Source organism: Ostrinia nubilalis, chromosome 19, assembly GCF_963855985.1.
Source record: "Ostrinia nubilalis chromosome 19, ilOstNubi1.1, whole genome shotgun sequence".
NCBI lineage: Eukaryota > Metazoa > Arthropoda > Insecta > Lepidoptera > Crambidae > Ostrinia > Ostrinia nubilalis.
In genome coordinates, this window is record NC_087106.1 from 7,825,026 (window position 1) to 7,969,204 (window position 144,179).

The following is a 144,179-nucleotide window of genomic DNA, read 5'->3' on the forward strand; positions in this document are numbered from 1 at the left end:
AACACGAAAGTGACAAAATTTTTTAAAATAGGTAGGTGAAACAAACCACAGCTAATTTTCATAGTGGACTGTACTATATGATAAACATGTCAGTCAATTTGACAACCTTTGTCGGAAACATTATTCAATGAAAATGTTGTCCGAACCCTTAGTATTTCTCTTCAACAAATACTTTAACACATTGTGAACCACTTTTCTTTCACGACTATAAAAAGATTTTAGCAATTTAATTCACAAAATCAATTGCGCACATTTAAAATAAAGTTTGTTTACACTTTGACAGCAATAGACTTATAGTTCCAAAATACTGAACTGTCCTATCGATGACATTGACAGCGGGGCGCCACCGTCAATACCGAATCGCTGGTTCCGATTTTTGCCATGTTGGAAACCATAAAGTTGAACGATGGTAGCGCCCCCCTGTCATTGAGTTTGGCGGGACAGTTCAGCGTGGGTCATCTATACATGCAAGATGACATGTCAATGAAGTTTTCAGTTACTGTTGCCATTAAAAGAAATTATAGCCTGACCAGGAACATAAAAACCCTGGCATAGAGGCGCGTCAATTGCATTTGATAGTGCAACACTGGGTACAGTCGTACCTGTATTAAATTAATAGGCTAACTTTATGTATCAGGATTCAGGATTATGGGCTAATTTAATATTTTCATAAATTAACAAAAAATATTATAAAACAGGTAAAGTGGTTTAAATAAATTAAATGAAACCATCAATCGAGCAAGTAGGATTTTATTATTATTCATCAATAATCAAATTCTAAACTTGAATATTCAACTACAATGTCTGCTCATGAACGCTTCAAACTCGGTACTTCTTTCCCAATTCCATAAAATTCGACACTTACAAAGTGACAAAAAACTTTAAAATAGGTAGTTGAAACAAACCACAGCTAATTTTCATAGTTGACTGTACTATACGATAAACATGTCAGTCAATTTGACAACCTTTGTCGGAAACATTATTCAATGAAAATATTGTCCGAACCCTTAGTATTTCTCTTCTACAAATACTTTAACACATTGTGAACCACTTTTCTTTCACGACTATAAAAATATTTTAGCAATTTAATTCACAAAATCAATTGCGCACATTTAAAATAAAGTTTGTTTACACTTTGACAACAATAGACTGACATGTAAGGTGACATGTCAATGAAGTTTTCAGTTACTGTTGCCATTAAAAGAAATTAGTACCATTAATTTTCCGCAACATGGCGAGGGTTTTTATGTTCCTGGTCAGGCTATACTTACGGTGATGAGTAGTGGTGGTGGTGGTATGGTTAGTATCGACTTAGAAAAAGGAGCTTTTTGGGTGATACAGGAGTTAAATACTTCTGAAACAGACCTTTATTCATTCATGGACATGGATGAAGTAGCTGTAGATATTTTTTAAAACATTTAAAAGTAGTTATGTAGTGTATGTAGATGAACGTATTGGTAGAAGTAGATAAAGCAATAAAAGGATAAAAAATATTATTACAATGATCGCAATGATCAGGGTTGGCATGTTTAAAACAAGATTTTTTAAAACACCATGTTTAAAACTGTTTGAAATAAATCAGTGTCTTTTATTACGTCTTTAAAAACATTGATTAAAACAAGTTTTAAACAATGTATAAAACATTAATAAAAAAATTGGCCAAGTGCGTGTCGTGGCACGCGCAGTGTAGTGTTCCGTAGTTGTCCGTCGTTAACACAATAAATAAAACTTTTTTTTCCAACCCCGCAATGGCTTGGTCCCTTTACATTATAGCCTGACCAGGAACATAAAAACCCTGGCATAGAGGCGCGTCAATTGCATTTGATAGTGCAACACTGAGTACAGTCGTACCTGTGTTAAATTAATAGGCTAACTTTATGTATCAGGATTCAGGATTACGGGCTAATTTGATATTTTCATAAATTAACGAAAAAATATTATTTTAGGTAACCTGATTTAAATAAATTAAATGAAACCATCAATCGAGCTAGTGGAATTTATTTTATTATTCATCAATAATCAAATTCAGAACTTGAATATTCAACTGCAATGTCTGCTCATGAACGCTTCAAACTCGGTACTTCTTTCCCAATCCCATAAAATTCAACACTTAGAAAGTGACAAAAAATTTTAAAATAGGTAGTTGAAACAAACCACAGCTAGTTTTCATAGTGGACTGTACTATACGATAAACATGTCAGTCAATTTGACAACCTTTGTCGGAAACATTATTCAATGAAAATATTGTCCGAACCCTTAGTATTTCTCTTCGACAAATACTTTAACACATTGTGAACCACTTTTCTTTCACGACTATAAAAATATTTTAGCAATTTAATTCATAAAACCAATTGCGCACATTTAAAATAAAGTTTGTTTACACTTTGACAGCAATAGACTGACATGCAAGGTGACATGTCAATGAAGTTTTCAGTTACTGTTGCCATTAAAAGAAATTAGTACTATTAGTTTTCCGCAACATGGCGAGGGTTTTTATGTTCCTGGTCAGGCTATACCTACGTTACACTGCAGTGTTACGTTACAGTGCACTGTATGTAATAGTACAAGTTTTACAAAACAATAAAACTTGTATTATTGAGCAGAGACGATGCACAGCATCTGGTGAGAGATGCGTCTACTTCCGGTGTAGTTTTTAACCATTTTATACCTTAAATGACGTCATTTCCGCAATTATTTAATAGGAATTGATTTGACTTAGGTACTTCCGTTTGCCGCCATTTTAGTCACCTGGGGGCGAGCTTGCTCGGAGTTCTTCATAGAGAGCTCACCAGGAGGCCTTCTTGGGATGCTGTGCATCGTCTCTGCTCAATAATACAAGTTTTATTGTTTTGTAAAACTTGTACTATTATTCGGCATGTGACGATGCACAGCATCTGGTGAGAGACTTGTTTATTAGCTCCTGGTGACTACTTACCAGTGGCGCTATGTGATGAAAGTTTTCGAGTTTCTGTAACAGAACTAGATTAGAACATGATTAATTTCAGGGTATTAACATGTTTTGTTCTAAATGCCCAGTGAGAGCAGCACTAATATCACAAAGTAGGAGGAATAAACTGGAAAGCTACTGAACTGAATTCAGAAATTCTTTCCTCATTAAAATGCAGATTGAGTGTGTATTGATATAATTTGCCCGCATGGCAGTAAGATTCATGCGAGTCATCAACATAAGTTTATAATACAGGCGTACGATGTGATTGAAGAGTATCCAACATGCTTTAGATCTGTTGATTGAAAGTTATTAATTAAATAATATGTTATTTGGTGTATCGGTCGTAGATCAGTTAATAAAAGTGTCTGCCTTATAATATTGCTATTATTGTTCTGCCTACGCCAATATCTCATTAAATAATTTCATCTATGGCTAAATATCAACCCAAATTAAAGATGCCACAACGAAGTCGACAATGCCAGGAGAGGTTTTAAATCCAACAACCTTTATACTGTTTTTATTCATGTAGATTCCTAGTATTACTTGGTGTTGAAAAATAAATAAATAATGTGTTATTATATTCCGCTGTTCGCCTCTGCTCGCCTGATTCCAGTAACTTACGCAACCGCAGCAAGGGCATACCTATGTTGTTTTTTGGGATTTGCTGTGATTTTTCCCAGTTGTTTGTATGATGCCGTAACGGTGCCGAATTTACTCGTAGGTCAAGGTTTATTAACTTAATCTTGAAATTATTCAGGTGAGACTATGTTTTGTCATGTCAGCAGCTGATGTAGATGGTAGGAGAAAAATATACATAAGCTAGTCTGCGAGAAGCCTCGTAAAGGTCACATTTTAGATACCTACTGTTGGGTTTAAGGCCTTTATCAGGAAGTGAAATTGGTTAAGCTTTTATGCTTAGTAAGAAAATTAAAGTTATCTTTAATATAGTTTTAGATTAGTAATACCAGCCCCCCTAGATAAGTAGCACTTTTTGATCGAATCGAAAATTGGATACGTTATAACTTCATATAGAAAAAAGAGGGCTAATCGACCATCCTTCGACTGGTTTGCGATTTTAAAGTGAATTTTGTTGAGACCCACAGGGCATAAAGGTAGTAGAAGAGTAGATAAACGATTTAGTCTAGCAGATAAATCTTGCTGTCGAGCTTCAAGAGGTGAGTATATAGCTACGACTGTTTTCCTTAGGCCATTAGTTTAACCACCAAGGCCAGGTTATTTTATAAGTTTTTAAAGTGGAATTTTGCCAGGTATGTTTTAGGAACGATACCTTATTACCCCCAACTCAACATACTAAAAATATCACATGTTACCTGATCCTGACGATTCCGTATTTTGAGGGTCGGCCTCGAGCCCTGCTAAGAAAAGCCAGAAAGGTCACGTCGAGGTGCTGAGCAGGTACCTTTTGCTGTGGTGAGAAACGGGACAGCAAAGATATAGCCTAGTTTACCACCATAGCCACCCTGGTAGAAGTCGTTGCAAAGGCTGCTGGTGAATCTCTGTGGGGTCTCTGGATATCCAATTTCCCGAACTTTTGGAATATTTACCTTTGGATCTGAACCCAGGAGATGCCACTAAGTAGGTTGTTTTCCCCGTAAATCGACCTAGATCATCGTCAGATAAAATTGATTGAATCGACCTGGGAGATAATGTTTTGCGCTGTCAGAGCTATTTTTACCCGACTGAACCGGAAGGTGATGTTTTTCAAGTTGAAAAGTTAGAGAGACAGTTCCAATAGAAGCTCTGAATGTGCCCCTTCCTCCCTTAGTTTCGAGTATAGGCTATGCTTTGATTGTCCGATAGCAAAATTAGTGAACGCACATGAAATGAATGAAAGAATGAGAAATCCCCCATCGCTGATTATGATTTCTGATATTTTGTAGACATCCAGATGGTTGTTAAGAGATGCTGGGCTGGAGTCTTGTGTATTGGATCGGTTGTGTGGGGTCGAGTTGTGATGAGCCCTCACTGGAGATCAAGCTTACCATTATAGGCACTTGTTGAGTCGTATAGATTTCGTATTTACCGACAAAACCCTTAGAGATGACGACTTGTTGAACCTGAGTTCACGTAATTGACAAGGTTTAAAGTGTTCCAGAAGATAAAATGTTACACACTAACCTTCCGTTCTAGTAGTTGCTGTCTCGTCTGGTTTGTCAAAGGTGACGAGGTTTAGTAAGTAGTTTGTGATTGTATCAATGTTTTTCGGTATGCAGTAGAGAACGAGAGATTGATAATTTTAGGGTACCTTCACAAGACATGCGGAGAGGCCGGCGGTGTCTCTGTGATCGGTATCTGCATCCAGATTTAGAATTTAGCATTCAACTACTTCAGATCGGATCAATACTTACATAATTGTATCTACTGATTAGGACGTTTAATAGAATAGGTTGTTTGGTCTGTCCTTCTTGCGACGCAATATTGTGAGGGGCAGGCTCATGCTGAGCGGTGCCTTATCTGGTAATTTCAGCACCTGTTTTAACAGGATTTCGGTTTATTTGGTCAGCGTTAGACAGTCAAGAGTGTTAAAACGCTGAATAAAGCACGGCGTTGAAGGGACAAGCACCGGCTTGGAGGTGAATGGCAGACGCATCCCTGGAACCATTGTCAGGTAACAGGTTGACCTCCGCAGTCTGATGACGCCTGCCACTGCCTAAGATACGCTCAAAGGCAGCCTCCGTAGAATTTGCTGAGTGGAAAGTCACTTGACTTTGCTATTCTTATTTGGTCAGCGCTAGACAGTCAAGAGTGTTAAGACGCTGCATAAAGCACGGCGTTGCAGGTGCAGGGGCAAGCACCGGCTTGGAGGTGAATGGCAGACGCATCCCTGGAACCATTGTCAGGTAACAGGTTGACCTCCGCAGTCTGATGACGCCTACCACTGCCTAAGATACGCTCAAAGGCAGCCTCCGTAGAATTTGCTGAGTGGAAAGTCACTTGACTGATTTGGAATCCTTGGCTTTTTGTTCTAAATCGAAGGGAGTTATTTTGAGGCTTATGTATTTGCTTTAAAGATAATAAGATGTGTAGGTAAAGGTTACTTACTTATTAGTATTTGACGATTTGTAAGAACTAATTTAATCAGTCTAAGCAAATAAAGATATTATTATTATGTTTTGATTTTGCTTGAAGTGACCGGCTAGAGAACCAAGGTCGGATTATTTTTTAGATATCACCAGTACGAGCACAGGGTGATTTTACCGAACAAAAATCCAGCACTGGGAGGGTGCTCCTCGCACAATGCTTATTAGGCATCTTAGCCAGGATACGCTCATGACATGTCATGTTCAAATTCAAAAAACGTTTATTGCATGTCACATTACAATTTGTTGTTGCAAAATAGAAGTATACATGTTCGATGCACTTAGCACATTTTGTCATACTTATTAAGCTTCTTTAATTTGCAAAAAACATTAGAATTTAATAATTCAAGCTGTAAGCTGGCTCAGTGTTGGGGGTGGCCGCCCAGCCTACTAATAGTTGTAGTTTAAAGTGCTTTGTTGATGTGGTAAAGCATTTGTAGGTGCTTTATTTTATGAGCACAATGAGCCTTTTTAAAGGGGTATTTATTAAGAAACTCGTACCAGAAAGAGTTATCGTTCGATTGTGGTGATGCTAACAACGTATTTTGATTGGTAATGTTTGCGATTGAGGCTGACGGGGCCGCCGTTAGAATTGTATAAGATGGTTGTGGGTACGTTATTCAATCTATTTATACAATATAGAGATTCGCGAGAATGCTCATTTGATCGAAAAGAGTGTTAAAACTATCAGAATCCCACGTACCTCGTTTCATCCGTTATGGATCTCGCCGGGGTCCGAGTTTCTCCGGTATCCGACGCTCTGGGTCCACCTGCTCGTCGTCCGGAAGACACTCGTCCCCTTTGGCGCCAACCACCATCACGTACATGTCGTTCGCGGTCACACACGCGCGGTCAATTGCACTTTTTAATTTTAAACTTAGTATAAGAACGTTGAGAAATAAATTATTTCAGTAAAAATCTGAGCAGAGTTTCTGCTTACGATGTTGCTAGTTTGGAAGTTAAAGACGCTAAGAACAACTCCGAGCAAGCTCGCCCCCAGGTGACTAAAATGGCGGCAAACGGAAGTAAGTCAAATCAATTCCTATTAAATAATTGCGGAAATGACGTCATTTAAGGTATAAAATGGTTAAAAACTACACCGGAAGTAGACGCATCTCTCACCAGATGCTGTGCATCGTCACATGCCGAATAATAAAGTCCTTTTCAAGATTCAAATAAAGCATTATCTGCCTTAAAAAGTTATAAAAGTACAGTTCACCAAAAGTGTCATGGTCTTAGTAACTTGGGTATTGGGAGTTGAAGTTGATATTATTTCACTGAACTTCTTGAAAGTGGCTGAGTGCATTGGATTTTTTGAGTAGGTTTGTACAGATGAGAATGTGCATAACATCTCGTGAAAATTCATTAGGTGAGTAAAAATATTGTGTAAGTACAAAACCAGTATTTTAGTTGTACTTAAGTTGTAGTGGGCCTATAGGACCGTGCATGGTAGTACTTAGATTTGAAAAATATTTAGAAGACAAATACACAAACGTCCAAGCAAAAACGGCTAACTTTGAAACAATGTCCACAGATCAGACCGTCTGACTGAAGACATTGAACAGAAATCAGGAATTGTGAAGAGGAATTATGGATTCAAGTGTACTGGGGGGCTAATATTCCTACAGGCTGGATAATCTGGATATGTGTGGTAAGTAAGTCATAATAACTTTTTGAAATATCTTTCGAGTGAACTAAAGGACAGATAATTTCTTAGGAACACTTGCTCAGTTTCAGTTAATGAGGCCGTGAACTTTTTTTCGCTTTCGTTTTCAGCCAAATGACGTCCACTGCTGGACAAAGGCCTCCCCCTTTTTTCGCTTAGGGCACTGCAATAGGTACCTAAGGAATACCGTAAAATGAAAGTGAGTTCCAAGTCCAAGTAATGATGATTTGTTGATTCACTAATCTAAAACTTCACAGAGAGTGCTTTTACTCCAAAATACTCCAAATGAAATGTCCTCTGTATGTGTAGCTTAATTTTCGAAAAATAAGATGTCGTACGTAGTATACTTGTAAGTTAATTTACATTTTACGTGTGAGTCAAGCGGTTTTTCGTTAATCAATGACAAAATTCATTCAAGATCATTATGTTGCGCAACTCTGACGAAAATACTGCTCGATGATCGGTTGTACCCTCAAAATAGTATTTTCATTCATCTCAACCCCTGACGTCAATACAAGACATTCCATTAAAAGTGATCCGCGGCCAGAATTCACACTTCCTGTATCACGCGAATCTCGATATAGAGAGAAATTATAGCGCCAAACAATATCACAATGCGGCTATATAAATTGCACCACTGCAAGACGGGTTGATAAGTCCACCAATGCCAAAAACCACCCAGTGTGCTGCCAGCAGCCGAGTAGGGGTGACGCGACGGCCATCTTGCCAGTTTTCCCGCGTTTTCGAACCGCCTAGTGTTAACTTAGTTCAAACCCAAGTGCCCTTATGAAGGAAGCAACACTAACGGATTTCTATAGTGATCCTGTACTCAATAGCACGTGTGATCGTGATAATAATTTTTACAGAATATTAGGTAAGTAATTAGGTTACTTTTTCATATTTTTTTCTTTTATTAACCCTTAAATATGTACAGCAAAAGTATTTTTTTAAAATTGATCATCAGTTTGTTAACCTATTTATGTTACTATCGTATTCAAAGCCAAAAGCGCAGTCCATTAATCATGGAAGTCTTCATACCGGCTTACTCGCACTGGTAGAGCCTGCATTCCATTGGCACGGCGCCAGCTTTCCACCCGGTGGTAATGGTGTAGGTACTATGAATCAGTTCAGGGTTAGGTAACACGGTTTATTCGGGGGGTTAAGTAACCCGTGTAACAAAGGTTAAATGAGTGCGAGCTTGGCTGAACCTTGTTATTGACCTATTGACTTTCACTAAAGTAACTTTTTTAAACTTTGAAAAAAATCGTGAAAATTCAGTTCGCACCCAACACGAGTCAGTTAATAGGTAGAGATGAAATCAAGACACAATTGTGATCAAGATTAGTATCTTGTCCTACAATTATTACCTACTAATCCTACTATGTATTTAGATACCCTACCGTACCGTAAAAAGTAATGAAGGAGATTTCGTATTGAGCCAAGCATTAGTCCTTCTTACTTAAATCTTTTTTTATGTTTTTAGATTTATAGCATTTGTAAAAACATACACAATTTTCATAACAATTGGCATGTGTTGGAATATCCCATATCGAGAAAACAATCCGTTACTATTTTTCAATCAATCTGATACTTTATGCTCTCATTGTACAAATACCGCGTGTAAAGTAAATACCTAAGCATTAACCACTCAAGTAGTTTCATAAACATGTCTACCACGGAAAATTATTGCCTATTATTAGTGATCTATTAAAGAAAAAGTCAAAATAAGTTGCACAATACAATACAAACATATTGAACGAGAATGGGAAATCCTAGTTCGCGCAATCAATTTTCTCGTTCAGGGTGAAAAGCCTTGGGTTATAATATGGGAGTGTCTGGGGTTGACCCTCCTTGATTTTGTTAGTGAGCTATGACTTAACTGGTTTTTTGCACGTGCTATAATGAAGAATCATTAATCACGTTTTAACTGGAATGTGTCTGTCGCAAAGTAGAATTTAAATAATTAGGTACGAAACTTTCTTTATTTTTTTACCCGATTGCCACGGAAGGGTTATGTTTTTTTAGAATATTGTAACTTTACTTACATAATGTTTAGTGAAATCATCATTATAACTTCTTGAAATCATTAAATAAATAAATAACTGCATTGATGCGTCCACACCACATGTCATGAAGTTGGAAAAGTTTTGCGACCCTGAAATATCGTTTTCCCTGAAGGACATCATACATTTCAAATGATCTTCAATTTACTTTAAATTTTTAAAAGTTTTTGAATTTGTATTACTATTGTGGATAAATAATTATGCATAGATCTGCAGTTCTTAACGTTCCAGTTATTTAATAGGTATAGGTACAACTGCAAAAAGAGCTCAAGGATCGAGTGAGGAAATTTTTCAGAATATCAGTTGAATTCAGTTGTCTTTTTTCCCATACCGTGAATAATATGCAGCGATGAAAAGAGCTTGAAGATATAATAGAATGAGGAAATTTTTACCATTTTTAAGATATAGGTAAAACTTCCGCAAAATGCGTGAATTGAGATATTACAATCATTTAAAAGAGTGCTTCTTTAAAGAACTGGTAATTTTAATCATGTTCCTCGTGGTTTCATGGTATACTTGGTGGACTAACGGCGACCCCACATGTTGTTAAAATGTGTAGACTCCAGCGACTACTCATGTAGGTAACTCTAGAAAGTGGTGACCTATACTGAACACACTAAACTTCTTCATTCATTCCCATTTTATGTTATGGGAGATCTTATATTGGCCACAAGTAAACGCAAAGCATTTCCTCCTTGTAAAAAAGTGGATCACTATAGAGCTATAGTTCTACATGCTGCATTCCTTAACCCAGCGGTTGCTAACCCTGTCTTGGCGAGGGTTGGCGTCACAACGCCGTCGCGACGCTGCGGCGACGCGTCGCCAGTTCACTCTAGATTTACGATCGAATTATTCGCTCCTCGTCTAGCGAGTTTATGGACTTACTAATATTGTTAACAGCGTGGAATTAACGATGATAATATTGGCTATATTAATCACGGTAAGTTATCGTGTTAGAGCCTATTAATTGATACCATGTAAAGTAGCGGGATACAACTTTAAAAGAACATTAATAAAACGTTGTTGTAATCTAGTCTTCTTCCGTTATTTCTAAAGTAGGTACTCGAGTATAAGAGTACGCGCACACCGTTGATTTTTCGTCGGCCGATAGTTTAGTCGGGCAGTTGATCAGTATGGGCATGTATGGGAGTGCGCACACTACGCCGATTCAATTTGGCCGTTTCTGCATACAAATTAAAATCGGGCACAACTATCGGCCAACTAAAAATCAACGGTGTGCGCCTACTCTAAATAATAAATATCCTTAGACATTTTACACTACGCTTCTAGTCCCAAACTAAGCAAAGTTTGTACTATGGGTAGGTTAGGTACTAGACAACAGATATAAACATACTTAAATACTTTATTTTGTAAATAAATACATTGATAGTTACAGATTTTACTTATGAATACAAAAACAAAGGTTATTCTGATTATATTGAGTTAGAGTTGTGGAACTCCGGAAAAAAGATGTACTGACATACATCCGCGTGCCTAAGTGTGAATCGCTCTTCAACTCAAATGCTTCTTAAACACATTTTCAACTCTTATATTGAATCTACAAGAGTTGAAGACTAAAATCTTACTCTCGTAGAGATAAAGGTTCTCTTCCGGAAAAAGAGTTATTCTGCGCATCTCTATTTTGAGTAGAGTATGGAGCCACAATTTAATTGGCTTTTCTTTCAGTATCTCACATCGCGTATCTATGCGCGAATGCATCTGAACGCAATGTATGGGGTTCTAGTCATCATCATCATCATTTCAGCCATAGGACGTCCACTGCTGAACATAGGCCTCGCCTAATGCTTTCCACGTTGATCGATTGGTAGCGGCCTGCATCCAGCGCTTCCCTGCTACCTTTACGAGGGTTACCTATGGGGTTCTAGTAGGTATCTCAAAATCGCACATGTGCAAACGTGCGTAGAACTAACCTGAAAACGGTCTTACCTAACTTTCATATTATTACACAACCTAATCTTCACTTTTTTCAGGCATTATTACTTGAATGCTTAATATTTTTCTCTTTATAGCTTCTTCAAGGCAACCATCAATAGCTAATGGAATGCCGTTTTCACCTGTTTTCAAGGAGGCATTAAACTGAAATGTCTTCAGCTGTTTTCGTTGTTCACAGGTTTTTATGAGATATAAACTGGAAGGCCCATGATAGCTATATTTTTATTTTTTATCGCTATAGTAAGGTGAAAATTAGCAGTATTATTAATTAGTTGTTGCCTGCATTGGTCGTTTTCAAGTTTTATAAGTTTGTCCTTATTGTTTTTATATTGAATAGGATTGATCTTGAGGACAAGACTTGTTCCTATTCTATATCTTTGACTATTCGTGAAACCAGCTCATTTTTACACATTCTCATGTGGCTTCTTTTAGCCTCGTTCGTTTCAGCAGTTTCAGCCAAAAGACGTCCACTGCTGGACAGAAGCCTCCCCCAAGTATTTCCATAACGACCGGTCCTGCGCTGCCCGCATCCAGGTTTTTCCCGCGACCTTCACCAGATCGTTAGTCTTCATCGGTCCACCTCACTAGGTGGACCTGCCCACCTGCCTCTTTTAGCCTCACTTGGCATCAAACCAGAAAGAGACAGAGAACTGACGTGTTTACTGATTGTTATTTTTAGTTTCCAATAGCAAGTCTCGTTTGCTTTTTTAAGGGAATGTTTGGTAGGTAGTTGATAGTAAAACCCTATAATTGGTTCACATTACAATATACTAGAGCTATTTATGCCAGCACCAGTGCGATGATCAGATTGTTGGCTCCCAAGCAAAACAAGCCACACAATAGCCGGCCCTCAACTCGATCGCTGATTGTGCATGATCACAACGTATATCTAATTTGACAGCTTCAATGGTGACGTGACTAGTTTTCCAAGTCCACGTGAGTTCCTGGGTTTGAACCTTTGCTCAGTTTATAATAGATAAAAATTGGTCCAACTATCGCTACCATTGCAGCCTCTAACCCAAACAAATATCTACAGCGTGAGAAAGGACAATATTTTTTTCTAGGCTTTCGCGGTTTGTGTTTAGCCACAACGGACACATTATTTAATCCTTCAAGGCCCGCGAATCTAGACACAATAGATAATCAATTGTTATGGCATTAATGTATGCCGTCTGGGACTTTAAAGGTTAATTGGCCCCAAAAATAATTTCAACTGTCTTAATATACCTCTACCTAATAATGGTCTTAGTTAATACTTTGAATGGGCTAGAAATCTCAGACGACAGATAAAAGTCCTCAATGCTATACTCGTACATCCGAGGACAATGTTGTGCTGGGGAGTATGGGATCATATCACGTGAGCTGCAAATTATCCGCCCTTAGTGATAGCGTAATAATGACTAGAAAGCACGAAAGTTTTGCAATACTCGTTTTATAAAAGTACGAGTAAGTTAAGACCAAAATATCTTTCTTCTTTTTCTTCTTCGTCGCTACACTTGTGGCAGAGTGGTCGTGGTTGTCACACCTGGTTTGGTGGCAAGCTTCACAGTCCATCGCCATTCCTCCCGCATTGCAGCCTTTCTTGTACACTCGTGGAGTGGACCATTGTGTGCGGTTTTGACCTGATCGGTCCATATTCTCTTTAGCTGCTTTTAATCTAACAGACGCTTGACTAAATCTTACATTAACTATTCCATATTAATAGAAGGGTGTCTCTGACGCGCATCCCGTGACGTTCCGCCTTGTTAGTTACGCAACATCCCGCGTCAACGTTGCACAACTGCAGCACCTGACTACCTAATACAAGACAACACAATTCATTCAGACTTTCGCGCACACTATCACCGAGTCATACGGTTCACAATACACCGATTATTGCACCTTAATAATAGTCCCACTGGCAAACGCACTTGGCGTCTGATAGTGTCCCGTTTTAACTGTACTCGTCTGGCCCTTGATCTAAATCTAATTAATGAACGAGATATAGGACATGTCTGATTTATCTGGTGCATGCCTCTGGAATAATGTTTCGCTTGTTTTAGGGACAGTTGTATCTAGTTCATTTGGGATACCTGGATCTGACTGGCCACCGTAGCCGTTGCCATATACCCACCCACTTCTTGTACGGAACGGCTAATCTAGCATTGCATGCAGTTGTATTAGGTCTTCTCATATTGTTATGCCATGTTGCAAATGGGATCAGACTTTATAACCATAGGCGTCCTACACGCTCAATCAGGCCTGCCTATATGACAATCGGATAGATACAATCTGCATTCATTCTTAACCAAACTAAGAACATCAACTGCATTAAGTGACTTTATTGGTGTATTTCATATTGGAATCCCCGAACTTCCAAGTTAAGACTGTTCAACTCTAACCATAGGACTTCAGAGGCGTTCTGACTACTTTACGTCGATGGGAACCCCTGCATAAATTAATCGTTACGACACGTTAAATATAATTAGACACGTTCACAGATTTCATTAGAAAATTAATTAACGCCTTCATTAGTTAACTTACTCATGTTTGTCCAATCCATTAACTCACTACTGTGATTAATCATTTCTATGGCAAATTACAAGTTACGTCGTTAATATTTTATGACAAGACCTCGATCATTTATACAGCCAAGTATTACGTAGGTAGATGTAACTGTTTCTTTGTTAAATAAGTTGACGTCATTGACCAATCTATCCCTGAAAATAGAGTTAGTTTTCATCGTAAATTGATGAAAACTATCAAAAGATTTTCAGGAATTTTTAAACTTAGATTTTCAGGGTCAATAAATATGTATCAGAATCAATAAATATGTAGTTAATCTATGAAGATATGAAGTTAATCTATTGAGTTTTCAATAAGTAATTCTTGACTTACGAAATCTATGGTAGAGTCGCGGTTTAAAAGTTATTGTTAAGATTATAAATAAATCTGTTTATCTTTTAAAATTATATTGCCGTCATTCAATTCCAGAAAGAGAAAACGCTTAATTCCTTATTTGTATCAGTATCATTCGATAGTTAATTAATTACTATTTGCTGTACCATATCATTGACAGATAACCGATGTTTGTGGATCCAGTACTAGCAGACAGTATGTTTGTTTTTGGTCGAGTTTATTACGCCGGTACACAAGAGGCACTTGAAAAAGTCACATCCGTGCGTGAATATTATATTTTTTTCCAAAATTGGAAAGAAAGAAATTTGAAGAGCAGTCGCCCGGCAAGCGAAAGGTCGTGGGCTCCATTCCCGCCTTAGGCAGTTCGATTTTTTCAAGTTATTTATTTATAATTAAGTTTCAGAAGCGACTCTAATCGCTAAGAAATTTTAATAACTATTGAAAAAAAGATCCAGAAAGAGCCGCCTCCGAGCATAATGCCTCTAGACCTGGCCGAACTTGGATACTCGGCTTTGTAATTCAAATCATATTTCGCTTGGATGAATTAGACATAATGCATGTCAGATAGCTAACTAATAGTAAAATGGCAGTTAGATCACTACTACTTCTAAACTTTAAAGCCATACACTACTAAACTCTACCGATAGGCATGTAGGCATGTGTACCGATAGACTTTTATTTACATCTTCCTGAGATTGCACTACAAAATTAGGTTCGATAAGACCTTTCCTTTTTTTAAGGTCCTTCACTCGTCTCGTCCCGTCGCCTCGCCCGCCCCCCCCTCTAAAAACTAAACTGTTGACTTGAAAAATCTGGAAAAATTCATATTAATAGTGCTTTTCATGAACTTTCAAGGAAAACTACAACGGTTACGTTAGATCAGTTAGTTTAAGAGTAAAAGTGGCTTAGTACAATTTTTAACCTAATAAAAAATCCTTAGAAGAAGTAATTACTTGTTTTACAATGAAGACGTGACATAGATAACATACATTTTGCAGTAAAACTCCAACAAACTTATTTATTACCTTACATGCCTAACTCATTGATATATCTGAGATCATAACTCCATTAATCCTGTACTAAAAGCGATAGAAAAATGTCTCTATCCGATAAAACAAATAAACAACTCTATTAAACATCATTAAGCTTGTAATTTAAGGCAGGTTAAATTGACTGGATCGGGTATTGATCCCGGTACTTCGCATGCTAAGCAAGCGCTGCTAACGCTACATCTCAGTAATTTTATGTTTCTGTAAATACAACTGAATATTATCAACTTACTTTGCCCGCGGCTTCACCCACGTGGAATTTTGTCTGTAACAGAAAAACCTTATCGCGCGCGTCCCTGTTTCAAAAACCGGGATAAAAACATTGAGTTACCTATAATGTACTACGTAGTAATATTACTTCAATGGATAAAAACTATCCTATGTCCTTTCCCGGGACTCTAACTATCTTTATGCCAAATTTCATCAAAATCGCTTCAATGGCTTAGGCGTGAAAGCGTGACAGACAGACAATATTAGTACGCATAAATATTTATTGGTAAGCCACCGATTTTTAGTTAGCCGATAGTTGGGTCGGGCTGTGAATCAGTATGGAGATGTATGAAAGTGCGCACATTATACCGATTTGCTATCGGCCGATTCTTCATACAAATTATAATTGGGCTTAACTATCTGCCAACTAAAAGTCGTTGGTCTGCGCCTAGGTAAACGCTGTGACCTTGACCCTGTCGACCTACGAACCTGCGACTAATCTAACATCCGGGCCAAAAATAGAAGAAAAGATTGTAATTGGATCGTGACCATTCCACTTTAGGTTCTCCTTCCTGAAAAGAAAGTGCAATTTCGATAATGAGCTAGAATTATTCAGTATGTGAACACATAAACGAACTACGAGAACTTACTATGGAATTCCGTAGCAATTTCGTAGTCCGTGACTTTACTACATAACTACGAAATGGCTACATTTTAATAAGCCCGAAATACGCGCGTCAATATTTTTTCACGCATTGTTGTTACGGTGCAAGTTGTTGGTATGTACGTGTAGTAACCACCACATAAATGTACACAATTATGTACATAGTTTTCAGCAACATAGCCGCTACGGCTACGAATAGCATAGAGTAGACACGAGAGCCTACGTTTAACATTTTTTTGTCGTCGTTTACAGCTCAGAGTACAAAAATGAAACTTTTCAGTAAGCTTTTTTATAAGCTCTTATTCTGAAACATGTCTTGCAACTCTTCGAACTACTCAGGTTTCTATATTTAGACCAATCATCAGGCTGTATCTATTCCTATCTAGTGTAGATTCATCATGAGTTTTGCTTCACGATATTCACATAGCCTAGTTTTTGCCGCAAGCCTACAAAAAGGTTACACGAGTAGAGTCATAAAAATACTTAATTGTGTTTCTATTAACCACTTCAAAATAAGAGGCCGCTCCCAAGTTCACAAGTCTCTTCTGTAGACAGCTCTTAAACACCGCAATGCAGCAAGCGTAATCGACGTTCGCTATATTATCGAGCAAGTTTAGCGAATGTATAAAGTTTCAAACATAATTTTAATTAGAGACTCCAAGACAATAACATAAGCAGCGGAATTTTGGTTAGGACGAATATCGTTAACTCGTCTACTTTTTTTTTGCAAACTCGCACCTTATTAACCTAGGTAAGTAATTACAACTAATTAAGATGCTACGATGGATTTGGCGTTTTATTGTTTAAGCTGTACATTATAATTTGAAGATTTCTTTGTTTATTTGAGGGTGGCTTTGTTACCATTCAAATTGAAATCAAAACAGAATGTAGGATTGGATTTAATTTAGCTTTCTAAGAATGAACTTGAACATCTAAACAGCTCATGTTTTAGTTATGAATAAACTTATTATGTTTTCCACAACAATACACATTCTTATTAACGCAACTATGACACAACCGTGGTATTCTGTTTACAGTCATATAATATTTAGCTTTCAAGGCACTGTAAGCAATAACTATTTTCCCGTAATATTTTGTAAGGTTTCTCGCAATATTTATTTCCAGCGTTATTATTTTCTACTAGCTGACCTGGCAGTCAGTAGTATCAAACAGGGAGGATCAATAAAAAATACTTTTTAAAATTTTTCTCTTCTAATGACTATGACCATTTCTCTAACTTCAAGGCATAACCGAATAGCACACTCCTCGAGATTTGTCGTTTTGTCGTGGGTTTGAATAATTTAAAACTTTATTCAAACTCGCATAATGAAACATTTTCGGGTTTCACGTTTTATATTGGCTTCTTTGGAAGTCTTCGGAAAAAGCGCGTCCTGCAAATAAAAATGTTATAAAACCTTTTGATCTCTTTAAAGTTTTGATTTAGTTCAGCAAAAAAATATAAACGTCATTTGAAATCCGCCAAAAAGTCGTCAGTCATTATTTGTAATCATACAAAATCGGCTTTTAGTATTGCTTTTAGTTCACGTATCTTTGTGATGATGATTAGTAGTCGTCGGAGAGACAATATAACGTGATAATGTGAAAAAGTGGGAGGTTGGTATTATAGTACTCGTAAGTACTAAGATATACAACACGTTTTAGTAATAAATACTATTTGTTCAGGATATTCTAGGACTACAATAGTTTCTGTGTCTGTACTTACTCCAATATTTTCGGATATTTACGTGACGATAATACTGATCTGGTAACTTGTGGCAGGTAGGTTCCTTATAGGGTGTAGACATCCGAGCGTACGAAGGCGCAGGCGCAGGCGGCCGTTAGTAATAAATAAGTATTACTGCAAAGTTCATTATTTTCCATTTCTCTTTCCAGATCGGTTGACCCGAGAATGAAACGCGATGATTCCTTAAAGAGCTTCACGAGGGTACCGCGCCGGCACAGCATCAGCGAGCAGATACCGGTGCTGTCGGTGCCGCTGCGCTCCAACTCGATTACTATCAGGCAGCTTGCTCAGCACTCCGCGTATTTAGCAGAAAGGGCTCTTAGGGAGGCGTAGTAAGTGCGCATTTCCTTTGACACTAATTTAGAAGTAAGTTAGAGTACTATACAGCGAGCAGATACCGGTGCTGTCGGTTCCGCTGCGCTCCAACTCCATTACTATCAGGCAGCTTGCTCAGCACTCCGCGTATTTAGCAGAAAGGGCGCTTAGGGAGGCGTAGTAAGTGCGCATTTCCTTTGACACTAATTTATAAGTAAGTAGATTATTATACAGCGAGCACATTGCTGTCGGTTCAGCTGCGCTCCAACTCGATTACTATCAGGCAGCTTGCTCAGCACTCCGCGTATTTAGCAGAAAGGGCGCTTAGGGAGGCGTAGTAAGTGCGCATTTTGTTTGACACTAATACAAGTAGTAGATTATTATACAGCGAGCAGATACCGGTGCTGTCCGTTTAGCTGCGCTCCAACTCTATCAGGCAGCTAGCCCAGCACTCTGCGTATTTAGCAGAAAGGGCGATTAGGGAGGCGTAGTAAGTGCGCATTTTCTTTGACACTAATTTGTAAGTAGAGTACAGCGAGCAGATTGTTGTCGGTTCCGCTGCGCTCCAACTCCTTTACTATCAGGCAGCTAGCCCAGCACTCCGCGTATTTAGCAGAAAGGGCGCTTAGGGAGGCGTAGTAAGTGCGCATTTCCTTTGACACTCATTTAGAAGTAAGTTAGAGTACTATACTGCGAGCAGATACCGGTGCTGTCGGTGCCGCTGCGCTCCAACTCGATTACTATCAGGCAGCTTGCTCAGCACTCCGCCTATTTAGCAGAAAGGGCGCTTAGGGAGGCGTAGTAAGTGCGCATTTCCTTTGACACTAATTTATAAGTAAGTAGATTATTATACAGCGAGCAAATTGCTCTCCGTTCCGCTGCGCTCCAACTCGATTACTATCAGGCAGCTTGCTCAGCACTCCGCGTATTTAGCAGAAAGGGCGCTTAGGGAGGCGTAGTAAGTGCGCATTTTCTTTGACAATACTTTAGAAGTAAGTAGATTATTATACAGCGAGCAGATTGATTTCGGTTCCACTACGTTCGAGCTCTATTACTATCAGGCAGCTTGCTCAGCACTCCGCGTATTTAGCAGAAATGGCGCTTAGGGAGGCGTAGTAAGTGCGAATTTTCTTTGACACAAATTTATAAGCGAGCAGAATGATAGACACCATACTCTAGGCCTTTAACAAACCCAGGATCCTCATTTTTCACCTTGCCACTGATTCAGAGGATTTGGTGGCTTGACGCTATCGATGCGATGGGCGTGCGATCTATTTAGTGTTTTTTCAGCGCGTAATTTAAGCTTTTTATAGGAAAGCACTAATGATTCGTTTCATACGAATACTTAAGTACCTACTTATTATCCTTATTTTCTTTAAAACAGTACTATTCGTTTCTGATGGTACTGTGTCATTTATAACGTGTATGTTATCTTTTTGACGAGTTTAACTAGCATTGTGTATTTTTTTACAGCGAAGACGAACTCCAAAACAATTCGCCACCTTCATCCTGGTTCAAACTAGTAAGTACTTAAATTAAGATTCATTATGTGAAGTGTTTGAAAAAGAAGTTGTACTATGTAAGCATTAGTTTGCCAATAGTCGCGGAATCGTGGTAACCGTAAATAATCGATTTTGCTATTGTGTCCGAGTATTTAAATCGATTTACTGGCAAACGCCTCTATGACCACTAGGTAGTTATGCATCCGTCAGCTCCCTCTGCTCTAGACTAAACAAGATAAGTCATCACTTTCCGCTCTACAGTGTAAGCATTCGTAGAATTGTTATTCACATAAGAGATGTGTCAGCAGAACTAAATTGTAAACACCGTACTGGACGACTGCGATCGGCCACAATATTAAATCATTATTAAATCGCCTCCAACTCGGCGAGGACGTGATCACTTAGTTTAATTAAATATAATCCTTTTTAAAAAGCTTCCACCCCGCTCCCGAAATCTGACTGGCGCAGCCGGTAGGATTTATTGCTGCAAGTTTTCCTAAAGTTTACGCGATTGGTGTCAAAATCCGCCGTTTAAATTCGTGATACTACGGGAAACTAATAAATCCGCCGAACCAAATAAATTTGTCATCGAAGTACGGGTGGAACGAGTATGCAGAGAACGGTCGGTTGGTGAGTAGAACTTTTCGCCAATCCTTCCACTCCTTATCCTCTGTGTATTTTTCATGCTTTTTAAATCGTAGGGAAATATTGCTACTCCGGGATAGAACTTCTCCCAGGGTATCGCATTTTGTGTTTTCGTCATAAAACTTTATCGTTAACACTTTTCGTTTAGATTTAAGTGAATTAAATATTGAAACAAAGTAAAGAAAATAAAGTGAAATAAAGTAAATAAATTGAAATAAAGTAAATAAAGTGAAATAAAGTAAATAAATTGAATATTGAATTAAATTAAATAAGTTTATTGTGTAAAGTAAAAATTATTAAAGTTGTTAAGTTAATTGTCTCTCGAAATTGAACAATTAAATTAAGAACCACTCTTATTTTTACTGTGTATTTTACTGTGTATTTTATTGTGTATTTTATTGTGTGTTTTACACGGTAATCACTACGTATATTTTAATTGTGAATATTGTGTAAAGTACTGTTACAAATTCTGACTGGCGCATATCAATTAATAAATTTAAATTCAGTAAAATGACTTCACCACAAATAGAATCCGTACAAATCACGCCAATACCCAACGAGATGCTCAGATTAATTCCATTTTTTAATGGTGACAAAAAACATCTTTGTTCCTTAAAAAATGTGAGTATGTTATATCGAGATATAGAGGTGGGGTTGAGCAAGATTTATACGTGTACCACGCTATCACTAGCCGCCTTACAGAAAATGCAGCAGCACTGTTATCAGAACAAGAAAATTTAACAAACTGGTCGGAACTTAAGGAAATTCTGACACAACATTTTGGAGACCCGCGTAGTGAGGCATGTATTAATATCGAATTAGAATCACTAAAAATCAGATCGAATGAATCGTACACCAACTTTTGCAACCGCGTGCAATCAACCAGGTCAATGCTTATATCCAAAGTAAACACCATAGCAGACGAGTCAATCCGTCACGCCAAAATCACCATATACAACAACACCGCGTTAAACGTGTTTCTCTATAATTTACCAGAAAACCTTGTGCGCATTGTGAGACTAAAGGCACCGTCCACTTTGGAAGCCGCCCTCTCGATTGTGCTCGAGGAAGTAAACTTTATGGACCAATATAACATGCGAAGCAAAATGCATTCGCAACCCAAACCTAACAATTCGTTTACGCCAACTCAACAGAAATTTTCAGGCAATCAGCCTCATTTTGTCAGCTCTAATGCTTTCAAACCGATAATTCCTCCACAATTTAAATTTGGCCTTCCGCCTAATCAAGGCTACAAACCCTTCCAGCAATATGGAAATAAACCTTTACAACAATTCGGCTATTTCAAGCCTCCGCATCAACCAGGTTTCAGGCCGCCGCAGCAGTTCGGCTACAGGCCTCCACAGCAGTTCGGATATAGACCGCCCCAGCAATTTGGCTATAGACATCCTCCTCAGCAATTCGGTTACAAGCCGCCTCAATTCGGCTATAAGCCACAGTTCGGTGCTCAGCAAGCCCAACAAGTCCAGCCGCCACGTATGCAGCTGACCGACGTGTCTATGCGTACGGCTACAAAACCAAACAACGTAAATGAAACAAACTTAAATGATCTGAACTACGACGAAGCAGAACAGTCGTATTACGATCAATATTATTGTGAATACCCTATAGATGAATATAATAACATGTACAGCGAACAGTATTACCCTGATTTCGAGGAAACTCCCGAGGAAACCCAGGAAACTGAATTCCAACAGGATTTTCACGAAACAGCCTCCATCAAAGAACAGAACAGATAAACATTAATTGCGATCCGGAATTAACATTACCATATATTTACCTACCGGAACTGGATGCTCGCATGATGATCGACACTGGCAGCATGCGTTCGTTCTTCAGTCCGCGTATTGGCTATCAGTATTTCAGTAAATTCATAAAAAATGAACCATTCCAAGTTGTGAGTACACACGCGTCAAGTACGCACAACAAAACCATAGAAATCCCTCTTTTGCCAACTTTTAAATGCAGAAAATATCACAAATTTTATTTATATGACGTACACAAATGGTACGATGGTGTAATTGGACAAGATTTATTACAACAATTGGAAGCATTAATCGACATTAAAAATAGAGTCCTCAGAACTAAAACTGCATGTATTCCAATCATTTTAAATTACCAAAAATTCACAGACAACGTTAGAATGCCTAGTGCAACCGCTAATTACCGTAATGAATCAATCAATAAACAAAACGCAAACGTAGACGCGTTATCCCGCATAAAAGTAAATGCTCTCGATTCAGATAACCAATCCATGAAAGTAAATGTTAGCAAAAAGGAAAAACGTATTCAAAAACATGTTGATAAAGTAGTAAAGAAAATAGAAAAATTATCATCAGGAAGTACAATAGTAATTTCCGACTCTACATCCTCAGAAGGAAGTAGACAATTAGGTTCAGAATATCCAATTCCGTCGTCAAATAATTCAGACTGTGTCGATGAACAATCAAATAACTCACAAACTATTCATTCCGCAAAGGATACCGAATCACAAGGCATCCCAATCTTAAACGAAGCAATCGATAACAAACCTAATCAAATATTAGTCTTTGAACGATTCGATAATGAACTTTCAGTCAAAAACCTTTCGCGCGATAAACAAAAGGTTCTTGAAGTACATTTACCTGATAATAATGCAGAATTAGTAAAACAGTTTTTAAAAGAATATATCAAACCTAAAACAAAGTATTTCATTTATTTTGAATCAGATCAACTTAGACGAATTTTCACAGACGTAATTATTAAACTTTTTAAGAAAGATGTAGTTCAGTTTTACGAGTGTACAGAACGGGTAAATTACATAGAAGACGAGGGTGAACAAAAAGCAATAGTTATCCAATACCATGAAGGAAAAACATGCCACCGTGGTATTAAGGAAACATTGATTAGAATTCGTAGAAATCATTTTTGGCCTAACATGCAACAAACAGTTTCCGCAATCATTAACGCTTGCGAAGCCTGCCGTAAAATGAAATACGATAGGAAACCCATAAAACCATTTTTACAATTAACTAAAACTCAAGATTCCCCATTTCAGGAAATTTTCATTGATCTCTTCAGTATTGAAGGAATCACATATTTAACCCTAATTGACGCCTTCAGCAAATTAGGACAAGCAATAGAGATACCTAGCAAATCAACATCAGACGTTACTAGAGCACTTATGAAATATTTCTCATTCTACGGAATTCCAAAACGTATAAGCTCAGATCCAGGAACCGAATTTAATAACGAACTCATGAAAGAATTTCTAAATTTACATAAAGTTGAACTTCACATCGGAACCCCAAATAACCCTAATTCTATGGGACTTATCGAACGCTTTCACTCGACAATTATAGAGATCTATAGATTGGCTAAATACGAAAGACGATGTACAGATGCCGCATCAGTTATGACATATTCAGTAATGGCATATAACCACACCATCCACTCTGTAACTGAGTTAACACCATTTGAGGTAGTTTTTGGTCATACAGATTCAGATAGTCCATTTAGAATCAATTTCGAAAAGCAATATTATCAGCAATTAGTTCAAGATCATGCGAAACGTACAAAGCACTTATATAAATACATAGCTCAGAAAACGACAGCCAAAAAGGAAACCATTAGGGAAAAGAAAGGTGGTGAAACAGACATAGAGTTTTCCGAAGGAAACATAATATTTGCAAAAGACGTAAATAAGCGTAAAAGCAAAGACAAACCACGTTATGTAAAAGCAAAGGTTGTAGGCAAAGCCAAGCGAAACATCTTACCAATTAAAGTAGGTGATAGGACTACCAAAGTGCCTATTAAAAACATTAAACGCCCTCCGCAGGTGGTGCCTTCTGCTAATGATAGGGACGCAGGCGCTGGCCCTTCAACTAAAGATAATATCTAAGAAAATTACCCTGGTCTCAAAAATGTTCGACAGTTTCATAAATATTTCAGAGCAAATAAATAACAACTCTATTATTATTGATGAACGCTTGAAACGAGTTGAAAGCCTATTGCAAAACATAACGTCCACACAAAACGATTGGACTTTTTCTACATACATACTAGGAGTGTATAACATATTCATAAGTAGTTTCCGTACAATATTTATAAGATTAAGTGAAATAGAAACAGCATTAGCATTAAGTAGAGTATCCATTTTACACCAAGCAATTGTAAACTCTACAGAATTATTGTATCATTTAAAGTTAATTTCAAACTCTGCCAATTTAGTTTACCAGCCTACGGAAAGTAATTTGTTAAATTTAGAAGAAACTATTTGTGTAAAATCTTATATGAAACAGGATCAGATAACATTTATTTTAGAAATACCATTGATAGATAATTATACTTACAATTATTATAAGATATACTCACTTCCTATATTCCAAGAATCCCAAAACGTTACGCTTTCCATTTTCCCCAAATTTCCTTACCTTTTGGCGAAGGGTTTGAAATACTTACCGATCGTAACACCGTGTCGCCCGCTTGCCGCCGGCGATCGCTTCCTGTGCTCTACGGACAACCAGGCTCTACATAACGAGCCTACCTGCGTGGAACAGCTAATGAGGTTCAGTAAGGACCTTACCTCCTGCAAGCAGCACCAGATCCAGCTGGAAGAAGTAAAACTCCAGCAGCTCAACGCGAACAACTGGATTCTGTACAGCAGACTGAAAGGCACGCTGACCAAACACTGCGACAGCGAAGTCAGTAAGCAGTCAGTCTTCGGCACGTACATCATCACCATCGATGAGCCCTGTGACCTGGAAATCCATGGCCTGCAGATCCACCATCGACTCTACATTTCATCAGACGCCGTAGAACACGTACCGGTGATTCACCTACCCGAGCTACCTGTAAACGCAACGCTATCCGGTGCACGCGCACTCAATATGCATGGAATCAATTTGGATGAAATCAAATACATGTCGTACGCCCTGAAACACAGTGCAGCAATCAGTGCTAGTGAAAATGAAACAGACACTTCTTATTTTACATACTTTACATTTGTATTAGTTTTGATTCTTTTTATGTTAATTGTGTTAATTGCCTTCCGCAAACATGTAGAAATTTTATGTAAACGAAATTATCGGAATACTCATAAAAATGAAACTTCCGATAATTTCTCACTTAGGGAGGGAGGAGTTATGCATCCGTCAGCTCCCTCTGCTCTAGACTAAACAAGATAAGTCATCACTTTCCGCTCTACAGTGTAAGCATTCGTAGAATTGTTATTCACATAAGAGATGTGTCAGCAGAACTAAATTGTAAACACCGTACTGGACGACTGCGATCGGCCACAATATTAAATCATTATTAAATCGCCTCCAACTCGGCGAGGACGTGATCACTTAGTTTAATTAAATATAATCCTTTTTAAAAAGCTTCCACCCCGCTCCCGAAATCTGACTAGGTATATCACTTGATTACACGATTACTTAGTGAGTGGGAATCTTTCGATCTGGAAGCCCTGGGTTTGATTCCCAGGTGAGGCACAATTCGAAGATCACCTTGTTTTGAAAAATATAAATAGAGAACGTGGTTTGATATCAAATTACTTATTATTGCTATTGATCATTGTGTATTTACACTGCTGTTTTTAGATTTGTCTAGTTAAACGCTCTAAAAGTAAGGATGGGGGATGCTGGCATTTTGCCAGTCTTGGCCTGTTACCAAATTGAGCCAGTTTTATCTGGAAATAGAGCTAGTAGTAAACGCTTTTTTTTTATTTGCAATTATTTGACGAGACAAAACTTCACCGATAAACCGCGGTGGATCTCCTGAAAACATATTCGTTCAGTATTTCGGATCTGTTTCAGAACTAAATTGAGCCAGCTTTGTACAATTTTTGCGACATTTTATGCGATTACAGCTCCCTCTGCTGTGCGAAATTTTAGTGTCCTCATATCACCTCGGAACCAATCACCCAAGTGAAATGATTCGACTAAAGCAGCGGTTCCCAAACTTATTTTGTCTACTGCCCACTTTGAGAATAAATTCTTTTTAGCGCCCCCATTTGTAGTCGAGTGTCGAGTGCTCCGTCGGTGTCTAAGAGTCCTCCTAATAAATGACGCCTCCCAAGCCTCTACAAAACGTCCCGATTTTTGTTTCTGGGTCTCTTACTGCCCCCCTTTAAGCCTGCATCGCCCACAAGGGGGCGTTATCGCCCAATTTGGGAAAGACTGGACTAAAGCGATCGCCTTTGTTCACCTAGGAACCGATTCACCCAGGTAAACAAATGCGACTTTTTTTTTACTTTTCACCATAAAACATGCTTTCCTACTAGGTGGACCGACGATCTGGTAAAGGTCGCGGGAAGAGCCTGGATGCGGGCAGCGCAGGACCGTTCATTATGGAAAACCTTGGGGGAGGCCTTTGTCCAGCAGTGGACGTCATTTGGCTGAAACGAAACGGAACGAAAACATGCTTTCAGATTAACATATAACTTAATTATTGGCCAAAAACTGCTACGATTTTTTATTTACAGTTCAGATTCGCGAAACCATGCGAGCTGTTCATGCTGTTCATCGGTGTGCTCATGGCCTCCCTGAACGGCCTGTTCGTGCCAATCGGCGTGATAGTCTACGGCGAGTTCACGTCGCTGCTGATCGACCGGACAGTCATGACTGGCACCTCCACGCAGACTATAACCATATCGATGTTCGGTGGTGGAAGGATCTTGTGAGTGTACCTTATTGTTCGATACTGCCGTCTTTTACTTAGTCGTTATTATATTTCAACCTCCTCTCTTCTTCTGATTTAATTCGTTTCGGGTTTGAAGACAGAATGAAGCTTTTCGCGTATGAAAGATCCGCTAGATGGCGGGACGTGGATGTGGGGTCTGACTGCTGCGTGATTGGTGGATTTTGACATATCTGTCAATGTCATGTCAAAAATAACCAATCATGCAGCATTTGGACCTCGCGTCTACGTATTGCCATCTGGCGGATTTTTCATACGCGAAAACCCTCATTAAGCTGTCCTTTGAGACTACTCAACCTTAATTGGTTGGGTTACATTCGATATCAAACTGAAAATCCTCGCTGGAAAGAGCCTTAAAACTCTTCGGTTCAGCTTTGCAATGATATTTAAATACTTACCATCAAAAAACCTTTTCTCTGATTAGGTACGTTTATCAAGCCCTTTGATTAATATTTGAGACATTTCACGTAGCTGATTTCATTGTTCTCATGATCTGTGACCATGTATTATTCTAGAACGAACGCATCCCGAGCAGAGAACAAGGCAGCGCTGATTGAGGACTCGCAGGCGTTCGGCATCGGCTGCGCGGTGTTCTCGGTGCTGCAGTTCATTGTGGGGGCCATCAGCGTGGACCTGTTCAACTATGCAGCTATGAATCAGGTCTGTGCGATCTATATTCTAGATCGAACGCATCGCAAGAGAACAAGGCAGCGCTGATTGAGGACTCGCAGGCGTTCGGCACAGGGCGCATAGTACGCAGAACTGACGCCCGATGGGGCAGCAATGTTCTGGAAGAAAGCCGGAAAGCGCAGCGTAGGACGTCCACCCACAAGGTGGACCGACCTCATAAAGGTAGCAGGAAGGCGCTGGATGCAGGCCGCCACTAACCGGCCATTGTGGAAATCGTTGAGGAGGTCTTTGTTCAGCAGTGGACACGTCCTATGGTTGAAAATTATGACGATGCGTCCGGCATTGGCTGCGCGGTGTTCTCGGTGCTGCAGTTCATTGTGGGGGCCATCAGCGTGGACCGGTTCAACTATGCAGCTATGAATCAGGTCTGTGCGATCTGTATTCTAGTACGAACGCGTCCCAAGAGAACAAGGCAGCGCTGATTGAGGACTCGCAGGCGTTCGGCATCGGCTGCGCGGTGTTCTCGGTGCTGCAGTTCATTGTGGGGGCCATCAGCGTGGACCTGTTCAACTATGCAGCTATGAATCAGGTCTCTGCGATCTATATTCTAGAACGAACGCGTCCCAAGAGAACAAGGCAGCGCTGATTGAGGACTCGCAGGCGTTCGGCATTTTATCATCATCATCATCTCAACCATAGGCCTTCCCCAATGCTTTCCATGTTGCCCGGTTGGTAGCGGCCTGCGTCCAGCGCCTTCCTGCTACCTTTATGAGGTCATCGGTCAACCTTGTGGGTGGACGTCCCACGTACCCTTTTCCGGTGCGTGGACTGAAAATCTTGAAAAACTTGCATGTCTGCGGTAGTGTTCCTTATAATAGCACTACCTTTTCTTTCTCTGAAATAAGCATATCTTTTTGCAGATTGACAGAATGAAAGAGAGATTTCTTCAGGCCGTGTTACGTCAGGACATCACATGGTATGACCTCAATACCAGTATGAATTTCGCCACCAAAGTATCAGAGTAAGTTCTTATAAATACAAACCTGAAATTCTAGTTGTTTTTAAGTAAAAGTCTTTATTTTCATACATTATATTTATTGCAGTGACGTGGAAAAGTACAGAGAAGGGATTGGCGAGAAGGTGCCCATGTTGGTGTACCTGATAATGTCATTCGTGACAGCTGTCATCATATCCTTCTGCTACGGCTGGGAGCTCACGCTCGTCATCCTGTCGTGCGCTCCGGTCATCATTATTACCACTGCTATCGTAGCTAAGGTATTGCTGAAGTGTTATATTAGTAATTGGTAAATTCTACAAAATTTCTGGTAGCGGCTAGCGGCCTTACCAAACTTGAGCCAAGTATAGAAAATGGGAGGCTCGACCATTTGCCCCATAGACTGACGAGGTAAGATACCTCATAATAGATTGCTGCAACCGCTGGAACTTAAGATGTAGTAATGTGTAAGCAGCTGATTTTAAATGACAAAATAGTCATTTAAACCATTTTAACCATTAAACCATTTAAACCATTTTATTGCCAAGTTAGTTATCTGGTCTATACCAATATGCCCATATTTTGACATTGTCTTTCACTTGCATCCAGGTGCAATCGTCGCTAACCACGCAAGAGCTGAAAGCCTACAGCGTGGCCGGCGTTATCGCTGAAGAGGTGCTGTCAGCCATCCGGACTGTCATCGCTTTTGGCGGGGAACAGAAGGAGATCACAAGGTATTGTGATAGAGTTTGCAGCAGATTGACAGAAACAGGTAGACAGTCTTTATTGCACACAAAAACAGACCAATGAGGGTTTTCGCGAATGAAAAATCCGCCAGATGGCAATACGTAGACGCGAGGTCCAAATGCTGCATGATTGGTTATTTTTGACATGACATTGACAGATATGTCAAAATCCACCAATCACGCAGCAGTCGGACCCCACATCCACGTCCCGCCATCTAGCGGGACGTGGATTCATTCGCGAAAACCCTCATTAAAGAAACACAAAGTACATTTCTCTAGTTCCAGTTTACCAGATCCGTATTCTGACGGATTCGGACATTGATTTTGCCTACACTCCCCACACTGCACTGGTCAGAGTGTTGGAGAGGCATGATGTTCACATATTATTTCTCATTCAGTCGCCTCTGGCGATATCCACGCGAAGAATGGGAATGGACCTAGACCACTCTGCCGAAATCACACGACTAAGGTGCCATCATGCTCAGAAAAAAAATTCCACTTTATCGTCAAAATGTTGTAAAGTTTACAGAGATTTCTTTTTTAATGGGACAGGAGACAAACAATAATATTCTAGGAGTCTTTAGAAAAGATTAAAAGAAATTCTTTTGTGCCACTTAAAATAAGTCTCTATTTCCTTACAGATACAGTACGCGCTTAGAACCAGCTAAAAAGATGGGCACCAAAAAGGGGGTATATTCTGGACTGGGCAGCGGCGTGATGTGGTTCATTATCTACGCCACGTATGCTCTGTCCTTCTGGTACGGAGTCGGCTTAATATTGGACAGCAGGCACGAGGCACGGCCGGTTTACACACCGGCCGTTCTGATGATTGTGAGTCATTGAATTTTGTTATAAGTTCTTTAAAAATATTTTAATTTCAGCCATAGGACGTCCACACTGCTGAACATAGGCCTCCCCCAATGCTTTCCATGTTAATCGAATCGGTAGCGGCTTGCATCCATGCGTGAAATAATGATGATGATTTTAATTTCGTATAGTATCGTCTACGCCAGTATTAACTGGCAATCTTACAAACAAAAGAAGTTTAATAACATTAATTTCCACCCTTCTGTGTCTGTGGTGATTAGAGTAAACATTTATTTGTATTCAAAGTGAAGTCATATGATGCTGTCTTCTTTCCAATCGATTTTTATCATTAGTTTTCAACAAAATTGTTGGAGCTTAGTAGATTTAATACATAAACAGGGTGGAAACGATAAGTGATCTCACTCGATTATTTCTAAACTATACAAGATATCGAGAAAACGTTGAATTTTGGGATATATCCAGTTTATTTGTAACCTAATATTGATACAGTTTAATAGAGCTCGTAAAGCCCGTTCAGGATCAGTAACCAGTTTTTCGATATCTTGTATAGTTTAGAAAATAATCGAGTGAGAAGATCAATTAGCCTAGGCGCAGACCGACCGATACCAAATCGGCGTAATGTTCGCACTTTCATACTGATCTGTTGGTCAGCCCGACCCAACTAAAAATCGGTGGTCTGCGCCTAGGCTTATTGTTTCCACTCTGTATATCTTCAACCATCTTATAAGGAACGATACTCACAACCATTAACATCGCCAGATCTTCTTCAGTGTGCTCCAAGGCGCCCAAAACATGGGTCTGACGTCGCCCCATATGGAAGCCATAAACGCGGCGAGGGCATCCGGCGGCTCCATATTCGCTGTCCTGGACAGAAAGCCGGCCATCGACAGTCTGTCCACGGAGGGATTAAGACCGGAGCTAACTGGAGACTTGGAGCTGAAGAATGTGTTCTTTAAGTACCCTGCACGGCCCGATGTTCAGGTAAATTGGTAATACTGTTATTTTGAAGTTTGGTCACGATAATATTGAAGGAAAAAACAAACAGATATTTTATTGGGTGTCCCATATTATGTACCTGATAGATAATGCATTAACCGTTCATATTAGGGGCTCAATTTCTTACACGTAAAAGCGTAGGTATTTGTAATTCCTTATGATGAAGATCACTTGTGTATCTCAGGCGAATAATTTTTAAACGTCTTAGGCTTTTAGGCGAGGCTGCATTTTCACCAGAGATGTGTAAGGATGCGTAGCGAGGGATGTGTTTGTAAAGAACCACAATCGCGTCATTTACCTCGCCTATTGGTTCTTTACAAATACATCCCTCGCTAAGCATCCTCGCACATCTTTGGTGGAAACGCAGCCTTAAGCTTGTTAAGTTTCTCACAGCTAGATGTGTCGTAAATAGTCAGGTAGGAACATGTATAAAAAATATCAAAACGATATCCCCTTTCTAGGTTCTCAACGGTATAAGTCTGAAGATAAACAAGAACGAAACAATAGCATTAGTCGGTCCGAGCGGTTGCGGGAAGTCGACGGTCCTACAACTGCTTCAGAGAATGTATGACCCGGACCAAGGGGGCGTGTTGGCTGGAGGGCATGACTTGAGGGAGATGAACGTGCGACATCTTAGGGATCATATAGCTGTGGTGGGGCAAGAACCAGTGCTGTTTGCGGGGACTATACGAGACAATATACGGTGAGTACTAAAGAAACGTGGTTGGTCCCAGCTTTAGTGGGAAGTCGACGGTCCTACAACTGCTTCAAAGGATGTATGATCCGGATCACGTGCGACATTTGAGGGATCATATAGCTGTGGTGGGGCAAGAACCAGTGCTGTTTGCGGGGACTATACGAGACAATATACGGTGAGTACTAAAGAAACCAGCGGTAGTGGGAAGTCAACGGTCCTACAACTGCTTCAGAGGATGTATGACCCGGACCAAGGGGGGGTGCTGGCGGGAGGACATGACTTGAGGGAGATGAACGTGCGACATCTTAGGGATCATATAGCTGTGGTGGGGCAAGAACCAGTGCTGTTTGCGGGGACTATACGAGACAATATACGGTAAGTATGGGTCTACTTTTGGCTGCTACTTGCTACTCTTTACAATATGGGTGGGGGCTGATATTTTTAACAGGAGTCACTTAAGGAGATGGTCTACTTTAGACTTTTTGTACTCTCTACTTGGAGAAGGGGTTGATATTGATTAACACGCGTCATTTAAGGGGAGATTTTGCCGTGGTATGTCAAGAGCCTATGTTGTTTGTCATTATACATGAGATATCACCAAAGCATTAGGAGCTTGTGATCTGTCCGTGAGCACTGTATGAGACGAAGACGATATAGCTACTGAAAGGGGAAATAAAAAGGAGGAAGGGATATATTCTGGAAGAATGAAAGGGGAGGAAATAGAGGTTTTCACATACTTATTTAAAATATTTTTTTCTTTTATTTGTAGGATGAGCAACCCATCGTGTACCGATGAAGAAATTATAATCGCCTCAAAACAGGCTTACTGCCACACCTTCATTCAGAAACTACCTGATGTGAGTATTAGGCACGTAACTATGACATAATACTAACATTCCGTTATTCTAGCAACATACTTTTACATAAGGAATCATTAAATTTTTATGTAGGTATAGAGGTGAAAATAGCCATGATTTTTTCATAGAAATGCTGATTTGGGAGTCCTCATTTCGATCCCCATAGATATTGTGGTAAATCCACTTCTGAAACTGGCTTACTTGAACTAGTGAAGGACTCCATAGTTTGTCTATTCTTAAACAGGGCTACGACACACTGATCGGAGAGCGAGGCGCCCAGCTATCAGGCGGTCAGAAGCAACGCATAGCCATCGCCAGGGCTTTGGTCCGAAGGCCCAAGATCCTGCTCCTGGATGAGGCTACATCAGCGTTGGATTCCCACAGCGAAGCCAAGGTGCAGAGGGCCTTGGACGCGGCAGCACACGGCAGAACCACCGTCATGGTGAGCCACAGGTAGATATGATAGCATAGTGGCCGCGATCGATTGTGCTGGTATCGATTTATTTTAATGCCAAATCGATTAACTTCTAGCCAGACCATGGAAGCTTCTTTTGAAGTGGACAATGAATCCTTTCTTGAGAAGGCATATATGGGAGAACGTGTCTTTTCTCAAACTTTTTGACTAAATACCATACATTTGCACTTAGCAAATAGGTACTCGTAATGGAAGAACGTGTGTTACAATCTATATGACTGTAGTTGCATCCCACTTATACATTCTCTTATATTCACGTAATTTTAGAAGGTAAAATAAATAATAAATAAATATCCTTGGACATTTTACACTGCGCTTCTACTCCCAAACTAAGCAAAGCTTGTACTATGGGTACTAGACAACGGATATAAACATACTTAAATACTTTTTTTTTTGTAAATACATACTTATTATACATAGAAAACACTCAGTCCAATACATTCTAGAAGGTAAAAGTGATATGAAATCGATGTACCCATGTGACGAAAGGATGGGAGAAAACTTTATCGAGAGATCGAACCCACGCGCGAAACTGATAGTAGTTTTATTAAGTATTCCTTTTGTATTTTGGCTGAAGCTATGCTCTTAATATCTTTACGAAATATACAGCTTCTAAATCCCAAATATTTGCCTTAGGCTAGCGACAGTACTGAACGCGAATCGCATCGTGTTCATTGACAAGGGCGAAGTCATAGAGGAGGGGACGCACGATGACCTGCTGAAGCAGAAGGGAAGGTACTACCAGCTCGTCATGGAAAACGAGCCGAGCATCGGGCCTGTGCCTTCTACGGACATTGAGAAACGTAAGTTTTTAGTCTTAAGGTGCATTTTGCAATGACTGAAATGTATTTGTGCGATTCCTCCCATAAACTCCCATTGTTTTTGGGAAATTATTGTCTTGCGTAGTGGAAACTATAGGTAATATCGTTTAACTAAGTACCTGAGGTATGGAAGCAGCACGCAAGGGTGTTTTTGAGACGTCAATACGTCATACATCAGCGACACTTCAGATCTCTTCAGATTTGTATGCTCTGTCATTTCAATGTCACCCCTCCCTAATATTCCAATGGTTGCTTGATTTCTAGACGAAGCTTTAGCTAAAGAGAAACACTTTTGTCTTTAGATGCCAAGATGCACCGTCCGAAGCTACAGAAACTGGCATCAGTGGAATCCATGAAGAGTACGTCAGAAGAAGACTCTGCCTCAGAAGAGAGCGTAGTGATGGAAGAGAAGGAACCACCAGAGATGCAGCCCACGACTTGGCAGATCATGAAGTTGTGTGAACCGGAGAAGTACCTGATGATCATTGGAGTCCTGGCCGCGATAGCTGTAGGAGCATCTTTTCCAATGTTCGCCGTGTTGTTCGGTGAAACTTATGGTGTAAGTATGGATCCATAAAGACGGCAATACACGTGCTCGTAATGAGGGCTATCGTTTTAGCGCTTACCAGTTAGCGCCACTGTAGAGTAAGGTCCTGTCACTTGCTAGTAGCGAAGACAGTGGCACCAACTGGTGAGCGCTAAAGTGGTAGGAGGACTATCGCATTTGCACTCATCAAGATGGCGCCACTGTCGAGTAAGGTCCTGTCAATCGCCAGGGGTGCCAACTGTTAAGTATAAAAACGATAGCCCTCATTGTTACACTTGCATACCAGTTCCTTGGATGGGCTACCAACTGTCATTGTGTTATATGCTACGGCTGGATTGCACCATCTTACTTTAACTTTGACAAACGTCAAAAATCTGTCAAACTCCATACAAAAAACACCGGTTATCGTTATAGTTACGGTCAAAGTTAGGTGGCGCAACCCACCTTAGGACTCCTTGCAGACTACAAACTTTTTGTCAGCCGATAGTTTGATCCACATCTAATTTGTATGAGGAATCGGCTGATACCAAATCGGTGCAGTGCAAATCGGTGCGTACCTACTTTCGTGCTTGTTCATACTGAGGGCCGAGTGTGAGTTTACATCAAATGTTCTCACCAGTGAGCGCGTTCAAAAAATATATGAAAATATTAGTTCTTGAAAGTTTCCGCTAGGGGCGCTGTACAATCCGTCATACATTTAATGTCACTTTTTTACGTGCTCACTGTGAGGATGTTTAATGTAAACTCACACTTGGCCCTCTGATTAAGACCCCAACCAAACTATAGGCCGATAAAGACCTTATGTACCTACACTTAGTGAGCAAATAAATGAATATGAATATGAAAGTGTGTAGACAGCGGCGACTCTTAGTATGTATCTGCCTTCTTTAGTACAGGTTTTTGTGGAGAAGTTTTGTGTTTTTCTGATACTATTTTTCAAAATCTTAAACTATTTTTATTTCTCTTCCAGCTTCTCCAAAGTTCCGATGAAAACTGGGTCCGCGGGCAGACCAACATAATCGCTATATTGTTTCTGATAGTGGGCGTACTCACAGGCGTTGGAATCTTCTTCCAAATATTCATCTTCAATTTGACGGGCGTGCGGCTCACGGCAAGGCTTAGGTAAGTTGAAGTACTTTACGTCCGTATAGTAGGACCGCTGAGAGACAGCACATTATATTATGTATCAGTATCTTTATATCGAAATGAATTAACCGCCTCTGTGGTCTAGTAGTAAGACCACCTGCTTCAGACGCAGAGGTCCCGGGTTCGATTCCCCGTGGGGGCAGATTTTTCTGTTCGGTTTGGTTGGTGGTAGGGCTTGTTCTTAGTCCGCCTAGCTAGCTACCACCATTTTACCTAAGTCTATCGCCATAACAACAATGTTAACAGCATTGTTGTGTTCCGGCAGTTAGAGGTAAGATAGCCAGTTCCTCCGTGGTTGAGGATTCCGGGTGAAGCTCGCTTCCACCTTCGGCCTGATCGTCACTTACCATCAGATGAGATACAGGCCAAGAGCTTTCTCGTTGTGGATAAAAAATAATCTTTATTTAGAAGTTATGGTATGCGCATCTCCTAATCAAAACAAGATTCCCCGAAGGTCGCGCGACTTGTCATTGGCCTATGATCGCGCCGGCGATCTGCACGAGTTGGTGTGGTTGAAACTTAAAATATTTTCGTAACAAAATGTAGCCTATACCTGCTTATATTCCTTCATGGTGCAATCCATGTCTATTCTGAAAATTATCAAGTTTGCATAGGTAAGGAAAGGTAACAAAAATTTAGAAAGTCCCTCTCATTTATAACATTTCGACCCATCTTTCTAACGATATTATCGATGTCTATCTAATATAAAATATCCTTGTATAAAGGGTGGCCACATTCAGCAACATGCTGAAGCAAGAAATCGGGTGGTTCGACGACCCCATCAACGGCATCGGTGCACTTTGCTCGCGGTTGGCGGCCGACGCGGCGGCTGTCCAAGGTGTAAGTTAGAGGCTTCTCTGTAGTCCGTTATGATGTTTATCATAAGATTGTCAACAAGAAAGATAAACGCTCTTTGAACACTGGTTTAAAGTGACATTTCCATAGTATTTCCATTACTGGCGTAAACCAATGAGGGTTTTCGCGAATGAAAAATCCGCTAGATGGCAATACGTAGACGCGAGGTCCAAATGCTGCATGATTGGTTATTTTTGACATGACATTGACAGATATGTCAAAATCACGCAGCAGTCAGACCCCACATCCACGTCCCGCCATCTAGCGGATCTTTCATTCGCGAAAACCCTCATTGCACCATTTTCCATTTTCATGCTTTGTCACATTAGTCTGTCAAATCATATACCATACAAAAACAACGGTTATTGTTATGGTTTTAATTGCATTTTAATATCCCAACATGTCTTTACTACAACATTATTTTACCCTAAACAGGCAACCGGCACTCGAATCGGCGCTCTAATGCAAGCGGGGGCGACGATAGTGATCGGCATCTCTTTATCCATGTTCTACACTTGGAAGATGACGCTAGTGTCTCTAGTGTCAGTGCCTATGGTCATAGTGGCGGTGGTGCTTGAAGGCAGAGTCATAGCGGCCGGCATAGAAGCCGTGAGGCAGGCGTCGGACAAAGCTAACACTATAGCTACTGAGGCGATTACTAACATCAGGACTGTGTCTGCCTTCTGTAAGTACCTACACACTCTTTCGATCCTTTTATAGTGACGTTCTACACTTGGAAGGGTTTGAAGGCAGGGTACTTTCTTCTTTCAGTCCCATTGGTCAGTCTATTTTTCCTCATATTGCTCGCTCTTTTGGACAACCTGTATAAGCTTTAGATAATTTATACAGAATCACGCGTCGACATAACATTTATTGAGTAAAAGACTGACAATAATAGTGACTGAGTTTTTTGCACTGCTTTTCTTCAGAACTATATTGTATCCAAAGCAGCAGGCAGGGTTACTTTTTATTTAAAAATATAATAAATTGTAATGTCTAAAAGTTCGGTTTGTAACAAGTGAGGTAACAACCTTGGTTTCGGACGTAATGACGACCAGCATTGTGTCGCTTACTGTTAAAAAAATTATTCCTGGCCGTCCCCACAGGTGGTGAGCAAGGCGTCCTCGAACGCTACCACAAGGCAGGCCTGGCCGCTCGCAAGACTGCTCGCAGCAGCCTCCGCTGGCGAGGCTGCGTGTTCTCCTTCGGGCAGACCGCGCCCGTCGCCGGCTACGCGCTGTCGCTGTGGTACGGAGGCGTCCTGGTGGCCAACAGGGAGGTGCCCTACAAGGACGTCATCAAGTGAGTGACGTCATCATTAGTCGGGCTCGCTCCTTCGGGCAGACCGCGCCCGTCGCCGGCTACGCGCTGTCGCTGTGGTACGGAGGCGTCCTGGTGGCCAACAGGGAGGTGCCCTACAAGGACGTCATCAAGTGAGTGACGTCATCATTAGTCGGGCTCGCTCCTTCGGGCAGACCGCGCCCGTCGCCGGCTACGCGCTGTCGCTGTGGTACGGCGGCGTCCTGGTGGCCAACAGGGAGGTGCCCTACAAGGACGTCATCAAGTGAGTGACGTCATCATTAGTTGGGCTCGCAGCAGCCTCGCTGGCGCGGCTGCGTGTTCTCCTTCGGGCAGACCGCGCCCGTCGCCGGCTACGCGCTGTCGCTGTGGTACGGCGGCGTCCTGGTGGCCAACAGGGAGGTGCCCTACAAGGACGTCATCAAGTGAGTGACGTCATCATTAGTCGGGCTCGCAGCAGCCTCGCTGGCGCGGCTGCGTGTTCTCCTCTCTACTATTCAATCTGTAAGAGACTCAATTCCACCACCACAACCATGGGCTGGAAACCACCATGTTTGGACACCTCCCATTCAGCGACCGAGGATCGGGTGAAGGTCGCGGGAAGCACCAAGATGTGTGCAGCGCAGGTCCATACGTTGTGAAAATACTTGGGGAAGTGCTTTAGCTGAAGGATAGTCTCGATTTCATAAGAGCTTCTGAATTTCTGGGTTCTATTCTCAAGTTCATTTAATAATGATCATTATACCCATTTTCATAGAGTTTATGGAATGTGTATTTGTATGTCAGCAGTTTACAAAATAATGAGTTTCAGTTTTTGTCTCGTTTTGGAATTGAAATCTCAAAAGGCGCAATCGAGTCTATAGTATATTCATTTACAGCTCTTTTTCATTACTCCCTCCCTTCCAGAGTCTCAGAAGCTTTAGTATTCGGCGCGTGGATGATGGGCCAGGCTCTGGCGTTCGCGCCTAACTTCGGCGCAGCCGTCAGCGCGGCGGGACGCGTGTTAACACAGCTGGCGAGGAAGCCTAAGGTGGAGAGCACGCTCACACCATCCGTGCCTGAAGGATTCGTGAGTATCATTCTAAGATATGATAGGATGAACCTGAACTCCTAATTTATTCGTAGAGTATTTGATGCAAAATGCATTACATTTATTGAAGTCGTGAAGAGCTGCGCAAATGCCACGCGCATGTACAAAGCGCTCTGTTATACCACAGGTTATACCCTGACCCAGCAGTATAATGAATTTGAGAAACTGCTATACCAGCGCAGTTCTTATAGCGTCTCGGGCTTGCCCCATGGCTCTAAGTTCTACTCTAGGCTTACATCGAGCAAGGCTACATAAAGGCCCGTATCGCATAACGACTACCTGCAATTTATCCTAATATAAAGCCCGTTTTTGGAACGCTCATTCCGAAATAATATTGAGACAGAGCTCAGTTGCGGTCTATAAATGAGTCGCATTCGCATCATGCCTCATGTAACATTATGGTGATGCAAATATCTATCTGTCTACCGTTGTTAAAAGAAGACCTTTTCGATTGAAACTCACGACTGACTGTGCCAACCAACATTCTAAAGTTATAGTATGCTTAATAAAATAGCGAGAAACTATTCCACTCTCTCTCTCAAAAAAAAAAAAAAACCTATTTAAGAAAGTCAACATCTACACTTATCTCTAATTATCTGGTAATAAACTACCAGACTAAAAAAAAAAAAAAAATACTATAGTAATAAGTACACTTCTTGTATCCTAGGTGGCAGAAGGCAAGATCCAATACAAGAACGTCAAGTTCCGCTATCCCACTAGGAGGGAAGTGGAGGTGTTACGTGGTCTCTCGCTCGCGATACCGAGCGGGAAGCGGATAGCCCTCGTGGGCCCGAGCGGGTGCGGCAAGTCCACCTTGATACAGCTGCTGCAGCGGCTGTATGACCCTGACGACGGGAGTGTGGTGAGTTAATCTTGGATAGTTTGAGTAATCTTACGTATTTGGTATATGGGAGTCTCTCGCTCGTGATACCGAGCGGCAAACGGATAGCGCTTGTGGGCCCGGGCGGGTGCGGCAAGTCCACCTTGATACAGCTGCTGCAGCGGCTGTATGACCCTGACGACGGGACTGTGGTGAGTTAATCTTGGATAGTTTGAGTAATCTTACGTAAGTGGTGTGTGGGAGTCTCTCGCTCGCGATACCGAGCGGCAAACGGATAGCGCTCGTGGGCCCGAGCGGGTGCGGCAAGTCCACCTTGATACAGCTGCTACAGCGACTGTATGACCCTGACTATGGGAGTGTGGTAAGTTCTTGAATCGTTTGAAATGCCTTCAATCGTTCGTTTTTTTCAGCTAATTGACGTCCACTGCTGGACAAAGGCCTCCCCCAAAGATTTCCACAACGACCTGTGCTGCGCTGCCCGCATCTCTGCACGTCCCGCGATCTTCACCAGATCGTCGGTCCACCTAGTGGGAGGCCTGACCCTGCTCCATCTTCAGGCCCGAGGTTGCCTTTCGAGAACTTTTCTGACTCAAAGGCCTGATGGCAGCTCCGCGAGCTGATGCTCTGCGAGCTATGCCACTTGATTTTAGCAATTCTGCAGGGTAGAGTCACTTGTTGATGTTGATAGCCTCCGTTATTTTCAAAGTCTTATTGTTTTTTTGGGCCTTCATTTGCGCCAGCTCGACCAGGTTTGATCTATTGTGGCAGCCCTTGTGTTTAGAGTTTCTTCTTTAGTCTTACTCCATAGTATAGAATGCATTACAACTAGGTAGGTACCCTTCTTGTTACAACCATAAAACCTCTTTTCCAGTATCTGGACGACTACAACACGATGTCGGACATGCGTCTCACGACGCTACGACGCAACCTCGGCATCGTGTCGCAGGAGCCGGTGCTCTTCGACAGAAGCATCGCAGAGAACATCGCGTACGGAGACAATACGCGCATCGTGCCTATTGAAGAGATAGTCGTCGCCGCCAAGGCAGCTAACGTTCACTCTTTTATTGCTGCGCTACCTGCGGTAAGTGTGTTTACTACAAAAACCCCTCACACACTCCCCTCTTCCCACTGAAGAGCTGACCAAATCAGCAATATCTACAATAAGTTGTACATCCTATGAGTTGAGGGTGCCCAAAAGGATAACAAGCACACGTTTATACAAGTGGTGCTACCAGATGGCGATAAAAAATGGCGCGGTATTTATCTTGAAACTTCCGACTTGGCCCACTTTTAGCTTGGTCTACGGGTCAAGTCGCCGGATTCAATTTTTCAAATATTTCTTCTTCCGGTAACTGGGCCAAGTCGCTGAAAGATTTATCTTAGCTTGCGATTTAGATATTAGGTAAAGTCGGTCCATTGGGGTCTTAGTAAAAGAGTACATGTAAACGGATGCCACAGCACATCAAGCTCAAGATTAAGATTAAGAAAAAAAATTAAGTAAGACATTGCGTAGTTAGAGCTATTTTTGCCACAAAGATGTACTCTGCTTGTATGTCTAAAATTTTAATTGTTTGCTATGTGTCAACTGGTGTATTTATTTGTGCAGGGCTACGAAACTCGCGTTGGAGCGAGAGCGTCCCAGCTGTCCGGCGGACAGAAGCAGAGGATCGCGATCGCACGCGCGCTGGTCAGGAATCCACGGGTTCTGCTCCTGGATGAGGCCACTTCAGCCCTCGACACGCACAGTGAGAAGGTAAGACAAAGAAGGAAAGACTAAGGTTGGCAATACACGGACAGCTCGAGCAGTTAGTCAGTGATCAACATACACGGACTTGCAGTCAAGAGCCAACAGCTTGAAGCTGCCAGTGATAACTGCTCGAGCAGTTGGTATTACCTAACTGCTCAACAAATCACAAGCACGTGCGCCGTGGAATGAAGAAAGTGGGCGGAGGTAACTGCGCGAGAGCTGTCGACATCTCGAGCAGTCAGTGTATGGCTGGCGACTGCTTGACCGCACGATAAAAATTCACCGTGCTGTCGACCACCCGAATCAGTTGCAACCGCTCGAGCGGTTCGTGTATGTGCGTCCATAGAACTCTGCAGTTCACTGTGCAGTCACAGCTTGAAGCTGTCGACCCTGACTGCTTCAAGCGGTCCGTGCATTGCCGGCCTTAAGATTTATTAAACAATATCTACGGTTCTTCTAAAATAGAGCTCGATTATAGAAATCTGGGGCAGGGGTAATGGCATAGACTCAAAAACGTTTCCCAATTTTCTCTGCCGTCCTCGCTGGCGTAGCTTACTCAAAACGCCAAAAGCCAATGACTGTAAATGTTAACATAATACTATGCACTCGTAGCGTGTGCAGCATGCATTATTCTATGCGCTATCTCAAAAAAGTTGCGTACACGTAGAATAGGTTCTTTTTAGGGTTCCGTACCTCAAAAGGAAAAAACGGAACCCTTATAGGATCACTTTGTTGTCCGTCCGTCCTTCTGTCAAGACCCTTTATCTCAAGAACGCGTGAACGTACCAAGCTGAAATTCACATGAAATACTCAGGTCTTTTGTCCCTTTAAGCTGTGAAAATATCAAACTTCTAAGCCAAGCCAATCAAAAGATACAGCCGATTATGTCGATATTTTCAACAAATTTTCGACACTCGCAAAGGAATCAAAACCTACAGGATACTTCCCGTAAACTCAGAATCTTGAAATTTGGCATAAAGCATTGTCATATAATGCAAATATAGGAAAAATTGCGAAAATTACATTTTTTTAGTTATATAATATAATAAAAATATTTTAATAAAATTAATTTTACTACCTTATTTCTCACGAACGAATAAAGGTATCAAATTGAAATTTATACCAAATACCTAGATCTATTGTCCCTTTAAGAAGTAAAAAAATCAAACTTCTAAGTTAACGCGATCAAAAGATACAGCAGTTTATACCGACACCTTAGACGAATTTCCGTCACACGCTAGGGAATCAAAACCTACAAGGTACTTCCTGTGATCTCAGAATCTTGAAATTCGGCACGAAGCAACGTTATATAGTACAGATAAAGGAAAAATTGCGAAAATGATAAATTTGAAGTTATATAAAATTTAAAATATTATTTTTGCTTACATGACATAAAATATTTTTTTAATAATTATAAACTTACTACCTACCCTTTTTCACATGAACGCGTAGAGATATTAAAGTTGAAATTCATATCAAACACTTCTTAAATCTAATTGCCTCTAAACTGTGAGAAATTCTAAATCAACGCAAAAATTTAAAACGCTGAGGTAGGTACCTACCTATAATGCAAATATAGGAAAAATAAATAAATAAAAAATAATCATACCGCATATTTTTTTTTTATAAAACTCCGGACTTTGACGTAATTTTGGTTTAAGTGAAATGAATGGTGTCCATTGGCATAGCTACAGGTTTTACCTTAGAATACTTGTTTTATATTTGTAGATAGTTACCCTGCCTAAAAAAAAACCCTAGCTACGCCAAAGCTAGCGTTATTTGATAAGGATCAGATATAAACACAAAATAATCTTGCGTGCATACCAATGTTATTTATACCATTTTGCAAGGGGAAAGGGATTTGTGGTTAGCCCTGACTACTTAAGGACAGGAAAAAATCAAATGATACCGCGAGCTAACTACGAACAGCGCCATCTATTGACAACCGTGCGAACTACGTAGTGTCGTTGCTCGGTGATAGGTGTTGCTGATTGCAGCTCATTGTTACAATACTTTTTATTAAAATCGGATTTTATTCCGGAGGTTTTACAATTTCTTACTACTTTCGCAAATCATTACAAATGAAGAAAGGAATTTACGGTGTGGTACCCTCAATGTACAATTAGATTTCGAGCGATACCACTTTTGGGCATTCTCCTTTTAAGTAGTTACTTTCCCCATTGTAATGTTATGAATTTCATTTTGCAATAAAAATACCATAGTTATGACTCGATTGTCGTAATGAACGAACTTTGTAAACCTTGCAGGTTTGTACGGAACCCTCGGTGCGCGAGTCCGACTCGCACTTGGCCGGTTTTTTTTTTACATATTAATAATTTACTTAACATGAAAACACAATGAAAGATTAAAAAAGAAAACAGCAGTGATGAAGCATCCCAACTGCAATGGACATCGCGATAGCTTCACTCTGTTCACTCTTTCCTTAATATCCTTTGTGTTTTCTTGTGTTACCTATTTGTATTTGTGTGTATTTGTTCTTTCTTCACAGGTGGTGCAAGAAGCCCTCGACCGTGCCAGCGAGGGTCGGACCTGCCTCATCATCGCCCACCGTCTAGCCACCATCCAGAACGCAGACATGATTTGCGTCATCGACCGCGGCGTGGTGGCTGAAACCGGCACGCACAGAGAACTCATGGCCAAGAAAGGCATATACGCTAAGCTGTACGAGCTGCAGTGCGGGTTTATAGAGGAAGACGATGAGAACGTTAACCCTGCCGCGTAGATGAGTGTGAAACAAGATTCAACATTCACAAGTCGTCAAAATATTCAAAACCCAAACGCTAAACTATTTTGCAGGCGCGGATCCGCTATAATGGGCAAGATGGGCGCGTCTACGATCTTATAAGAATTGTACCGTCACATTGTCACGGTATATTCAGGCATCAAGTGATTATCGGGTGAATGTGATGCGTCTACAAACTTTTTTGAGGACTGGGTCCGCGCCTGCCATTTTGCAGGCTATTCTTAGAGAACATAGTAGGATGATAGGAATATCAAGTCAAGTCGCTAAGAAAAGTCGTAGATCATTGATCAGTTCCCACCAAAACCCTTACACAATTATTGGGAAAATGAGGTTAATAAAGACGACAATAGCTCCACCGTTTGAGAGTCAAGGCAGTCTGAGATTTGAACCTCACACTTGTCAAAAGTTGTAAAAAAAACGTTGCAGCTCTGTAATTGGCTAGAGAAGCAGTGGTTTTAGTGAATAGGCTTTTAATTACATTTAATTAATGTGACGGAATTTATAAATATTGTTTATAATAACTTGCATAATAAATAATACGTCATAGGACTGTAGATAAAGCGTATTTTTAGATCACCGCTTATTTTTTACTCGGTGCCTGACATTAGAGTAATAACTTACATGATTTCAAATTAGTACAATAAGTTTTATAGGTATACCTTACTTACCCATTACCATTCCCTATATTATCTATCCCAATTCCTATTCCAAAAATGCCAAACATTCCCCTTTACCTACCTACCCTGTACATTCCCCTAAAAGACACGCAAAGAAAAAAGACAACTGTGCAATCTTTCTTTGAGAGATTTCTAATCTTTATTTTTGAGTTGGTAGCAGATAGTGAATGTCGTATTTCAGATGCACTTCATCATTTTTGTACATAAACTGAAAGAGACAACGCTATACCTACCAAAAAGCTTGATTTTTATATGTTCTCTCTCTTTACCTTTTCATGGTGCTATTAGATACTTCCATGGCTTTTGTCGAATATTTGAATTGAAAGATGTAAGAAAAATATGTAAATCGATTTAAAAAGCACAAACTTATTTAGTAGTTACTTTCCTAAATAAAAATAGTTTTACCTCTAGTCTTACAATCATGTTTACATTTACTTTAATTACTAATATTTTATTCGCACTTCATGCTATTAAAAAGGTTTCATCGCATTCAAAGTGTATTTATGTAAGATAAAGTTGTAACTTCATTTTTACTGCATGTGAAATTGTGCCTTGCTTGTGCTCAAGTATTATTACGAAGCCAAAGATAACTGAATACCATACTTATATGCATAGTTGTAAAGTAAGCACATAAAATATGTATAAGTCTGGTCGCCGAGCACGTAGAATTTTGTCCAATGACCCCAAGCTACCCATCCTTATCGCTCGCGCGTAATTATATCGCCCGCAGTGAGTGTGCAAGCGCAACAGCAACATAATTACGCGCGAGCGATAAGGATGGGTAGCTTAGGGTCATTGGACAAAATTCTACATGCTCGGAGACCGGGCTTTAGTTTAGATTTACAGTCAGCGTCAAATAGTTCGTGACACCCAAAATAGCCAAAAAGTTCGCTACGTCTTTGTTACGGTTGAAATAACGTTGTGTTGTCAACTTTTTGGCCATTTTGGGTGTCACGATCTGATTCTATTGGACGCTGACTGTACGAGTATGTATAGGGCGAGTATACCAACAATTATGTTTCAAATACTAACTATCCCAACCACAATTGCTTCAGTATTTAAAAGCATCTTTTTAGCATTTCTAGCGTAGGACAAACACAATTTACATTATTTAACACATATTTCAAATTATGCTCAAATAAACAACAGTTGGTATAGTATTTTTATATTATTATTGTGTAATTAACGTGTTTTTCGAATTGTAAAGTTATTTAATTTAGTTGTATAGGTGACTAATAATGACTATTGAAATAAAAGTGGAACAGTTACATGGTTGCGTTATTATTTTTTAATACCTACATTTTAATAATAATAATATCAGTTTGAAGCAATGTCCGCTGTCGTATCAATTTGTTTCGCATTAATATTTGACATTTATCAATCAAACGCCATTGCGCATACGTCGATACATGGACATGAAATATTATTGATTCGGAAACAAAATAAAAAATAAACTTATCTTTATAAATAATTTATTTATCTTAATATAAATAAAATGATCGACAAAACAAAAATAAGGTAGAACTATATCATAGTGGATAAAAATACAGCGTCGCTGGCAGTATCACTTACGCTTATTGGCTAAAAAAACATTACAAAAAAATATTTGCAAAAATTATGTGATCAACGTGATTTACAAATAGAGTCGATATAAATATTTGTACATTTATTTTACGGTTCTGTACAATAATATAATCCCTTCTGTAGAAAACAATAAATTCTGAGTGAGCGAAAACTAATACCTTTACAGGTAGACCCCGCCGTGAATTTGACTTTTACAAAACACATAAACAATTATAATAACAATAAGTATTGAATAATTATTATCTTTTGCAAGTTTATCTACAGCGGGGTCACTATCCCCTACCTACTCACATCCTAAACATAGTTAACATACTCGATCGTTCGAACGTATGGGGTAACCATAAGATAACATTCCTTCGGAATAGAGCAACAACCACGAGCGTCAAACTAAACCGATTTTGGATGACACTGGATATCATTTTCATTATCATTTTCATAAGTGCCACTTGTGGTCTAAATTGAATAAATATTTTTGATTTTGATTTGTGTGTCAGTGTCAGGATTATTTAGCTTTTTGTAGAATAAATTAATCACTGAACCAGACACCACATTTCTGAAGCACTATTTCTCATAAACATCCACGATGTCCCTCACGTAAAATCTAAAAATATCTTAGTTAAAATTTTCACCGTGCCACTAACTGCCTCTGAACTGTCAAATAGTTGCAAAAACGGTTCTCTTTGACGCAACGACGGCATCACGCATCTCTTTTTGTCACACAATGTTGCTAGTGACATCTCGCTCGCTCAGTTCTTTGTTGCTCTACTCCGCTAGGTATAACTTTATGGGATAACAGACCTAATTTCCTAAGCAGTAAGCGCGTTAGTTGTACGAGCGGGCGGTAACCTCGACGTGCTGTAAGGGCGCTCCAGGATGGATGCCTCGGATCTGGTGTTCCAAGTTGTTGTAGTAGATGTCTCCACAGAGTTCTTCCACGCCGACCTCTGGCTCGGACTTGGCTTGTTTTGTGGCCTCGTCTACCTCTTTGCGCACTTGGGCGTCGATTTCCTGAAGCAAATACAGGGTGTTGATATAAACACAGTATAAAATAAGAGTTTGCATGACTTGAATTCGCATTCATATGGTATAATGTAGGTACCTATGTGTATTGGCAACACTGGTATGCACTATGGCTTTCGTCTTGCACGTCTATGATAAACAAATTAATCCTCGATTGACTGAATTAAGAAAATTACTCAGAAAATTAGATAATATCAGAAAATTTAACGCCGATGTCAACTTTGCGTGTTTGATAAATATTAATTTTGGCAATAAGAATTTGGTTGAAAATGAAATTCACGCGAAGTTGAGGGTATTAATTATTATTAGATAAATGCTGTCAATTGAACTATAACAGCTGCTTAAGGTTCGGATTCTATCAAGGCGGAGTAGAGCAGGGAAGTGTTTTGAATAACCAATCAGAGGTGGAATTGTGTAAAGCAATCGATTATTCTGTCAAACGCTTTGTTTAACTGACTTTATCGTACGTTATGAACTGTCAAATAATTACGATTGTTTTACACAATTCCACCTCTGATTTCATTATTTCCACTTCTCGTCTTCGCACCGCGCCGCCGATGACAAACTCTTTAGAAAAATTTGACGGCGCGACACTTCTCCGCAACGCTTTGATGGAAACCGAGCCAAACTGAAATAAAAAGGTGGGATATCTCATTTACCTTGAGCTGGTCAGGCGTGGCGAGCTCGTTGCTGAGGATCTTCTCCTTGAAGGAGGTGATGGGGTCCCGGGTCTGGCGCACTTCTTGCACCTCGTCGCGCGTGCGGTACGACGTGCCCGGGTCCGACATCGAGTGCCCCGAGTAGCGGTACGTTTCCATCTCCATCAGGAGAGGGCCTGCGGGCGAAAGTCAAGGCGATTTAGCAGCTTTTTAGAAGCTGAATTCAGCGACCACACATTCAACGCCGCACACTTAAAAACACCAAACGCGGCGATTGCGTCGCTTTTCGGAAGCTCGACGCAGCGACAGCAGTCCCTAAAATCAGAGTAAATAAAAATGAGTAGGTCAACTCCCCGCTAATCCACGCTAAATTTTGTCAGTGAGTGCGTGCGCGCCGCATACGTATTGGCGCGCGCTCACATACAAACCGCGCTCGGTGCGTTTCTATGAAGATGACCTACTCATTTGTATTTACTCTGCTAAAATGCGCGATTCCAATACCGCGTCCGAACGCATGAAGTCGCAAAATCGCGATGCAGCATCGATACAGTCCTGTTTCTTGCTAGAACAACGTTGCTCCAGCAGGAATCGTTTTTTTCGTTTTGTACCAAAACTACAGACAGCACGCACAATTCTCCATCTCCATCAGGAGAGGGCCTGCGGGTTTGGTTTGTTTTTAAAGTGTTTTTACTTAAATTACAAGTGAAGTTAAAAACATAAAGAAACAAATTTTCACAAATCGAGTGCCCCGAGTAGCGGTTTCTCCATCTCCATCAGGAGAGGGCTTGCGGCACGGTAATAATATCATACAGTATTATAACTTCATATAAACCGACGAAACGCGAGCTTTCCTTCGAATTTCAAATCTCGGGACGCGGTCGAAATCCAAAAGTTAGGGTTAGGGGTGTCGCGAATGTGCCGAACGGACGTCGATGGCCTTTAGCTAGTGTTGAAAATGACTAAGGTGATTGAATTTGACTACCGTCATTTACGGTCAAATTTGTCAAAAACAAGTTATTAACAGTCAAAAATGGTCATTTTCAGTCAGTTTGATTTGAAATAAAAATTATATTGTATTAAACCAGCTTTTGCCCACGACTTCATCCGCCTGAAATTAAAGTAACAGGTCATTAAGTACTCATTATGATTAGTAGATTCAAAATTATTTTAGTGTATTTTTTTAAATTAAATCTACTAACACAAAACAACACGCATTTTTATCCTATTCCGTTCACAAAGTATTTTGTTTGTCTAAATAAAAAAAATTACAATCACAAAACTAGATAGAAATTCTAAGTAGACAGATGTAATTAGAATGGGTACTGTAGGTGGGCAGCCCTATCGCATGTTGTCATACCGTGACGTACCGCGGGGCTGTTGACATTTATTTCAAAAATATGGCCGAGTTGGAATACTGTATAGATAGTATTACCGTGCTTGCGGGTTTGGTTTGATTTTTAAAGTGTTTTTACTTAAATTACAAGTGAAGTTGATAACAAAAAGAAACAAATTTTCACAAATCGAGTGCCCCGAGTAGCGGTACGTCTCCATCTCCATCAGGAGAGGGCCTAGGAGTGAAGGTCAGTTATGAAAATAACAAATACGCAGTTACTTTTATAAAAATGTTGTATCTATATTAGTCTGGTCTGTGAGCACGTAGAATTTTGTCCAATGACCCCAAGCTACCCATCCTTATCGCTCGCGCGTAATTATGTTGCTATCGCGCTCGCACACTCACTACGGGTGCCAGTCACATAGTCGCGACAGCAATATAATTACGCGCGAGCGATAAGGATGGGTAGCTAGGGGTCATTGGACAAAATTCTACGTGCTCACAGACCGGGCTTTAGAAGGTCACGCATTGGTATTTGTGTACGCCTGTAAAACTTAACATACATAGTATTATATTTTAATGTACTGAATTGCATCCTATCAGCTCTCCTGCGGGGTACAGGATAAGTAACGTTGGACTCACCAAGTCAGAAGGACGAGGCACGGTGGGCTGATATTAGAGCTTCATAGACTTAGCGTCGCTCAAAAATCAAGTGCCTAATTTTGAAAAAAATAATATGCCAATGTGTTCCTTTACCAAAAAGGAATATTTTATGTTATGTAACGTTTCTTGATAAAGTTATTATTTAATAAGTTATTGACAATTTCCTTTTTTTTTGTATGGAGCTCAACATTTATTTTTATTTTATTCGTTATTCTTAAGCTTTCTTAAGAAATTGACTTTTGTATTATGTAATGCATCATATAAGCTATGTTATCACCAAGTGTCGCATTTCGGAAATCTTCGGAACATTGTCATTTTGGACTTTAAAATAAAAAAAATAAAAAAATTAAATAACCGCCAAATTTTGTAAAAATAACTACGCCAATGTGTTCCTTTGCCAAAAAGAAATATTTTATGTTATGTAACTTTTCTTGATAAAGTTATTATTTAATAAGTTATGGACAATAATTACTTTTTTTTTGTATGGAGCTCAACATTTATTTTTATTTTATTCATTATTCTTAAGCTTTCTTAAGAAATTGTTTTTTTTATTATGTAATGCATCATATAAGCTATATTATCACCAAGGGACGAATCCCGGAAACCCTCGGAACATTGTCATTTTCGACTTTAAAATAATAAAAAAAACGAAAAAAATAACTGCAATGTTATGTACTTTCTTCCGTTCTACCCTAACGAGGTGGTGTAGTACTTTCTGATTGGAAGTAAATATCTTTTCCGTGAGCAATAATTTTGTATGCTTGCAGGCATATACGTATGTAGAGCTCCATGTACAGTCACGGAATGAAAAGGTTCGTCAGTTTTCAAATAGATTCCTTCAACGAATCGCGAGCACATATTACCTTTTGAAACTATGTTACAGAATAATCTCGAGTTAGAGAAAATAATCTTTAACTGTTCGTCAGTAAAGTTCAAAATTATTAATTCAGATCAAAGTTGTTTGACGATTTATCTTGTCAAGAAGATTATTATGATTGATAAACTAAAACCTTCTTGTTGGTTCAACCTGCCATTATTATTTCTATTAAATTAAAAAAAACTATTGTCAATTGGTCAATGTCATCATTGCATTGCACTGATGGGATAGAAAAATAAACAAGCAAAACCTTATTCGTTAGCAAACGTTATATTTATTTAAATGTTAGCAGCACTGTTTCTTGCACTGTTATGTTGGCAGGTTTGACTCTTACAGTACCTAGTGCAAGCGAAAACCGACACTAAGGTGACGAACCTTTTCATTCCGCGACTGTACGTATAGTTCCAAAATACTGAACTGTCCTATGCATGACATTGACAGTGGGGCGCCACCGTCAATACCGGATCGCTGATTCCGATTTTTGCCATGTTGGAAACCATATAGTTGAACGATGGTAGCGCTCCCCTGTCATTGAGTTTGGTGGGACAGTTCAGCGTGGGTCATCTATAGTATAGTTTGTCTGCGAAACAAAAATTGCGAAAATGATGATTCTAGCGTTTTAGGGCAACTTGTAAGTGCCCAAATGAACGTTCGGTTTGATGTCTCCAGATAAAATGGATAAGGGAAAATAAGGTTTCTAGCTCCACTTTTTACTATCGACTCATTTCTTTTTCAAATTTATGAAGGAGACCCATTTTTTTTATTCAAAATAAGCTGCATTTAGTTATTGTCGACCTAATGTTATCAATGAAAAAAACTTAATGGACGCGGAATTTGAAAATTTAATAGATCGTAATTCTGGAAGCAAAACAATCTCGTAATAACTGATTCTCACTTGATAGATAGAAAAATAATATCGTTGATAAACATTGAAGTAATATTACATTATAACTTAATGTTGATAAATGGCAGCTCTACTCAACCAGCGATGTGATATTTGTAAAGTCATATCAAAATAAATGAATAATTTAGACGTAATTGCCATCAAGCAAGGTTTTCAACACCACCAAAAAGTCTACTATAAATGATCAATTTGATGTCTAGGCTGATACTGAGATAGAAAGCTTTACTTTTGTAGATTCAGAAAGTGGCTCTTGAGTCTAACCAATAAACTTAACTTCAAACTGGCTTAATTTCCATAAAACAAATAGGTATTATATTTTAGTAACCTTAGTAATCATGTGGATTAGGCCTCCTGGGAACACCATTATAAAAAACGCGCTTAGTTCTTCACCTCGTTAGGGTAGTACGGAAGAAAGTTCATAACATAGCAGTTTTCTTTTTCGTTTTTTTTATTTTAAAGTCGAAAATGACAATGTTCCGAGGGTTTCCGGGATTCGTCCCTTGGTGATAATATAGCTTATATGATGCATTACATAATAAAAAAAGCAATTTCTTAAGAAAGCTTAAGAATAATGAATAAAATAAAAATAAATGTTGAGCTCCATACAAAAAAAAAGTAATTATTGTCCATAACTTATTAAATAATAACTTTATCAAGAAAAGTTACATAACATAAAATATTTCTTTTTGGCAAAGGAACACATTGGCGTAGTTATTTTTACAAAATTTGGCGGTTATTTAATTTTTTTATTTTTTTTATTTTAAAGTCCAAAATGACAATGTTCCGAAGATTTCCGAAATGCGACACTTGGTGATAACATAGCTTATATGATGCATTACATAATACAAAAGTCAATTTCTTAAGAAAGCTTAAGAATAACGAATAAAATAAAAATAAATGTTGAGCTCCATACAAAAAAAAAGGAAATTGTCAATAACTTATTAAATAATAACTTTATCAAGAAACGTTACATAACATAAAATATTCCTTTTTGGTAAAGGAACACATTGGCATATTATTTTTTTCAAAATTAGGCACTTGATTTTTGAGCGACGCTAAGTCTATGAAGCTCTAATATCAGCCCACCGTGCGAGGCATACCTACTAAAAAGAGCCCGTTGCTCCGTCACTCGCGTTAAGTGGGAGGGAACTGTGGAATTCCGGACAAAGCCTTCTTGAAGCTTAAGCTATTCAAATGTACGAGGGGCGGCTGAAAAGTTTTGAGCCTAAGTATCTTCAAGTGTTATTATTGACTCGCACTAAATTTAATTAATTTGCCTATAACCTCCTTAGTATATGTACAAAGTTTCATTTCATTAGCGTCATCACGCTTTTAGTAATTAATCCGTAAACATCACCATGTCTCAGTCATCCGTGCAATGTACGAAATTGAAGTACACAGTTGTCATAAAATTCCTCAAAAAGAGGAACAAAACGTTGATGGTAACATTTGAAGAGATGTCGACAGTTTATGGGGAGTCTGGGCCTTCATTTGCCACCATGAAAGATTGGATCCGATAATTCAAGCATGGCAGGGAGTCGCTTAAAGATGACCGCAAGTCAGGGCGGCCAGATTTCGCCATTAACGAATAAAATAATGAAAATTTAAAGAATCTTGCTTTAGAGATCAGCGAATTAAGTTGTGACAGATAGCTGAAGCCATAGGCATCAGCAAGGAACGTATCGGCGATATTTTTCATACTCATTTGCACATGAAAATGGGGTGTGCGCGATGGGTGCCAAAAATGCTCACGCCGTTCGACAACCAGTGTCGAGTCACAACTTCGCAGGAGTTTTAGGACATCTTTGGCCATAATCCTAACATTTTTTTTTCTCACATTGTCACTATTGATAAATAATAGATCCGGCAGTACGATCTAGAGTCAAAATAAGAGTCAATACAATGGATTTAAAAGGGAAAACGTCGCCGCGGAAATTCAAAGTGGAGCGATCGACACCCAAGCTCATAGCCACTATTTTTGGGATTGTGGAGGAATTTTATTCATTGACTACCAACTTAAAAAAAACTACAATAAACGGGGATTATTATGCTGTACTGTTGATAAGAGTGCGTCAAGTGGTTGTTGAAATATTAAGAGGCAAACTGGCGAAAGAAAATTTGCTATTGCAAGACAATTCGCCCATTCACACCGCGCATGTTGCATGGCTTGCCCCGGGTAAAACTGGATTTCAAGAAATTTATCACCCACCACACAGTTTAGTCCGAATCCCTAGCTATTTTTTGTAATTCTCAAATTGGAAAAAAGACCTCCAGGAACGAAGATTTTTGAGTGACAAAGAAATGAAGGCGGCGTTAAAGGCTCATTTCGAATGCAAAGATTGCGAATTTTTTTTCAGTGGGTTAAAAGCTCTTTTACGCAAATGTAAGAAGTCCATTGTAATAGAGGGAGATTAAATAGAAAAATATATTTTTTATACTTTTCTATCGGCATTTTTAATACCCTAGGCTCAAAACTTTTCAGCCGCCCCTCGTATTCTCTACCTAAGCCCCTTCCGAAGATTACATGGCGGGTACTACAAGCCCCCCAGGACGGGGGGGTATGTTGCTGGTGTACTAAAATAAATAGGTCATATTATTTGCAATAAGAATTTAGAAACAACTTTACACTGTGATCCTATATTATAGCCTGACCAGGAACATAAAAACCCTGGCATAGAGGCGCGTCAATTGCATTTGATAGTGCAACACTGAGTACAGTCATACCTGTGTTAAATTAATAGGCTAACTTTATGTATCAGGATTCAGGATTACGGGCTTATTTGATATTTTCATAAATTATCAAAAAAATATTATTATAGGTAACCTGGTTTAAATAAATTAAATGAAACCATCAATCGAGCTAGTAGGATTTATTTTATTTTTCATCAATAATCAAATTCAGAACTTGAATATTCAACTGCAATGTCTGCTCATGAACGCTTCAAACTCGGTACTTCTTTCCCAATTCCATAAAATTCAACACTTAGAAAGTGACAAAAATTTTAAAAATAGGTAGTTGAAACAAACCACAGCTAATTTTCATAGTGGACTGTACTATACGATAAACATGTCAGTCAATTTGACAACCTTTATCGGAAACATTATTCAATGAAAATATTGTCCGAACCCTTAGTATTTCTCTTCGACAAATACTTTAACACATTGTGAACCACTTTTCTTTCACGACTATAAAAAGATTTTAGCAATTTAATTCACAAAATCAATTGCGCACATTTAAAATAAAGTTTGTTTACACTTTGACAGCAATAGACTGACATGCAAGGTGACATGTCAATGAAGTTTTCAGTTACTGTTGCCATTAAAAGAAATTAGTACCATTAGTTTTCCGCAACATGGCGAGGGTTTTTATGTTCCTGGTCGGGCTATACAGTGAATTGTAACATGGTGACAGTTGACAACTTATTCAAATGTATTCTATGTTTCATAAACTACCATCGTATACCATATATATCGTTGACTTACCCCACCCTAGTGCTTATACAAGCATGTCAATGGAGAAGTTTCGTGATGTTGAAAACATAAGATTTCACTGAATGGGATTAAAATATAGACCAAAACTATAAAGCCGGTGAAGTTATTTTTGAAATCTGGCCAGGTCTTGGATATGTCAAAAAGGTTACACAATTTTACTAAGAAAGAATCTTGAGTGACCATGGCTGAAAAATTAAAATCTACTAGATTTTTACAAAAACTGGATCTGTCAACAGCACTGGACCAGGGGTGATTTACTGTTTGTACTCCGAATGACTGTCGTATCTACACCGATCAAAATGGCGCGAATATTTGTTATGTGCAACTTTAGGGCCCTGTAACTTTTGTATTTGTAGAGATATTTTCATGATTCTTTCACAATTATTTATTTATTTATTTAAAACTTATATGCACATAGAACGGTGTACATAAGGCGGACTTAATGCCTTTTCTATATCTATTTTAAGGCATTTTCTACCAGTCAACCTTAGGGCCAAACTGAGAATAAAGTAGGCGGTATAGAATTATGACGAACATACACAACATACATACATAGAAACATACATATATTTAATAATAGGATGGATGACAAAAAATTATTATTAGTTTTATTTATATTTTCAAGATTGATTAAAAGAAAAAAATTGGAAACTTGTCCATTGGACATGCTTTTAAAGATCTTTTAAAACAGTGCTCACCTTTCCCGCTGGTGCAGTGGTCGATGGCGAACCGCGTGGCTTCCCGCGTGGCCAGTACATCCATGCCGTCCACCCAGAGGCCGGGCACGTAGTCCCCGCGCGAGTAGTACTCCGTGCTCGCCGACGCGCGGTCCACGCTCGTACCCATGCCTGGGGTACAAATATCATCATTATTGTCAGGTGATAAGGATCATTTTTACCAGATCGTCAGTCCACCTAGTAGGAGGGCTACCCACGCTACGTCTTCCAGTCCGTGTTCGCCTCTTGAGAACTTTTCTGCCCCAACGGCCATCGTCTCTACGAGCTATGTGCCCCGCCCACTGCCACTTGATTTTAGCAATTCTGCGAGCTATGTCTGTCACTTTGGTTCTCCTGCGAATCTCCTCATTTCTGGTAAAGGTCGCGGAAGGAGCCTGGATGCAGGCAGCGCAGGACCGTTCATTGTGGAAAACCTTGGGGGAGGCCTTTGTCCAGCAGTGGACGTCATTTGGCTGAAACGAACGAGCGAGCGTAGTATTGTGCTCTCTGATGAACGGTACACGCTCCTGCCCATGCCTGGGGTACAAATATAATTTTATTTATTTAATTTAAACTTTTTGCACTGAAGTATTGTACAATGCCGGGTGGCATTCTCTACCAGTCAAACAGAGATAAAAAACTGTGAAAGTTATAACTGTATTAAGGTCATAGTACACTTATCAGCCCGGAAAGGGATCAACACCGTATCGCCTTTCACCGCGAGGCGATGCGTTTACGTTACGGTACGGATAAGTGTGCGTTGCAGTACGGAGTTTCTTGCAAAGAATACTGACCGCCTCGAGTTGATACGGTTACGATCCGTTTCCGGGATGATAAGTGTGCTTCGTCTTTTATCATTGTAGGCCGGGCATACGCGCCATGATAAAAATCGATCATTTTAGACGACAAACGTATGAGCTTATCATGTAAGATCGATAAAATGGCGCTATAATTAGATAGATTATTATAATCATAACAATTTTTCTATGCCACTGGACATGACGTAAGGAAACAGACGTAAGTGTAGACAAACTAATACTCTTATCATTGAATGACACCAATAAAGCGTTATCATTATTTACATAGCACGCATTTTATTCACGTGATTCGAAGTAATTTTAGACATTAATACAAAAAATATTTTCGATTTCGTAACTAAAATTGCAAATTAGATAAGCATGGAGACGGACCAAGCGGAAATGTTGAACTAAGTTTTAATTTTATTTTAATATCTAAGTACGGACGATCGCACATTCTGGTAAATACTGTGGCATTCTGTGTAGTTGAAGTTGCTATAAGACCTTATATCCTAAGCAGTAAGTGCGTTAGTTATACAAGCCGGTGGAGACATCCACGTATCTACAAGACGTGTAGTGTTGTTGCAAAACAGCACCTGCCAAAACTACACAAGGTTCAAAACTCACCGTATCCGTTGTTTTCACACACGAACACGCAAGGCAGGTCCCACAGCTTGGCCATGTTGTAGGCTTCGAACAGCTGTCCCTGGTTGTACACAGCGAACGTCACGCCATATTGGCATCTATCACCACTACACAAGGTTCAAAACTCACCGTATCCGTTGTTTTCACACACGAACACGCAAGGCAGGTCCCACAGCTTGGCCATGTTGTAGGCTTCGAACAGCTGTCCCTGGTTGTACACAGCGAACGTCACGCCATATTGGCATCTATCACCACTACACAAGGTTCAAAACTCACCGTATCCGTTGTTTTCACACACGAACACGCAAGGCAGGTCCCACAGCTTGGCCATGTTGTAGGCTTCGAACAGCTGTCCCTGGTTGGCGGCGCCGTCGCCGAACAGAGCGTACTTCACGCCATATTGGCACCTATCTCCACTACACAAGGTTCAAAACTCACCGTATCCGTTGTTCTCGCACACGAACACGCAAGGCAGGTCCCACAGCTTTGCCATGTTGTAGGCTTCGAACAGCTGTCCCTGGTTGGCGGCGCCGTCGCCGTACAGAGCGAACGTCACGCCGCCGTCGCCTTTGTACTTATGCGCAAACGCCACTCCTGCGCCTAGTGGGACCTGGAGGGGAAAATAACGATAAATTATGTATTAGGAGTAGAATTTTTCAGTGGGGCCCAGCCCCCTGAAACTTTTATCTGGCGAAAAGGTATTTATTTTCTGCAAGCAAATAGTCTTTTTAAGAACGTTTACACGTTACAGTATTACTTTAACTGTACCACTGCTTTGGGACAATATATGGGCAGCAGTGTAAGAAACTCAGTCAGTCACCTTTGGCTGCCTATTTATCATAAGCGACCGACGATATCTTGTGCTGTGTGATTCACGATTCACAGTACAGTCTATTAACTGTGGGATTTTTAACAAGATGATTTACAGTACTATATCCATATCGTTCTTTGCACTAAACAGTAATAGACTACGGTTTTCCAAAATAATATGAGGTTGTCCGTTGAATTCAATCCAGCTAGAATGAATTGTAGGTGAATACAGGTTGTAGGCTCACGATCAGCAAACGAGATATTTGATATAAGCAGCTTGTTAATTTAGTTTGAAGAACTTTAAGATTACTAATGGGAAAATGGTATTTCACTAATACAGTGATAAAACAAAAAATAATCTAATTTGATATTAAACGCTGGTACTTAATATTAAACATACCTGAGCGCCCACAATTCCGTTGCCTCCATAGAAGTTCCTCCCGTACAGATGCATGGAGCCTCCCTTCCCGCGGGAGCACCCAGTGCGTCTGCCAGTCAGTTCAGACAGGACGCCAAGTACATTGACCCCCATTAAGTAGGTCCACCCGTGACAGCGGTACGCAGTAATGACAGAGTCTTGGTCGCGCATCGCGGAACGCATGCCCACGGCGACTGCCTCTTGTCCTGATGGGGGAACAAATTATTTGTTAGCCGACTGTTATTGCCGGTGTTAGGCGGTTATCACAATGCGCCGCGCTCCGCCGCGGAGCGCGGGATCGCGGAGCGCGTGATTTCATATAAAAAATCCCGCGCGCAGACGCGTTGTCAGTGTGAAGTGCCGCTCGTGTTTTCTATACAAACTGAGGTACTTGCATACAATGATTAAATCTGTCGTCACGCGTACCGCGGCGGCGGTGATAGCAGTGTGATAACCGCCTTAGAGAACAAAACTGAAATCTAAATTTAATCTCGACCACAGGAAGAAATCTACGATTGAGATTGACACTAGTTTTGAGCTTTGATTTGTAATAGGTACGCATATTAGACTGCGGCTAGTTTCAATCTATTGTGAGCGCCATAGAGTTATAGAGATGCCAACTAATGCGCTGAGTTCGAAACTGTGTCGCATTAGAAATTCACACACACAAAGTAATCAAAATATGTACTCATTATCCACCGCGGTATCCTACTCAACTTCGAATAATCTTTAGTACTACGCAAGCAATGTAAACTGTTAACATTTTGACGTCGCTGCTGTCATCATTAATTTCACCAGCAATGTGTTCTGTTTTTGGGCATATTGCTGCGACGCCGGCCACGCCCCCTTTGCACATCTTCCTTTAGTTTCTGTGATCTGTAGTAAGCGCCTATGAGACACCTATGATATAGGGTGGCCTTTTATTTAGGGACTGATACATAGGCGTAAGCAACGTTTGCGCAGTATAGGTACCAGTTAGTTATTGAGTAGTGATATAAATATGGTAGAAAAGGTGAAAAATATTTCTATAGAAACAAATTCTTCAATCATACCTGAGTATAAGTGGCAGAAACCACGAATGATCTTCTCTTTATACAGGTTTCCCGAAGCAGTCTCGATCCTCCTCAGGATGGCGAGTTTCTCGTACATTTTGAGCGCGTCTTCAGATGTGAGGGTCGCTGAAGTGGCCGGGCCCTTATCCAGCTTGTGGAGTTTGAAGGGCTATAGGGGAAAACATTATATTGAATAGCAAGTCATTAAGGAGTGTAGCTACTGCCGTATTAATGATACAGGTCCTCCAAGCTACAGGGGCTCTCAGGCTACAGAGAGCCAGATTAAATCTCTATCTATATCTATAAAAGCGAAAGGTTTAGTGACCTGGTTGACTCACTCATCACGAAATCTCAGAAACTACAAGTGCTAGGAGTCTTAAATTTTGCATTGGGGTTCCTTTTAGAATGTAGATGCTCACTAAGACGGGATTTTGCAAAATTCAACCCCTAAGGGGGTAAAACGGGATCAACGCGTGCTAAATCGCGGGCGGTAGCGGCCGCCCGCGATTTAGCACGCGTTGATCCCGTTAAATAATAAATAAATAAGTCATTTATTTCTCTCTTCACAAAATAGGAAACATGCATATTTATACAAGGGTCTTATGCTAGTAGTCTTAGCTTACTTACACTTATCACTTGTGAGAGACTGGTGCCTGAAGTAGGTTTCAAAGAAACCTGTGACACGGGTCACCAGATTAATGACCTTTTGTAGTTAAAAAAATGACCTCCTTCAATTTTATCATATGACATTTAAAATTATTTGCGTTCTCCTCCAACTAATTTTGATACAGAGCCTGTAGGCATGCTACATTACTGAAGGCACATTGTTAATTGAAATGAGTGTGAGAATCAGAATAATGTAGTAGAGTTAATGTTCAAATATTTGATTATTATTATTATTATTTTTATCCACAATGAAGAAGCTCTTGGCCTGTATCTCATGATCTCATCTGATGGTAAGATTGATATCTACTTCAATGTAAAGGTATCACTTTTTATTGGGAAAAACTTACGAAGTTACTTAAGATTTTGTTCATTCATTTACTAGATTATCTTATGGCAATGTTAAAGATGAAAAGCTTATTACTAGACGTAATTAGGAGATTGAGATTCATAATAAGAAACATTCTTTAAAATCCCTATAAAACAGGTTTTGAGAAGGAAGTTTTTACAGAGTACAATGTATTTTAAAAAAGAAAATAGGTAAATTGACTTAAGAAAAGTACACCTATCTCTTTTAGTGTGTAGTTTATCTGAATCAATGAAATAAATCAATATTGGTCCTATCATAAAATATTGTCATATCTCACAGTGAATATGGATTAAGATAAATGAATGTCTAGCCATTAGAGATTTCATGTTTGTTGTATTGCATTATTTATTATACTTGAATTTTTAAGATAAGTAAAAATTATTACTTAATAACACCTTTAAAAGCTAGTGCATTGAATGGTTATAGCTTTAATATTTTCAATTTTAAGTTGCTAATACCTGTTTTCACCATCAATCCCTGATTTTTAAGTGATGCCTATGAAAACAAAATTCCTGTAATGTGTTACCATAGGGGTCACTTAAAAATTGGACCCATTTATGCAAACGGGAACCAACCCACAGTTTGAGCGAAATTGAGTTAAGTACATAGATGGCGCTCAAATAACGCATTCTATCTTGTAAAAAAATTTGGTTCCTTTACAACGACTAACAACAGAGATACAGCACTGTCACTTGCGGAACCAACCCGCTTTGGCCAACTTTTAAAAAACTATAAAGAACTAAACAGCATGGTACCTAAACACTTAATTAAACTAATTATGCAAACCAGAACCAATGTTGGTTGGTTCCATTTAGCAAAAATATTAACAATTTTTTTATAAATAAACAGAACCAAAGAGTTTTGTTCTTGTTTGAATAAGCAAATTAGGTTAGTCTTGAAGGAACCATATAGCATAGTTCTTATTCTCGCAAATTTCCGCAGTATTTACACGAAAATAAAAGATCCATGTACATAGCATAGTTCTTAATAGTGTTAAAATTAAGCTTTATTTAAAAATATAAAATCCGTTCTTATCGTTGCGTTGGTACCTTTAACATAAAATGATTTGAATAATAAATTTATGCATTTTAAAACTCTACTCAAGAAAAAATAAAGAGATGAGACGAGGCAGTATGATCTATGACCTTAGCCTGTTCTTCGAAACGAAATAACGACGTTGACAGATCATGAATGAGACGATTCGTGATGACTCTCGAAAACAGCTTGTAGACATGGCTCAGAAGTGAGATGGGTCTATAATCCTTCAACAAAGTTTTGTCGCCTTTTTTGAAGAAGAGTATCACTTCTGTGCCATGCTGTAGGCGTTTTTCCCTTGAGGATGACGGAATAAAACAGCTTCTGAAGAGCCTTTAGTACCGGCGTTCCTTTCAGAAGCTCAGCCATGATTCCATTATCAGTCATCATCACCCTGTGCCCCACTTCCGTACGTTCCGTATCTTCCGTCCGTAGAACTTCTCAACCTCTTCCAATAACTCAGGCCCCAACGAGATGTCTCTGCCATCCTCGGTCTTCACCTTGATTTGTAGGCTTTGGCCAACAGGCAGATCTCTTGCGAATACTTTAGAGCTCTTGTTACGCTCAATCGCTTCTTTTATACGGTCTGTATTAAATTGGCGTAGGTCGCGAGTCAAAGACTTGGAGATCTGTCTGTTAAGTGAGCAGCATCTTCAGAGGACTGCAGAACCAAGTTTCGTCTCTCTTCCATAAGTTTATTGGTGAGGTCAGAGATCTTTTTGGTTCCCTTTTAACGACGGGTTAAAGAACTTAGACCCAATTGTCCACACTACTGGTCGTTTGGACAATTTCTACAAACCTGTCATTGTATTCGTCCACATTTTCTCAGTCTCCTAGGTATTCGAAACGATTTTGCAACTCGAGCTGAAAGCTTTCGGGTTTTAGTTGGAAGGGCGCTGGGCGGAGCGTAGACTTCATCAGTCTTGGGTCTGATATTCAATGTGCCTCTTACCATTCGGTGATCACTTCCTGTTTTGACCGAGTTGATCACAGAGACATCAATGAATATATGCTTCTTCGTCAACAAGATGAAGTTGATCTCATTTTTTATAGCGCCATTAGGATGCAGCCATGTCAACTTTGTCTGCTTTAGCTTCCTGAGGAAGGAGTTCATCATAAAGAGGCTCTCCCACTCCATAAAGCCAGCCAGCAGTCGGCCACCTGCGTTCCTCTCTCCGTACCCAAATAGCTCCACTTTCAGCTCATTATCGGTTCGTTTACCCAGCTTCGTGTTGAAGTCCCCCATCATAACGGTAAAATGGGACCGGGAGCTATGTATGGCTCTGAAAAGATCCTCATATGTACATATTCTCCACTTCGTCGTCGGGCTGTTCCGTGGTCGGTGCGTTTACCTGTATGACCTTCAGCCAATACCGTTTGGTGAGTATAAGGTACGCTACCCTCGCCGAAACACTCTCGATCTGGACCGCGTTGTTGACAAGGGACTTGTTCACGATAAACCCGACACCACCCTAGGACTGCTGGTCGCCCTCCCGGAAATAGAGCAGATTTCCAGATTTGAGGATTATGGTGTCCTCCCCCTCTCTTCGGACTTCACATAATCCTACGATATCCCACCGCAACCTGCTCAGTTCTCCCTCGAGTTCGGCGAGCCTCATGTCAGTCCACAGTGTGCGAGTGTTAAAGATTGGCCAGAGGGCGTCGGAGTTTTTTGCCTTAATAGCCATGCTTGGCAGGCGGGTTGGCGATCGCAGTGTTTTTGTAAGGTTTCGCACGCAGACGCTGCTGTCCGTCCGGCGCTGCAGGGCTTTTTGTCGCCTCTTACGACACGACTCCTGTTGGCGGTGGGGAAGAGTACCTATTATTTATGGCCGTCCCCACACGGCACAAAGAAGTTAATATACAGAAAAATATCAGAAGCAGGGCCGTGATAACCAAAAGTGATATGGACTTACTTTAGCCTACAGGAAAAGCTATATCTGAGGCTAAACTAACAGAATTTTAAAATTATTCTGCATCTTATAACAAAATGACACACACGATTTCTACAAAACCCTGAAAAGTAGCAACATAGAAGACGATATCGACGGTTTTACCGGGCCTATCGATTTTGAGGTAGAAGACGATAATAATAGTGATTTTAGTTTTAAGGGTTCGTGATTCCATAGTATAATTTTCGTATTAAATGAAAGATAATGATTTACTATCTAATAAATGGCATTAAAAACAATATTTTATATAGAATGACTTAAATTTTTAGAAATATCACAACAAGAAATCTTACATCCGTTTCGCAAGAAGGAACTAAGCAACAAAATATGTTTTTGCAAGAAAGAACCAACCGGTTTTTAACGATTTACTTTATATTATAACTTTATAAAATTTATAAATCTGATATTCCTAGATAGGCTGCAGTATCCCACATAAGATTAACAAGTAATCATTCATTAATATATTATGTACGCATTTTGCAACATCTGTTTACAAAAGTCTCGTTTTCTCGAAACCACCCTGCTGTGGGTTGGTTCTTGTTTGCATAAATGGGTCCAATTAGGGATTAATGGTGAAAACGGGCATTAGGCTTGTAAATTTGTAAACAATTGCAATATTGTTTAAAACTTATATTGATTTGCCATTTGAACAGAATAGGTGCATTTGTAGCAGTTATGGAACAAAGAATTATCATTCAGCACAACCACAGTATATATATGTATCTACTGTGGCACAACCGAGCTAACTGTATCCATCTTTGTCAATATAAACAGAAGTAGTTACACTTGACACTTGAAGGTTAGGTTACATAATTGAATCAAATCACAAACAATTGGAAAATTAAAACCATACCCATTTTGCAGTTTTCAAATATCCTTTACCTAGTATATGTGTAAAATACATTTATTTACCTTGATTTCGAAGTTGGCTTCATTTTTCGTGCTGTATTTAGCGGTCGACGTAGTCACAGCTGGGGTCGCCGCTTTCTGCAATATTCGATTTAATATAGTAAAAATGTGCTTAAAAATATATACGTAGCTAATTTAAGACTTTATCTGGACCTCTAAAAAGTTATTTCACATAAGAATTCACAGAATATTAGCACTAAAGCAAATACTAACCGCTAATGTATTGCCATTGAAAAACTTGGCAGCAGAAGGGATAAGTTTACTCATCGTGGCTATTAGTTCTTTTATGAAGCCCAGATTTATTTAGTGATCCGCTTCTGGGACCACTTTTATTTGAAATTCCTGTGGAATGTAGAAAAATAATGGGCTATCCTCAACTTTGAGTTTTTCGGACAGTGACTGACAGATGACAACGCATGGAGAAATGTCAAAAGGACAAACTAAGGTCATTCGGGTCCAACAAAATAAAGTGCTATTTTAAAAAATACGAACAAAATTAACTCATTTTCATCATGGAATATAAATACGGAATATTTAATGACTATACGCCATTAAAAATAATTTTATGAATACATGCCTAAAGTTCATTATATGAAATTGAAGTATTCAATTGATATAATCGATTATCAATTTAATAATTCAAGCACATCACTATGAAAAAGCATTCGTAGAGTTGGTTTGATACAAATCTCTTTGAGTTTGTAATCTCATTTATCAAAAAATTCAGTATAATTTTGAGTTGGCTTGATCAAATAATTTACAAAATTAGTGATTCAGGCAATCTGCAAATTGCAAGCCACAAAATTAAGTTTATTTTTTTTAATATTTTCTGTCAATCATACTTGAATGGCTACGAGCTTCGTAAACTCTTCAGTTACTTCAAAAGTGTTTCGTCATGGTGATTGTTGCTCGAACTTGATTCATGATTTTGTGACGAAATAATTACTTTTTGGAACCCACGAGAGTCTTCTGCGTTATAAAAGTGTTAATAAAGTAGCACTTGCGTCATTCTATGAGTTTTCTTGAGAGTTCCTCAACGTATATTTATTATAATCGTGATTTTAGACTATAAAAATGGAATTTCCGCATATTGGCAAGAACTGTTCATTTAAATCTTGCAATAAGCTGGGTAAGTAATCACTTTTCGTCATTTAAACATATGTATGCATTAAGGTAATAAGAAAAATAAACTTAGATTTTACTATACCTTTTTGGATGTTTGCTAACATCTCTTTGTTCATTGTGTCTTCGAAAATACTAAGTACCACTAAGTACTATGTGGCAATAATAGTTTGTAACATTATGTTCACTAAAACAATGATGAATAATTATACAAAAGAAAAATTACCTATTGCCACAATAATATGTTTTCAGATTTCCTGCCCATGAAATGTGGTGCCTGCAAGGAAGTTTTTTGGTAAGTTGTTGTATAATTAGATTTTCACTATTTATACTAATACAATTTGTTACAATAAAATATGTTTTCTTAAGTTGCTTAATACTTCTAATAAATATAGCAGCTTCTAAGGATGTCTTTCTTATGTACCCTTATTTTTAATGTGCTAAATTTTATGCAATAAAATAATAAATTGTCATCTCCAAATTCCAGTTCCGACCACTTTGCCTACGTCAACCATGAGTGCCCGGAGCCCAACACACGTGACGTTCAGGTGCCGGTGTGTCCGCTGTGCAGTGCGCCCGTGCCGGGTCGGAGAGGAGAACCACCGGATGTGGCTGTCGGGGCACATATAGACAACCAGTGTACCTCTGATCCAGCAAGGGAAAGGAGAAACAAGGTACCTACCTATCTACTTGCCACACAAAAGAAAATCAGTCCATTAACAAGACTCATATGAATTGATAAGACCAATTCTAGTAATTATTTGTCAGTTGCATTAGTTCAAATAACCCCCTAATAAACACTGATAATAGTCTGGAAATAGTATGTTTGTTATTCTTTTGTAAAAAACCAATAATTACTTAATAATAATAATAATAAGCCTTTTTATTCTGAACTTGGTTACATAATAGTTACAAAATATGATAAATAATAAGATCTGTGTTATAAAATATCCCGAAGCTCAGTTTGCCTCTTGGCATAGGCCTCCTCCAACGATTTCCATTGGGACCTGTCACGTGCTACCCTTCTCCAATAGTGTCCAACTGTGAGTTTTAGGTCGTCTTCCCATCTTGTTTGTTGCCGACCTCTACTTCTCTTTCCATCCCTGGGATACCAGTCAGTGACGCTTTTACACCATTTTTCTTCTGGGTCCCGGGTCATGTGACCTGCCCATCTCCATTTTTGTTGGTCTATTCGGGTAATTATGTCGACAACTTTGGTTTTTTCTCTTATTGTGCTACTTCTCACTCTGTCCTGCTTCTTTATTCCTATTAGGCTTCTCTCCATGGCTCTCTGGCATCGTTCCAACTTTTCTCTGTGGTGTTTGGTGAGGGCCCAGGTTTCGCAGCCATATGTGATGACAGGAAGTATGCATGTGTTGAAGACTTTCCTTTTTATTTGCATGCTTAGCTCTTTGGATTTCAGGACTTCCTTCAGAGACCAAAATTTCTTCCATCCGTTTGCTATTCTTCGTTCAATTTCCTTAGTGGTTTGATCTTTGTGCGATATTAACTGTCCTAAGTAGATGTAGTCTGACACATATGCAAGCGGTTGGTTGTCGATTTTTATTTCTACTGGGTCGGAATTTGTTAGTAGATTTGTTTTAGACATGTTCATGTATAGGCCCACTTTCGTACTTTCAGCGTGCAGTGATTCAATCATTTTGTTTAGGTCCGTCGGGTTTTCTTCAAATAGGACTATGTCGTCTGCAAATCTTAGGTGGTTCAGTTTTACACCTTGAATGTTGAGACCGTATTCTTTCCAGTCTAGTTTGCGGAAGATACTTTCCAAGGCAGCCGAAAACAATTTTGGTGATAGAGGGTCTCCCTGTCTTACTCCTTTCTCGATTTTGAATTTATTTCCCAAGGTTTCTAGTTGGATTCTTGCTTCGCAGTTCGAGTAGATGTTCTTTATAATGTTAATGTAATTTATGGGGATTCCCTGCTGTTCTAGGCTATCCCATAGAGCTGTGTGTTTTATGCTGTCAAAAGCCTTGGTGTAGTCGATGAATGCCATGTACAGTTTCTTATTGTATTCATTGTATTTTTCTACTATTTGTTTCACTGTGTGTATATGGTCCAGGGTTGAGTATTTTTGTCTAAAGCCAGCTTGCTCCCGTGGTTGATTTTCGTCTAGTTTCTTGCTTATCCTTCCCAGGATAACTTTCGAAAATACTTTGTAGATATTTGACATTAAACTTATAGGCCTGTAGTTTCCTATGTCTTCCTTTTGTCCTTTTTTAAATATAAGAATAATGTTCGATGTTTTCCACTGTATAGGAATTAGACCCGAGGTTAATATTTCATTGAATATTGATGTGAGTATTGGTAGTAGTTCTTCGAGAGTGCCTTTAAGAAGTTCGTTTGTCACTTTGTCTGGGCCTGGAGCTTTTTCCAACTTCTGACTGTATATTGCTTTTTCTATTTCTCTGGGAAGTATTTTTGGTTCGGATGTCACTATTTCTTGCTCTTCAATGACATCTGTTTTAGTATCAGCTCTTGGTTTTTTATCTGGGTTTGAATATAGATCTTGATAAAATTTTGTAGCTATTTCGTTTATCATTTTTCTGTTTGAGGAAGTAGTATCTTTTTTATTTAGTTTTGGTATCCATTCTTTATTTGATTCTCTCAGTTCTTTAAGCGCTTTTTTCACTCCTCCTGTTTTTAGTATATGTTCTTCTAATGTTTGCAGTCTTTTGTTTTTCCTGTCTTTCCTAATGTTTTCTCTTATTTCCTTACTTAATTTTGTGATATTATTGATGTTTTCCTTTTTTAGATGTTTTGAAAGTAGTGTTTTTCTTTTTGCTATGAGTTCCAGCGTTTTATCACTTAGTTTGTATTTATTTTTCTTGTCGTTCTCAGTTTTCACTCCAGTTAGTAGATTTTCTAGCTTTCCATATTTTGTATGAGTATCAATGTTGCTCGCGGTTAGTTCATCAGCTGAATCGATTAGGGATTTGGTTATTTTCTTTAAGGTTTCTTTACTGTGGTCCTTTGCATTGTGTGGTGTAAAATATTTCCTAGATTTTTTTGGTGGTTCTATTTTTAAATTGCTTCTTACCATGCGATGATTTGTATTGAAGTTAAATTTGGTTAGCACCGTTGTATCCGTAAAGGCTTTTGGATAATTTGTTGTTATGTAGTCAATTTCGTTTTTAGTGCTACCATCGGGGGAGATCCACGTCCACTTGTTCTTTTTGTTTTTCATATACAGACTGTTCAAGAGCGTTAGATTGTGTTGTAGTAGGAATTCGACTAGCAATTCACCATGTGAACTTCTTCTACCTTGCCCAAAATTTCCCAGGACATATTCTTCTTTGCATTGTTTTGCTCCGACTTGAGCATTGAAATCGCCCATCAGAATAATATGGTTGTTTGTACACCTTTCCATCGCCTGTGTTAGTTCTTTGTAGAAAAGTTTGATTTCTGTTTTAGTTGCTTGTTCTGTTGGGGCATAGATTTGTACAATTGACCATAGTTTTTGGTGTCCCGGTATGTCGATGTTAAGAATGGCTATTCTATCGGAGATTCCAATCCGTTCTTGTATGTGGTGTTTCATTGACTGTTTGATTATGAATCCTACTCCTCTATGGCCGGCTGTTTCACCTTTGTGGAATAGTATATAGTCAGTGCGTTCCTCGATCCCTTCCCCTAGTCTTCGCATCTCACTAATACCCAGGATGTCCCATTTTATTTCTTCAAGGGCTTTTTCTAGTTCTTGTAGGCTTTCTTCAGTTCGAAGGGTTCTCGTATTTAAGGTTGCGATGTTGAGAGTTTTGTTTCTTCTTTTCGAAAGAGGGTGGTGGTCTGTAACTCCCGCGGGGACCAGCCGGACTGGGAGATTTTCTGTTGTTTGGTTTTGGTTATTAAGTCTAGTTGAAGTATGTATTATTTTTTTCCGATTTTCCGGGGCAATTATTAGTTTTTTGGAGAATTTAGTTGTGGGTCGGAACTTGCTCGGCTAACATAGTTCAGTATGTTAGGTCTGTTACTAGTTTTGGGTAGGGGTTCTAAAGGGTTGCTTGATGTTTGGTTTGTATTTGCTTTCTTTTGTGCTGACAGCTTGGGAGAATCCGAAGTTCCTCTCTTTCTCTTTTCTCTATTACTGTCCTTTGGGTTTATCACTATCAATTTGTCGTATTTAATGTAAGCAATGTTTCCCTTCTTTTTCTCCTCTTCTAATTTTGGTTGCAGCTGCTTTCTTTTTTCCAGAATTTCCTTGGAAAAATCTTCTTTCACAACAATACCTGGTGGAAGGTTTTTCTTGTTTTTTGTTATCAGATGTTTTTTCCATTGAGTCGTAATGGAGGCTACTACTGGACGATTTTTATTTTCGGTTTGCTTACCGATTCGATATACATTGCTAATTTCCTGTCTGTCCAAGTGTACTCCCATGTCTGATATGAGGTCCTTAATGTAGTCCACTAATTCCCCTTCCCCTTAATTACTTAATGTATCTTAAAACATTTATGTATACAAAATAATTCCCTTTGTGTTTGGTAAGTTAACATACACAATATTATACTTAGATGCATTTTTAAGGCTGTGTATTTAAATAAAATCATTATTCACATTAATTCTCTGATTCTGCAGGTATTCACAAACCGCTGTTCATACAAAGGCTGTAAAACGAAAGAGATGGTGCCACTCGTATGCAAAGATTGTACTCTCAACTATTGCCTGAAACATCGACATGCCATCGACCATGCCTGTGAAGGCAAACTGGCTGCGAAGAGACGACAGGCTGCGTGAGTAATACACTTAATTATCAACTAATTAAGCTCATCATGTGTTTGTGTACAAATATTGAAAGCATACAGTACATTCAATAATTAATTATACCTAATTAGATTCTAATTCAATTATACTCAATAATTTCTAATGTATACCCACCCTACATTAGACACGAATAGCTATGAAATCAAATATTAAATTGTAAACAGTTTGTTGATACACCTGTGCAAATGGATACTACCTATATGTGGACAGCATAGCCAAGTATACAAGTTTGTTGCAAAATATATTACAGCTAATCATGCCAAGTTACCTTGATGTGCTGTAATCCATACAAAATGTCTTATGAGGGTATTTTTAAAATTTCAGTAATGCAGCAATGGCGAGGATGAAAGCAGCTGAAAACAAAGTCACGCCTCCTACAGTCACAGTTGCCAGCTTTAGTGAAGTACAAGGAAACATGGTAAGTTCAAAGTCAAACCAACATACTTTTCATTTAATAAAGTAATAGATAGAAGTGATTTAATATTATTCATTACTGCATATAGTTAAGAAAATAAATTCTGGAAAAGTTTTGCACCGTTATTAATTAGGAAGAGGCTTGAAGAGGAAACTAAATAGTACACCTATATCCATAAATTATTGTTAGTACCAAGTTTAGTGTACTCGAACTCTGCCCTTCTTTACCCCTAAAAGAGCCACAAAAATTGTTTTATCATTACAATGTCTGTTTATCATTAAAAATTAAAATTCTTATTACAAAGCTGTTGCTTTTAATTTTAACTATGCGTTGACCCAATTTAACAACTTATGTAACTTGTTTAAATTATTCTTTGCAGACGGAAGACGAGGCACTGGCTCACGCATTAGCTATATCGATGCAAGAACAAAACGCCAGCGTCCAAGCACGGGATACGAACCTCGCGCGTACGCTCACGCGCCAACGCGTAGGCGGCGATCAAAATGGCCGATGCACCGTCTCTTAGCACCTCACCACTGCACTCAATGCCTTTTGAATTTGTGACAAAGTGATTCAACACGCAGTTTATTATGAAGCAAAGTAATTACATGATTTCAGTGTTTTTATGTTTGAACTCACCGCAGGAGCTGAGTAGTGAAGTGATAGCAGGATGTGCAGTGTTATTTCAAATATATTTTTGCTTTTCCCTGTGAATAAGTGTCAATAAATGTAATACTTACACTTACCATCAGGTGAGATACAGGCCAAGAGCTTCCTCGTTGTAGATAAAAAAATAATAATTGCAGTGACAACAGTGGGCTGAGTGCGAGTTTAGATCAAACGCGCTATAATGTCATTAAAGTGAGCGCTTTTGATGTAAACTCACACTGGGCCCTCAGAAGTCTAAAGTATTTGTAACACATGTTTAATGCATAGTGTGTGATTAGTTTCACCAGATAACAAATACAGTTTAGCGGTAAAATAGTTAACTAAAAATAACCAAATGGTATCTAATAATTATTTATATTATACCCTTGGAAGGTTTGTATCCATTTTAAAATTGAAGTTTTGGAAAGTTTTCTTGTTTCATTCATGGTTTTATTGTATTTTGTTATTATGATTTTTAGAGTAAGATTTTAAAATGTATCTTAACATATCCAATGGAGTTGTATTGTAATGGCTATTGAAGAAATAACTTTTAAGGAGTCTGTTTAATTTTGAAAGCGTGAACTTGCACTGGTATTTGCAAAGAATATTGTGGTTTGTTCTTTGTCGCGCAGTTATGTAATGACACATTCTTAAGTATTTTGAATTGTCGAGTCATTTGGAAAATGATAGTTCAAATTCTTAACGAATGATCCTCTAACAGATTGGAATGCTTCAAAATAAAATAAGTCAATTACCAATAGTTCATTCAGAAACAATTAAAGTACCGGACTTTTTGAAATGCATCGTTTTTAGTCTTAATAACAAGCTTGGCAGCACAATTTTTTTGTAATATTTTAGACACCTTTAACACCTTCATATTTGATAATTTGTATTCTTGCTTCAAGCCTCATTTTTCAAATTTAAAACTTATTAATGTGATAAAATTCATATATTCAATAATGTCGTTATGTTTGCTATTTTAACACTATGTCATTGTCAATCAACATAATATTTATGTACTTGCCACACTTACAAGATTTAAGACATTCCTACAAATCAATATAATTCCATTTATTGAAATAAAGACAATATTGATATTATATCCATTAAATTGTTATAAAATTGCAGTGCTATTAATATTAACTGACGGCTATTACCATAGCTTACGCCTTCACCAGTATGTTATATTAATATTATCGAATCTATTTTACCTCTTAAGATGTTCAATATTTTTGAGACAAATATAAATGTTACATTGACACAAAGTTGTATTTATTGTGAAATTACAAACTATTTGAAAAAACAAGGTTTGTGTTGAGGAAACATAAAGTTACATAGTTGATAAAAGACATTTATATTTTAATAATAACATTTATTAATAATATCAACATTAAACTTTGTATAGATAAAACATCAAAAATAGGACTTTTATAAACATGTTTTATAACAATAACATCATAGATAAGAAACAGTCATATTTATTACACAGTAGGATTAGATATTGCGATATATCACAGAATAAAAACATGATTAAAAAAATTTTTGGTACCCAAATGCAGATCGTAGCTGGTGAAAAAGTTAAAAATAAGTCTCATGCAGTACAAAAGTTAAAAACAAGTCTCATGCAGTACACTAAAATCACAAATATCAAACACGATCTTTTAATATTAATCTTTAAATCACAATCGTTTAGGAAGCAATAGAAAAATAAAAACTAACGATTATTAATCGATAAACGGTTGACGTAAGCTTTCGTTAAGTCACGTGACCTATCATGTAGACCAGGGGTAGCCAACCGGTCGATCGCGAATATTAGTCCAGTCGATCGTGGCAAGGCAAAAAATACTACATGATTGTGTAGGTACAAGATTTCAAGAAGTATGTAAGTAATAAATCGCCCAGGGTTTCGTTAGTAAACAGTAGATCTTATGTCTAATCAAGTTGGCCACCCCTGATGTAGATAAATATACTCAACTATGCATACGCTAGCGCCATCTACATTATAGTTCAACTTTAGCGAAAATAACGTTTTTACAAATTGCTCAACAACGCTTTGTTGTGCAGCGTCCTAAACTTGTGGTTATCGTTGAGGTAGCTGGTGATGAACTCTGGTGGATTCCTGCTAAGGAACAGTTCCATACTCATGTACCTAGCTGCGGTGAGCCGTTTGCGTTCCGCGTTCGATCGGCAGAAGTTTTTGTGGGCGTACGTGGAGAAGTTAGCTGCCGCTTTTTCCACCAGTTTGGCGGTGACATGCTGTTTCGGATCGTCTTCTAGTGCGGGCTGGAATAAAAAAGACAAAACATGTAATAAAAATAAATAGTAGACAAAATATTATTTTCGGGCTATTTGTGGGACGTGGGACGTCCACCCATCGATCGGTGGACCGATGACATCATAAAGGTAGCAGGGAAGCGCTGGACGCAGGCCGCAACCAATCGATCAACATGGAAAGCATTGGGGGAGGCCTATGTTCAGCAGTGGACGTCCTATGGCTGAAATGATGATGATGATATTAATTTGTCGCTGTCGATCATGGCGACATATCCCATTGCTGAGCGGGATGGATAGCTTTTAAACTGCGGAACATTAATTGGTAGTACTTCCGCATAATTTTGAGTCTATTCATATCGAAATACTCACCGCAAACCGAATCCACTGCCAAATCTGACATCTAGATATTTCAGCCGTGGCGGAATCCTCAACATTGCCGCTATAGAAGAAATGGCCGATTCCAGCCAGCCAGTGGTATATGAACAGAATGGAGACCGCCACATTGTGCTTCAGACCCTGCAAGGTCACACCCCCGCTCGGGATGGTTAGGAGATCCTCAGGAGTTATATTCACATCCAATTTACGGAATATCTGATTAGGCAACGACCCGTAATTCTTCCAGAGCTGCAAAGAAAACGGAACTTTATCTATCACCTTTGTTAAATTAGACGTCAAAGAGGCCCCTAGTCTGACTGTTCGTTCGTTCGTTCGTTTCAGCCAAATGACGTCCACTGCTGGACTGTACTGTAACTTAATTTAACTAAGGCTGGGTTGCACCATCTTACTTTAACAAACGTCATAAATCTGTCAAACTCTATACAAAAAGCACCGGTTATCGTTACGTTCAAAGTCAGGTGCTGCATCGCAACCTTAGTTTTTACTGCACAATCTCAATGCAACTTGTTATTACCTATACTTGTAAGGTATTTTGCTATTTTTAACGCGGAAGTATGTAACTGCGTAAAAGTTTAGGAGTTGGATATTATCGTTGTATTTGTATCTTGAAGGCCAAATTGAATTACCTAGGTACCTACAATGGAATTTAAATTGTGTTTAGAATGACAAAAGAAATACATTAAAGCAAACAACACTTCTGTAATGGCAAAGAAAATGTAAATTTTTCTTTTGGGATTATATTTTGTTTTATCTAAGTTGTAAGAATGCCCAAGGAGTATTATTTAACGGGTTGGAGCGACGTAGTAGGTCAAATATTTTAGTACATTTTCACATAACAATAGGTAGAGCGGGAAAAGTAGTACTTATTGCATTGCTTCCCCAACCCGTTCCAAAGCCATTCATTGTGGGGAGTGTAGGCTAAATCCTCCATTTGCCTTTGATTAATTGGAGAAGGTCGTGTTTCTTCAGTGGAGACTAAATGACCTGATGATGATGATACTTAGTTCATAGCGGAATAAAATGAACTGGGAACATCATACTTACCCTGTTAATATAAGGAACTGCGCGTGAGTCATACACCATGAACCCATCGACACCAATTTCTATTTCTTTTATCTTGGCCTCCAAAATCTTGTTGACTATCTTTTTGGATCTGAAATGTATAAAATACCATGTTTCACGTAATGCTAGTTTGAAAGTGCTTAGTTTCATCATGGTTTAACAAAGTAATTAAGTTTACCGATAAATATTGTTTAAAGATCAATAAGTTAATTAGTTTATGATCTATAAGTGGATGGTTTACTTAGTGATTATACATTACTTTTGATAAATTCTATCGTCATAAATAGGTACTGTAATGTTTACGTACCGAATACCGCATTTATATCCGACACCCGTATTTCGGATTAAACATAATAAAAAAGTGTACTGAATAATATTCACTATTACTGGCTTTTACTATTCAGCTTCGTAATATTAGTTACACTCACTCATCATCAGTACCGTCAGTGCCCGGCGCAAGCACAGCGGCTGCCATACCCCCAGTGGCGGGCGCGCCACGCGCGTGGCACGCGCTCACTACCAACTGCAGGTAGCTGTGCAGGAAACGACGTGTGATGTTCACGTACTTACTCCGGTCTGGTATGAGGAACTCCTCGCGATCACCTGAAATAAGACTATTTAGTTATTTTTTGTTTTAGATGGAACAAAGTTTAAGTAGGTATTTTAGCGCCCTCGCGCATTAGGCGATTTAGTTTAAGTTTAAATATCTTAAAGTTATTGGGATTACAATGTTAGTACAATACCTACATCACAAACAAAAAATCAAATCCTTAGGTTTAAATTTAACCCACAAAAAGTTTTTCAAGTTCCAAAACATGTTGAAAAAAATTATAGCAATTTAGTTCTTTACCAAACTTAGCTATGATTGAAGCGCAGTAGTCCCAAATCCCACAGTTGAGACCCAACGAGTGCTCTCTCAATGCAAATAATATCTCATCCAATTCAAATACGGATATAATATTTTCTATTAACACGCAGGCTTTTATTGTGCCCCTTGGCAATCCCAGTTGGTCTTGGGCCCATATGAATATATCGTTCCATAACTTTGCTTCCGATGATCCCTCCAACTTCGATAGGTAAAAGTACGGACCACTGCTTGCTTCATACAGTTTTCTTGCATTATGGTACATTAATATACCAAAATCTACAAGAGGACCTATTGCTTCTTTGCCATCAATCTGAAATTAAATAAATAGGAATTTAATATTTTTTTATGTACCATAGAAACACAGATATTCGTAGATAAGCGCATATTTATATAGGACATCTTTACTGTGCTGACACAAATAGAAAAGATAAGGAAGCAATCATTTGGCTCTTGTATCATAATGTGACCTCAGTGACACTAAAAACTTTTATTTGCTAACAAAAGATCAAGACTCACAAAAATAATAGCAAATAATATGAAAACTTACTAAAATGTTATGTTCGATCATATTCCAAGCTCTTGGCCGTAACATCAGTATTGGAGACATAGCTATATTCATAGGTGCTCCAGGAAGTTTTCCATTAACAGCTAGACCAATATTATGGTATCCAACTAATTGGTTTTTCCAAGTCGGACAGTGGCCATCGTCAAAGTCCACTTGAATACCTTCAACGTCTTCATTTAGAGCAGACACAAAGTGTGCAGTGTTTGATGGTGATACATCTCCAAGATCCAGGTGTCGGTTTCTAGAATTAATAATATAAATATAACTGTTTTATCTATTTTTTTGATTAATTAACTTTATGGACGAAAATAAAAATCTAAACTTAATATTATTACAAATAATTTATCTAAATTATAGTTAATAAGTTTACTTACTGTAGTCTAGTCGGCAATGGTGCTATGCTCCAAGACTTATCGTTTCTTTCAGAGGAAACCTTAAATTCTAAGGAAACTTTTGAGCGATTTTCTACGTAGCGTTGCTGCCGATCCCTATAAAGTTTCTCAATCTTATCGTTAAATTCTCTATGTAGGAGTTCCAAAAAGTTTCTTGCATCTTTACTGAATATTGTTTTCTGCACTTCCTCCAACTTTGGTGGAGGTGATTGCAATAGAATCATATTGGCCATTATTTTGTTCAGCTTCACTTCACACGAAGGAACTTTTCTTTAGACTAACACAATGAATGCTCAATCAAAACTAACTGAACCATTGAAAGTGTTTTATGACTTGACTTTGAACTTTGTTTTTGTTGTCTCCAGCCTTATCACTTATCAGCGAGTAGGTAGGTACACGTTCTTATCACAATCCACCCACACAAGTTCCACTCACTCACACATACACCCGATGAAGAGCATTAACTGTCATCTAAGATTGAATTTGAATGTTCAATTGCTTTTAACTTCATGTCTCCTCACTACGATTCCGGAAGTGGCTCTATGGTTAACAATCCATAGACCAACCATAGACCATGACTGTAAATAGATCGGCGGCCATCTTAAGTTTTGTTTCCTTTCTTCATGGAATCGCATGAGATTTGTTTGAAGTGCTATTATTTTGTGAAATTAAGAAGCGTAATATTCATCTAAAATACTTTAGCTAAATCAGTGTTAAATAAATAAATAAGTACACACAAATATCAGTTACCGGTGGATATCAAATTAATAATTGTCTCCAACCAATGGAGGAAGAAACTCAAGAAACGAAACCCACTGGACTTGAAGAAATTAAGTTTAAGCCTGTAAAGAAGAAAAACCTTCGGCGTCGCATCAAAGATGACGAGTCTGATGACGAGGAAAACGTTTTAGCAAAGTTGGAAGAAGCAAAAGAGATTCAGAAGCTTAGGGAAAGGCCTAATGGCGTAAGCGTTATTGCGTTAGCTACTGGACAAAAACCGACCATTGAAGATGAGGTGGCTTGTAAAGACCCATTCAAGGTGAAAACCGGTGGTATGGTGAACATGCAAGCTTTAAAAAGCGGAAAAGTCAAGCAAGTCGACGATGCGTATGACACGGGCATCGGTACACAGTTCTCGGCAGAGACCAACAAAAGAGACGAAGATGAGGAAATGATGAAATACATAGAAGAACAACTGGCTAAAAGAAAAGGTAAAGATGACTTTGGAATTGCTTATTTACTAAATATTCACTAATAAAATTATTTGTTCCATTCTCCCTTTTCTAAGTTGTATTTGTATGCTATTTTTTCGTTTTTTGAGTTAGAGGGTAGGGTTAATGTAAGTGTTATAAATGACTCTATTTCCCGGTTTCTGAATTGATTGAGATTTTTATCTTAAGCATCGGCCAAGCAGGGTTGGATCATTTTCAAGATTAAAATTGTAAAAATTGGAGGTTATAATACATTGTTATTTGTTATCTTCTTTAAATAATAAATGTGATTCTGTGCATCTACAATGTAAACTGTATGTAATTAATTATGTACATTTCTGACAATTTTGTTATTTCTTTTGCAGAAGGGCACAATCAAGACAAGAAGGAATCGGATCACAATGACTCCCTCAAATACCTGTCACCAGAGGAAGCTGCTCTACTGTCTCTTCCCGAACACTTACGAATGTCTTCTACTCACCGGTCAGAAGAAATGTTGTCAAATCAAATGCTCAGTGGTATCCCCGAAGTAGACCTTGGCATTGATGCTAAAATTAAAAACATAGAAGCGACAGAGGAAGCTAAAATGAAACTCATATGGGAGAGACACAATAAAAAGGATGCTCCGTCTCAATTTGTTCCCACAAACATGGCTGTTAATTTTGTTCAACACAACAGATTCAATATGGATAGTGATAGTAAGAAACGGAAGGTAGAAAAACCAAAAGAAGTTAAGACTGAAACTAGTGTAATAGATGAAAATGTGGATAAAATTGTTAAGAAAGCTAAAGGAGAAAGAGCTACTGATGATTACCATTATGAAAAGTTTAAGAAACAATTCAGAAGATATTAAATTCTTCAAATACAGAAATGGGTTTTAATGAAGTTGAATACTTCTCTTTCTACTTATCAAACAATGAATTGGTCTTATTATGGACCTTTATCTATCTTAAATATTGGTTTGTCAAGATTTTTGAGATATCATTCCCATTGATTTTCAGTTGGTTTTTTCTATTGTTGTTATCAAAGTTATTCTATTTGAGGTGTTTGTTACATCATGGAGTTTGATAAAATGTATTTGGTATGGTAGATCATACCAAAAATTTCAAATGTTGATACCTTGTCAGTGGTCTGTTGTTTAATATTAGAATAGAAGTGACTAGATCTCCTTTCTTGAGGTGGGGTAGTTGTTTAGGAAAGAAAATTGCTAATACTGTATTTATTATCTAAAAAAAAGTATTTGTACTCAAACTACAATAATATTTCAAAACTGTTAAATACAAATGTTTTTCAACACTAAATTATGTAAGAATTTGTAGTTGTTTTCTCATTCTGCATCAAAAGCGGTTTGTCCTTCTTTGTCAGTGTCTTTCTTTTTTTATTCTCTTAGTCAATTCAATACATTTTGAGCAGTTGTCAGTCCCAGGGGTCGTGAAATAAATTAAATTGTCTTTTAATAATAATGTGATGGAAGTATGATTGCTATAAAGAAGAAGAGGAAGAGCGTTTCGTTTTGCTTATTCTGTTCGTTCCGTTGGTAGGACGATATCATCGTTCGTGTCCCTATCATCGACATTTATAAGTAGCCGTTCGCATAAAAATGATTTCTTCAAGGCCTGTTCTTGTAGAGTTTCAGCGAGACGCACACATTTTTTCCTATTTTCTACAGTTACATTTTCGATATTTAAAAAAAAGTAGCCTACAGTTGTAAAAACGATTTCTGCTTCAACATGGGGTTACTTTGTGATGTTGGTGGTTTATTTATTTCAGAGAAGGGTACAAGTATTATAGATAGGTACTTGATTATTTCAGGTCGTCAAATAGGTTTACAAACCATTTCTCAAAATTTTCTGCACATCTTTGTGATGTTCATTACAAATTATTATTCATCTTTGTCTTAAAAATGTGCCATATTATAAGCCTTTCGCCTTTACCTTCCGATACCTTTGTCGAGGCGTATGCTCTCAATATTTTAGCGACGGTATAGGTATATCATCCTCAATGCAATCCGTAACTTCCATGATAAAATTCACAAAAATATTGTGACATTTGCGCAGAAGAAGAATCCCAGGATATAATTTTTCTTCTTCAGAATAATCAAAAAGACGGTTACATTGAAGAGGTTCAATATCAATCCTAAAATAGGTACAGGAAAATGTCGTACGTAATATAGTCTATAATCTATGTAATTAATTATAATTAGGTTTTACTTTTATCTACATCCATGTTACTTTATTTGTTTTTACCGATGTTAATTTGGCCAATTTCAAGAAAAGCCAGTCCTCTTGGTCATGTGTATAATTTAAGTTGGTTGGGTTTTATGGCCAAGGGTACAGCGGTTAAAATTTATTTTCCACTATACCATCAAGGGAACAGCCAAGGGTACACAGGAAAATAAAGGGGTATTTGCCTTACTTTGCATTGAAACACCTTTCATCCAAAACTTAAAGCACAACATTGTCCCATTCAAAAAAGTAACTCAAGCAAGAGCTCTTCTTTCCGTGATAATTTACTCTCTGATCTTTTTTCATAAATCACATATATCTCAGGGCCGTAGCTAGGGTCGAATTTGAGGTAGGGCAGCATTAGTTACAGGTAGGGCGGAAGTAAAAAAATTATCATAATTGATCTGCCGTCGAAACACGGGCTCCTAAATCAATCACCATGTATATCACCATCATGTGAATAGTTATTCGTAGACAAATAATTACTGTGACAGTGCATGAGCATGGATCTAAGAACTATTAAATCCTCAATGATGAAGAACAAGTGAATAAGATGGTTGAACTTCCAGATTTGGATGTAGAGATCCACGTCTGAGTGAGAGTGAGGTAATAATTAATTATTGGGTGGGGTGATACGAGTAAATAGAAACGACCAAAAATATCATTAAGATCACATTGTTTTTGCGTACTTATTATAATAATTAACTAACATAATAATAAAAAACATTTAAAACAGCTGAATTCTACGATTCGCCATGTTATTAAAAATGCGAAGAACTTCGTTCAGATCAACTGATTTTGTTCTTTTTTTTTCAAAGGCCAGAAATACCATACCAGCCATTCTCTCGTGACCCATTGACAGCCTTTGAGGCCTATTGATTGCAGTTAAAGTTGAAAACGTAGATTCACACACTGCAGTGCTACATCCTATGGTCGCCACAGACGCAAAAAGTTCATATGTATCTTTGAACGCCTCTCGTTGCCTGTACAAAACTTGCAATGTATTTTCCATTATATCCTCGTTACGACTCAAGTAAGCTTTAACCACACTAGCCTCTTCTCTTGATGGAATTTTCAGACCTGAAAAATTAGTTAAAATTGTAAATTGAACATGACAATTTTTTTGAATTTTTTTTTTTTTTTAAACTTACCCAAATTTTTCAGTGGAACCATTTTATCTACATCCAACTCATCAAGACTTGCAATCGAATTAATTAAATCATCGTTGTCCGAAAACCTTCTTTGTAATTCAGCAATTAAAATGTCCAACGTTTCGAAATACTCAGACTTAAATGGCTCGTCGTTCTCATCTATATTTTGTCTGGCGGAGGAACAGGGGGTGTACGTCAAATAGTCATCCATCCGATTTGGTTTTTTTACTTGCCTCTTCGAGGTCTGTGTCCTATTTTCAGATTCGCCGCAGTCATTGCTTGTTAAAGACTTAGCTTCTTCCAGAATTTGATTATACATTTGATTTGATCTTAATTTAATAATTTCATCTTTGACACACTTTATGATTGTTATGGCATCTTTTAATCCTGCGCTTCGGGCTTGCAAAGCTGCGTCTGCAGGTTGTAGCTTGGATAAGATTTTTTTGGCCACAACCATGGCTATTCGGAATTCCAGATCAAGCATGACTTTTTTAATACCTATACTCTTGGCGACGTCATCACCGTTGAATCTGCCATTTTTAATTTCTTTCAAAGTCTGCAAAATCGATGAATAATTATCGTATACAACTTTTGTAACTGCTAAATGTCCAGACCAGCGTTGTTCGAGGAGTCGGCCAATCCTTTTTCCATCATATAAGGCAGCTATTTTGCCATGATGAAAGAATTCATGTAACATGATGCATTGGTCAAAAAATAAACGAATAAAAGTCATTTCTGAGATAGTCCTGATGACTATTAAGTGCAAGCGATGGTTATAGCAGTGGACGTAAGGAATTTTTCGGCCCAATTTATTTTCTATTCTAGTCGCAACTCCTGAAACTTTCCCACTCATTACACTTGCGCCATCATAGCATTGGCTAAGCATACAAGAGGGGTCAATGTTATTTTCCGTGAGAGTATTTAACGTTAATTCCGTGAAAGTGGCTGCATCAAGATTTTCAGTAGTCTTAACCATCAGCAACGACTCATTGACGACACCATCCTTGACGTAGCGTATTGCTAATGCAATATTTTCGCGGTTATTTTTATCTCTCGTCCCATCTTCCATTAGAGTAAACCATTTCACGTCAGATTCATTAATATCTTTGACAATGGAACTTCGTACCGCTTGAACCATTGCTTGAATTATTTGATTTTGAATTTCGGGTGAACGATATGTTGCGTTTTGTGGTATATGAGTGAGAACCTCGTTCAAATTTGGATCTTTCATACATGTGTATTCAAATAAATTCTGAAATAATCCTTGTTCTTTTTCTTCTTCCAAAATATAATTTCCACGCAAAGCTAATTCGTTGACAATTAGAAATTGTATTACTTCCATGATAGACTTTACATAATACCTATATTTTTCTAATACTTTTTGATTTATTAACGTTTCAACACTGCTAGATGTAGATATTCTTTGTAATTTCTCCTGCCACATCGACATAGCTTGAATATGAGAAATTGATTTTTCATGTTTTGGAAAACCAGTTTTAGAATCAGTGGCATTTTTCCAGTTTCTAAATCCTGTGGAAGTGTACGAAGTCTGTTTGCTTCCATGAGGTAAAAATTGCTGGCATGGATAGCAAAAAGCAGCATCTTTCTCGACAGAATACTGCAACCATTTATAACGCTTGAACCAATCGGAAACAAAGGCCCTGTTGTGTTGTTTTGGATATGTGTCTAAAACAACTTGTTCTATTGGTTCTCCGATTTGTGCAATATCAGACGGAATACCATAGCTAACGTTACCTGTTGCTACGGAACTAGGAGTAGCGATTGTATTTGGTGCTTCCACCTGTTTTGAACAGTTAGGTTTTTCGTGGTCAATTTGCTCCTCAAGTCTTCGTTTTTTTCCAAAGAAAGCCCGTATATCCATCGCGAAATAAATGAATCTTCAATTTATAGCAATACAAATAACAATTGTATCGATTTTTGTCTAAAGCACTCTTCACCGTACACTTCACTTAACCAAACTACAAACAATCATAATCAATCTTTAGGTCAGGTTTAAAAGGGGATTCCCCGACTAGCCCTATTCTAATGAAGAATGTTCACTGATTTTGTTTTTTAGCTTTCTGTATTCTCTGTTAAAAATAAAAAATACACGTGAAAGAATTATTTCGATACGTCAATTAGTTTCCAAGATATTGAATTTTAAAAGTGCGGGCGGCGGCCGGCCCGCCATTTTATGCGCGTGACGTCATATTACAACGACTTGCTCATATTTGTATGGGTGGAATCTTGCAAACTGAATTAAGACCCACTTCCAGGCAACCGATTAAGCTGAAATTTCGCAAACACATGTGATTTGGATGACCATGCAATATTATGATGACATGGAGCTGATCTGATGATGGAGCTGGAAGGTCTATAATAAAACGACTTAAATGCATCGAGTTTGGGCTCGTTCGTTTCGTATTGATGAGTATTTTAATTCTATATAGTAATCGGGGTCTAATGATGGAGCTGGAAGGTAATTCGCAATAAAACGACACAATCGCGTCAAGTTTGGGTTTGGTTCAATTTTAATTTCTGTGATGGGTCTGGGTGTTAATATGTATAATAAGTTTGTATTTACAAAAAAAAAATATTTAAGTATGTTTATATCCGTTTTCTAGTGAGCGGACGCTGTGAATGTACGTCACACGGGGTCACGTGACCGTCGGCGGGACTCAATATTTAAGCGAACTTTGAATGCCTATAAAATCATAACTACTGGGTATTTTTGAATGAAATAAAAACTAATGTATTTGTAAATGTAAAAGCTTAACTGTAACATAGGTTTCAAGTGATTTTGCATACCTAGTAACATTCTCAATTCTTTGTATAAACCCATCGCTTCATGAGATGGCGCTTCGAATGCCATCTATACACAGAACAAAGAATGTAACACTTTTTTTTGCATTCACTGATAAAACACCTGAAATTCAATAAAATATAAACAATATCCATTTGAGGTTGTTTTTGTTTTGACGTTTTGTTTTTATTCAGCAAAATGTCATCATGACATTTGTCATTGGTGCGTTCCGTTTCATCGGCTTTAGTTTGAACCAATACAAGAGTCTTACCATCACATTATAAATTTTGTTGCAAACTTAGATACCTATCGCTACATTTTTTTTCTCAAACTATGAACAAACAATTTAATTATAATAATTTATCTTAGTTTTAGATATTTTTAAGGTAGGGCATTGTGGTTTCAAGGTAGGGCATTGCCCCACAATGCCCCCCCCTAGCTACGGCCATGATATATCTTGAAAGTCGCGCTTAAATAGGCCATTTACTGCTTCAATGACCCATCTACATAATGTTACTGCCCTCGATTTGTTGTTACCACTCTTTGGGCTCTGGTGCCTCCTCCCTTTCGTCGGGAGTCCGCTTCCTGCTCCACAATTTTGTTCTGTGTCCAGAAGTGTCACTCCGGCGGGAGTCCATCGACACGACGGAACTGTCTGACTCGATGTCTACCCGGGATAAGGCACCCGGGGCTCGCGTTGCTTAATGCTAAGCAGCTCCAGCTGCTCAAATTCTGCAGACTTGGTGATAGCTATGTGAATGCTATCTATAATACATCCCACAACTGCTAGAAAACTAAACTTCTAGTAGAACCTAAAAATATCATGTTAAACATGTAGATAGGTGATTTTCTCTAACTACAACTTACAACATTGATTTTACTCGTTTTTTATAATATTTCGTTCTTCACGAGTTTTTGGAAAATGAATGTATTTCCGTGTAAATAATATATTAAGAGCTTGCGTCGCAGCCCTCACACAGTTAAATACACTAACTTGATGTATTCTATGGTGCGCACTTGCTCCGATAAATCTTGGTACGAACCAGACGCATAAAAGCTTAGTGCACTAAGTACCAAAAAAAATAAAAGGATTAAATTAACAATAAATATCCTTGGTCATGGTTATAGCATTTCCAAGTTCCGAAGAGCCATACGCCGACGATGTAAAATAGTCTCCGTAACACGGGCATGCTCCAAAAAGTTTTCATATAGGAATAAATCTGCTATTAATAAATTATTTTTATAAATTACGAAGGAGCTGATTGTAAGATGTTGCCTTCGTGTCTGCTAATTGACACATTAGCAATTCCTATTTTTCAAACCATTTTACGACATTTTGCCATATTTATTTAGCCCTCCAAGCTTGAATGTTTGGTCTTTCAATCAAAGCTAATCTCTTTTGGTAGCATTTTTTGAATTGATACTTCAGACAGTTTTTCATTATTTTTCGTAGTGTACTCTCAAAATGGTTTAAATTGTTAATGGGTGCTATTTCAAAAATTATTTATGCATTGCTCAACTTTAACGAAGTGTGTAATTGGCCACGGCCACAGAATAAGTAATAGTACAGGTACCACGGCCACACTAAATTATTAATTAAAGCGTCCATATAGTCGTCTCTAGTCAAAAAGTCACATCTAATTCCATTATAAAAACTAAATAAGAAAAATGTTTACCTACTTAAAAAGTACGTACTCTTCTAGCACTAAAACTACACTACACTCAAAAAAGTTTGTGTATGTACTTATAAAATACTCAACACCTAAAACCACACACACTAAGTACACTTTTTTTAAACAAAGGCAAAGTTCTTTCACGACCAACACCCTGGAGTCTTTAAGGGTATCTAAATAAAATGTGAAAATAAAAGATGATTTACATTTTAATTTTGTTTATTGAAATTAAAGAACTGTATATTATATGAGTATGTACTTTAAGACTACAATCTATTATTATAACTAAAAGAAGGATAGAAAAAAAAAAGGATTACACGATGAATTACCCAAGCTATTGGAGCCGGGTACCATTCTGCAAAACAGTCTTATGTTTATCTTCGAACGCTACCACATCTGAGGTTGGTGGCCAATGGCCATAGTAAATATAGTTCGTCTTGGTAAGACCTTTCAAACGAACGGGTCTTAAATAAAATGCAACAGCCCTCTGGTACTGTCAGAGATTCCGTGAGCTCTTCCATAGTCCAATTTGTGGGAATGTTTCTGATGAGAGCCATTCAATGTAGGTTGGTGTGGAAGCAACGCATTTGTATAAAGATACAATTTCATTATTGAAGAAATTATTGGCTGCGTTAGGGGAAACGAATTCAACCGAAAATCTGTTTCACCTGATTTTACTCCGTCCAAAATTATACCTCGAATCTTGTTTGTTACCAGAAATTTGCCGAATCTCATGGGTTGTATACATTTTGAGGTAGAAGGCTCAGATTCCACATGAGATACATGGACTAAGAAGGGGCCTTTGTCTTGGTTGGTCACTGTTGTCTTTGGGGCAATAACAAGCGAGGGGATACACCTGCTGATTGGATTATGATATTGAACCATACGTATTAGTTCTCTTAGCCGGCTCAGAATCAACTGCCGTATCAAGACGGCGTTTGATTGTCATGTTGTTGTTGTTTCTGATAAAAAAACAGTAAATTACAATTTATAACATGTAGGTAGGTACAATATTAAAAGTAAATTAAACAACTTATACATCTGGTTACCTTAAGTTGACCTGACACTGGCGTTTTTAAATTCTTCGGAGTCCATATTATGATACTCAAGGTATCATTGTCCTGTTCACAAAAAAATACATATTAAAGTACTGTCTTACTTTAATAGATCATAGTCATTATTTTACCAAGAATTATTAATTATTTATGTACTTTAAGTGTTTACTTACATTATTTTCTTTCAATAAGCTTGTGTGAGCATTTTGTTCATGCTCGTCAATAAAAGTTTCAATGTTTTCCTGTAAGAAACAATAAGTTACAATTGATAACAATTTTAGCTGCAGAATCTGACGATTATGAGTAATTGGGTATTCAGTTAAGTGCACTATACATAGACAGATCAGATTTGTATGTTTGACTGTCGGTATCGAAATCACTTGAGATTCCCTTGTGCTGGTCCTAATATGACTTCCACTATTGTTGACGGTGTATTAACTTGGAGGAATTATTTGTAGTGGCATCGGTGCGCTTATTTTCCACAACGTCTTGATATTTTAACACCAACTCCGATAAAATACACTTGTCTTCTCTTGAAAATCTTTCTTTTTTGAGCCGCCATTTTAGAAATATAAGGCAAATAGTACTAAGCCTCTCTTAATTTCAAGTATATTCCAAATCTTTTTATATTTATCTACATTGGTGGCAGAGTTCTTTTTTCGAGTCTGATTATGTCAGTGCCTTTCAGAATCCTGTTGATAACGTTGCACCAGTTGTATGTAGGTACTTAATTTAATTGACAAGTGTATAAAATATTCTACCACAAAAGCTTTGTGATCACTACAATTCAGGAAATCAAATGGATACTTGGCTAATATGTGATTTTTAATTTTAGTAGTAATATTATCTTCTTGGCCATTACAATGGTCCAAAGTGCCTCACGACATATTCCGATGGATAGGTCAGTTTACTTTTTTTATAGTCTGTTGATATTCTCTTTGTGAGATCCATCTATGTAGGGGAACATGGGGAGGGTTGATCACCCACTTTGATTATGCACTCTATTTTGTTTATTTTTTGTAGTATTGGAAAACTTTTTAAGCTAAACGATTTGGAAATTATCTATCTATTGATAGTTTTAATAAGAAGCAGATTGTATCACAATTTAACTCATTATGTATTGAAACTCCTGATTGTAAACTTTTACCATGTGTCCCCAATATTAGGGAGACTTCTTCACCCTTGTTTGGGAGCCTTGATCCTGGGGGGATCAAGTCTCCCAATTTTATGGCGTTGCATGAAACCCCAGAACCAATCATAACTAGCTTCTTTTTTTGACTTCCCAATTGTCAGGAAATTTTTTGTTGTTCATTTTGACAAACTGATAATATGCTAAAGATCGAACATTTTTTGGAGTAAGGCCATGGTACAACTTACTAGAAAACGTAGCGTGGGCAGGCCTCCTACTAGGTGGACCGACGATCTGGTAAGGGTCGCGGGAAGAGCCTGGATGCGGGCAGCGCAGGACCGTTCATTGTGGAAAACCTTGGGGGAGGCCTTTGTCCAGCAGTGGACGTCATTTGGCTGAAACGAACGAACGAACAACTTACTAGCTGTCTTCTAAATACATTGACAACTCTTTCTCTTCGTCGTCTGTAAATATCTGTGATCGCTTGTAGTTAGGTTCATATTTTATTTCTTCATTTGATGTTTTTTGTAATCTTGCGTATCTTTTTAACGTCATTAGAGGGACACCATATTGCTTTGAAGTCCCCTTCAATGTTTTTCCACCTAATACTGCAGCTACAGCATTTTTCAATGTTTCCTTGTCTATCGGTTTTCTCTTTATTGATCCCTCTTTGGTCGTATATTTTCGCGGCATTATTACCTAATTTGGCTAGTTAGTAAGTAGTAATTGGCTAGTCGGATCATTGTTTCTAAAATTATACGCCCACATCCAACTGAAAAAGGTTTCTACGGGGTCAGAGTTGAACTAGCGAGGGCGCTTGACTTAAATATTTTTAAAGTAGGCACGGCCTTTTCGCTCCCCCATCAACAAATTGTGATGTCTTGATTGAAATGTCAATGGCGTCTTGCCAGAAACCATGGTGTGGGGAGTTCGCAGTTACCGCTTTCCTTAGAGGTTTTCCTTTATTAAGATGATTATAGCTTTTAATAGCTATAGATCAGTTGCTATTGACTTTACGGTACTACGCAGCTGGATGTCATAAACTGACCATGAGTGGTTTCTCTGGAGTGAATCGACCGACAGCTAATCGGGTCATCCATCGAATAACTGCAGCAATAGCCCCTCTAAGCCGTCATGGCGGCCGGCACGTGGCACAGGTCGCAGGTTCTTTCAATTTTGAGTATTCGTTGATTGAATGCCCAGCGCAACCACAGTTCCCGCAGGTGGATGAAGATTCTTTACAGAACTTCGCCGAGTGACCATATTGTTGACACTTGTAAGATTTGTTTTAAACTCAAATCCCTTAAGTAAAATATTTCTTGAAGTTTCAACACAACTGCTGAATCCAATGGCTTCCTTCATTCAATTCATTATTTAAACTGCGTAGTGTGGATGATTTATGCATTTGGTATCTTATTCGCTCTTTTTCTACCTACCTCAGATAACAAAAACCCTATTCCAAAGAATAGCTAATCTTGGGGTAAGTTTATGCCCGTACATAGTGGTGAAACGTATTATGAGTTATCTAAAAATAAATATAGCGGAGATTATTCTGGCTGTAGTTATTTTCGTATATCGTTGCTGTTGATGAAATTAGGTCTAAATGGTTCAGGATTATTTTCCAGTTGTATTAAGCTCTTGTTCCGTGTTGCATTCTTGATGTATTTGCTCTTTTGCAGGAGTGAAGTAGAGCAAAGAATTTGCTATCTCAGCTTTGAATTCTAAGTATTGTGATTTCCTTTGTTTTGTATTTTTATTCTTTAGAATAGTGTTTGACGTTGATGCTAGTGGTGTTAATTGTAACGCCATTTCTTCCACATCTGCAGGAGGATTTGATATCTGTATGTATGATGATATATGTCTGTACCGTCGCTATCAAAAGCATTGCTGTCAACCACAAACTCGTTTGGTAAAGTTTGTAGTATTTCTAAATCTTGTTGTTGCGACGGACTTGTTGGCGGAGGTCCTCCTCCTGTCATCAGTCTGCCATGTCTATACTCAGACGCTCTGCTTTTTACTTGGCGTTTTGTATTTCGTCATTGGGTAATAATTTGCGTCATGTCCCTTTGTTTTTTGTTAAGGCTATTAAAACATCACTCGAGTCTTTTGTAAAATCAAGGCAAAAATTACAGAACACTTGATCTTCTATAATTTTTTGTTGACATTTTTTTTTATATTTTTTACAGTAGTTAAAGGCTAATAACTGAACTGCATCAGCATCATCGTAATCCGATCTGGACCCATTCAATATTTTGTTTGTGTCTTTGCATCAATTATACAGAAATAAATTTTATTGATGCTTACAGTTTCCAGTTTTTCAATTATCTCTCTTTTATAATCATTATTTGCAACATAAGAAGCTGTAATCTATAACAATAGAAAGTATCATTCTAATATATTCTCGAATATTATTTTTTTTGCTGTCAGTTTGGATAATTTTAATGACAACATCTTGTATGTTTGAAAAACACTGTAAAAGGGCCTGTGAGGGGTATGTAAGGCATTTCTTATTATCGAAAAATTCCCTAATTTTTATCACACTATCTTGATGCCTATCATACAAAATTTCTTTGCAGCTTTTACATTTTTCCTTATTGATTTTTTTTAAAACATATCCTGTTACATATTCCAATTGAGCCCTAACTTTAATATTTTTCCTTTTTTCTTGTAGTGGTATAAACAGGTCACCATTAAGATGATTGAAATCGACTTCAACTGTACAGCTTGACATCTCCGAATTTTTAAAAAACAATCTATTTAATGTTTTAAATATTTTGCAATTATCATTTTCACAATTAGCCCCTGGAGAGTGCAAACTACTTAAATTATTAATCAGTAGTGAAGCAAAAGCTATTTCAAAACCTGCACAAGTGGGCATGTTGTTTCGATAGCCATGGCTTCTGATGCAGCCAAAAAAGTTCTCCAGGGGATCTTGGTTAAAATGCCTCATCCATAGAGATGTCAAACTGTATTTTTTAGACAAGATATTTACAATGTATTCCATATTTTCAATAGTTTGTAGCCAATTTTTTAGGCTATGTACAGAAGCTGTTCTTTTAGATGTATTAATAAATTTCATACTATTTAAAATTTTCTTGGAGTCCCTCCACAATTTTTTGTGTATGGAGTTTGGTGTTACAGCTCCAAGAAGAGGTTTTCCGCTTCGTTTTTTGTAATTTTCATAGCTTCCGTTGAGCGAATCGAATAAATTATCAAAAAATATGATGATGTCTGCAGTTTCCTGGCATTCCTTGGGTAATATTCCAATATCTGAAAATAAAAATAAGCCTCGTTACAACGTAACGTTAGTATCTGGTAACACTTTATTTCCAGACCGCACAGGACATTAAATTTACAACATGCTCCTTTTGGTTTGCTAGAACTCTTAAGGGTATATTTTATGAATTTATTATTTTTGTATAGAAAAATAAATCGAAAACAATGTTTGAATAAAAAAAAAGGGTTTTATTAATATTAGTTGTATAGTAATATGTATAATGCAGATGAAGACTATGTATTATTGTTGCATTGGCTAGTATCTGTAACAAATTCATTCACTGTTATAAAACTACTCAGAATTAGCATAACTAAAATAGGTATGCTACTTTCCTAATTTTTGAAACAAATAATTTCAGCAACAACAGGATGTCCACTGCTGAAGATAGATAAATCATTTGATAAGATGTCCATCTGCCACCTATCACATAAAAAATACAACAAAATAAGTATAATGCAAATTTTAGAAAATGAAAACTACTTACTAAATAAATATCCCATATTCGCAGCGACAGATCTGCTAAAAACTTGAGTTGCGCATTTAACTTTCATTTTTTTTTTTGTGGTGGTTTTTGGTTAGTTTTGGCATTAGCCGAATGCCTTGGTAGGCAGGGTTTTCCTTATAAAGTTGAAACAAGTGTTCCCATTTGGCTCTCTTTTCTTTCCCATCAATAACAGCTTTTAAATTTTTATTTAATAAATTGTTTCTTATTCCCTTGATTAAATGTGGCGTGTCATATAGTGGAACAACTTCTTCGCCGTCAACTTCAAATATATGATTTTTTAAAGTTTTACCTTTTTTTATGTACTCTTGTTTTGTCTCATTTACAAGCCAATTGATGGCACTAACATTTGTTGACCCTTGGTCACATATGGTGGCTATAACTTTAAAAGCCAATGGAATTCAACTTTTTTGTTATCGTTTTTATTTGCTGCACCAAATCCATTGTTGGTGTGGTTGAGGCACAAAATGAATATGCAATTGGCTGTTTATAATTCTTCTGTATCCCTCTTATCATGAATACCAATGCATGATCAGCTATATTATCTTTTTTTGTCTCCCCATTATTAACAAACCCACTTACAGTATCACTTCTTCTATTATAATCAAAATGGGGAGCCAGTGCCATTTCATCAAATAGCAACACATAGTTTTTCTGTTTTGCTCATTTTATTTGCTCTTTTCTTTAACTGGCTGAAAATATTTTTGTTGAGTCCAGGTTTGAGAGCAGCTTTTGTTATCATGCGACTCAGTGTCAAAGGTGATGGCAAAACAACAGCTTTTCTGAACCATCTGTAAGCTGGAGGACCTTGTTTATACAGTGTGAGTCACGTTAAAGTGTACATATGAAAATAGATGAAACTAGACCTATTTTTATCGACAAAAAAGAGGTCAAAAAATTTTTGAGATTTTTTTTTTTAATTTTTTATAGAATTTTTTTTCTTCCAATTACTTATTATAAAGAAAACGTAATAACTTTTAAACTAAGCGGTATATCCTGATAAAATAAAAACAGTAATAATGCTAAATAACAGGCGATACTAAATAAATACATAAAATACACATAAAATGCCAACAAATAATAAAGAATGATACTTTTTGAAAAAAATCTGCTTTTAAATTCGTGTTGAAACACCACCCACTGTGGGTTAAGCACTGTATGGGTTAATCGATCATAGGCCACATGTAGGGAATGCAGAATCGGTTCTGGTTTGAGGAACCGGGTTTTTCGGGTCTGGTGGTCATAAGAACCGGGAGCCCCGGTTTTTTCGGTTCTTTCGGTTCCAAAAAAACAATATTTTGATTGTTTTTTTTTATTGACATAACACTTCTTTGAATAGACTAGGAATAATCATGGAATAATCAACAAACATGATTTACAATATTTTTCTATTTTTACTAAATTCTACTCCCAAAAATAAAAAAAGTAAAATAATTAGTTTTCAATTGAGGTACCACAATCAGTCTTTTTCCTCCAAGTTATCGATATATTTGACTATTTATATATTGACTGTCAGATGCAAAGCAAATAAAGGAGAAGGAGTGTTGCCAACTCTCACACAAAAATATCATCATCATCATCATCATTTAATTTTAAACCATAGGATAGGACATCCACTGCTGAACATAAACCTCCCCCAATGCTTTCCATGTTGATCGATTGGTAGCGGCCTGCGTCCAGCGCTTCCCTGCTACCTTTATGATGTCGTCGGTCCACCTTGTGGGTGGACGTTCCACGCTGCGTTTTCCGGTACGCGGCCTCCATTCCAGGACCTTCCTGCCCCATCGGCCGTCAGTTCTGCGTCCGCGTCGGGCTATGTCCGCTGAATCCGCTGACATAGAAATGAGGAGATCCGTAAATGAACTAAAGTCGCTACTTTAGTTCATTTCTGATTCGATCTCATAAAGAAACACCGAGCATAGCCCTCTCCATAGCACGCTGTGCAACTTTGAGCTTCTGTATAAGGCCTATAGTGAGAGGCCACGTTTCCGAGCCATAAGTCATCACTGGTAACACACATTGGTTGTAGACTTTCGTCCTCAGGCACTGAGGTATTTTGGATGAAAAGATGTTGCGTAGTTTGCCGAACGCTGCCTAGCCGAGTTGGATTCGACGATTGACTCCCTTTTCGAAATTGGACCTACCTAGCTGGATCGTCAACAATCTCGAGGATTGAGCTCCCAACCGAAACTGGGTAGGGCGCAACATGGACATTGGACATAAGCTTTGTTTTGTCCATATTCATCCTCAGGCCTACCTGTTAGGAAACTCGATTAAGGTCTTTGAGCATTGTGCCAAGATCTTACAACGATTCTGCCATGACCACAATCAGTATCGTGGGCAAACCGAAGGTGAGTGATGTACTCGCCATTAATGTTTATGCCGAATCCTTTCCATTCAAGGAGTTTGAAAGCGTCTTCCAATGCAGTGGTGAACAGTTTAGGAGATATAACATCTCCCTGCCTAACGCCTCACTGCAGAGGAATCGTCCTCGTGCTCTGCTCCTGTACTCGGACCGACATGGTGGCGTTTTTGTACAAGCACTTCAGCACCTCGATATACCGATAGTCAATACGGCACCGCTGAAGAGACTGTAAGCACTGCCCAAGACCCGAACGAATCGAAGACCTTCTCATAGTCTACGAACGCCAAGCATAGTGGCAAGTTATACTCGTCAATCTTCTGTATAACCTGTCGCAGCGTAAGCGCAAACAAAAATATGCCAGTGATTTAAAAAAAATGTAAGAAAAATGCTTAAAATATTTACATATCTCATAAAAAAAAAAACAAAATACAAAACCAATAAGTAGGTAATCTTTATTAGTAGCTAATCTGATATCTTTAGGTTCTCTATACGTTCGCAATGTTCTTGTTACGACTCATGCCTAATACCTATAACAGATTTTTAGATAAATATGCAAAACCCGAAAGTACCGAAAGAACCGGGTTTTGAATTTTTAAAACCCGGTTCTTAAGCTGTCGAAAAAACCCGGGTTTTCCCGGTTCTTTCGGTTCCGGGATTACCCGGGTACAAACCCTAGCCACATGAATTCACATGATGGAGTATAATACTTTTTACTTACTTACTTTTTCAGTTTCCACCTTCTCATTTTTAATTTTCTCCGATAACTCACTACATTTTGAACAAATGTCAACTCTGGGTGTTTTAAACCCAATATTATAATGTACTACAAAAATCCTTCTAAAAAAGCAATGTCGCACCTTAAGATTTTCATCGGTCTGATTTTCTTGATAAAGTCTCCACATTTTTTTTATGTTGAGGTCTGAAGATACATATTTTCTTGTTGACGTGGCTGATCTGCAATAATGAGAATACATTGAAATGTCTCGATGAATCTCATCACATTTTCTTTTTTAGCTAAAGTTTTCCTAGATACTCTATCTCCACCTCGACGCTCTTGGGGCATTTGGCCAGATACTAAAAATTTCTTAGCTATGTTTCGGAGTCTATGGGTACCGACGCCTAATATTTTTTTTAAAGCGTTTTGACAAATTCTCACTAATTTGTACGGTTTTCTATATGTACGAATATAATATTTCGTAAAAAATTCAGCTTCAGCACGGTTTTCTACTTTACGTCTTCGTCTCTGTGGTGTACTGACTTTTATGAATTTTAATATAAAATTGTCTTGATACACTTTATCCGCCTTGGAAAAAAATGCTTGGTGAAATTTTCTTATGTCTTGAGGATTTAAATCGTTGCATTTTAGTTTACCCAATTTTTTATGTACACAATTTTTTATATCATTTATATTCGGTGGTCTTTTAGCAGAATACCTGTAATATAAAAAAACGGTTAATTTAATGTATTTGAAATAAAAGTAAAATTTATTATTCACAATTACATGTCAGCACAATTAAAATAACATAAAGATATACAATAAAATATTTTTTAATTCTTTTGGCAGTGACATTTTGTTAAATCTATATAAATAATAAAATAAATTTAAAAGAGTTTATATTATTTTTATGCATTCACAGTGCAATTTTTGTAAGTATAGGAAAAATGTGATAGTGTTAAAAGAGTAAAATTTTCTGTTAAGTTAAACAATCATCATAATAAATCTTAAAGCAAGAGTGACGTTCGGCGCGATATTGTTGCTTGGTCATTACGGTATTGACCCGTCCATTACATCTTCTCATACAAAACATGGTCAGGGAAACTTACCTTGCACGCTTTTGCACGTTACGTTTCCATTGTTTTTCATTGCGGATCCGTTTTCTTCCTTTATTATCCTGCACTGAAGCAATATTAATTTCCATTTTGCGTTCTTTTACTATTAAAAATCAACAAAATAACGGGACGAAATGTTCAACAAACAACACGCGGACGCCATTACAGTTACTAACACAGCTCGGCTCTGTGATTGGTCGAGGCGGGATACAAGCGCTTTTGTTACTAGATTAAATAATAGAGACGTTTTTGCACCTCACCGCGAATTTCAAATTGAATTTAGTATGGAATATAGACGGTTTTGCACATATGTAACTATGTGAGGTCATAGACTAACATGCAATGTGTTGCCAATAATCTAAAAATGTGTTGGATAAAAAACTGGACAGAGGCGCTTTTGAATCTATAGCCCTCATATCTAGAAATTTCATTTTACTATCACATAAATAACTACACATGAAGTTTTGCAACACAATTATTTAGCTATAAATAGAGAATAACATTCTATTAACCTTTTTTAATTAAAATTAAAGGCAAATTTCCCGCGTGTTCTCAAAAAAGGAATTGACAGTTCTTCAGTGTTGCTAATCTAAAAAAAAAAACTACCAAATTGCGTTTCGTTTTAAGCAATTCGTGATTTTATACAAAATGGAAGTTTCAATCAAAGTCATCCCGTGAAACAAAGTAACCCCATTCTACGGTAATTTCCCTTGTGTTATATTTTTATTCTTTAGAATAAATAGTGTTTGACGTTGATGCTAGTGGTGTTAATTGTAACGCCATTTCGCCAGGATTTAATATCTGTATGATGATATATGTCTGATGTCTTTTTATAAGTTGGTGTACCGTCGCTATTAAAAGCATTGCTGTCAACCACAAACTCGTTTGGTGTTCTATTTGGCAAACGTTTTTAAATTATCCCTCTGAGTGACAAGTCTCTTTTTTTTTTTTTTTTTTTTTTTTTTTTTTTTTTTCCCTAAATTGTCGCCCGCAACAACAACATCCCTTTTTTGTCTCCCATAATTTTATTTTTTGTTCTGTTTATATTTTATTTTCATGTATTGTGTTGTCTTATTTGTGATGTCTGTTTGTTTTAGGTATTTAAATTTGCTTAAATTGCAGCTACAAAATTATTTATTTTTATAAACACACTGTGTAAAAGCTGCGCACGTGACATTGGCGGAATAGTGTGCCCTCAGTGGCGAAAAAACGCAAGTTCATCGCCATAAACCAAAGAAGAAGAAGAAAGTTTGTATTATTCCTAAATCTTTTGCGACGGACTTGTTGGCGGAGGTCCTCCTCCTGTCATCAGCCTGCCATGTCTATACTCAGACGCTCTGCTTTTTACTTTTCCTTTTGTATTTCGTCATTGGGTAATAATTTGCGTCATGTCCCTTTGTTTTTTGTTGTATGGCCATGAGATATCGAAATCTCCGTTAGCAGCTGTATATTAGCACGCGTTTTACGGTACCGGTTTGCTATTTGCCGTCTTCTGTCTCGGGCATTTGCCAAAGTAAAAATACGCCACCGTAAACATGCCACTGATGAACTCATAATTTGTTTTCTTAATCAAAACACCAACAACAACAAATGGGTAACACGTCGATTGAGCAACAATAGTAGTGCAACAAAGTAATGTAATTTCCCTTGTGTTATATTTTTATTCTTTAGAATAAATAGTGTTTGACGTTGATGCTAGTGGTGTTAATTGTAACGCCATTTCTTCCACATCTGCAGGAGGATTTAATATCTGTATGATGATATATGTCTGATGTCTTTTTATAAGTTGGTGTACCGTCGCTATCAAAAGCATTGCTGTCAACCACAAACTCGTTTGGTAAAGTTTGTATTATTCCTAAATCTTTTGCGACGGACTTGTTGGCTGAGGTCCTCCTCCTGTCATCAGCCTGCCATGTCTATACTCAGACGCTCTGCTTTTTACTTGGCCTTTTGTATTTCGTCATTGGGTAATAATTTGCGTCATGTCCCTTTGTTTTTTGTTAAGGCTATTAAAACATCACTCGAGTCTTTTGTAGAATCAAGGCAAACATTACAGAACTTAAATCTTCAAAATACTTCCAAACAGTACAGTACTGTCCTTGTTTTTGCATGATAAATAACACTTATTGATAAGTCGTTTCACTTTTATTTTGTCTATGTCCGATCGAGATTCATGCCATCGCGATGTTCGTGATCTTAGTTACCTTTATGCAAGCGAACTAACCGCTTGAAACGGGTAGAACTTTCTTAGTCCTTGCCTGATAAGGCTTTCTCTTGGTGCGTTTTATATTGTCCCAACAAGTTTTTAGTTGCTCAGTGTTTCGGACACTGAAAGAGCTCAAAGAGTTCAACTCTTCCGTTAGTTTTCGCCATCCTTCGTTTTTGTTAGCCGTTCTTACGGCATCGGTTTTTTTGTTCTCAACCAAATCTTTAAATTTGGTAAATAAATAGTAGAATTAGGATTTCCTTCTCGTTTAAAGAAAAATTCGGCCTGCGTGTTTAATACACAAATATAACACTTGAGATATTGATAACACAACAAAACTACAATGCGAAACACAAGTTAACCTAAAACACTTAATATGTAACGGATAGTTAGAATTTCCTCGCCGCTCAATTTTTTCTTAAAAAATTCGTAAGACGGGGTGACTTCAGGAAATGATGGACAAGTTCCTCCATGGCCGCAGTTCTCCCATCATTTCTCTGCTTTTATGGCCACGAGATATCGAAATCTCCGTTAGCAGCTGTATTAGCACGCGTTTTACTTATAAATCAACAATTATTAGTGACATCGTTTTATGTAGTTACTCACCATTCGCCATTGCTCAGCTGTCTTTTGGACGCAGTCTGACGATATACTGTTCAGAATATCAGCACACTCTTGCCAAAGCCTTTTCGCCAGACTGCGCCCCTCTTTCGAGCGTGAGAAGCGCCCAAAGGCTAGCTCCGGCTGCCCTTCCAAATAAGCGATTAGCGCGTCTAGTTGCTGAACACTTATCCTCTTACTGTTCGCCTAAATATTCTTATAAGAAATCAGTAAGTAAATATTTTGTAATATTACAGCGGAGCATTACACATTAAATTCAACGTTTGTAGTAGACTGAATCACAGAAAATAAAAAAACGTATATCGTGCGTGTCGTGGTTCCAATATTGGCTCTCAATTTTTTGTACGTGGTCGTCGCACTTTTGACAGTTTTCCGGAGTTAATTCTGAAAATAGACTTGTGAGAATTTTAATTAATTTATTGTGACATGGTAGTTTCTTCTTTTAAGCCGTGTTCGCAGCATTTCTATCCAACCACGCCTTTGATTGAACATGTTCGGTAGTTCCCACGTTTCGTCCAGGAAGTATATTATGTTTTTTTTAACCAACATGCTGCGCGCTCACCACGTCTCCGTCGTCGAGCTGCACACCCATCTTTTTGACAACCGTGAATATAATGTGTGTCGGGTTCTCGCTGCTGGTCTCCGGGTAGCCCGCTATCTCAATGTCGTTTCCGAACATTTCCTGGCCTCTCTCACTAATTTCAAGTTCTAAGTGCACTATCTTTTCCTCTAAATCAGACACCACGCAACTATGAGAATTACCCGTGTCACACTCCTAGTAGAGGAGAGGGAACAAAATAAAGAAAAGATAGACAATAGGTTCTTAGGTTTAATAGGTGGGTTCACAATTATAAACGACCGAATGTGTGTAACTCAGTTCCGTCACTATCACTGTCCTGCAATTCCGTCGCGTAGCTCCAGGCGTAGATGTCTTGATGTAGTATGTGGATAGCAGTAGGCCAGGCCAGGCAGAATAAGGGGCTTGACAGACGTCCGGTACCGGGTAGATGGGCCCTGTAATAGTGTAAACAAAATATTTTACAACTATTCCGATTTCCTATTTTTACTGCAACATCCAAAGATCGGCAAGCGAAGCGGTAGGTGGGAGCAGATGATAATGATTTGCAAAAAATAGTGATCAATGATGAGGCACAATAATCAACTAATACATAGGGCAGAAAACAATTAAAAGCTAACGATATTAGTTTGTGACATTTCGCAACAGACAGAATATGTCAGTCCGCCAGTTGAAGGAAATAGAATTAAATTAGTACGAAATGTCACAAACGAAGAGAAGTTATTAAGTGTAAAATATAGGTGTGCGACTAAGATTAATTAATAACTATTTACGCTATGTTATGTACATAGTTGTGACATAAAATATTATGTGGGTACATATTTTTACTATTTACATTACCCACTCAAGTAACTACTTAGATATTTCAATTAACACTTTTTCTCGTTTAATTAAATTATAAGATCAAAGTATTGTAATTTACATGTAAGGATATAAAATACTAAGTACGTTAAGATCATGACACAGCGTGTTTTGATGATGAAATTACGAACTACAGCTAGAAGCTTACAACTACAAGAAATACATTGCAACACTTACCCGATAATTAACGGGGGATTCACAAAGTAAATAATTATTATGTACAACACGTTTTAGGTAGCACGATAGTACGACAGCAGATAGGTAGGCTCACGTAGCAATAATTAGAGGTACGCGTCTTACTCAGAACGCATCCAGCGGGCCAGTGGGCGCAGGCCGAGGAGCCGTGACCTTCGAGACCTTTCACTTTACGGCTGCGTGCGAGCGTATGTCGTAGTCAATAACAATCTTTAGGCCATTTAGTTAAGTGTTTCAACTTTGTATTATTTTACTTGTTATTAGTAGTAACTTAGAATTAAGACTTTTAGTTTAATTATTTTTCTATGTAAATAATAAATTGTACATACTTAGAATTAAGAATTTTATTATTTTAAGTTTCCGTACTATATTTAATAGTGAAACATTTTATTTTATGTAAAATAAAATAAAAGGTTACACCCGCTGCGGTTTCAAGGCACTCAATGCGGTTTTCTAAAGAGTCCAGACGCATGCCCTGCGTTTTGATGGCAGTTGTTAGCACTGACATAGTGGAACGAAACAAATTCATTTCTATGCGCATAGCGCGTATCTCCTCAAGGAATTGCTTGCAATCAGGCGCCGAACCCGCCGGGCTAGCATCCCCAGAATCACCCAGTTGAGAGATGTCACTGCTGGATTCAGCAACTTCAGGTGTTGATTTGACTCTGTGAGTGATATTGCAGCTCCTCTCTGGCGACAGAATAGACCGGATAGGGGGTATCTCGATTTCCACTCTTCGGTTTTTTTGTTTAAACATTCTGGGCACTTTCAGGAATCGCTACGTTTTTAATCCTGTCTATAAAATGAGTAAAATCGTGAACTACTCAAATTTTATACATTCGAGATCATAGGCAGCCTTGCACGTGCTTGCACGTAGAGCAGCGCCGAAATTCGGATTTTACACCCGGCACAACCATCAGTAGCGGTCAGCTGATTAGACATGGTTACAACAAGTCCCAATGTAAAAATGTAAAAACAAATAAATAACACTTGTAGTCACTTGCCCCCCTATCGCATTCCAGCCGAACCTGACACCAAAAAGTACCAGTCGATAGCATTTTACCAGGCCTCCGTCACTCGCCTATGCCGGCCGAGATAATTACCTACAGCGCGCGACAACTTCAAGTTGCAAATCAGTCAGGACCGCCACGCGCCGTGACGCGCCTGTGAGCACACGCGTATTTCTATACACGCTCGGTCCACAACGGTCGATCATCGTCACAATCAAGGTTTATTGTTCCAACAGCACTGTTATCCTTCTTTAATGTAAAATCGTAATATTTAGGAATAATAATTAACTGTACCTACTAATTTAAATAATTAAAAAAAACTACACTTTTTAAATAATTTTGAAATACTTATGACAAAAAACTGTAGCAAAAAAATTATTTTAGCTAATATAAACATTAACTTACTTCACCGTGTCTATTTTCCGACACTACACCTTTTAAAACTATTTGTCCAATTTCGAATTATTGCAACACTGAAGTTTATTAATAGGTACTTTAGAGATGGTACGATTATACAAACACCACTAGATTAAAGATTACCAATCGTAAATACAATAAATGCTTCTTAAAATTAAGTTATTATTTATTTTACTTTGCTTATACAACCCTGACGCTTGAGCTGCGAGGTAGATCAATTCTGAACACAAAAAATTTGCGCTCTTGTGAGCGTAGTAGTAAGGTGCGATTTCGAATGCACCATGTGCGTTGGATATTTTGCATTATTATTATTACCGTTAAAATGGCGGCATCTGATCCTACACAAAGGAGTGCAATTTCTGTTGCTACTATTATGTATTCTGTGATTTTACTGAGAAATAAGCACGATAGATAGTTTAATGTACAAAATTAACAGATGGCGTCACGTGCATAAAAATGTGAAAAAGGACTTGACCAATATGAGGTTTTGAATTAAAGTTTGTAGGTTATAAAGTTGCAGCACACAAAATCACTTAGCTGGGAGCACACAAATATTATATCAGATAAAGTCAATTGAGAAATAGTATTCAATTAGAAGCACACATTATTGTCATTGCTTCAAACAACTTCACTAGCGGCAGGTTATTATGCCAAGTCATTATACGTGATAATTTTGCTATTACCCTGATATTCACGGTACATTCACTTGTAGAACACCACACAGTAATACACTCTTATATTCACTATTAGTTATGAACTTTTAAACAGTATTTGTAGTGATAAAACAAAATAACGAGAAGAGAGAGAGATTTGCAGCGATTTTCAGTTTATTGACAACGTTAAGCAATGCTTTTTCTATACTAATATTATAAAGAGGTAAAGTTGATGTATTTGTATATTTGTTAAATTGTAAGGGGTAATCTCGGGATCTACAGAACCGATTTTAAAAATTATTTCACCAATAGAAAGCCACATTATTGCTGAGTGTCATAGGTTATATAAAAAACCGAAAAACCGAAAGGGCGAAGCCGCGAGCGGAAAGCTAGTATTGTATAAAGGAGACAGTTATATTAAACAATTTGTAACAAGATACCTACATAATATAAGTTTCATAATTAAAGCCAGCTATGTTAATAAAAAGTTGAAAAATAATAATTCTGTAACAAATTGGTGAATTATTGGAATAAATTACATAAATTGTAGGATCCTAGATCAGTGTTCCGCAAAGTGTTGTAAATTAGAAAATTGCCGGGGCAAAATAAAAGGAAGTTTTATAACAATAACAATAAAATGTTTATCAACTAAACACAAAAAATAATTTATTTAAAGGGATGGGTCGTTGGGCCGTTTGGCTGGTACCTGTTACTTAAATTTAAAATTAACGCGCGATTTATTCACCACACACCGCTCGGCTTAACCCCCTTTACACCCGTTGGGTGCAGCAAGCGTCCGGCACAGCAAAACAGCCGGTTCCAAACACCTCCTATGAAGTAGGGTAGCCCATGACCGTGGTGGACGGCCTCGGTAATGCACGTATCCGCCAGTCATGGTTGGGGAACGACTCCCAGGCCCCATCGTCACCTTTAACGGAGGCAAAATCCGGCGACAGCAGCTAATGCAGCAGGACACAGCGCAGAGGCTCGCCACCGAGCACTGCCCAACCAAAATCTTCAGTAAGTGTGGGCCCAAGTGTAGCACGTGGCAGTGAGTCCGCAAAATTACGGTGTTTTCGGTTTTTATTCCGAAATTTTCTTTACTCTGATGAGAATTATGCGTGCCCTGCCCGTTTGCTTGGAAATGGCACAGTCAAGACACGATTCAGGATCAGGACACCACGCACACCAGACCAGAACTTCCGATCTCCAGCACGGCCAGCAGAGAAAAAGGGCCCCTCAAAAAGCGTCGGTCATCACCTGTGACTCAGACCTTCGTTCAAAAACTTCTCAACCTACCAAGTCACCATAAGAAATTTTTATTTTCAATAAATGCTATTTATGACAACTAGCCTCTTATTGCATAATTTCAATAGAAAACCACAAAACACTGCTTCACTCATTTAAATTTAATTAATTAATTAAACTTTAAATAAAAATAAAAAATTGTCAAGACAAACTAGTAGGAAAACGCATTCTTTATTCATATGAAAAAAGCTAATACTACATGGTATAAATAATATTACGACAATAAATTACCTGCTAAAAACCCATAGTGATGCAGTTTTAGGCTTAAGACTTGCGTAGCATTTAACTTTCATTGTCTTAAAAGACAATGCCGGAAATTGGCGTCTTTTTTTTTTTCGCGCGGCCATCGACCAAACTTTGTTTTTTGATTACAAAATAGTGTAATAAACCAAACTTACTATGACATGTATACCTCTAAACTCAGTCTGAACTGAGTTACGAGCATTAGAAGTTTGATGATTTACATACTAGATTTGCTTTTTGCGCGCAAAGTTTTGTAAGAAATTGCAACAAAATAGTGAGATTGTATGTGTAAACAAACAATACCATCCATTAAAGGCTCCAGACATCAGTATGGAGCAGAATCAGCGCAATAAAAAAATAGCGCAATATTTTGTTGCAATTTCTTACAATACTTGCGCACAAAAAGCAAATCTTGTATGAAAATCATCAAACTCCTAATGCTCGTAACTCAGTTCAGACTGAGTTTAGAGGTATACATGCCATAGTAAGTTTGGTTTATTACACTATTTTGTAATCAAAAAACAAAGTTTGGTCGATGGCCGCGCGAAAAAAAAAAGACGCCACTTTCCATACAAAATCTGGCATTGCCATTTATCACACATTGTTCTCTGAGTTTTTTGTACTAAGCATATTCCTTTATGTTAGGAATTAGGGATAAAATGATACCCAGGCTCAGGGAAAACGCTATATTAGGGAATCAAGGAAGATACAGGATCACAGGGATATCGAACCAAACAGAACGCTGACAAGTTGACAACTCATAGTAAAAAATAAAATTATAAAAACATAGACTATTAAAAGGAGGCCGTTCGTAACACTTTATATGCTGGATCTTCTTGGTATAAATTAACAATAATTATGCTCCCATTTTGCTACTTTTGTAGAGCCATTTATAGAACATTTAAATTTTTGATAATTAAATTATTTCTTGCTTCACATAAGGTGGGATCACTTCCTTATCATCTACTTCACAGATGACTCTTCGAAGTTCCTTATTTCCTCTCAAATACATAGATTTTGTGTCTTGTATCAACAACTTTATAGCACTAACATTGGATGCGGCGCACACGCGCGGCCCGCAGCAGCTCATCCCGCGGCGCGCGACGCGCCAGCAGCACGGCGATGGGCCGCGCAGTCCGCATCCCCGCCGCCACAGTCCGCGGCGCGCCAACACGCTGCGCGCTCACCACGTCTCCCTCGTCGAGCTGCACACCCAGCTTTTTGACAACCGTGAAGATAATGTGTCTCGGGTTCTCGCTGCTGGTCTCCGGGTAACCCGCTATCTCAATGTCGTTTCCGAACATTTCCTGGTCTCTCTCGCTAATTTCAAGTTCTAAGTGCACTATCTTTTCCTCTAAATCAGACACCACGCAACTATGAGAATTACCCGCTGCGGTTTCATTCAAGGCACTCAATGCGGTTTTCTAAAGAGTCCAGACGCATGCCCTGCGTTTTGATGGCAGTTGTTACCTCTGATATAGTGGAACGAAAACAAACTCATTTCTGTGCGCATAGCGCGTATCTCCTCAAGGAATTGCTTGCAATCAGGCGCCGAACCCGCCGGGCTAACATCCCACAATCACCCAGTGAGAGATGTCACTGCTGGATTCAGCAACTTCAGGTGTTGATTGACTCTGTGAGTGATATTGCAGCTTCTCTCTGGCGACAGAAGAATAGACCGGATAGGGGTATCTTGATTTCCACTCTTCGGTTTTTTGTATAAACATTCTGGGCCCTTTCAGAAATCGCTACGTTTTTTATCCTGTCTATAAAATGAGTAAAATCGTGAACTACTCACATTTTATACATTCGAGATCATAGGCAGCCTTGCACGTGCTTGCACGTAGAGCAGCGCCGAAATTCGGATTTTACACCCGGCACAACCATCAGTAGCGGTCAGCTGATTAGACATGGTTACAACAAGTCCCAATGTAAACAAATAAATAACACTTGTAGTCACTTGCCCCCCTATCGCATTCCAGCCGAACCTGACACCAAAAAGTACAAGTCGATAGCATTTTACTGAGAAAGCAGGTCATAAGCACGATAGATAGTTCAATGTACAAAATTAACAGATGGCGTCACGTGCATAAAAATGTGAAAAAGGACTTGAATAATGAGGTTTTGAATTAAAGTTTGTAGGTTATAAAGTTGCAGCACACAAAATCACTTAGCTGGGAGCACACAAATTATATCAGATAAAGTCAATTGAGAAATAGTATTCAATTAGAAGCACACATTATTGTCATTGCTTCAAACAACTTCACTAGCGGCAGGTTATTATGCCAAGTCATTATACGTGATAATTTTGCTATTACCCTGATATTCACGGTACATTCACTTGTAGAACACCACACAGTAATACACTCTTATATTCACTATTAGTTATGAACTTTTAAACAGTATTTGTAGTGATAAAAATAAAATAACGAGAAGAGAGAGAGATTTGCAGCGATTTTCAGTTTATTGACAACGTTAAGCAATGCTTTTTCTATACTAATATTATAAAGAGGTAAAGTTGATGTGTATCTAGAGATGAAACGGATATCCGGTAACTATCCGGTAGGCCGGATATCCGGCCTAAATTTACTATCCGGCCGGATACCGGATATTAACTCACTATCCGGCCGGATACCGGATATTAAAAAACTACGACAATTTCCTATAACAAAATGAAATAGTTACATTAATCTTTGAAATAAATATCAATTAAATGGATTATAATAATGACGGCTTTTATGTAAAGTCCAAAAAATTCCAAAATAGGGATATGAAGGCCTTTCAAAAATCAAATTTCTTTTTCTGGGCTATTCACTCTAATGACGAATACATAAAAAGTAAATATTATCTATTAATGTCGAAATATTGCCAAATAATATAAACGATCTTTTTTTTACTGATGGTCTGATGACATGATGCAGCTCAGTCAGATTACGCAGCAAGTAATCTAATTAATCACACGCGATGGCAACCGAAATCGCCCGATTGATCTGCCCCCTAGACAAGTGGCAAAATCTGACTTTCTATTCGGATGGATTCGATTTTCAAAAAGTGTGACTTGTCTAGTATACTAGACCCAATGATCTCGTTTGAAGCACCTGTGCGGCGCTAAACTCGTCACGATATGCAACGAGACAATGGGCCAACTATCCGGCCGCCGGATATCCGGCTATCCGGCCTAGCAGCTCGCCGGATATCCGGTATCCGGTATCCGGCCAAACAACTATCCGTTTCATCTCTATTGTATATTTGTTAAATTGTAAGGGGTAATCTCGGGATCTACAGAACCGATTTTAAAAATTATTTCACCAATAGAAAGCCACATTATTGCTGAGTGTCATAGGTTATATAAAAAACCGAAAAACCGAAAGGGCGAAGCCGCGAGCGGAAAGCTAGTATTGTATAAAGGAGACAGTTATATTAAACAATTTGTAACAAGATACCTACATAATATAAGTTTCATAACACAGGCCTGCAAAATGAGGGTCATAACTTCCTCTCTGGGATTTGATAGCTGATTCTAGGGTATTTTGGTGCGCTGATTACGAATATGTACTTAGTTTTTCTCCATCACCTCCAGATTTTTCAAAAAAGGTACAGATTGAAAATAGGAAAAAAATCACAAGTTTTTACATAAAAAAATATATCTTTAAAGAAGTACATTACTTTTAACTTAAAAAACTACTAAAACATAATAACAACTTATTACTAGTCTAAGTTACATGTAAATTTTATTTGTGGAACCTGGTCCTTTTTTCCTGGAAGCTTCGGTTGTGCGCAGTGCCGGATTAAGCCAGCGCGGGGCCTGTAGCAAATTTATATCAAGGGGCCCTTGGTTTGCTTTAGGTTCTCAAGTTTAGGGTATTAAATGAAACAAAATTAACTGAACTTTTCTTGATTTAATGTGGGAAAATTTAGAGATAACACTTTCAATATCAACTTATTTAAGCAAATCATGCTCTATATTCAACAAAGTAAGATGATTAAGACGTTCTTGTCCCATCGTGTTCCTTAATTCATTTTTAATACGTTTTAATGTTGAAAAAGAACGTTCGCCACTGCAGTTAGTGATCATGAGAGACATGTAAATGCGCAAGGCAATTTCTAAGTTTGGAAAACACGATTCTAAAGAATTATTTATTAAAAGTTTTTAAAATTTTTAAAAATGATTAGTTTTTCAAATGTAGTTTGTAAAATGATCTTTTGTCATACGTTTTTTGTTAAATAATAGTAAACCTCATTTTTTAATTATCCGCTTTTTTACTTGAGTCTCTAAAACACCTTGCTCTTAATCTACCGTCACTAGCTTTCAATAATCTCGAAACATGATCGATATGATAATCGATTAAAAAGGTTAGCTATATTCACTCATAAAAAAAATGAATCTATATTTTATAATAAATCAACCAACTATAGTAGATTGGATCGTGACTGAATTAATAAAATTTAAATAGTTCGCCTGTTTTCTCGAAATATTGATAATCGATATTATATTAAAATCGATTAAAAAAGTATAATCTCGGCTACCTACGTAAACTCATAAAATAAATGTATATACCTATAGAAAAAAATACAAATCTGGCCGCTTGAAGGGTAGAAATGTGGTATCTATAGATGCTAGTCTAAATTTAAACATTATAGGCCAGTAGAATTACATTTTAAATCGGAAATGTGAATTACATTTTAAGGCTGACAATAGTGTCTGAGTTTCTTGCGCTGCTTCTTCTCAGCACTGGCCCATTTATTGTCCTGAAGCAGTGGTAGGGTTAATACTGGGTCGTGTAAAAGTGCTTTTTTAATAAAGCCTACTTACAGAAATAAATGAGTTTTACTGAGTTTTTACTAAATAATTCCTACAAAAGATTTTATCGCTTTAATGGCTTCATTGGTTGCCCATTAAGACTCTCCTAGGTTTTCGACTTCGACGGAGTTTACGGAGACGCTTTATAGGTTTTCCGGTTATACCGCGTAAAGGACTATCGAAAAGTGGTCTTCCTGACGGTTGAAGGGCATTTAATCCTGCATTAAATAAGACCAAATATACAACGTGTCCCAAAATTCAAGGATAAGCCGGCGCCGCAGGGTGGACATAGTCATGACTACTTTAGGAAAAATAAGAAAAAAAATATATCTCAATTATTTTTTAAGTTACACAATAAATTATGAAATTCGTCGAAAGTTGACACCCCTTATGATATTTTACATTACCACGACCACAATTTTTCAAATACTTCTGTTTTTTTGTTTGTATCGGCAACTTAAGTAGTGCTGCTGTCCACCCTAATTCTTAAAACCCTCAGAATCCTTGCAGTTTTTACACAAAAGTTAATCAAAATATGATATTTCCTTAAAATTTTGAACGATTTTTACTTTCACTCCACTTTGACTCGTCGTTTTGTAAAAAAAACAGTATGAACACTACTGCGGCAAGTTTATTATAAAGTTGACGCAACTATCCAAGATTCCAAAATGGTATAATACTCTAAGAAAACTAGTCGCAAAAAAGATATGCGTACCATTTTTACAAGTACTTCGCTTGTTAGTTAGTATGGGATAAATCTTGCAATTAAATTTAAAACCAGTTCTCCTCAACCAATTGAGCTGAAATTTGGTATACTTATGTAAGTACGATGACATTGCAATATTATGGTATCATTGAGCTGGATGGAGTCTGGAGGTGGCCATAGGAACTTCTAAACGAAACGGCGGAATCGCAACTAGTTTGGGTTCGTTGGACATCTTTTCGAGCACTTTAGTGCTAGATGATGTCCATGGTCCTGATGATGAAGTCAAGAGGTGACCAGGAGCTGGCCAAAGGAACTCCTAATCGAAATGGCGGATGATTATCGAGTTTGGGTTCGTTGAATTTGACTTCCCGAGCACTTGGACCATGAGATTGAGAAACAACTAAAAAGTGTAAAATAAAGTTATAATAAAAAAAAACTTTTTTAAGAACAAGCATTAATGCGAAATTTTACGAAAGAATTTAACTATAAAAATAATTGAATGCAAGGTTCAAATAATTTCGAAAGTTTGTAGCGCAAACAGAAAAAAAGAGGAATAAATTCCATGCGCGATTACAACTTTATTTTAAACTTTTTAGTTGTTTCTCAATCTCATGGCCCAAGTGCCCGAGAAGACAAATCCAACGAACCCAAACTCGATAAGCTTCCACTATTTCGTTAAGGAGTTCCTATGGCCAGCTCCTGGCCACCTCTTGACTTCATCATCAGGATCCTGGACATCATCTAGCACCAAAGTGCTTGAAAAGACAAATCTAACGAACCTAAACTAGATGCAATTCCGCCGTTTCATTTAGAAGTTCCTATGGCCACCTCCAGACTCCATCCAGCTCAATGATACCATAATATTGCATTGTCATCGTACTTACATAAGTATACCAAATTTCAGCTCAATTGGTTGAGGAGAACTGGTTTTAAATTTAGTTGCAAGATTTATCCCATACTACTAACAAGCGAAGTGCTTGTAAAAATGGTACGCATATCTTTTTTGCGACTAGTTTTCTTACAGTATTATACCATTTTGGAATCTTGGTGTTAATCGAACTAACTATTCTAATTCTGTCGTATCAATAAAAACCAGTTTCAGAAACGTATACCGTCTATTCTTCCTCAAGTGACATTAATAAAAAAAAGCGAACATCGAAAGTTAATAGACAATAAAAAAACATAGCGTAAAAAAGTATACATATTTATAAAAAAGTGTCCATTCGTGGACATCCTCCCCTTTTTTAAAGGAAAACGATTTTTCGCATCTACTACCCAGTCGGAGCACCTTCCGCCAACAGCTCCTACCCATCAAATCAGTCTTGACTCTTCGCACGAGTCGATCCCAGGTGCCGCCCATAAATGGAGCCGAAGGGAGTATGAAGCGCCAGACGATTTTATTGATCGCAGTGTAGTCCGAAACCGCAGTATCGTAGAGGACCCGAAGTTGCCGATTTGCTCCAACAAATGACGTGCCATCATCGGAGAGATTGGCGCTCGATGTGCGATAAACCTCTGGAAACACATAATAGCCGTATCCGCAGGGAGGCTTGCAACGATCTCAAGGTGGATGGCTCTCGACCATGCACGTGAATAATGCCACCCAACGTTTCTCCTTCCTGCGACCGATGGCAACTTCAACTGGTCCAAAATAATCAATGCCGGTAAAAGTGAAAGGGCGCTGATGGTGAGCTAATCTTTCCTCCGGAAGATCTCCCATTGGAGGACAGAGCGTTGATCTCCGAAGCAGCTTACAAGTCTGACATCTATGTATGACCCACCGAACAGCGTTTCGTATGCCGAGAATCCAAAACTTCTGCCGCAGTTCATTAATGACACTCTCCGTGTTGCAATGAGCGAATTTCTCATGGTAATGAAGAATAAGAAGGCGTACCAGTGGCTCTTTGCCATCCAAAAGTACCGGTAGCTGCGCCAAAGTCGACGATGTTCTCCCCGCGAGGCACAGCAATCCATCCTTCAACACCGGGGATAGTGTGACAAGGCGGCTCTTTCTTGGCACGGGTTGGTGGCGCATCAGACAGAGCATTTCCTCTTGAAAAACGTTCAGCTGACTCCGAGCCAGAAGATGTCGTTCCGCACGCAGAATGTCCTCAGCTTTTAGCGGCAATAGGCAAGGAGCTGTGGCGAAAGGGGTCGAAGATTGAAAACCTGATCTTTGCGTTAAACAAATATCCCCAACCCAAAAATTTTGAAAAATGTGACCCCGATTTTTGAATATGAGCGCGAGAAATATATGGACCCTAGCAGTTGCCCTTACCAGTCTAACCCAAGAGCTGTTCGGATGGTACGATGTCATACGTTCGGGTGGTACGATGTCATATGAAATGGGTGACTTGAAGCCTTTTTCCGCAGGCCACTCACTGATTGGAGTTACTAAAAGGTCTGGACAATATCGTGACTCAATGCCGCATGTTCCAGTGAGAGTCAGTCCAGAAAAAACGCCGACGCGGTTTAATTCGATGTGCGTCTCCAATAGTCGTGGCCCGACGAGAAGCTATCAAAGCTCCCTGCAATTCCAATCGGGGAATTGAAGCGGGCTTAAGCGGAGATACCTGTGCATTGTTAGCCACAAATTCTGAAAAAGTATCCGACCTCTCACTAGTATGGGAGCGATGTCCACGAATGGACACTTTTTTATAAATATGTATACTTTTTTACGCTATGTTTTTTTCAGTTTTCTCATTTTTGTTTGTTCGAATAAGGGATTCTTCCACAATTCCGGAGAGATTATAATACGGCCCATTGAACTGTGGGTCAATACTCCTTCTTTTCCTCATCAACATGGGCATTGTTGAACAAATATTGTTTATTGTTAATCCAGGGATCTGCTTTAATAATGAGTCAGACTCACACATCAAGAAGCCCTCTTGTAGGCAGGACTGAGGATCTAGAAGCATTGGGTTCTTGACCACAATACTTGAGGATTTTGATGAAGGATAAGCAAGATACAAGTATGGTATAGGAGAGGAGTAGCATTTATTCTTTATCCATATCTTCGGCTCCCACTTTACATAATGTAGCAGTTGAAACCTCGTTTCTGGTTGAGGGATCGTTACTTTAATAACCAACTGTCCATTTGTCTCATCAATGGCCTTTAAAGAGGTGACTAAGTGAGGAGATATTGATGATATGTAGAGAAGTAACCCGGAGCTTATTTTCTGCTCTAACCAATTCCTCTGAGTTTCTAGACTCATTATGAATGGAGGAATTTTCCCTTGAAGCAGGATCATCAAAGAAAATGTTAACTGGCTGAGGTAATTTGTTAACAGATGTGCACCACGAATCTTAATCTCGGATAGTGTCTCAACATCAGATATTAACTTCTTGAATTCATCTGTTGTGTCCCTTATTTGTTCATTAAGAGACATCGTTACTAGTGAGATTTTTTCCAATACTTTAAGATCCTCTTCTCTTCTATCATAAAGATTTTGGATCTGCTGGGTCAGTTCCTGGTATTTTTGATCTGGGATAGCACCAAATATATCTGCCATCTCATAGGCGAAGACGCCGGCTGATATTGCGTAACCCGTGTATTTTAAGGTTTTAATGAATTTCCCATACTTAGTTAACTGTCCACCAACCCGAGCCACTGGTCTAATAGCCCTTAGAAAAGCCATCACTACTCTCAAGGGATTGCGCTTGGTTCTAGATAAATGAGTCATATCAAACGTTTTCCGCTCCTCTGATATTTCAGTTGGGTAGGGGGTCACAATTAGCTGTTGGAAGGTTGACAAGATGCTGGTGTACTGCTGTTGATAGATCTTTTCAAGATAACCAAATTGCCTAGAGAGACTCTTGTAAACAGCTGCAGGTGTCTTCTCTCTATCTACCGTTGCTAGTGCGTCATGAAGCATGCGTTCGGGAGGTGTAAGTTTGATTATGAGGGCTTCATCTGCATAGTCATCTATCAGTGCACCTTTAATTATTGGTGCTCTAGTTTCTACAAGGAGCGGCTCCTCTTCTTCACCTAGAATGTCACTGAAAGCACAGTTAATACTTAAAAATAATACAAAAGCTACTAAAAATCTCATCTTTGAATTTAAATTAACGGGTTCAGAGCTTAATGTAGAGATAAGAAATATGTCCCATTTCAGTTTTTAGTTTGTTTGTTTATATTTTTAATAATCTTTATCGGTTTTTTCTAAACATAACTATGTCATTGATTGGTTAACATTAATATATCAAAAATAATCAGGTATATATCCCTTATAACCCAATGTTATATAATTTATTTACTCAATCCACTCTCCTGATCCATCACTATCAAGATCCTTATATGAGGAAAATGATACTGCAACTGGTGCTTTGGTCTCTATCCTTTCTTGTCTATATCCAGTTCCAAGATTTGGTCCTGTTTGAGGTATTTGAGGTGGGATATTCATCTCTTGGCCTGTCCTCTTTACTGCCTCTGAGGTAAGGACTCTCAATGTCTCATTCATTCGGGACATTAGTAATGTCATCTCATCAGCACGTGATGGTCCTCTACTTGTTTCTAATCTTTCATTATTATGGTTACTCTCTTGTAAATTTTCAGTTATGGATTTTTTGATGGTTTCCGATATTTCATGCTTAAGATCTTGAATATTGAAAAAATCAATTGAGGTTTCAGCTGAGTCTATCTTAATACCTTGTTCTTCGATGAGAGCTTCCGATTCACGCCTCGGATCGTCGCGTGATACCATAATATGAAACACTGGAATGGACGAGGTAACCGCTTGCGTTTTGTTACCCGAAAACCCAAACAAAACCCATCCCAGTTGAGTTCGAATGGCAACCGGCTGAGATTTCGAACCACTTCTGGTCTCGGAAGGGACTGTGAGAGACCAGTTATCGACACCTATAATCAGCATGGGCCTCGCTTCATCGTAGCATAATTCGTGTACTATGTCAGCTAAATACGGAAATGATTGGAGGCTTTCTCGTGGCGCAGACTGGCTGCGCAGCCCTAAGTCCTTTATCGACCTCGCCCCTTGAATAGGGTAACTCGTATCGGAACAACGACCTTTTATTTCAAAATCCACATACTGCACGGCGCTATCTTTTGTTAAACCACCTACACAATCTAAATGAATTTGTCCCTGAGGACCTTCAGCGCCTATTCGAGAGGCGATGTCGGAGTCGATCAGCGTGGCTGTAGACCCGTCGTCTAGTAGTGCAAACGTATCGACACTACCAGCAGGCCCAGACACGGTAACAGCCACTACCTTTAATAAGGGACGTAATGCAGGATTGTTAACTAGCGTATCGGTTGCGTTGATAGCTACCGTATCAGGTTTCGAGTTAGATGACGTTGAAGGAGATGATTGTTCGATATTATGATGTGCGGCCGAAATGTGATTAGGTTTAAAATTTGGATCGTGTAATAGCATGTGATGTTTTGCATCGCAACCGTTTGCCTGACAATTTAATTTGTTCCTATTGCACGTTTTAAAAATGTGGAAACCTCTTTTTAGACAGCGGTGACAGATTTTATTCCTTTTAATAAAATGCCATCTGTCATCGACTGTCAATGACATGAAGTCTTTGCAATTTGACAGATCGTGCGTTTGTTTACAAAATGAACAAATTTTTGATGTTGGATGATTCGGAACATTTATTGGATGCATTGCAGGTGCCTTGAAAGTCGTACCTGAAGTTGACTCGGAGATGGTATGTGTCCGGTGGTGAATTGGGCCCTGTGTCGTGGCATCGGCCACCGCCCCAAACTTTACCACTAAATCCACCTCACGAGATAGGAAGCGCGACAACATCTCTACCTTACCTTGGCCTAAACTCTCGTTAGCGGCAGCGAAATCCAGCCATCGTGCGCGTAGCAGTGGAGTCAACTTACTTAACAGTCCCCCGAAGAGCTCAGGGGAGCGTAAATAATCGTGGTGTTCCAATAATTTCACAATTTCGACACAGTTACGCACACGAGTGGCAAAGATTGTCAGATCCCGCACTTCCGGGCCCAGTTTAGGCAAGGCTTTGATGGAATTGACCTCCTGCAAAACGATTAACTCAGGCCTTCCGAAACGACGTTCCAATGCGTCAATTACGTCTTCCGCTCGATGCGCCATCACCAACAATGTCCCTACGGCCTCTCGTGCGGCTCCTCTCAGAGCCTGGTTTAGCCGGGCGAGGTTCTCCGTATCTGAAAATGTATTAGATGTGTCAACAAATGCACGTTTAAACATGAGCCATTCTAATGGAGATTTCCCATCGTATGTCGGCAACGGTGTCACATTTTTGCTAAACGATGGTTGTTGCTTCTCGGCAAAGGTGTGTAGGGCTTCAACAAGCTGCGCAACGTCAATCGTGTCACCCTCTCCATCGTAGTGCTTATCGATGGCATTGACCCCATTGCCTCGTTGATGATCGCGCCGAGGCGGATTCGAAGGGCCCGATGCCGGCACTAGAGGGATGACGGCGTCAACGCAGTGCTCATTTTCAGCCTGTTGACACACTTTTGGAGAATTAACATGCCCTACCTCCGCACCGTGGTGCGGTTCGTTCTCGGAGTCCTGCAGCCATTCGGCCACTCGTGAGTTACTGGACTCCGAGACTGCCTCACTCAATGCTTCAATGGAAGCCAGCTCCGCTTGATATTCGGCCTCCGCCACTTTACGCTCTAATTCTGCAAGGCGGCGAAGGTGGCGCGCCTCCGCTGCGAGTTTCCTCGCAACAATCGTAGCGGAGGAGCGGCGGCTACGTGCGGATAAGGAAGACGGGCGGGTGGTATCGATAATCGGATTGGTTGTTACCTGTGTTTCCGAAGGATCCGTTTGGGTGGCCGGTGTAGGAGGCATTGGAACGACCTCGCTACTTGCCTGAATTGGTTCCTTTTGCGAACGTGTATTTGCCATCATCTAATTTTTACCAACCGCTTTTTACCAATATACTGAGAACTGCTGAAAAATAAGCTAGTGATCCGGCTCGAAGATGTTAATCGAACTAACTATTCTAATTCTGTCGTATCAATAAAAACCAGTTTCAGAAACGTATACCGTCTATTCTTCCTCAAGTGACATTAATAAAAAAAAGCGAACATCGAAAGTTAATAGACAATAAAAAAACATAGCGTAAAAAAGTATACATATTTATAAAAAAGTGTCCATTCGTGGACACTTGGATAGTTGCGTCAACTTTATAATAAACTTGCCGCAGTAGTGTTCATACTGTTTTTTTACAAAACGACGAGTCAAAGTGGAGTGAAAGTAAAAATCGTTCAAAATTTTAAGGAAATATCATATTTTGATTAACTTTTGTGTAAAAACTGCAAGGATTCTGGGGGTTTTAAGAATTGGAGTGGACAGCAGCACTACTTAAGTTGCCAATACAAACAAAAAAACAGAAGTATTTGAAAAATTGTAGTCGTGGTAATGTAAAATATCATAAGGGGTGTCAATTTTCGACGAATTTCATAATTTATTGTGTAACTTAAAAAATAATTGAGATAGATTTTTTTTCTTATTTTTCCTAAAGTAGTCATGACTATGTCCATCCTACGGCGCCGGCTTATCCTTGAATTTTGGGACACGTTGTATATGTTTTGAACAAACCGTTCTCGTGCAAATGTTCGCCGAACGCCGTAAGTCCTTTACGCGGTATAACCGGAAAACCGAAAAAGCGCCCCTTTCGGGGGCCCCCACCACTTAAGCACAACTCCGTCGAAGTCGAAAACCTAGGAGAGTCTTTATGGGCAACTAATGAAGCCATTAAAGCACTAAAATCTTTAGTAGGAATTGTTTTACATTTAATTCATTTTTGTGTTTAATTCTTCTGGCCTATTAGAAAACATTCCCGTTAAAAAGTTCGTAAAATACCTACCTACTTATTTTTATGATTTAACGTGATGAAATCGAGTTTTAGATTTTCAAGTGAAAGTAAAGCATAGCCTAATGCAAGATATTTTACGCTCCTATCTAAATTAATCTTTTTTTATTTCGGCTTTGGAGCGCGGGGCCCCCAAATTCGCGGGGCCCGTAGCATTTGCTACTCTTGCTACGTGGCTAATCCGGCACTGGTTGTGCGAGTTTTGCTTAAATTCCCGGTTTGGATCATCGAGCTTCAATAACCAGCAATAGTCCGCCATCATGCTAGTATTCCATCTGCCTTGATACCGGACTTCAAGCTCTTTCAAATCTTGGTGAAATCTTACGCCTTGTTCTTCGCTAACGGCTCCTAGATTTCTTGGGAAGTAATCAATGCGCGAATTAAGGAAATGAAGTTTAATGCTCATATTACAACCCATTACACCAAAAGTTGTAATCATTTTGGCCACTATTTCTTTATTGTCGGAGCATAGGCATATCTATAGCATTAGGCGAAATGATTTTGAAGCAATTTTTCTGTCCTTTTGACCACTTGCGAAGTTCTAATAAGCAAGTCGTAAAAATTCAAGTCCAAGTTTTTTTTGGTTACTTAACACTAAACGGGACTATTCCCACCTCTCGTTCCCACCACTGCAACTCCTGTGTAGCCAGGATCTACAGCTTGACCGCCACAAAAACCCAACCAATGAAGGTCAAGTTTGTCCCGGGGGAAAGTTAAACTGTCATTGGACCCGCAACGAAATTAATCAGAAGAACATAGGAGGAGTTCGAAATTAAGGTTCGACTTCCCTCCATTGCAAAGCGGATGACAGGTGACAAACAAAGGTTTAAAAACCTTTAAGAAAAAGATTATGCACCACGGACAATAAATTAAATTAAGGGGGCCTATCTTATGAGCAATTAGCAACTACCTGCCGATAATATTTTTCACAAAATCGCTTAAAAGCACGGAAATTTACTTAAAACGTATCCAAAATAACTTTCGTAAATATTTTTTACAAAATCTGTAATGCTGTTTCGTTGTTTTATCACCTCTAAACCCGCAAATATTACAAATAACTATTCAGAGATTTTAAACAATGACATTTTAAAGTTTATGTTGCGAGATCCGCAGTTCAACTGTTAATTTTATAAATCAGTGCGGGTACTTATACAAAAACCCTTTGGTTTATCTTTATTACACCCTTTTCTAATAATATTTGTAACAATTAAGTAATATTACGTAATCATTATGTATGAATGAGCTCATTACTAAATTAAGCCAAAATACCCCTTTTTCGACATATTTAATGCGAATTACTTATACTAATTTTGTAGTAATTAACAAATTACTGATTTGCATTAACTTTTATGTCCCCTTACACTAATTAAATACAATTAAAATTAACCTGAAGTAATTTAATGACGTTTTATAAATTTCAAAATGTAGGCGCTCAGACATTTTTGAGCAGAATCTCAAATATTCAATATGTAAAAATCCTGACGTGGTGGATTTTTTTTATTATTTTTATCGTAATCAGCACACCAGAAACTATAGAAAACGTTACTCAGATATCAAAGAGGAAAACCATTGCAGACCTGTGTAATTAAAGCCAGCTATGTTAATAAAAAGTTGAAAAAATAATAATTCTGTAACAAATTGGTGAATTATTGGAATAAATTACATAAATTGTAGGATCCTAGATCAGTGTTCCGCAAAGTGTTGTAAATTAGAAAATTGCCGGGGCAAAATAAAAGGAAGTTTTATAACAATAACAAAAAAATGTTTATCAACAACTAAACACAAAAAATAATTTATTTAAAGGGATGGGTCGTTGGGCCGTTTGGCTGCTACCTGTTACTTAAATTTAAAATTAACGCGCGATTTATTCACCACACACCGCTCGGCTCAACCCCCTTTACACCCGTTGGGTGCAGCAAGCGTCCGGCACAGCAAAACAGCCGGTTCCAAACACCTCCTATGAAGTAGGGTAGCCCATGACCGTGGTGGACGGCCTCGGTAATGCACGTATCGGCCAGTCATGGTTGGGGAACGACTCCCAGGCCCCATCGTCACCTTTAACGGAGGCAAAATCCGGCGACAGCAGCTAATGCAGCAGGACACAGCGCAAAGGCTCGCCACCGAGCACTGCCCAACCAAAATCTTCAGTAAGTGTGGGCCCAAGTGTAGCACGTGGCAGTGAGTCCGCAAAATTACGGTGTTTTCGGTTTTTATTCCGAAATTTTCTTTACTCTGATGAGAATTATGCGTGCCCTGCCCGTTTGCTTGGAAATGGCACAGTCAAGACACGATTCAGGATCAGGACACCACGCACACCAGACCAGAACTTCCGATCTCCAGCACGGCCAGCAGAGAAAAAGGGCCCCTCAAAAAGCGTCGGTCATCACCTGTGACTCAGACCTTCGTTCAAAAACTTCTCAACCTACCAAGTCACCATAAGAAATTTTTATTTTCAATAAATGCTATTTATGACAACGAGCCTCTTATTGCATAATTTCAATAGAAAACCACAAAACACTGCTTCACTAATTTAAATTTAATTAATTAATTAAACTTTAAATAAAAATAAAAAATTGTCAAGACAAACTAGTAGGAAAACGCATTCTTTATTCATATGAAAAAAGCTAATACTACATGGTATAAATAATATTACGACAATAAATTACCTGCTAAAAACCCATAGTGATGCAGTTTTTGGCTTAAGACTTGCGTAGCATATTTAACTTTCATTGTCTTAAATTTATCACATATTGTTCTCTGAGTTTTTTGTACTAAGCATATTCCTTTATGTTAGGAATTAGGGATAAAATGATACCCAGGCTCAGGGAAAACGCTATATTAGGGAATCAAGGAAGATACAGGATCACAGGGATATCGAACCAAACAGAACGCTGACATGTTGACAACTCATAGTAAAAAATAAAATTATAAAAACATAGACTATTAAAAGGAGGCCGTTCGTAACACTTTATATGCTGGATCTTCTTGGTATAAATTAACAATAATTATGCTCCCATTTTGCTACTTTTGTAGAGCCATTTATAGAGCATTTAAATTTTTGATAATTAAATTATTTCTTGCTTCACATAAGGTGGGATCACTTCTTTATCATCTACTTCACATATGTCTCTTCGAAGTTCCTTATTTCCTCTCAAATACATAGATTTTGTGTCTTGTATCAACAAATTTATAGCACTAATATTGGATGCGGCGCACACGCGTGGCTCGCAGCAGCGCATCCCGCGGCGCGCGACGCGCCAGCAGCACGGCGATGGGCCGCGCAGTCCGCATCCCCGCCGCCATAGTCCGCGGCGCGCCAACACGCTGCGCGCTCACCACGTCTCCGTCGTCGAGCTGCACACCCAGCTTTTTGACAACTCTGAGGATAATGTGTGTCGGGTTCTCGCTGCTGGTCTCCGGGTAGCCCCAGTGTTGCCAACAGCTACCAAAGGATCGTAGCTAGGAATTAAACAGAAAGTTGCTAGATTAAGTATTTTTTTCTCCCTAAAAAGTAGCTAGAAGTAGATGAATTCCGAAGTAAATAAAATATAAAAGAAATAAAACACTGCAGTTAATAAATCAGTATAAACTTTAACCAACTAAACTTTAATACTGTGACTACTTAATTAACAAATAAAAGAAGACAATATTTTGATTATCTAACGAATATTATAATATCTAATTATGTACGAGAAGAAGATGTAGAAGGTTGAGAAGATGTAGAAGGTTCAGCTGCACATGATTAGGAATATTTTTCCATAGTACCCATTTTGTCAAGTACGACTTGCTTTAGGACAGCACTGGCCGCTTTCCCTGAGCGAATATTTTATGCATAAAATAGAATTCATAGCTCACACACATAGCTCGAAGAGCTGATGGCCGCTGGGGCAGGAAAGTTCTTGAGTGGCGACCACGAGCTGGAAGACGTAGCGTGGGCAGGCCTCCCACTAGGTGGACCGACGATCTGGTGAAGGTCGCGGGAAGTACCTGGATGCAAGCGGCGCAGGACCGGTCTTTGTGGAAATCCTTGGGGGAGGCCTTTGTCCAGCAGTGGACGTCTTTCGGCTGAAACGAACGAACGAACGAAAATAGAATTCAGAGTTATTAAACTAATTCTATTCCTATGTTTATTTTTTATTAAATTCATTTGGGAGAACAATCTTTCTACCTCAGCATTTGAATGCGGAAGTGAAAGACATGCTATAGCGAGTTCACTTATGTCTTCAAATACTTTGTAAAAATATATCATAATCAATAGTTGCTAGAAAAAGTAGCTTAAAAGTTTAGCTACAAGTTAAAAAAAATTGTAGCTGCCTGACATCAAAAAGTTGCTAAATCTAGCTATAAAGTAGCTAAGTTGGCAACACTGCGAACCTGACACCAAAAAGTACCAGTCGATAGCATTTTACTTACTGAGAAAGCAGGTCATAAGCACGATAAATAGTTCAATGTACAAAATTAACAGATGGCGTCACGTGCATAAAAATGTGAAAAAGGACTTGACCAATGAGGTTTTGAATTAAAGTTTGTAGGTTATAAAGTTGCAGCACACAAAATCACTTAGCTGGGAGCACACACATTATTGTCATTGCTTCAAACAACTTCACTAGCGGCAGGTTATTATGCCAAGTCATTATACGTGATAATTTTGCTATTACCCTGATATTCACGGTACATTCACTTGTAGAACACCACACAGTAATACACTCTTATATTCACTACTAGCGGCCGCCCGCGACTTCGTACGCGTGGATCTCGTTTTACCCCCCCTTCATCTATCTTACGCGGTTCAGATTTTTTCATACAATTTTTTTCCCGCTAACTCCCGTTCCCGTGGGAATTTTGCAATATCCTGTTGTAACTAAGCTTTAAGTTTACTAAGGTACCTGCATGCCAAATTTCAAGCGTCTATCTTACGCGGTTTAGATTTTTTCATACAAATGTTTTTTCCCGCTAACTCCCCTTCCCGTGGGAATTTTGCAATATCCTGTTGTAACTAAGCTTTAAGTTTACTAAGGTACCTTCATGCCAAATTTCAAGAGTCTATCTTACGCAGTTTAGATTTTTTCATACAAATGTTTTTTCCCGCTAACACCCGTTCCCGTGGGAATTTTGCAATATCCTGTTGTAACTAAGCTTTAAGTTTACTAAGATACCTGCATGCCAAATTTCAAGAGTCTATCTTACGCGGTTTAGATTTTTACATACAAATGTTTTTTCCCGCTAACTCCCATTCCCGTGGGAATTTTGCAATATCCTGTTGTAACTAAGCTTTACGTTTACTAAGGTACCTTCATGCCAAATTTCAAGGGTCTATCTTACGCGGTTTAGATTTTTTCATACAAATGTTTTTTCCCACTAACTCCCGTTCCCGTGGGAATTTTGCAATATCCTGTTGTAACTAAGCTTTAAGTTTACTAAGGTACCTGCATGCCAAATTTCAAGCGTCTAACTTAAGCGGTTTAGATTTTTCATACAAATGTTATTTCCCGCTAACTCCCGTTCCCGTGGGAATTTTGCAATATCCTGTTGCAACTAAGCTTTAAGTTTACTAAGGTACCTGCATGCCAAATTTCAAGCGTCTAACTTAAGCGGTTTAGATTTTTCATACAAAAGTATTTTCCCGCTAATTCCCGTTCCCGTAGGAATTCCTAAGTATCCTATAACCTGCCCAGGAGTATGAAGAATAATTGTACCAAGTTTCGTTAAAATCCGTTGAGTAGTTTTTGTTTCTATAAGGAACATACAGACAGACAGACAGACAGACAGACAGACAGACAGACAGACAAAAATTTTACTGATTGCATTTTTGGCATCAGTATCGATCACTAATCACCCCCTGATAGTTATTTTGAAAATATATTTCATGTACAGAATTGACCTCTCTACAGATTTATTATAAGTATAGATTAGTTATGAACTTTTAAACAGTATTTGTAGTGATAAAAATAAAATAACGAGAAAAGAGAGATTTGCAGCGATTTTCAGTTTATTGACAACGTTAAGCAATGCTTTTTCTATACTAATATTATAAAGAGGTAAAGTTGATGTGTTTGTATATTTGTTAAATTGTAAGGGGTAATCTCGGGATCTACAGAACCGATTTTAAAAATAATTTCACCAATAGAAAGCCACATTATTGCTGAGTGTCATAGGTTATATAAAAAACCGAAAGGGCGAAGCCGCGAGCGGAAAGCTAGTATTGTATAAAGGAGACAGTTATATTAAACAATTTGTAACAAGATACCTACATAATATAAGTTTCATAATTAAAGCCAGCTATGTTAATAAAAAGTTGAAAAAATAATAATTCTGTAACAAATTGGTGAATTATTGGAATAAATTAGATAAATTGTAAGATCCTAGATCAGTGTTCCGCAAAGTGTTGTAAATTAGAAAATAGCCGGGGCAAAATAAAAGGAAGTTTTATAACAATAACAATAAAAATAAATGTTTATCAACTAAACACAAAAAATAATTTATTTAAAGGGATGGGTCGTTGGGCCGTTTGGCTGGTATCAGTTACTTAAATTTAAAATTAACGCGCGATTTATTCACCACACACCGCTCGGCTCAACCCCCTTTACACCCGTTGGGTGCAGCAAGCGTCCGGCACAGCAAAACAGCCGGTGCCAAACACCTCCTATGAAGTAGGGTAGCCCATGACCGTGGTGGACGGCCTCGGTAATGCACGTATCGGCCAGTCATGGTTGGGGAACGACTCCCAGGCCCCATCGTCACCTTTAACGGAGGCAAAATCCGGCGACAGCAGCTAATGCAGCAGGACAAAGCGCAGAGGCTCGCCACCGAGCACTGCCCAACCAAAATCTTCAGTAAGTGTGGGCCCAAGTGTAGCACGTGGCAGTGAGTCCGCAAAATTACGGTGTTTTCGGTTTTTATTCCGAAATTTTCTTTACTCTGATGAGAATCATGCGTGCCCTGCCCGTTTGCTTGGGAATGGCACAGTCAAGATACGATTCAGCATCAGGACACCACGCACACCAGACCAGAACTTCCAATCTCCAGCACGGCCAGCAGAGAAAAAGGGTCGGTCATCACCTGTGACTCAGACCTTCGTTCAAAAACTTCTCAACCTACCAAGTCACCATAAGAAGTAAACTTTATAATTTTTATTTTCAATAAATGCTATTTATGACAACTAGCCTCTTATTGCATAATTACAATAGAAAACCACAAAACACTGCTTCACTGATTTAAATTTAATTAATTAATTAAACTTTAAAATAAAATAAAAAAATTGTCAAGACAAACTAGTAGGAAAACGCATTCTTTATTCATATGAAATAAGCTAATACTACATGGTATAAATAATATTACGACAATAAATTACCTGCTAAAAACCCATAGTGATGCGGTTTTTGGCTTAAGAATTGCGTAGCATATTTAACTTTCATTGTCTTAAATTTATCAGATATTGTTCTCTGAATTTTACTAAGCATATTCCTTTATATGCTGGATCTTCTTGGTATAAATTAACAACAATTATGCTCCCATTTTGCTACTTTTGTAGAGCCATTTATAGAGCATTTAAATTTTTGATAATTAAATTATTTCTTGCTTCACATAAGGTGGGATCACTTCCTTATCATCTACTTCACAGATGTCTCTTCGAAGTTCCTTATTTCCTCTCAAATACATAGATTTGGTGTCTTGTATCAACAAATTTAAAGCACTAACATTGGATGCGGCGAACACGCGCGGCCCGCAGCAGCTCATCCCGCGGCGCGCGACGCGCCAGCAGCACGGCGATGGGCCGCGCAGTCCGCATCCCCGCCGCCACAGTCCGCGTGCCAACACGCTGCGCGCTCACCACGTCTCCCTCGTCGAGCTGCACACCCAGCTTTTTGACAACTCTGAGGATAATGTGTGTCGGGTTCTCGCTGCTGGTCTCCGGGTAGCCCGCTATCTCAATGTCGTTTCCCAACATTCCTGGTCTCTCGCTAATTTCAAGTTCTAAGTGCACTATCTTTTCCTCTAAATCAGACACCAGTACACCACGCAACTATGAGAATTACCCGCTGCGGTTTCAAGGCTCTCAATGCGGTTTTCTAAAGAGTCCAGACGCATGCCCTGTGTTTTGATGGCAGTTGTTACCTCTGATATAGTGGAACGAAAACAAACTCATTTCTATGCGCATAGCGCGTATCTCCTCAAGGAATTGCTTGAAATCAGGCGCCGAACCCGCCGGGCTAGCATCCCCAGAATCACCCAGTTGAGAGATGTCACTGCTGGATTCAGCAACTTCAGGTGTTTATTTGACTCTGAGTGATATTGCAGCTCCTCTCTGGCGACAGAATAGACCGGATAGGGGTATCTTGATTTCCACTCTTTGGTTTTTTGTTTAAACATTCTGGGCACTTTCAGGAATCGCTACGTTTTTTATCCTGTCTATAAAATGAGTAAAATCGTGAAATACTCATATTTCATACATTCGAGATCATAGGCAGCCTTGCACACAACAAGTCCCAATGTAAACAAATAAATAACACTTGTAGTCACTTAATTCCCCCCTATCGCATTCCAGTCGAACCTGACACCAAGAGTACCAGTCGATAGCATTTTACAGAGAAAGGTTATAATAATAATAAAGGTTATATAATTATTATTATTTTTCCTAAACAAGAGATATTCTTTATTTTTCTTAAGATTATTATTTATACACATTCATAAGATAGACAAGGCTTTAATGGGGAACTTTTATTCAAGTCAACATAATAATGCTACCAAGAAGGTTAATATAAATAGAAAAAAAAGTTTAAATCAATATCCTGATTTATTCAGTGTTTATTCTTACACGAATTCCATCTAACACTTGTGCAGGTGGTGATAATTGTCTAAGTGACGAGCATAGGCTAAATACCATGCGATACTCATCACATGTGAGCAACACCCTACTGTCCTCAAACCCACAATGCAGTTGCAACAATATCCTATGATGGCACGCCTACCCTCTTGAGTCCTGTCAAGTGCTATAAACACAAAATATATTTTTCTTGAAATTATGCCTAGATTTTATTTTGCCTCTAATTAAAATTGGAGCTTCTCCATCTAGAGGAGACAGATCAACTGCATCCTCCCGGCGTACATGAGTTTCAGACACCCCGTGAAACCTTAGATGCTCACCAGTATAAGACCTCGCTTGACAAATTTGGTAAGTGCCACATGCGAACAAAACTAATTCTTTCATAGACAATTGTGGGAAAGATATTTGTGCTGTTACAATTTCATTAAAAAATGTATTTCGTCTCTGTAAATTCTGTGTAGCCACAATAGTGGCTAATATGTTACTGAGAAATAGTCGTTCATTTATAATACCGACTTCAGCATGGACCGAGTTTGTGATGTATTTAACAGAGCTGCTGCTATTTTGAAATTTTTCATTAAATGAGATGCAGCTCTGTCAAAATACTCCTGTCTAAATATTTTATAGTCCCTTTTCACTCTACCATTTACAGCTTCCACAACCCATCTATTAATTGTAACACATCGGCTCTTATTGCCTTCCAGGGTTGTGAGTTGTTTTTGACAGAGATTCTGGCACATGAGCATCAAAACCAAATCTTGAATTTTATCGATGCAGTCTCGAAATCCTCGGTCCAAAATAAAAATGTCTCCTACTCTGAAAAACTCCCTGACAGCAGTTTCCTTTACCCACGAAGACATTATTGTGGCATCGTTAGTGGTTGCTGGGAATGGTCCTAAATTATCTAATATGAATCCATCGCAACAAACAATCATGAAAGGTTTCACAAGGTTTTTATATTTATGGATTGAATACGTAGATTTTTGGAATAAATAGTTTGTACTTTTTTGTGTGTATATGTATGTGCCATCACATATGACTATGGCATGTCGCTCTTCTACTGGAGACTCAGGATTGCCAAACAAACCATTGGCTATAATAGAATTTTTTGCAGCTACGTCTTCCCTAGAAATGTGCTGATTTCCTAGATGTCTAGGCACAAAGTTCATTAATAAATGTTCTCTGGCTATGTCCATTAACGTTTCCGGTGTTCTTCTGGGCACTTGGAACAAAGCTGATAACCTATCTCCATAACCTGTCTCCTGAGTCCCCAATTCTTAATATACGGAGTAATGCTAGCCTTTATGCCAGCCGTCTCAAACTGCGCCTCCACCTGGGTAAACCAAAGGTCGGGATCGTCGCACCAAAATGGCGGCAAGCGTACAGCCACGCGGTTGACGGCCGCTCCTCCATCTTCTATAGCGTCCGTGTAAACTTCTTTCTCCGCCATTAATACGTTTTGTTCTAGTCCGGGTCACCAATGTAGGGTATGTAGTTAGCCTAACGAATTTATTATGTAGTGAAAAGAAAACTCCCGTTAGAATTTAACACAGGTAGGTATATTCTCGGCTACACACAACATACAATCGCTATAACATCACAATACGAAGGTGCCGGCGGAGTAAGTATACGATGTTGAGATCGCGAAGTGACACATAAGAAAATCGGCAGCGCGAGCGGCGTGCGTCCGGCGCACAGTGATTCGAGTAGAACAAGCTAGCTGGACAATATTATTTTTTTACTTTAATGGGGTTAATACACGCATTACTTACTTTTTTGTGCAATTTAAGATTAATTAGGCTTGTAATATAATTAAATTATTATAGGTAGGTTTGAAAAAAAAATTTTTTTTTGTAATAAAATATTTATTTCCTAAAATCAAGAGAAACAGACTAAAAAGGAAAGAAGAAACTAACTTTACAGTATAATAATAATTGATCTTATGATGTATTAGGTGTTAAAGTATGAAATTCCCGTTTTTTATGGAGAATTTAATGAAAATCAATTTTTCGATATAAACATTTTTGCGATTTATATGGAACAAAGAATCTCAGTTTTTTTTAATTTAGTGGGTAGACTGGGACAACATTAATGACTTGCCAAGTTGCTGTGGCCAGCAGACATTTGCGCTGCAGCTTCAGCAGCCAATATCAGTTCTCAAGTACTTCTTGAGGAAATGAGGTCTAAAAGTCTTCTTCTTTTCGTCTTTTTGCTGGACTCGTCGAACTCCTTGAGTGGTCGTCCAGGTGTAGAATCTTTCGACGTGGAAGACTGAACTTTATGAACAGAAACATGTAACACTATGGCTCCGGGAATCCACTCAGTTTTGTTTTTCATGAAGCGTTCCCTGTTTTGCCGTATTTCGTCCATTGAAATGAAATTGAAATGCGACTGATGCTATTCTTCAACTCTCTCAGTCGAATTTTCGTGATCCCAATACATCACATTTTGAGAATATAAATTAAAAATCATGCTATTCTGGTCACTTTTTCAATGTTTTAATCATTAATCAAAAAACTTGATTTTTTATTAATCTGAAAAAATAAAATTGTTGTGCAAAAGTGTGCAAACTGAAACTGGTATATTTGAATACTAGAGGGTTACAGCTACAATATATATAAATTCCAGACTGGGGTCAAGTGGGGGCATACAACTTCTAGTCTTCCAAACATAAAATTTTGAGAAAAATATAAAGGTCAACATTTCGCCATACTTTTTAAAACTATGTGCATTATTATGCACCTTATTGTACAGAAAATAAAAAGTACTTACCCTTATCTTCAAAATCCATCACACAAATATTTGGTCACCATAGTAAAAAATAATGTCAGGTGTTGTCGAAAGTCGAGCAAAATTAGGAATTAAAAATTACACTATCCTCATATCCTCACTTACCCTGTTAATTACTCACGACTAGGTAATTAACAAAGTAAAAAATTGTGGAATCCTTAATGTCTGAGATGTTGTTTATCGTTTTTTATAAACGATAATCAGAAATTCAACAATGACTTTTGTCCAGCTAGCTTGTTCTACACGAATCACAGTGCGGCGCGGAGATGTTTGGGCGTCTGTCGCGGCGTCTCGCAGCAGTGTTGCCAACGAAGTATCAAGCTCCCCACCAGAATTGACCTCTAAAATCACCAGAAATCCACTATCCACTAATAAAAATCGCACCATCGTAAAAATCGCTAAATTTTCCACTATTTTTTTGTCTGGCAGATTTGTGGTCATTTTGAAAGAAAACAATATTTTTAAGATATATTTATTAAGAAATAACATTAAAATTACACATTATGTAACAGAATACAAAATTATAGCAATTTTTTAAAAGATATCCTTGAAATTAAAGTATGAAGTCATCTTCAGATGATTCGTTTCCGGCCGCATCATCATCGTTAAGCTCCGATTGATACGACTCTTTGGTACCAATTAATTTTACCACACTGTTTGGGATTTCATAGTCGTTGCAGCATTTTCCTACCAACTTCATACTGCAGCGTACTCGTAATATAGCACTTAAAAGATTAAATCCCATCCTGTTTCTCTGCTTGTTTTGTATTATATTCATACTGCTAAACAGTCTTTCCACATCGGCGTTAGAATGCGGCAATATTAAAAGGGTGATCGCAAAAGTCGCCAATTCATGAAATCTTGAAACCCCTTGTGCATCCTTGAAATGCAGGACTTCATACCAAAATCTTTTTGTATTTTTGGTTTCCTGCCATTTCAACAAATGAATATGACGCCATTGATCGTCCACTTTCGCAATGAATTCAGAACTTTTGTGTAATTAAGCCATAATGTCGATCAGATCTTCTTTGTTATGACTAAGTGCTTTTTCGACACTTATCCGCGAAATTTTTCTCATTAATTCCACATTTTCCGGAAGCCTATTTTTTATTTCTTCAATTAAACTCACTATAAATTGCATGCACCGAGTCCGCATTATTTCTTCTTCTTCTGTTGGTAATCCCTTTTCTCGCATTCCGAGCATATGTTTTTCAAATCGGTATCCCAGATAGCATTTTGGATCCAAAAAGTCGCGGATATTTTGGGCAAAAATATTAATTTTGTGTGTAGGCAACGTAACTTTGCTGACAAGCATATCTAATCAGGTGTGGTCTGTATCTTTTGACTCGAACATTTTATTAACTCTGTTTATTTCAATCAATATTGGATATAAGAAGGAAATATACGCATAATTCAAGTCGTTCGCGTACATAGAGTGCAATAACTCTGCCGTATGACATCTTTCATGCAACTTAGCTATAGAAAAATGAGTTTTCAACTCTAGCCATTGCGTGTATATTCTCGACACAGCAGACTCTATTGACAGCCATCTTGTTTGGCACGCTTGAACAATTTTATGCGGTTTTTGTCCTTCATTGATGGTTTTATATAACTCTTTATAGGCAGTTTGTCTGGAAGATGAACGAGCAAACCAGTCATACGTCTCTCTAATCAAAAAATTCAAAAACTCCAAATTCCTTGGTAAAAATTGCTTGGCAGCAGCTGAAACAGCCAGTTGCAAAGAGTGACATAAGCAACGTACCAAAACTAAGTGTGGTACTTCTTCTTTCAATTTAGTAAATACCCCATTATTTATGCCAACCATCACAGAAGCATTGTCTGTACCAATTCCCATTAAATTTTCAAGTTGTAGATCAAATCGTTTTAGTGTCTTTTTGATAGCAGAGATAATACCTTCAGCATTGCACTCAGTCAGTTCAGCAAGGTCTAAATAAGTAGATACTATTTTTTGGTATCTAAAACTATAATAAATTATAATGACACCAAGGTATTTCTGTATTGCAATATCTGTAGATTCATCGACCAATATACTGTAGGGTTGATCTTTAATAATCTTCTTTTAGAATTTGGGTAAAATGCAACGCCAATACATTTTTAATAACAGAAGTGCACTTGGTTCGGTGTAGTTGCACTCTATCAATATCTTTTTCATGACTGTGAATAATGCGAGTCTGGCTTCTTCCTTTTTCTTTTTTCCTACAGGCTCTGGTTTGAACGGTAGCTTAGGTTGCGTAACGATAACCTGTAAAAATACGAATGAAAATATACAAAACCTCCTCTATAGTTTATGTTACAGAGCGTGCTAAATCATGACACACTATATGCTCAAAAATACCTATCCTTCTGGGGCAGTTAATTAAAATAAAAATATTTCCGTGACTACCAAGCGAAGCAATTACACTGCGTTACAAATTAAAAAAAAAAATAAGTACCCGCTTTGAAATGTAGTGTTTTCTTATTAATTCCTATCGTTTAGTAAGAATACATGGATATTTTCTTCCTATCACGTCTCATTTTTTTCCGTGAGGATGTGCTAAATTATGCTAAAAACTGAAAGAATCGAACATAATTTAAAGAAATCTAATAAAATATACCAGATTTTTATACATCAATCAAGTTTATTTTTTATCATTTAGGTATAAAAAATATAAGAAAAATCAATTCATACAATTTAAACCCAAAATACCTTTAAATTTTAACATTGTCTTTTGTGTTTTGAAAGATTTTCTCGTTTTAGACGCCAACAGTTATCGCCTAGCATAGTTGTGTCCCAACGGCCTTGAAATCGTTCTTTAAGCTTCTTTACATCTTGGTGGAACCTCTCATCACTGACAGCACCAAGATTAGATGGAAAGAAAGATAAGTGGGAATGAAGAAAGTGAATATTTAACTACATTCTACAACCCAACTTTTCGTATGCTTTTAACATGTTGTTAACTAGCTGTTATGAATTTTCGGCTCTACGGTTCCCTAAAAACCCTTTTACAACTGCTTTCAGTGATAACCAGGTATCGAGTTCCTTGTCAGTAAGCTTTTTGGCAAAATTTAGGTATTTCATCAATGTGCGTATTTGTGGTCCCATGAATATCCCTTCTTTGAGTTTTGCGTCACTTAACTTTGAAAAAACCGTCTTCAAATATATAAATCCATCTCCCTCTTTATTCTTAGCCTTAAAATTTTTTTCATCAGACTAAGTTTTGTGTTGAGTGGTGTTTACCACAAACAAAATTTATTTGGTGCATTTTTGCAGTTGCGACGGCCACTTAGTTCAGTAGTCATGTTGGATTTTCAAATAAATATGCTCAGAGATATCGAGGATATTGAATAGAAACGATTTTATATGAAATAAAACAATAAAGAAGTATAATAACATCGAAAACCTCAACTGTTCTTAAACGCCTAAAGTGAGGGTAGTTAAAATAATGATTGACTTGTACCTCGAGAACTAGACGTGATGGATACCACATATGTTTGGAACTTTTTATCTATGGCTAATTACCTATTCATTCCAGCTATCAGTTTCACGGGTACCAAAATCGTGTAACGCAGTGTTATCAAACATCCGGTTACCTTTGTATTTTGTTGATGCTTCTTTGACATCCCATGCGTTTTTAAATCTCCATAGTGATTCCGTAAAATCGTTCCACAAAACTTGCATTTTGGTACTTGACCAGCAGTACTTTCAATTACTTGAAGCCAATCTTTTAAATGTGGATCCTGAAGCCAAGAATCCCGAAACTTTTGCGTATACTGTGGTTTTGGCATAGTTCTCAATGACGAAACATGAAACAAAACCGTCAAAACCACCAACCTTAGATTAATAACTAAGCCACCAACACAATGAGCGCGAACGAAAATTGCGACTTTAGGAAAGGGAACTCAGGGAATCCCCGATAATAATTTATTGTCATTTTTCTTAGGTCTCTTTACTCGCTAGCTCGAACAGTGTTGCCTGCACGATAAAATTAAACTCCAAAAACGATACGAGTGGACCATATAATCGTTGTTCCAATGTTTAAGAAAAAAAAGCCTTAATTCTTAAATTCCACTAGATAAATCCACTAGCCACTAAAACCCATATTTGTCCGCTAGTAGGTAAGTCAAAACCACCAGATTTAGTGGAAAATCCACTGAGTTGGCAACACTGCTCGCAGCTTGTGTCGCAGCGCTCTCGGGCTCCGCCCGAGCCATGACGTTTGCGGCGCGAGGGGGAGTGCGCGGCGCGGGCGCACAGGGCCGGCGCCAGGAAAGCAGGGCCGAACTGCAGCTGAGGTGCATAGTGGTAGACACCACACAGTTAATGCAAGACCGCCTCTTCGTATATTGTTAAATCTTGATTCATGCAATATACGATTATGTTGATCTTATTGAAACCAATCCAGTAATTCAGCAAGTGCTAATGGGAATGGTCCTAAAACATCAAAATTGTCTTAATTTGTTTAGACTAATTAAATTAGTACTTGCAAATCTCGTCAAATGCTCTTAAGGAGCCTATACATGTCTCATTCTTTTTTTGCCCTACCAGTAGTATTTTTTTTACCCCTACGTCTAATATGTATCCATCGCAACAAATAATCATGAAAGGTTTCTATATTAATGGATGGAATACGTAGATTTTTGGAATAAATAGTTTGCACTTTTTTTGTGTGTATATGTATGTGCCATCACATATGACTATGGCATGTCGCTCTTCTACTGGAGACTCAGGATTGCCAAACAAACCATTGGCTATAATAGAATTTTTTGCAGCTACATCTTCCCTAGAAATGTGCTGAATTCCTAGATGTCTAGGCACAAAGTTCATTAACAAATGTTCTCTGGCTATGTCCATTAACGTTTCCGGTGTTCTTCTGGGCACTTGGAACAAAGCTGATAACCTGCCTCCTGAGTCCCCAATTCTTAATATACAGAGTAATGCAGTTAATGCAAGACCGCCTCTTCATATATTGTTTAATCTTGATTCATGTAATATACGATTATGTTGATCTTATTGAAACCAATCCAGAAATTCAGCAAATGCTAAGGGGAAAGGGAATGGTCCTAAAACATCTAATATGTATCCATCGCAACAAACAATCATGAAAGGTTTCACAAGGTTTCTATATTTATGGATTGAATACGTAGATTTTTGGAATAAATAGTTTGTACTTTTTTGTGTGTATATGTATGTGCCATCACATATGACTATGGCATGTCGCTCTTCTACTGGAGACTCGGGATTGCCAAACAAACCATTGGCTATAATATAATTTTTTGCAGCTACGTCTTCCCTAGAAATGTGCTGAATTCCTAGATGTCTAGGCACAAAGTTCATTAACAAATGTTCTCTGGCTATGTCCATTAACGTTTCCGGTGTTCTTCTGGGCACTTGGAACAAAGCTGATAAACTGTCTCCTGAGTCCCCAATTCTTAATATACAGAGTAATGCAGTTAGTGCAAGACCGCCTCTTCGTATATTGTTTAATCTTGATTCATGTAATATACGATTATGTTGATCTTATTGAAACCAATCCAGTAATTCAGCAAGTGGTCTTGTAGTCTCTAGTATTTATTAGAGATGAAACGGATATCCGGTAACTATCCGGTAGGCCGGATATCCGGCCTAAATTTACTATCCGGCCGGATACCGGATAGTAACTCACTATCCGGCCGGATACCGGATATTAAAAAGCTACGACAATTTCCTATTAATAAAATGAAATACATTAATCTTTGAGGTAAATATCAATAAAATGGCTTACAATAATGACGGCTTTTATTTAAAGTCCAAAAAGTTACAAAAAGCCGTATTTAAGGCCTTTCAAAACTAATTTCTTTTTCTGGGCTATTCACTCTAATGACGAATACATATTATAGTAAATATCTGTTAATGTCGAAATATTGCCAAATAAATGCGATTTTTTTTTTTCACTGATGGTCTGATGACATGATGCAACTAATTAAATTTTCGCTATTCAATCACACACTCACGATTGCAACCGAAATTGAATTGATCTGCCCCCTAGATAAGTGGCAAAATCGCCCGAATTGATCTGCCCCCTAGACAAGTGGCAAAATCTGACATTCTATTCGGACGGATTCGATTTTCGAAAAGTGTGACTGTGACTGACTGTGTGTGTAGTCTAGTCTACTAATAGACCCATTGATCGCGTTGGAAGCACCTGCGCGGCGCTATACTCGTCACAACATTCAACGAGACAATGGTCCAACTATCCGGCCGCCGGATATCCGGCTATCCGGCCTAGCAGCTGGCCGGATATCCGGTATCCGGCCAAACAACTATCCGTTTCATCTCTAGTATTTATGTCTTCAAAATCGAAGTGAAGGTGGAATCGTTATTGAATATCAATAGCGTTGTTGTGGGTGGCAACACTGGGTTGCACATGTATCAATCGTACCAACCGTAAAATAAACAGTTGACTACCAAACTCATGTCTTTAATTACAACATGGTGACAGCGGTGTTAAAGAAAAAGAATTTATCAGTGTGGATCATAAAAACCTTTCAAATTGAGAATCTTTTGTGTCGTGCAGTCGAGTACTAATTATGGAACACGCTCGGCCACCGCCAGAATTGAGTTTGGAGGGCAGCTCCGTCGGCCGGGCCGACGCGTGGAAACGGTGGAAGACGCAGTTTTTACTGTTTCTGAAGGCATCAGGGGTGCACAAGGAAGATGATGGGGTACAGGCGAGTTTGCTCATCAACTTGGTCGGACCAGAAGGGTTCGACGTATATGAGACTTTTACGTTTGAGAAAAATTCGGACAAGGACGACGTCGCCATCTTGATAAAAAAGTTTGATGATTATTTCGGTGTGAAGCCAAACATAACGTTATCGAGATACAATTTCTTTACAAGAAGTCAAGAAACCGGCGAGTCCATCAATCAATACGTCACTGCATTGAAGTTATTGGCAAAAACTTGTGGATTTCAATCTTTGGAAACTGAACTGATACGTGACCGTATAGTGTGTGGTATAAAAAATACGGTTGTTCGTGATCGCTTGTTGCGAACAGAGGATTTGACATTAGACAAGGCAATAAAAATATGCCAAGTCGACGAGATATCGGTGGATAGCGGCCGTTTGTTGGAGACGCATGGCGCTGGCGCCGGGCCCTCGCGCGTGGACGCGGTGCGGGCGCGCAGCTCGGGCCGGGGGCGCGGGCGCGGCTGGCGCGGGCGCGGGCGCGGCGGCGGCGCTCCGGGCCGCCAGCTGCCGGTCGACACGGGCGCGAGTTGCCCCAGGTGTGGCGGTCAGTGCGGTGAATCGAAGCAGTGTCCAGCTATTTTTGTGCAGTGTTATGTGTGTGAAAACCATGGTCATTTTGCTAGGATGTGTAAGTTAAAGAAAAATGTGAAGAAGTTATACGACATTGGAATGAGTCAAGAGTTAGATGAAGAAAATGACTGTGAGTCGTTTTATGTATCTATGCTTTTTAATGTCTCTGAGGTTAGGTCCTTGTCAGAAGACTGGTGTGAAATACTTAATTGTGACAATGGATCAGAAACATTTAAATTAGACACTGGCGCAGATATCAATGTACTGTCTTATAAACGGTTCTTACAGTTAGGTTTTAAGCCAAAAAATATTGATGTGAGTAATAATGTCAAACTTCAATCTTACAGCGGAGACACTATTCCTATAAAAGGAATTTGTCATTTAAAATGGTATTACAAGAATGTTTCTTATAATCTTAAATTTGCTATTGCTTCTATAGATTGTCAAAGTGTGCTGGGACTTAATGCTTGTACAACATTAGGACTAGTTCAGAGAATACATAATATTAATTTGGCAGAATATGATGATTTGTTTACTGGGTTAGGTTGTTTGCCCGGGGAATATCACATAGTAGTTGATAAAGAAATACCACCGGTGGTTTGTGCTCCGAGGAAAGTACCATTAGGGTTGCGTGATCAGTTACTAGAGGAGTTAAATAGAATGACACAATTAGGAGTTATAAGAAAGGTGAGTCATCCTACACCATGGGTAAATTCTCTTGTAATTGCTGCCAAGAAAAATGGTCAATTACGTTTATGTTTGGATCCGAGGCCTCTTAACATGGCAATACAGCGCGCTCATTTTCAGTTGCCAACAATAAATGAATTAGCTACTAAACTTCATGGGGCTAAATATTTTTCAGTCCTAGATGCAAATTCTGGGTTTTGGTCTGTAAAGTTAGACAGTGATAGTTCTGACTTGTGCACATTTAATACACCTTTTGGGCGTTACCAATACTTAAGATTACCGTTCGGTTTGAATTGTGCACCTGAAGTATTTCATGCAAAAGTCAAACAATTATTTGAAGGCCTGGAGGGTGTAGATTCTTTCATAGACGACCTAATTTGTTGGGGGAGTACCAAAGAGGAACATGATAAAAGATTAAAAGCATTGTTAGACAGAGCGCGGGAAATAAATTTTAAATTTAATAAAGAAAAATGTCGTATATGTGTGCAAGAGGTTACATATTTAGGCCACATCTTTAATAAGCACGGAATGAAAGTAGACCCAGAAAAGGTCAAAGCTATAAAAAATATGCCTGAACCTAATGATCGAAAGAGCTTAGAGAGATTTTTGGGGGCAGTTAATTACCTTTCTAAGTTCATACCTAATTATTCAGATCACACTTTCACGCTAACCCGGCTTTTAAAAAAAGATATTACATGGTGTTGGGAATCAGAGCATAAAAAAGCGTTTGAGAAATTGAAAGATCTTATTAGTGATGCGCCGGTGTTGGCGTTGTACGACGTCGACAGCCCTGCGCTGCTGTCGGTGGACGCCAGCGGCGTGGCGCTGGGCGCCGTGCTGCTGCAGCGCGGGCGGCCCGTGGAGTACGCGTCGCGCACGCTGACGCCCGCGCAGACACGCTACGCGCAAATCGAGAAGGAGCTGCTGGCTATTGTGTTTGCATGCGAAAAATTTCACCAGTATATTTACGGAAAAAAACAAATCATTGTGGAATCTGACCATAAACCGCTTGAGTGTATATTTAAAAAGCCTTTGGATGCAGTCCCAGCACGCTTGCAGCGTATGATGTTAAAGCTTCAGGGCTATGATTTGAAACTTATATATAAACCAGGGAAGTTCATGTATATACCTGATACACTCTCGCGTGCGCCGTTACCAGATTTGTATGATAGTGATATTAGTATGGCCATATTAAATCACCTCAGAATGATTGTATGTAATGTGCCAATGTCTGAGAGTAAATTGTCTTTGGTAAAGCGGGAAACTTCTAAAGATAAAATGTTAAATCAGTTGCTTAGTTATATCAATGAAGGCTGGCCTAGTCATAGATATAATGTAAAAGACAATTTAAATTATTTTTGGTCAATGAGAGACGAACTGTATTGTGTTGATGGGGTTATTTTCAAAAATAAACAAGTATTGATTCCGAGTTCGTTAAGGAGTTTAATGCTGGATATTATCCATGATGGGCACTTAGGAATTGACCGCTGTAAAAGACGCGCACGCGAGGTTTTGTTTTGGCCTGGTATAGTTAAAGACATAGAAGATTATGTTAAAAGATGTAAAGACTGTCGGGAGAATTCAAACAAACCAAGTAAAGAACCAATGCTTCCTGTATCAATCCCTGCTTTGCCTTGGAATAAAATAGGCACAGATATATTTGAGTTTGGAAAGAAAAGCTATTTAATTATAGTAGACTATTTTTCTGGTTTTATTGAATTGTCAAGTATGAGAGACACTACTTCAAGTACAGTGATAAATATTTTAAAAGAAAATTTTGCTAGGTATGGGATTCCAGAAACTGTTATAAGTGATAATGGCCCTCAGTTTTCATGCTATAGTTTTAAAAGTTTTTCACTTGAGTGGGGATTTAATCACATTACTTCTTCTCCATATTACGCACAGTCCAATGGAAAAAGTGAAAGGGCTGTGCAAACCATAAAAAATATGTTAAAAAAGTCTATTGACAGTAAAACTGATTTTTATTTAAATTTGTTAAGTTATAGAAACACTCCTAGAGAAAACTTGAATTCTCCTGCACAACTAATGATGGGGCGCCGATTAAAATGTAGGCTCCCAGTACATCCAGACTTATTGAAACCGCAAACATGCGATATGGCACTACAACACAAAAACATTTTAAATAAGCAAAAACACAGTAAATTGTATTATGACAATCATAGTAAAAACATGTCAGAATTAAATGTCGGTGATGATGTAATTATGTTAGAACATAATAATGAACGAATCCACGGTAAAGTTGTTGGTAAGGCGTCAACTCCGCGTTCTTACATAATTAAAAATAAGATGGGTATTTATCGTCGCAATCGCCGACATTTGATTAAAAGTGTGCCATCATTGCCGGAGACGGTGACACATAATAACAATAAGGGGGGTGATAGGTATGGTAAGGTCATAAGCAGGCCGTATTCTCCTCCTATAACCCGCAGTAAGACTGGTAAAACTAAACCAAAAGTATGGTAAGGTCTTAAGCACCTTTTGTATTTGTAGTCATTAGTACAAACAAGATTCTCGGGCAAGCATAAGTCTTCAGGTAACAGGTCTTGACAACGGGCTGAGTCCATTTTCCTTTCTCCATTTTCTAGTGTCAAATCAATTAGGCACGCATTTAATATGGTGCACATCGAGTGTTGGAACATGCTGAAGGGCATTCGCCTGTCAAGTCGAGGGTCTACTCCCCTTAGTACCTCGTAAGTACGCTCCACCTGGTCGATGAATCCACCAAACTCAAAGTTCTGTGAGTAGGTTTCTTGAACAGGGATCGAGCTCGTATGAGGTCCTAGGTCGTAAAGAGGTTCATCGATTGGGGCTGTTTCTTCCTTCGCTCTAAAATCGTATGAAGCTGCGGCATCAGTCTTTGACTCCTTCGCTGCTTTCTTTTCTTCTCTTTGTTTCTTCCAGTTCATTGATCTCTGGGTCTGTCCTCGAGGCTTTGATTCACGGACCTCGAATTCACGGACTTGGTTCCAATCGTTGCGAAGAGCTTGCTGTTGTTGGAACTCATAAGCACGGCGGTCGTTCCGACTGCCTTGTGTCGAACCACCAGCGGGATTACCACGCGGTTGCGGTTGACGTCTTCCAAAGCCTTGACCTTGGGTATCATTATTTGCCATCCTGGCAAACAACAACAACAAGCGTGTCATTTAATCAAAATTAGTAGACTTGAGGACCAGGTCTGTGAGGAGGTGTGCATAATGCTTCCTTTCGTTAAACTGAGTTTTAAGAAAGTCTCATACCTTTATCGGTATCATTTTGTTGAAATTCTCGCTTGGAAAAAACGTTCCTCTATCAAAAATTATTCGACGCGGTACCACAAAGGTGCTAGAGTACTTACTTACGCCCTTAAAACTTTTCTGATTGGTTTTACATAAATGTAAAAACCGATTTTTATTAATACCATGTGTGTGTTGCACGTATTGCTATGTACAAAAGGGTAGGCCCTTTTTAAAGATTATATTATCAAAAGTTATGCTTACTTTCTCCATCGGGTTTTTAACAACGGTTGTTTATCTCCAGTCGACTTGGCATACATATAAGCACATTTAAGGCAGGGCGAAACGCAGGGAGTAAAGCTACAGATACACATGCTCGAAAGTAGCACGCTACTAAGCATGCTTAACAGCATGCTAATATTGAGTATGCTATCGTACTGGGTACACATGCTAGGTATTGGCATGCTAGTTTTGAGTATGCCGTTGTATTATGTATATTGTTGCCGTAGCATGCTCAAAGCAAACATCCCAGTCACACTTGCTACAGAACTCTTGTTGGTAATACAAGCGCTGCCTTGAAATGAATAAATCAATTAGCTATTCGTACTGAACTCAATAAAATTGTGTTTTTGCTCGCGGTGAAATGTACTAAAAAATTGTTGCTGAAAAACACCAAAAAAACAAGAAATAGAACTATTTGGGTTCGTGATTGGATAGCAAGAAGAGCCAATCTTGGAGCGAGCACTCGTTTGTTGGCAGAAATGCGAGACGAAGATACCGAGGGCTATATAAACCATTTACGCATGTTGCCTCATCAATTTGATACGTTACTTTCAAAAGTTGAAGCCTCTATACAAAAGCGGGACACACATCTGCGAGATGCTATTCCTGCTAGAGTTAAATTAGAAATCACTTTGAGATTTCTAGCTGTTGGAGATTCTTTGCACACATTAGAGGCACTTCACCGAGTGGCAAGATCTACTATATCTCAATTTATACCCGAAGTTTGTGCTGCGATAACCATGTCTTTAAAGGAATATAATAAGGTAAGAAAAACAAACATTATTTTTTTAAATGTTTATTAATTAAAAAATCAACATTTATAGCATCAATCAAAATCAAATTGAGAAATATTTCACTCAAGACATATCCCAAGCTTTGCTTAGGACATCAGCTGTTCCTTCTGAAGTGCCTTGCATAGATGTCCGTCTAAGTAACGAAAAATGTCTTGATTTTGTATGTTAGATGAATACTGTGTGCATTCTGAAGTACCTTGAATAGATGCCTGTCCAAATGATGGCAACGGTTGCACATTTTGTGAGTTAGGTGGATTCTCTTGAATCACAATTGGTTGATTTGGGGTGTACATAGTAGGAATGGATACGCTTCCAATATTTGGATACAACTGTCGACGTCTAGCTGATAGTAAACTTGCTTGAATTTCAGCTTGCACATCCAATGCTAAATTTAATGGCAGTGCGCGTAGTTGCGAAGCTACATTAAGACCAAAATAATGAAATTCATCAAAATGTGGTGGATTATTTATATTAGAGGATATTTGTTCTAGGCGCTCTAAAGCAGCAGTTACTGAATCATTTGTTGTCGTAGACACTGCGTTTCTTTCTCTGCGAGTGAATCTCTGATATGTTAAATTTCGGCTAGAATGACTCTTAGTAGATTCTTCATCAGTAGGTCCAATTTCTACTTGTGACCGAGGTTGGGCGCAGACATATTTTGTTTAATTACTGCAAGAAAGGACTTTTACCTGGCGGCTCGATGACCGGAGTTGTACCGCCACACCGGTGTAGACGGAGAAGATGATAAATTGTCTGCACGTGAAAAGAGGTTGTCCGGCTTGCAGAAATTTATAGAATTACCGTTCCTTGATTGAAATAAAATAAGAAAATAAATAAAACAGTTCCCTCTCAATTGACACAATTTATTTAAGTTTCGGGTTGTACGTAAGATGGTAAATATTATTAGCTATGTATACAACTTACAATTACGATATAACTACACTTCTGGACACATCTATTGGTCCACCTTAGAGTTTAGGTTTCGATGGCCCCTACCGAAATATGATTGCTAGATTGAACAAAAACTGTTGATGCAGTTTTAAACCTGATACAGTTTACCATCTTTTTCGATCGTATTGTTTTAAATTTGAATTCAGAATACCATACGACATGGAGCTACGCCTAACAAGTCGGATATGCGCCTTGTTAAAGGCAATTGATTTTTGAATAAAAAACATGTTTTATCAAATAAAGGTTTAATTTAAAAACGCGTGTTGCCTCCATGGGCATCTACCACAGCTCTCATACGATTACGCATAGAGTTTATCAACCGCTCTATGAAATTTTGAGGGATCATCTCCCATTCCTCTTCTATGGCAGTTTTCAACTCCTGCATCGTCTGGGCAACTGGCTGACGAGCCCTAACACGTCTTTTTAGCTCGTCCCACATGTGCTCAATGGGGTTCATGTCTGGGCTTCTGGCTGGCCAGTCCATAACTGTGATGTTCACATCATCACATCCCGAAGATATTCCCTGACGATGCCGGCCGCATGGGCTCTTGCATTATCATGCATAAAAAGGAAATTTGGGCCCACATAGTCCGCGTATGGTATCACGTGAGGTTCTAAGCACTCACGAATGTACCTTTCAGCATTTAATGTTGGCAGCCGTGGTCCTGTAACAACCTCAAGTTGAGTTTTGCCGCTCGCGGATATACCGCCCCAGACAGTCCATGAGCCACCGCCATAAGCAACCCTCTCTTCAAAGCAACATTTTGCGAAACGCTCTCCC

The 144,179-nt window shown here is 38.5% G+C and overlaps 5 protein-coding genes and 3 long non-coding RNA genes across 9 annotated transcripts in view; 4 read left to right on the forward strand and 4 right to left on the reverse strand.

The window, feature by feature from the left end:
- The first annotated feature begins 8,409 nt into the window (after positions 1 to 8,409).
- LOC135081138 (multidrug resistance protein homolog 49) lies at positions 8,410 to 44,875 on the forward strand. The gene is made up of 24 exons (XM_063975880.1): positions 8,410 to 8,591; positions 18,448 to 18,627; positions 20,087 to 20,135; positions 27,242 to 27,435; positions 27,972 to 28,116; positions 29,007 to 29,107; positions 29,190 to 29,361; positions 29,690 to 29,814; positions 30,468 to 30,657; positions 31,414 to 31,635; positions 32,112 to 32,353; positions 33,117 to 33,204; positions 33,449 to 33,657; positions 34,316 to 34,482; positions 34,803 to 35,059; positions 36,018 to 36,169; positions 36,919 to 37,033; positions 37,484 to 37,733; positions 38,155 to 38,350; positions 39,254 to 39,416; positions 40,105 to 40,299; positions 41,150 to 41,359; positions 41,885 to 42,031; positions 44,535 to 44,875. The coding sequence occupies exons 2-24, from the start codon at positions 18,464 to 18,466 to the stop codon at positions 44,766 to 44,768; spliced, it is 3,987 nt and encodes a 1,328-aa protein (XP_063831950.1). The 5' UTR covers positions 8,410 to 8,591; positions 18,448 to 18,463; the 3' UTR covers positions 44,769 to 44,875.
- A 2,046-nt stretch (positions 44,876 to 46,921) lies between these two features.
- LOC135081139 (probable pyruvate dehydrogenase E1 component subunit alpha, mitochondrial) lies at positions 46,922 to 65,784 on the reverse strand. Its single transcript, XM_063975881.1, has 8 exons — positions 65,579 to 65,784; positions 65,369 to 65,443; positions 60,437 to 60,605; positions 59,367 to 59,590; positions 58,595 to 58,766; positions 56,697 to 56,846; positions 48,730 to 48,905; positions 46,922 to 48,058 (listed from the first exon to the last, which is right to left on the reverse strand). The coding sequence occupies exons 1-8, from the start codon at positions 65,630 to 65,632 to the stop codon at positions 47,873 to 47,875; spliced, it is 1,206 nt and encodes a 401-aa protein (XP_063831951.1). The 5' UTR covers positions 65,633 to 65,784; the 3' UTR covers positions 46,922 to 47,872.
- A 444-nt stretch (positions 65,785 to 66,228) lies between these two features.
- On the forward strand, positions 66,229 to 73,449 carry LOC135081141 (AN1-type zinc finger protein 2A). The gene is made up of 6 exons (XM_063975882.1): positions 66,229 to 66,494; positions 66,740 to 66,782; positions 66,975 to 67,161; positions 71,078 to 71,232; positions 71,588 to 71,681; positions 72,058 to 73,449. Exons 1-6 carry the CDS (start codon positions 66,440 to 66,442, stop codon positions 72,202 to 72,204), a joined length of 681 nt encoding a protein of 226 aa, XP_063831952.1. The 5' UTR covers positions 66,229 to 66,439; the 3' UTR covers positions 72,205 to 73,449.
- Positions 73,450 to 73,677: 228 nt separating this feature from the next.
- LOC135081142 (malate synthase-like) lies at positions 73,678 to 78,311 on the reverse strand. The gene is made up of 7 exons (XM_063975883.1): positions 77,866 to 78,311; positions 77,474 to 77,732; positions 76,909 to 77,236; positions 76,487 to 76,661; positions 76,041 to 76,149; positions 74,970 to 75,224; positions 73,678 to 74,609 (listed from the first exon to the last, which is right to left on the reverse strand). The coding sequence occupies exons 1-7, from the start codon at positions 78,114 to 78,116 to the stop codon at positions 74,358 to 74,360; spliced, it is 1,629 nt and encodes a 542-aa protein (XP_063831953.1). The 5' UTR covers positions 78,117 to 78,311; the 3' UTR covers positions 73,678 to 74,357.
- Positions 78,312 to 78,462: 151 nt separating this feature from the next.
- On the forward strand, positions 78,463 to 88,876 carry LOC135081143 (splicing factor C9orf78). The gene is made up of 2 exons (XM_063975884.1): positions 78,463 to 79,094; positions 79,460 to 88,876. The coding sequence occupies exons 1-2, from the start codon at positions 78,668 to 78,670 to the stop codon at positions 79,945 to 79,947; spliced, it is 915 nt and encodes a 304-aa protein (XP_063831954.1). The 5' UTR covers positions 78,463 to 78,667; the 3' UTR covers positions 79,948 to 88,876.
- LOC135081144 (uncharacterized) lies at positions 81,350 to 94,222 on the reverse strand. 2 transcript variants are annotated; one of them, XR_010259132.1, is made up of 3 exons: positions 88,175 to 94,222; positions 82,471 to 88,067; positions 81,350 to 82,399 (listed from the first exon to the last, which is right to left on the reverse strand). It is a non-coding gene; the product is annotated as an uncharacterized LOC135081144 (long non-coding RNA). The 2 variants fall into 2 exon arrangements; XR_010259131.1 differs by having other exon boundaries at positions 82,471 to 94,222.
- Positions 94,223 to 100,747: 6,525 nt separating this feature from the next.
- LOC135081145 (uncharacterized) lies at positions 100,748 to 102,621 on the reverse strand. The gene is made up of 2 exons (XR_010259133.1): positions 101,547 to 102,621; positions 100,748 to 100,945 (listed from the first exon to the last, which is right to left on the reverse strand). It is a non-coding gene; the product is annotated as an uncharacterized LOC135081145 (long non-coding RNA).
- A 39,806-nt stretch (positions 102,622 to 142,427) lies between these two features.
- LOC135081146 (uncharacterized) overlaps positions 142,428 to 144,179 on the forward strand; it is a 3,634-nt gene continuing 1,882 nt past the window's right edge. Inside the window, exon 1 of the long non-coding RNA XR_010259134.1 lies at positions 142,428 to 144,179. This exon is cut by the window's right edge and continues 860 nt beyond it. This is a non-coding gene — a long non-coding RNA (uncharacterized LOC135081146).

Coding starts and splice junctions, on each gene's coding strand:
- LOC135081138 (XM_063975880.1), top strand. CDS start 18,464: ATGAAACGCGATGATTCCTTAAAGAGCTTCACGAGGGTACCGCGCCGG. Junction 20,136..27,241: donor CTTCATCCTGGTTCAAACTA/GTAAGTACTTAA, acceptor TTTTATTTACAG/TTCAGATTCGCGAAACCATG. Junction 38,351..39,253: donor CCCTACAAGGACGTCATCAA/GTGAGTGACGTC, acceptor CCTCCCTTCCAG/AGTCTCAGAAGCTTTAGTAT.
- LOC135081139 (XM_063975881.1), bottom strand. CDS start 65,632: ATGAGTAAACTTATCCCTTCTGCTGCCAAGTTTTTCAATGGCAATACA. Junction 65,444..65,578: donor TCAATGGCAATACATTAGCG/GTTAGTATTTGC, acceptor CGAATATTGCAG/AAAGCGGCGACCCCAGCTGT. Junction 48,906..56,696: donor CCACTGCACCAGCGGGAAAG/GTGAGCACTGTT, acceptor TTTCGCCCGCAG/GCCCTCTCCTGATGGAGATG.
- LOC135081141 (XM_063975882.1), top strand. CDS start 66,440: ATGGAATTTCCGCATATTGGCAAGAACTGTTCATTTAAATCTTGCAAT. Junction 66,783..66,974: donor GCCTGCAAGGAAGTTTTTTG/GTAAGTTGTTGT, acceptor TCCAAATTCCAG/TTCCGACCACTTTGCCTACG. Junction 71,682..72,057: donor GTGAAGTACAAGGAAACATG/GTAAGTTCAAAG, acceptor TATTCTTTGCAG/ACGGAAGACGAGGCACTGGC.
- LOC135081142 (XM_063975883.1), bottom strand. CDS start 78,116: ATGGCCAATATGATTCTATTGCAATCACCTCCACCAAAGTTGGAGGAA. Junction 76,150..76,486: donor ACTGACGGTACTGATGATGA/GTGAGTGTAACT, acceptor TATACATTTCAG/ATCCAAAAAGATAGTCAACA. Junction 75,225..76,040: donor CAGTTCCTTATATTAACAGG/GTAAGTATGATG, acceptor TTTTCTTTGCAG/CTCTGGAAGAATTACGGGTC.
- LOC135081143 (XM_063975884.1), top strand. CDS start 78,668: ATGGAGGAAGAAACTCAAGAAACGAAACCCACTGGACTTGAAGAAATT. Junction 79,095..79,459: donor ACAACTGGCTAAAAGAAAAG/GTAAAGATGACT, acceptor TTTCTTTTGCAG/AAGGGCACAATCAAGACAAG.